We start from the raw sequence: 144,179 nt of genomic DNA on the forward strand, positions 1-144,179 counted from the left end.
AACACACATACACACACGACTCACACACCACACACAACATCTCTATATTTTTCATTAAATTCTACTCACTATAACAACATAAATTTTCCATAGAAAGGAATACAATTTTTTACCTTTTTCCTCCAATTTCTTGACTTGCCACCAAGGTACTTTCTTGCCACCAAAATTATACCACGTTGAAGAGGGTCTCGAGCTTAGTAGTAATTCAAGAAGAGGTGAATTTTTGAACCAAAGAGTTGAGCTCCAAGAATTTTTTATTTTTTTTCTCTATATGGCCGAATGGCCCTTATGCTCTCACTCTCTCTTTTGTTTTGATTTTCTTGAAACTTCTAATGAAAGTGATAAGTGCCCCCTTTATTTATTTATCACATGGAATGAATTAATTATGGGCTTGGGCTAAGGCCATATGGCCGGCCACCCCTATTCTTTTGGGCTTCATTTTCTCTTTTTTTTTTTTGCCCCAATTGATTGGCTAATATTTTGTAATTCATGAAACAAATTTCCGAAATTCCAATTTTGTCCTTAGCCTCCCTCCATATTTCTGCATCAATATTTTTCCATGACAACTTATATATTAAATAAGATCAAAATATGGCCTTGTCTTTAACTTGTCACAATTATTTCAAATTTTTCCGAATGTGCAAGATTGCGGGATATAACATCCTCCCCCTCCCCCCCCCCCTTTAGAACATTCATCCTCGAATGTTCAACTGACCTTAGGGGGGTCTCGTGACACTTCGGGGAGGTTTCTTTCTTTCCTTCAAACTTTTTCAAACGTTACAATTACTTTTTCCTTCCCCCTTTTTTTTTGTACACACTTCCTTTTTATTCCCGAACATCGTTATACTAAGACTTTTCGGCTTTAACTAGTGGTGAAACCGGCATTAGTCTACTTATAACAGTTGTACCATGTCCTTCGCTTTGTCTTTTAGGTTCCGTTCAGTCAATGTCTTTCATAAATTACAACTCCGACTGCTAGGGCCCACCGTCGATCGGTACAGTCATAAATGGGATGTCGTACGCATACACATATATTTACTACCATTCTTCTCACAAAACATTTCCGAACACTTATTCAAACTTACTCTGATTCCAGAACTGTGTTGCGCTTCCTTTTTCATCACCGGCCGAGCCTGTCTTAGCCTACCCGACCTATTCAGGGTTCCTAACCATCCAATACATCTAATTTCCTTTAGGTTACTCCAAATTTCCCATCTGTCTTTTATATCTGCATTTATGAAAATTTTGGTGTACTTCCCAGGGGGTCACCCATCCAAAAATTGCTCTGAGCCTAGCACGCTTAAGCTCAAAACTTTAATACAATTCGGTGCCTTAACACTGGTATAATCGCATCTACTTCCCCGCACGACTTTCATCGCTTAGCCTAGGGTAGGTCGGGGTCTTAATAATTTTCGAAAGGTTCTCGTAGCGGGTCCCACTCTGATCTAGGGAGGATCTTTTATTTTTCTGAATACGTAATTACCAAATTAGCCTTTTTAAATTCTCAACATTCACTTTTACTTGTATGGATAGCTGCCTCCACCAGTTTTATTAATTCGGGTTTTATTCCAATTCTATTAGCAACCAGGGGGAAAATTATGTCTACCAGTGCATATACATTTCGTAAGAAAGCAAGTAATATACCTGTAATTACATCTGGCTGCGCCTTCTGACCCTGCCGGCTGGCCAAAGCATATGTGCGGTTCGAAGGACCGCTAGAACCGGGAACTCCGCCTCGACCTCTACCGCGACCTGTCGGTGTCGGCTGCATAGCTACAGAAGGAGAAGATGATCCAGCAACTGAGCCGGTGAGCTAGGCTGAACCACCTGGACCGCCTCTAAATGGGAAATCCCTCATAATATGGCCTTCGCGGCCACATGAAAAACAGGCACCGGTGACGAGACGACATTCCCCCGGGTGACGCTTGTCGCACCGAGGACACTCCGGCATAGACAGCCTCGTCTGACCAAACTCTCTGCTCCGCTACCGATCTGGGGCCCTGGAGCTCTGGCCCGCTCCTGAATATCCCACACTATCAAATCTCTCACCGGTAGGTCGTGGGGGTGCACTTTGCGCTGGTTGAGAAGACCGTCTAACATACTGTTGAGGCTGTCCGCCTCGAAACTCCCCAGAATACCCAACTGATCTAGCCCTCTTGGGTTGGCCTCGGTCATAATCTCTATCGGACTGACGCTCTCTGCGTCTATCCTCCATCCCCTAGGCATATGCCTGCACCCGGGTAATATCCATCCCGGGCTGGGATGCCACCGCCATACAACTGTCAATCAGATAATCATCCAACCCCATCACGAACCGATGCATCCTGTCAGCCATGTCCGCTACTATGGTAGGTGCATATCTGGCTAGAGAATCAAACTCTAAGCTGTACTCTTGGACACTCCTGCCGTTCTGCCTCAGCTGTAAAAACCTGTCAACTCTCGCCCGCCGCAACTCTGGGGGCAAAAAGTGGCTGAGAAAGGCAGCTACAAACTCGTCCCACACGGCTGGAGGGGCACCCTCGCCTCTGGACAGCTCCTAGGACTCATACCAATTAATCGCGACATCTCACAATCTGTGCGAAGCTAACTCAACAGACTCGGTCTCAGAAGCCCTGACCAGTCTCAATGAGCGTTGCATCTGCCGAATGAAGTCCTGGGGGTCCTCTTCGGGCTTAGACCCATAAAACTCTAGAGGATTACATGTCAAGAAGTCACGAACTCTTAGGCTATCACGGCTATCCGCATCGTCACCCCCTAGCCCGCGTCCGCGAGCCTGCCCTGCTACTATCCTCGTCAATAACTGTACAGCCTCTCTCATCGCCCTATCCTCCGCCCCGGGCTGAGGAGCTGGAGGCTCGGGCGCTGGGGCCCCTGAAGCTACTGGTGGAGCCACTCCAGGCTCCTCAGATGGTGGTATAGCAGAACCCTCTAACTGGGGTACACTATTGGGCATAATCTGAGCACTAGCCCGAGTATCCCCCTGTATCTGACCGGTCTCTCCTGCCAATACCTTACCCTTCTGGCCAGTCGTTGCCTTCTTCGGAGGCATCACTGAAAAATATAACAGCCGGTCAGAAAAGAGTCATCCTAATAGCACAGCTCTATCACACGATCTAAGATCCAAAGAAAGGTAACACCCTAAATGTCCTGTAGCCTCCTGTTTATAGATGTGGTGCACAACACACCGATAAAAAAGACTCTACTAGACACGGCCTGTAAACATTCCGAGGACAAACCGCTCTGATACCACTTCTGTCACGACCCAACCCCGTAGGCCGCGACTAATGCCCGACATGGGCACCCGTACATACTCACTAACCAATTTACATTTGCGTTTACATATTATGAATACCGTGCATACAAAATCATATACATATCATTTAAGTCGTTACTTACACCATAACATATAAATCGATCAAGCTACGTAGTGTAGGAGAAAACCGGACACAAACCAAATAAACACTACTGAACAAGCACGACCCATGACCCACATACATGTCTACAGGCCTCTAATACAGACAACAGAATCATATGACGGGACAGGGCCCCGCCGTACCCAAAATAGTCACAAATACAAAAATATGTACAACTGAAAGATCTGTACCGAAAGTGTGGGCTCCGGATCAAAGGAGCACTTCAAACAGCAGAATGTATACCCTAGGCTGGCGGATCACCTCTACAAACGTCTGAACCTGCGGGCATGAAACGCAGCCCCCGAAGAAAGGGGGTCAGTACAGAAAATGTACCGAGTATGTAAGGCATGAAATACAGAACAGGGAATCATAGCCAAAAATGGAAACTCTACAGAACCAGTAAAACTGTGAAAAGTCATCCTTACGTTTTCTTTTGTGTAACAAAGTAGTAGATCTCAAATCGTAATTCAGATACATATCCATATACATACTTATATACATAACGTGTCCCGGCCCTTTAGTGAGGGACTCGGTGAATAAGGTCAGGCATATCAGTATCACATACCATATGTACATATAACGTGTCCCGACCCTTTATTAAGGTACTCGGTGGATAGAATCATGTATAGCAGAACCATATACCATATATACATAACGTGTCCCGACCCTCTATTGCGGGTCTCGGTGGATAAGTCATCACATGCCATCCTGGCCGCCATCCCCGTATCATCATATCATCACACATATATATATACATATAACGTGTCCCGACCCGCAAGTAAGAGGGACTCGGTCAATAATGCAGAGAAGTGCGCACGATAACATGTCCTGGCCCGGGCTCAGTGAAATCCAAACTGAGACTTGCACGAACAGAATAATGCGAAACCATGTACACATAAATCAAGACCCGAGATACAACATACTTATATACAGACACACTTATCAACATCTGAAGGTTCAGAAACAAGTTTCGGGTCAATCGGAATTAGTATATGAAAGTTACGAGCGTTTGAAGTACAGAACGCTCTACATTCGTTTCAGAAGCCATTCTTGAAAAATCAGGGTTGTATTCAGGTTAAGTACCTTTTGGACATAGTTATGAATCAAACCAAATAGAACTCTTGGAATCATACGTACGTATCAAAGTATGTCAAAGACTCGGTAGAACAATCGACGTGCTAGCATTTTATAACCCAAACTTTGGTCATATCAATGTATCGGCATCACATATCATATACGTATATAACAGATTCATACATGCATACTCATAGGATATCATACAGTGTGTTGCTGCGGAACGTGCAGCCCGATCCATAGATATAGCGTATTAGTGCCGAAATTGTATACAAAAGTTAAAGACATTAGTACTTACAAAATTATCTTAAGGTCATAAATTCTTACACTTAGCTTGTTACTCAATCATGAAAAAATCATAACCATACTACTTATATGCGTATCAATAGGTCAATAGGGGTCGTAGACAAACTCGGAACTTATTAAGTAGAGCCTTTGAAGTACGGGGCCTGCTAATAACATTTCGTAAGCCGTATTTGGACATTCAAGTAACAACCTATTAAGTAGCTTTCCAATACCATTATGAATTCAACCGAATAGAGACTTTAGAGCCATATGTACGTATCAAAGTATACCATGGGACTCAATGGAATAGTCAAACAATCATTCTCTAGTAATCGGAACAATAGACAAAGTTTTCCTTGACTATCACTCGGAAATAAGTCAATCAGATCAATATGGAAAGATCTCGGGGATCGCGGGGCCACCTCGGGTCAAGTTGAGGTGGCGTTCCTAAATTACGAACATTAGACTTTATAGAGTCATCTATGGAAGTTTTAGGACAATTCGGTTCCATTTGTGAAGGTTATGGGTGTTTAAGCAATTGTTTCAACAAAGCATGAAAACTTAATTCAATTCTATTGAATGAAAAAGGGTCAAATTCAACCTCGGATTTCTAGGAATAGAATCATCCCCGAAGCTCGTATCTAAACCTATTATGTCTAAGACATGCCAAAAGAAGGAAAAGTGGAGCCTTACATACCTTTTCCGCTTCTTAAGCCTCTCCAAATTCAAGTTCCAAATTCTCCAAAATCTACAATTTGTCACATTTACCAAACATCAATTAGAAGCCTTTAGAAGTTAAATCTTAAATCAACACTTGTCTACAAAATTTCGGGCAGCACCACCCCTATAAATTTGACATCCCCGAGAATTAACTCGGCCAAAGTATCAACAACAGCACCCACAACAATACCAATAACATCAACAACGACTACAAAACACATTCTAACATAAATAGTCTTCCTTTCTACATAATGTCACAACTTCTACTCCAACTTCACACTTTCAAACCAATATCAACGTTTTCATATTCACTTACTAATTTATGACCATTCGAGAGCGTTTCATATTATTCCACAAAATATACAAAAGTTCCACCAAAACCATAATTCACCCAAAACTTCCAATCTTCAACATAAACATTCACAACACATTTTTATCTTCCAATTTCACTTTCAACAATCACAATTTGCATCTTACAACTTCATTTCCTCAATTACATAGTTTATAATAAAATCACATACTTTCCGATAACAACTCAACAACAAATTTTTCATGCTAACTTGAACTAGAATTTCTTCCATTTGCATTAAAAGGCCATTACAACACAATTGACATAATAAATAAAATTTGTTCATTCTTCCCCACCAACAACACTACACTGCTACAACACACATACACACATGGCTCACACACCACACACAACATCTCTATATTTTTCATTAAATTCTACTCACTATAACAACATAAATTTTCCATAGAAAGGAATACAATTTTTTACCTTTTTCCTCAAATTTCTTGACTTGCCACCAAGGTACTTTCTTGCCACAAAAATTATACCACATTGAAGAGGGTCTCGAGCTTAGTAGTAATTCAAGAAGAGGTGAATTTTTGAACCAAAGAGTTGAGCTCCAAGAATTTTTTATTTTTTTTCTCTATATGACTGAATGGCCCTTATGTTCTCACCCTCTCTTTTGTTTTGATTTTCTTGAAACTTCTAATGAAAGTGATAAGTGCCCCCTTTATTTATTTATCACATGGAATGAATTAATTATGGGCTTGGGCTAAGGCCATATGGCCGGCCACCCCTATTTTTTTGGGCTTCATTTTCTCTCTTTTTTTTTTAGCCCAATTGATTGGCTAATATTTTGTAATTCATGAAACAAATTTCCGAAATTCCAATTTTGTCCTTAGCCTCCCTCCATATTTCTGCATCAATATTTTTCCATGACAACTTATATATTAAATAAGATCAAAATATGGCCTTGTCTTTAACTTGTCACAATTATTTCAAATTTTTCCTAATGTGTAAGATTGCGGGATATAACATATACGACACATTTCCAGCCACCCAGAGCTTCCAATTCCAGATAAAAGAACAAAAATATCAAAACTTACCTCTGTAACTTCCCATATCACTACTTACCTTCTCCCGTCAATACTATGCTTCCGCTGAGATCAAATGTTAGTGCAAGGAATCTCATTTCCTATGACTTGGCTCTATCGCACGATCTAAGATAGAAAGAAGGTCAACAATCCCTAGATGCCCTGAAGCCTCCTGTTTATAAATGTGGCCGGCTTCACACCCATAAACAGGACTCTACTGGATACGACTTTGCAGACAACCCCTAGGACGACCTGCTCTGATATCACTTTGTCACACCCTAATCTCGCTAGGGTGTGATGGGCAGCCGACCCTTACTTAGGGCCGAGCGAACCCGCTGACTCTTACTATACACATAATCGTTTTGGACTCTTAAATCAAATAAAAGTGAAATACATAATAAGGGCTTGCAGAATCATTCTTTTCATCGTTCTCAAATCATGTAAAATCTATAATCATATGAAACTTGTAACATAACGCAGAATAATACATCGACTTGCCGAGCCGCTTACAAGACTGACGATCCACATACGTGACTCTGTCTGCAAAGTATCTAACATCAATCAAGATACCATAACATATATACTCAGACTCGGCAACACTCCGGAAGGAAATGGAGCTTGCATATCCCGCTGGAGCATCTCCTAGCAATGTCTTTTACTCATCTGGGTGTACCTGCGTGGCATGAAACGCAGCCCCCGAAGAAAGGGGTCAGTACGGAATATGTACTGAGCATGTAAGGCATAAAATACAGTAAAGAGGATCATAACTAAAATGGAGATTTACCAGAAACCAGTATGACTTTTAAAAACATCAATGCACTTTCTTTTTGAAATGAAAATCATGCATATCAACATCATATATCATTATATATATATGTACCGTACCCGGCCCATTATGGGACTCGGTGGATAAAATCACATCATCATGTCAGCATGCTATCATATCATCATATACACATATACCGTACCCGGCCCTCTAGTGAGGGACTCGGTGAATAGGATCATCATATGCCATCCTGGCCGCCATCCCCGTATCATCATATCACCATGTTATCATATATATATATATATATATATATATATATATATATATATATATATATATATATATATATACATACCGTACCCGGCCCTCTAGTGAGGGACTCGGTGAACAATGCAGTGGAATTACGCACGATAACATACCCGGCCCGGGACTCGGTGAAAGATGTATTGAGGCATGCACGAGCAGAGTAGTGAGAAACTATATGCACACAAATTAATTTTTAAGACTCGATAGATATGTACACAAAACGACACTTGAAGGATCGTAAACACGTTTCGGGTCAATCCGAGTTTGCATAAGAAAGTTATGACCATCATTTACTACAGAACTTTCTACGGACGTTTTAAGGCAATCCGAGGCCGTCTACGAAAGGTAGGGACATTAGTACTTACAAAACTCTTTTAAAAAAAACAAGAACTCTTTATGCTTTGCTTGTTATTCAATCATGCAATAAGCCCGACTATACTAAGCATACTCATATCAAGAAGTGAATAAGAATCATTAACAAGCTCGGAATCAAGAATATAGTTACCCCAAGATACGTATCATACCTTACTTAGCTCTAGGACATGCCAAAAGAAAGAAAGAAAGGGTAAGCCTTACATACCTATTCCACGTCCTATTAGCTACGCTTAATTGTCCAAGCTCGCTAGTCTACATTCAAGAGAATTTATACAATCATTAGACTCGTCGTCATACACTTATCTTAGTCTTTCAAATACATTCATTTATATTCTGCCGAAATTTCGGCAGCATTTCCCCTGTAAATTCAACCAACCCCGAGGATCCAACTCGGCCAAATTATCAACAACAAATCCGAGAATTCAACTCGGCCAATTTATCAACAACAATCCGAAATCTTCCAAACTTAATAAAGACAACAACAACACATTCCTTTCTTCCAAATTCATGAACCACACCAACAATCTACACATTAACAACTTCATTCTTATAATTATAAGAAACCATACTAATGGCACATTAACTTCTTCAAAAATCCCGCAACGATTACAACTTCATTTCAAGCCATCAAACCTTAATTTTTATCATGGAATCCACAACAACAACAATCAAAATATTACATAAAACCAAGTCATCACATCTTATCATCACACCCCTATTCGGCCATAGCCTACATTAGCATAGTTCATGAATTCCATCCATTCCTACATACTTCAACATACATAAATCATCCATAACACATGTAAAAGAAGATTGAATACATACCTTTTTCTCTTAGCTTCTTAGCTCGGCTAGGGTTGTGAATTGCACAAGTGAATGATCGGATTGCTCCAACAACTACTCCATGTTAATAAGGACCTCTAAATTTCTTGGAATACTAGAAGAAAATAATTTTTTGGATCAATTTTCTATGGGACCAATTTTGCCAACCTTGGCCGAATGGTCCTCTTTGTTCTTCCAAGTTTCTTCAAGTTGGAAATAATGAATGAATTGGTCATCTTCCATGTATATATATATATTTAGCTACTACAAATACTAAGTGAACACATGTCCCCACTTGTGGCTTGAAGCAATTGGCCAAGCCATGGGGTGGGGACCACATCGAAAACTCACACAGCCAAAGTGGCCCTTTCATGAACTTTCTTGAACTTCTTTTGAAATTCTCATTTTGCCCCTAGCCTTCCACAATATTACCAGGAACCACCTTGTGAATTTCCCTTTTTACCCTTAGCCTTTCTCAATATTTCCATACTAATAAACAACTTGCATATAAAAATAACTTTGGAAAATAGTCTTGCCCTTAACTTACCACGACTATCTTGAAATATCCGAACGTACAAATTATGGTATATAACATTAATGGTTAGAGTTGGAACTAAAATTGTTTGTGGGTTATTGTAAGGTTATAGTGATGACAATGTAGCTTATTTGCGTACGAATTTGGTGATATAGTTGTCGTGTGACTGCTGGTCTTATTTTACTTAAATAATATGAAAAGAAGACATGAAATAATGTGTAAGAATCATATGTGGTTTGCTTGGTATGTTCGTAAACGTTTGCAAGAATTTCGGCCACCTTTATGTTGATCGGTTAGGGACTGCTTTGGATGTGTCGTTGTTGTTCTTATTGAGCTTGGGAGATTGATAATAATTGAGATTATGCATTGTATTGTATGTTGGTTGGGCTGTTATAGAATCGTTTTGACGAAATATCATGACTATAGACTAACAAGAATAAATTGGATGTGTCATAACCGCATGTACACTATTATTGACTGTTGTAAAGTACGGGCTGTTTTGATACATTGTTGTTGATCTTGTTGTGCTTGGAAGATTAATGATAGTTAAGAATATACATTGTATTTATATTGTTTGGGCTATTATAAAGTTGTTACATGAAAATGTTAAGGCTACGGAATATTAGGAATAACTTGAGAATGTAGTGGCAGTATGTGAATCGTTATTGAATGTTATGAATGTGGGTTATTTGGAATGTTGTGTGGGCTGTCTGGGTTGATATTGAACGTATGATTATTGATGTTGGATTGGTTGTATGTAGTTTGTTTAGATATAAGGAAAACGTCGTCTAAACATCTAGAAAGGAGTTACTAACGTTAGAATACGTTTCGAATCTCCCCGTAGCTTAACCGTAGTTGTTGGCGTCTTAATATAAGTTGAAGTATTATTGGGCAGCGTATACATATTGTGTGGCGAATAAGAGCTAAAGGTATGTGAAGCTAACCCTTATTTCTTTTTGGCATGGCCATTGTGAAATGAATATATGATATATATACGATTCCAAAGGAATTCCTATTCTTAGAGCCACTAGGGTGGCTAATGTTCTTGATTCTCAGAATTTGAATTATTATTGTTTTGATATGTACATATGATTTCAAAGTTCCATTTTGATAAAATTCACAGGGACATCCAAAGGTACTTGATATGATTATTATTTGAAATTACAAATGATAGTTCGTTTTGATTATTCCATTGAGTCTTTGATAATGTTTAAAATTGCGTTTGGTTTCTCACTACTCTGCTCGTGCATGCCTCAATATATCTTTCACCGAGTCCCGGGTCGGGTATGTTATCGTGCACAGTTTCATTGCATTGTTCACCGAGTCCCTTACTAGAGGGTCGGGTACGGTATATATATATATATATATGATGATATGATGATATGACGATATGATGATATGATGATATGATGACATGTTATGGCGGCCAGGAGGGCATATGATGACTTATTTCACCGAGTCCCTCACTAGAGGGCCGGGTACAGTATATATGTATATGATATATGATAGTGACAAGCATGCTTATGTTTCAAAGGCAAGTGTTGGTAATCTGAACATTGTACTTGTTTTCTGTACTCCTTATCTCAGTTATGATTCTTTTACTGTTGTTCACGCTTTACATGCTCAGTACATATTCCGTACTGACCCCCTTTCCTCGGGGGGCTGCGTTTCATGCCCGCAGGTACAGATACTCGCTTTGGTGAGCCGCCAGCTTAGGACTTCCCTTCTGCTATCTTGGAGAGCTCCGTTGTTCCGGAGCCCAGATTTTGGTATAGATCCTTTTGATCTAAATATATGTATATGTTGTCTAAGGGTACGACGGGGCCCTGTCCCGTCATATTTCACTGTTGAACTTCTTAGAGGTCTGTAGACATGTATGTGGGTTGTATCCAGATGTGAACAGTTGTGTGTATGATTAGTATGTGTGTTCTATCGTTGTGGCAGCCTTGCCGGCTTGCAAATATTGTCATGTTGTGGTAGCAGCCTTGTCGGCTTGCGTCTATATGTATAGTTGGGACGTTCCCACATGTTATGACAGCCTTGTCGGCTTATGCACTGTGTTATCTGTTGATAGTTGTGACTCCTCAGGAGACAGGTTGCTGAACATTTATGTAGATTTATGCGATAGTTCCGAGACTATGTTTTGGTCGTTATAAGTTCCACATTATATTGTTGTGAACTGAATATATAGCTAACAGATGTGTATACGGGTGTCCTGATCGGGGACCAGTCACGGCCTACGGGGTTGGGTCGTGACAAAAGTGGTATCAGAGCGGTTCATCCTCGGAGTTTCTACAGACCGTGTCTAGTAGAGTCTTGTTTATCGGTGTGTTGCGCACCACATCTATAAACAGGAAGCTACAGGACATTTAGGATGTCATATTTCCTTCTTATCTTAGATCGTGCGATAGAGCTATATTATCAGGAAATTCCCTTTCTAACAGACTATTATGTTTACAGCTATCCCTCCGAAGAAAGCGACAGCTGCCCAGAAGGGCAAAGCGATAGCAGAGAATACTAGCCAGACACAGAGAGTTACCAGGGCTCATGCCCAGTTTATACCTGAGGTTGTGCTCCAGTTCGCGAGTTCTGCCACATCGTCACTTCCAGAGGAACCCAGAACAGCGACAGCTCCAGGTCAGGGGGCGGCTCCACCGCCAGCTCCCGAATTCCCAGCACCTGAGCCTCCAGCTCCTCAGCCAGGGGCGGAGGATTGAGCTATGAGGGATGCAATTCAGTTATTGACTAGGTTAGTGGCAGGACAGGCTCGCAGGCAAGGACTAGGGGTTTATTAGATAGATAGACATGACAGTCTGAGAGCCCGTGACTTTCTAAGCTGCAATCCTCCAGAGTTTTTCGAGTCAAAGCCCGAAGATGACCCACAGGAGTTCGTTCGGCAGATGCAGCGTACGCTGAGGATAATTAAGGATTCTGAGACTGAGTCGGTTGAGTTAGCGTCGTATTGACTGCGGGATGTAGCTATCAACTGGTATGAGTCTTGGGAGCTGTCTAGGGGCGCGGATGCTCCTCCAGCAGTGTGAGATGAGTTTGTAGAGGCCTTCCTTGGCCACTTTTTCCCTCCAGAGATGCGGCCAGCGAGAGTTGATAGACTCTTACGTCTGAGGAAAAATGGCAGGAGTGTTCGGGATTATAGCCTTGACTTCGATTCGTTGGCCAGATATGCACCCACTATTGTAGTTGATATGACCGATAGGGTGCATCGATATGTGGTGGGGTTGGATCGTTATTTGGTTGCTAGCTGTATGGTAATGGCCTCCCAGTCAGGGATGGATATTGCTCGAGTACAGGCGTATGCACAGGGGGTGGAGGACCGACACAGAGGGCGTCAGCCCGACAGAGATTATGACCGGGGCCAGCCCAAGAGGGCTAGATCGGCTGGTTATTCTGGTGAGTTTCGAGGCAGGCAGCCTCAGCAGCAGCATAGTAGATATCCTTCTCAGCCAGCACGGAGTCCACCTCCGCAGTTCTAGAGTAGGAGATTTGATAGTACCGGGTATTCAGGAGCCGGTCAGAGCTCCAGGGCTTCGGGTTCGCAGATGCCCAGAGGTTCGAGTCAGTCGAGGCCACCCTTACCTCGGTGTTCTCGGTATGGTAGACCCCATTCTGGGGAGTGCCGTATCGCTACTGGTGCTTGTTTTTCTTGTGGCCGTCAAGGCCATATTATGAGAGAATGTCCCTATGGGGGTAATCCAGGTGGTGCAGCTCAGCCTACTGGGTCAGTTACTGGTCCATCTTCTTCTGTGGCTATGCGCCCTATGGGGTAGGGTTTCCCGGTACCAGCAGGCCGTGGTAGAGGTCGTGGCGAAGCTTCTAGTTCTAGTGGTCCTTCGAACCGCATATATTCTTTGGCCAGTAGATAGGATCAGGAGGCATCACCTAATGTGGTTACAGGTATGCTATCGGTTTTCTCTCGAGACGTGTATGCATTGATAGACCCAGGTTCCACATTATCGTATATTTCTCCATATGTTGCTAGTAGAATTGGGATAAAACCTGAATTGATAGAACCATTTGAGGTAGCTACACCAGTAGGAGATTCTGTTATAGCAAGACAAGTATATAGAGATTGTTCGGTGATCATATATAGTTGTTGCACCAAGGCAGATTTGATAGAGCTAGATATGACTGAGTTTGACGTTGTTGTGGGTATGGATTGGTTAACTTCTTGTTATGCTAACGTTGATTGTAGAGGCAAAATAGTCCGATTTCAGTTCCCAAGAGAGCCAATTATAGAGTGGATGGTAAATACAGCATCGCCAAGGGGTAAGTTTATTTCATACCTCAAGGCAAGGAGGATGGTCAGAAAGGGTTATATTTATCATCTGGTACGGGACACGACCTGAAGGCAGAGGCGCCGACTTTTCAGTCAGTGCCGGTAGTTAGCGAGTTTCCCGATGTATTCCTAGATGAACTTCCAGGCCTTCCTCCTGAGCGTGAGATAGAGTTCATTATAGATGTATTGCCAGACACTCAACCCATATCTATTCCTCCTTCCAGAATGGCATATGCAGAAATGAAGGAACTGAAGGAGCAACTGAGAGATTTATTAGAAAAGGGCTTCATCAGGCCCAGTACATCACCTTGGGGAGCACCGGTGTTATTTGTAAGGAAGAAAGATGGGTCGCTGCAAATGTGTATTGATTATAGGCAGCTGAATAAAGTAACGATAAAGAACAGGTATCCCCTCCCCAGGATCGATGATTTATTTGACCAGTTGCAGGGTGCTAAGTGTTTCTCGAAGATAGACTTGCGGTCAGGTTATCACCAGGTACGGGTAAAGGAGGCAGACATTCCAAAGACTACATTCAGAACCCTATGCGGGCATTACGAGTTTAGAGTGATGTCCTTTGGGTTGACTAATGCTCCAGCAGTGTTTATGGATTTGATGAACCGAGTGTTCAAGCCATTCCTTGACCTGTTCATGATTGTATTCATTGATGATATTCTGGTTTATTCACGATCAGAAGAGGAGAATGCAGATCATTTGAGGGCGGTACTTAGGGTGCTTCAGCACCAGAAATTGTATGCTAAGTTCTCCAAATGTGAATTCTGGTTAACTGCAATAGAATTCTTGGGGCATATTATTGGAGCTGACGGCATTCGAGTAGATACACAGAAGATCGAGGCGGTGAAGACTTGGCCTAGACCTACAACACCTACTGAAGTATGCAGTTTTCTGGGACTAGCAGGGTATTACAAGAGGTTCGTAGAGAAGTTTGCCTCAATTTCAGCGCCTTTAACAAGGCTAACCCAAAAGGCAGCTAAGTTCCAGTGGACCAATGCTTGTGAGCGGAGCTTCCAGTTGCTGAAAGATAAGTTGACTACGGCCCCAGTTCTAACTCTCCCTGAGGGACCAGATGGCTATGTCATTTATTGTGATGCTTCCGGTGTTGGGTTAGGTTGTGTGTTGATGCAGCATGGCAAAGTTATAGCCTATGCCTCCCGACAGCTCAGAAAACATGAAAGAAATTATCCCACCCATGATCTGGAGTTAGCAGCGGTGATTCATGCTTTAAAAATCTGGAGACATTATTTATATGGTGTGCATGTTGACATTTATACAGATCATAAGAGTCTCCAGTACATCTTTAAGCAGAAGGAGCTGAATTTGCGGCAGAGGCGATGGCTAGAGTTGCTGAAGGACTATGATGTTGACATTCTATACCACCCAGGGAAAGAAAATGTTGTAGAAGATGCACTCAGCCGTAGGTCTATGGGTAGTTTGGTAGACATGCAACCAGAGCAGAAGGAGATAGTCCGTGAGATTCGCCAGTTAGCTAATCTGGGAGTCCGGTTGGCCGATTCTGATAATGGCAGGGTTTCTGTTCGGGGAGTTGCTGAGTCCTCTATCATAGAAGAGGTAAAGAGACACCAGTACGAGGACCCTATTCTTGTACATCATAGAGGTGCAGCTCTTCAAAGGGAGGGAACCCCATTCGAGGTGGCACCTAACGGAGTGCTACGATACAAAGGTAGATTATGTGTACCTGAGGTTGCAGGGTTACGATATCAGTTGATGGGAGAGGCACACCATGCCCGTTATTCTATTCATCCAGGGTCAAAAAAGATGTATCATGAACTCAGATGCTTGTATTGGTGGGATGGCATGAAGAGGGATATAGCAGAATTTGTTACTCAGTGTCCGAATTGTCAACAGGTTAAGATCGAGCACCAGAAGCCTGGGGGATTATTACAGGAGATGGAGATTCCGACCTGGAAATGGGAGGTGATCAATATGGACATCGTCACAGGTTTACCTCTCACTCCGCGAAAATATGACTCTATTTGGGTCATCGTTGATAGGTTGACGAAATCAGCCCACTTTCTTCCAGTCAGGACTACATATTCAGCTGAGGATTATGCCAGGTTGTACCTTAAGGAGATAGTGAAACTTCACAGGGTTCCCACAGCTATTATCTCTGATAGAGGAGCCCAGTTCACAGCTAACTTTTGGAGATCATTCCAGGAGGGATTGGGGACAAGCGTGAGTCTCAGCACGGCATTTCACCCTCAGACTGACGGACAGGCCGAGCGTACCATTCAGACACTACAAGATATGTTACGGGCCTGTGTTATTGACTTCCGGGGTAGCTGGGATGATCATTTGCCACTTATTGAGTTCGCCTATAATAACAGCTACCATTCGAGTATTCAGATGGCACCGTATGAGGCCTTGTGTGGGAGGAAGTGCAGATCACCTATTGGCTGGTTTGATGTTGGTGAGACCAAGTTGATAGGCCCAGATATGATTCAGCAGGCTGTTGATAAAGTGAAGCTTATTCAGGAGAGATTACTGGCAGCCCAGAGTCGGCAGAAATCGTATGCAGATAATCGACGTCGACACTTAGAGTTTCAGGTTGGTGACTGGGTGTTCCTGAAGGTGTCGCCCATGAAGGGTGTTATGAGATTTGGCAGGAAAGGGAAGCTAAGCCCGAGATATATTAGACCTTATCAGATTGTCCGTCGAGTAGGCCAGGTTGCCTACGAGTTAGACCTACCAGCTGATTTGGAAGCAGTGCATCCAGTCTTTCATGTGTCAATGCTTCGCAAGTGTATGGGCGATCCTTCCAGAATATTTCCCGTGAATGACATCCAGGTGACAGAGGAATTATCCTATGAGGAGCAGCCTATAGCCATACTTGACCGACAGGTTAGGAGGTTGCGAACTAAGGACGTGGCTTCCGTCAAAGTATTATGGCGAAACAACAATAGGGAGGAGATGACCTGGGAAGCCGAGGAGGAGATGAAAGACAAGTATCCTTACTTGTTCCCTACGCCTACAGGTAACTTAAACTCCTCACTTGATTATATTGATTGTCTGATAAAACTATATGTTATGACGATAAGGGAAACCTTTCCAAAAATCCTTATAGAACCTTACGGGACCAATTCAACATTCGAGGACGAATGTTCTAAAGGGGGAAAGAATGTTAGACCCCGTATTTTTATACGTTGAGTTATTCGCGAAGGAATCGACGTGAGTTAAAGACGGAACCCTTCCCGGACACGGAATAGAAATCCGTAAATTTTTAATTTTTATTAGAACATAAATTTGTTTATAAATTCTACTTAGTGTAAACATATTAATGGATATTAGGGATTAATTAACCATGATTGGATTATTAAGTGGGGATTAAGACTTAAATATTCACTAATTATACACTAGTGGCCGTGTGGGCCCCACTTCCACATAACCAAATCAGATTTTTGCGATATTTTAGTGGGGGAAACGTTCAAGACCATCTTGGGCAGAAAAATGGTCTACTTTGTTGACCAAAGTTGCATGCCACAACTCATTTCCCAATCCCACCAAGTGAACTTAGAGAGAGAGGCTCTCATCTTCACCAAGTGAAGGGAGAGAGAGAGCCACGGCCATCCATGGCTGTTCCACCACCAAACACGGCCAGCTCTTCCATTTATTTCTCACCATTAAACCCCTAAAGTGTTCTACACATTCACCATTATGTTTCAAGTGAAGAAGAAACCATAAACATGCCATGCATGCTCTTGAAGCTCACGGCCAGAACTTGGCTCTCCAAGTTGATTCATAAAAATTATTTTCTTCAAGCATTTCAACCTTTTGGAAGGTGTATAACAACATGATATTGATCTTAGATAGCAAGAACAAGAATTAAATTCAAGACACAAACTCTAGCCAAGTTAAGAAGTCAAATTGTCAAGGTAAGGTTTAACCTTGTTTTGCATGTGTTGAGGGTGGTGTAAAATGTGTGTTAGGTGTGTAAATATAAGTTGCATGCATGAAATTATGTGTGTTGATGTTGGAGCATGATAGTAGCCATGGAATCATATATGTTGATGTCGAAGCATGGTTGTAACTTGGTGAACATGAATTGCATGCATAAAATTTGGAATGTTGGTGTTGGAATGTTGTTGAGCCGTAGGGACTGTTTTAGGACGAATTTGGATGTGTTGTGAATATGTAAATGTACATTGCATGTATGAAATTATGAATGTTGGTGTTGAAATAAGGTTGAAGCCGTAGGGGCTGTTTTAGAGGTGATTTGGATATGTTGTGCATGTGTAAATGTGAATTGCATGTATGAAATTGTGTGTGTGTTGCTGTTGAGGCCTTGTAGAAGCCGTAGGGGGCTGTTTGGTGTGGAATAATGGACTGATTTTATTTAGTAATTATGGTTGTTGCTATCATAGATTGCATGGTAAAAAGAATGAAAAGAATTGGAAGGTTAAAGGTGAAGTTGTGTTGATATGAACATGTTGTTGCTTTGTTGAATTATGGCCGTGTAGTGGACTGTTTGTGTGGAAGATAGTGAACTGATTTTACTTGGTATTTTGATGGTTGTTGTCATGAATTTTATGATGGAAATGAAGGTATTTAATGGTTAGAGTTGGAACTAAAATTGTTTGTGGGTTGTTGTAAGGTTATAGTGATGACAATGTAGCTTATTTGCGTACGAATTTGGTGATATAGTTGTCGTGTGATTGTTGGTCGTATTTTACTGAAATTATATGAAAAGAAGACAAGAAATAATGTGTAAGAATCATATGTGGTTTGCTTGGTATGTTCGTAAACGTTTGCAAGAATTTCAGGCACCTTTATGTTGATCGGTTAGGGACTGTTTTGGATGGGTCGTTGTTGTTCTTATTGAGCTTGGGAGATTGATGATAATTGAGATTATGCATTGTATTGTATGTTGGTTGGGCTGTTATAGAATCGTTTTGACGAAATATCATGACTATAGACTAACAAGAATAAATTGGATGTGTCATAACCGCATGTACACTATTATTGAGTGTTGTAAAGTACGGGCTGTTTTGATACCTTGTTGTTGATCTTGTTACGTTTGGAAGATTAATGATAGTTAAGAATATACATTGTATTTATATTGTTTGGGCTGTTATAAAGTTGTTACATCAAAATGTTAAGGCTACGGACTATTAGGAATAACTTGAGAATGTAGTGGCCGTATGTGAATCGTTATTGAATGTTGTGAATGTGGGTTGTTTGGAATGTTGTGTGGGCTGTCCGGGTTGGTATTGAACGTATGATTATTGATGTTGGATTGGTTGTATGTAGTTGGTTTGGATATAAGGAAAACGTCGTCTAAACATCTAGAAAGGAGTTACTAACGTTAGAATACGTTTCGAATCTCCCCGTAGCTTAACCGTAGTTGTTGGCGTCTTAATATAGGTTGAAGTATTATTGGGCAGCGTATACATATTGTGTGGCGAATAAGCGCTAAAGGTATGTGAAGCTTACCCTTATTTCTTTTTGGCATGGTCTATGTGAAATGAATATACGATATATATACGATTCCAAAGGAATTCCTATTCTTAGAGCCACTATGGTGGCTAATGTTCTTGATTCTCAGAATTTGAATTATTATTGTTTTGATATGTACAGATGATTTCAAAGTTCCATTTTGATAAAATCCACAGGGACATCCGAAGGTACATGATATGATTATTATTTGAAATTGCAAATGATTGTTCGTTTTGATTATTGCATTGAGTCTTTGATAATGTCTAAAATTGCATTTGGTTTGTTATATCCCGTGTTTTTGCGCATTTGGAAAATTTGGAATAATCTTGCCTTGTAGGAAATAAGGCTATATTTTTATTTTATTCAACATGTGTGTGATATTCATGAAAAATATTGATGCGGAAATATGGAGGAAGGCCAAGGGAAAATTTGGAATTTTGAAAATTAGTTTCGGGAATTACAAATAAAATCCATAAATTATTGGGCTCAAATAATAAAAGAGAATTGAGGCCCAAATTGAGAGGCTTGGCCGGCCATGCTAGCCCAAGCCCATGGAATTTATTTAATTTCCATGTGATTAAATTAGCCTTATCCATTAGAAACTTCAAGACAAATTGAGAAGGGAGAGAACAAGAGAAAGAACACCAACAAAATAAGGGCCATTCGGCCAAGACCCATAAAAATTGCCCTTAAAAATCTTGCTTCAAAAATTATTTTCTTGTGGTATTCCCACTAATTCAAGGGTCCTTTACAACTTGGGACAATTATTTTGGAAGATAGGGAACTTGTTTCATCAATTTAACACCTTAGCCAAGTGAAGAAGCTTGGAGAAAAAGGTAAGAATTAATTCCTTTTTATCATGTTATGAAGGTTTGTTTATGTTGTGATATGTGGAAATGAGTAGAATTTATGGAAATATGAAAGTTTGCAAAATGGGTGTGCATGTGTGCATGTGGCCGTGTGTGTGTATTGTTGTGTAGTTAAGATGAGTTGAATTTTATGTATTATTCTAGTTGTGGTTATGGTGGAATTCATATTGGAAGTGAAAGTTGAATAAATTTGATTGAGGTTGGAAATATGGAATGTAGCCGTGTGGGGTAGGGGAGGTAGAATGGAAATGGATTAATTTTGTTTAGTATGTTAGTTGTTTTGTTGTGATCCTTATAATGTAAATGAAGGCTAAATGGTTTAATTTGGCATTGAAGTTGATTGTAGAAGATTATGTTATTTTAGTATGATTTTATGATATTATGGAAATGAAGTTGTTAAAGTGTGGATTATTTTTGTTGGTTATGAATTTGTAAGTAGAAAATGTGTTGTGATGGTTTTGTTGCATATGTAGGAATTTTGGGTGGAATATGGAATTGATGGAATTATTGAATATTGGATATATGGCTTGGAATATCCTTGGCCTATGATTGAATGACCTTAAAATTGTATATGGACATGCAAATATTAATATAGATTTGAAAGTGCAAGTTGGATTGGAAGTTGTTGCATTATTTGGAAAAGAAGGCTATTTATTGTTATATCCCGCAATTTTGCATATTCGAAAAACAAAATTTGAAATAATTGTGACAAGTGAAAGACAAGGTCATATTTTGATTTTGTTCAATATATAAGTTGTTCATGGAAATATTGGTGTGGAAATATGTGTCACGACCCAACCCCGTAGGCCGTGACTAGTGCCCGATCTGGGCACTCAAACACATTCTAATAGATAGCAGAAGCCGACGAGGCTTTATTTCAAATTTAGCTAATTTCTAGAAAAATTTCGGCAGAGTCTCCTTTGTTTTACGGACTATCCCAAATATCCTGCACGCAGAAAATACCAACAAAGGCCACACAGGGCCAACAGAGCAACATTTAAATATATGCGGACCGGCCGCCGCGGCGAAAGGGATCGCCCAAACACAACATATCCACACAGCTGTACAGAAAGATCCCAACCCACAAACATGTCTACAGACCTCTAAATGGACCAACGGAATCATATGGCGGGACAGGGCCCCGCCGTACCCATGAACGAGAATATACACATATAGAAGTGACAGACTGTACCAAAAGATGGCTCTGAATAAAAGAGCGCTCCAGATGGCGGAAAAGATATCCTAGACAGACGGATCGGCAAACCTGTCGTCAGTACCTGCGCGGCATGAAAACGCAGCCCCCGAGGAAAGGGGGTCAGTACGAAATATGTACTGAATATGCAAAGCCTGAATTACAGAAACAAGATCATAACTGGTACAGAACGTACAGAAAGTAAGCAGAAAATCCAAAGTATCAAACACATATTTTCAAAACATGCAGAGTGTGTACAGAAACATATGTCATATCAAATCCGGCCCCTACCAAGGGACTCGGCAGACAGAACGTGGCCACCCTCCCGACGCTGGTGCCACAACACAGAAGAATCAGAATAGGGGCATAACCCCGTTACATAATATGTCATATCAGATGGCCATAGTAAATCATATCAGAACAAACGTACATGGCACAGCATACTCCACAAACCCATGTACGCGTATACCTGCCCCCTCACATCGAGGCACGGCGAACAATGCAGGGGATTACGCTTGACAACATATCCTGGCCCGGGCTCAGTGTGGGAAACATTGGGGCATCCACGAATGGAGTAGTGAGAGACTAATGCAATTAAAATATCATGAATGTTTCCATAGACTCGATGAGGCATATCAAAGACAAACCGATCCAATGTAGTCGGAAGGAATCATAGTAAATGAGTTTCGAGTATCAAAAAAATTTATCAGACTTAATGGAATATTTAAAACAACGTTTGTTAGGTAATTAGAATGGTAGTCAAAACGTTTCTTTTAAGAACTATTCGAAAAGAAGACTTAAGTACATTAAGGGCAAAACCGGGAATAGTGGGCCCACCTCGGGACAAGCAAGGCGATGGGTCAAAATTACGCCCTTTAAGCTTATGGGATCACCTATAAAGGTTCTACGGACATTCTGTAGCTTTCCAAGGAGTTTAGAGAAGGTTTGCATAATTTCCAAGAAAACATACCAAAAGAGTTCAATCTTACTAAAAGAAAAAGTGATATTTTCACTTGCGGATTCCGAGGGGCAGAAAGTCTTTCGAGGCACGAATTCGATCCTAATACACTTAGGCATGCGAAAAGAAGGATCGGGGTAGCTTTACATACCTTTTGAGCTTTTTAAGCCTATCCAAGCTCACTCTCCGTTTCGTCGAAAATTTGCAAATGGTCACATTTACCAATTGTAAGCTATAGATGCTACGAATTCAATTCAACTCATATTTGTCTACCGAAATTTCGGCAGCACTTCCCCTATACATATAGCACCCCCGAGAATTCAACTCGCCTCACAATCATCAACAACAACCCAAACAACAACATCAACATCAACAACAAACACTAGAAACACAATATGGCACAACTAGTTCTACTTGCCGACATAATGCCATAACCTTTACTTTCAAACTAATCTCGACAATTTCACACTCATTATCAATTTAGATCACCACAACATAGTTTAGAAGCATTTCATATCATTTCTACACTATATACACAAGATATACAAAGTATATACACTTTCCGCCAAAACCATAATTTATCCGGTTCTTCTAATCTTTAACATACACATTCATAACTCAATTCCATCTTCTATATTCATCAACAATCATCATAGTTTGCACCCTAACAACTTAATTCCATAATGTTATAAAATCATAGGCAAATGGCATAAGTTCTCACACTCCATTTCACTGCAGCTTACATCATTTTTCCTACATTTACAATGCAAGAATCACAACAACACAATTAACATATTAAACAACATTTAAACCATTTCCATTTCATCATACCTAACCCTACGGCCAACATGTAGTTTTTCCAACTTTCACCAAATTCATTCGACTTTTCTTTCCAATATTAATTCCACCCTACTCACAACTAAAATAAAACAAGAAATTCAACTCATTCCAACTACACATCATAATGCATATACACGGCCACATGCACACATGTACACCCACTTTCTAAACTTCCATGTTACCATATTTTCTACTCATTTCTACTTAATACAACATAAACAAAGGCTTTATAACATATAAAAGAGAATGAATCCTTACCTTTTCTTCCAATCTTCGCCACTTGGGTAACTTGTCAATTTGAAGACCCAAGTCCTCCTTCTTCCAAACCAACTACACCACGTTGTTAAGGGACCTTGAATTAGTATAAAAACCACAAGATAATAATTTTTGGAGGGAGATTTGTGAGGGTCAAATTTTCTATGGCCAACCCGTGACCTTCTCTTCTTGCTCTCTTTGTTTGCTTTGTTCTTTCTTCTATGTTTCTTGAAGGGTCTAAGGGATAAAGGCCACTATATATTTAATTGTAGCACATGGAAAAAATTTGTGAAGTGTGGTGGGCTTGGGCCTCACTTGGCCGGCCACCCCCTCGAGTCTTGGGCTTTGATTTCAATTCAATTTTTGAGCCCAATGACTTGTGAATCAAATTTTGTAATTTCTGAAACTAATTTCCAAAATTCCAAATTTGCCCTTAGTCTTCCTCGACACTTCCACATTAATATTCTTTCATGCACAACTCTTATGTTAAATGTAACCAATTATGACTTTATTTCATACAAGTCAAGATTATTTCCAATTTTCCAAATGCGCGAAAATACGGGATATAACATCCTCCCCCCCCCCCTTTAGAACATTCGTCCTCGAATGTTAAATTAATCTTATAGGGTTTGAAAATACTTTGGGGGAAGTTTCTATTTATAGACAGCACATGCGGCACACATTCACTATTGAAATAGAATTTAGCAAGGATTCAAGATTACCTGTGGGCGTAGGGAACAAATGAGCATATTTCTTGTTCATCTCCTCTTCGGCCTCCCAGGTCATTTCTTCCCTATTGTTGTTCCGCCATAACACCTTAACAGAGACTACATCTTTGTTCCGGAGCTTTCTTACCTGGCGGTCCAAGATGGCTACGGGCTGCTCCTCGTAAGATAATTGCTCCGTCACCTGAATATCATCTGCCGGAAATATTCTGGAGGGATCACCAATGCATTTGCGGAGCATAGAGACATGGAATACCGGATGTACCGCTTCCAAATCAGATGGCAAATCTAACTCATAGGCGACATTCCCAATTTTTCGCACAATCAAATAAGGCCCAATATAACGCGGAATAAGTTTACCCTTTCTGTCGAACCGCATCACGCCTTTCATAGGCGATACCTTCAGAAATACCCAATCACCAACCTGGAATTCCAAAGGACGACGCCGTTTATCAGCGTATGATTTCTGTCGACTCTGGGCTGCCAATAGCCGCTCCCGAATAAGTTTCACCTTATCAACTGCCTGCTGGATCATATCTGGGCCAATTAACTCTGTCTCGCCAATATCAAACCAGCCGATAGGTGACCTGCATTTCCTACCATATAAAGCCTCGTACGGAGCCATCTGGATGCTGGAATGGTAGCTGTTATTATAAGAAAATTCAATCAATGGCAAGTGATCCTCCCAGCTACCTCTGAAATCAATAACGCAGGCCCGCAACATATCTTCAAGCGTCTGGATAGTGCGCTCGGCCTGTCCGTCACTCTGAGGATGGAAAGCTGTGCTCAGGCTCAGCTGAGTCCCTAATCCTTCCTGAAAAGATCTCCAGAAGTTCGCTGTGAACTGAGCACCTCTGTCTGTGATAATAGATATAGGAACTCCATGAAGTCGCACAATTTCTTTAATATAAAGCCTGGCATAATCCTCACCGGAGTAAGTAGTTCTGACGGGGAGAAAATGGGCCGATTTTGTCAGCCTATCAACAATAACCCAGATGGAATCATACTTCCGTAGAGTGCGAGGCAACCCTGTAATGAAGTCCATATTAATGATCTCCCACTTCCACGTCGGAATTTCCATTTCCTGTAACAGTCCACCCGGTTTCTGATGTTCAATTTTGACCTGTTGACAATTGGGACACTGGGCGACGAACTCTGCGATATCCCGTTTCATGCCATCCCACCAGTATAAGCATCGGAGATCATGGTACATCTTCGTAGACCCAGGATGGACCGAATAGCGAGCATAATGTGCCTCGCTCATAACCTGCTGCCGAAGACCTGCAATATCAGGTACACACAACCTGCCCCTGAATAATAAAGTCCCGTCCGGAGTGAACTCGAACAGAGTCTTCTCCTTATCATAGGTTGTGTCTCTGTATCGTGCCAAAACAGGATCTTCATATTGATGCCGTTTGATATCTTCCTTAATAGATGATTCAGAAACCCCTCGGACAGAAATCCGTGTACCTCCAGATTCGGCCAGATGAACCCCAAGATTAGCCAACTGATGAAGGTCATGCACTATCTCTCTCCTGTCTGGCTGTAAATCTGCCAAGCTGCCCATAGACTTCCGGCTAAGCGCATCTTCCACAACATTAGCCTTTCCCGGATGATACAGAATATCCACATCATAGTCCTTCAGGAGCTCTAGCCACCTCCGCTGCCGCAAATTAAGCTCTTTCTACTTGAAAATATACTGGAGACTCTTATGATCTGTATAGATATCAACATGAACGCCATATAAATAATGTCTCCATATCTTCAGGGCATGGATCACCGCTGCAAGCTCCAGATCGTGAGTAGGATAATTCTTTTCATGCTTTTTCAATTACCGAGAAGCATAAGCTATAACTCTGCCGTGCTGCATCAATACACAGCCCAATCCCAGGCCAGAAGCGTCACAATAAATAACATATCCATCGGGTCCCTCTGGAAGAGTCAGAACTAGGGCTGTAGTCAGCTTCTCTTTCAGCAACTGGAAACTTCGTTCACAAGCATCAGTCCACTGGAACTTGGCTCCCTTCTGAGTTAGCCTTGTCAAAGGCGCTGAAATCGAAGCAAACTTTTCCACAAATCTTCTGTAATAGCCAGCTAACCCCAGGAAACTACGTACCTCTGTGGGCGTCGTGGGTCTGGGCCAATTGTTCACGGCCTCAATCTTCTGTGTATCCACCCGGACACCATCAGCTGCGATAATATGTCCCAAGAATGCCACTGAAGCCAACCAGAATTCACATTTTGAAAATTTTGCATATAATTTCTGATGCCGAAGTACCCCTAATACCGCTCTCAGATGATCTGCATGCTCTGCCTCGGACCGAGAATATACCAGAATGTCATCGATAAATACAATTACGAACATATCCAAGAATGGCCTGAATACCCGGTTCATTAGATCCATGAAGACCGCAGGGGCATTAGTTAACCCAAAGGACATAACTCTGAATTCATAATGCCCATATCTGGTCCGGAATGCTCCGGAATGCTGTCTTAGGAATATCGGCCTCTCGTACCCGTACCTGATGATAGCCAGACCGAAGATCTATCTTCGAAAAATACTTGGCGCCCTGCAACTGATCAAACAAGTCATCAATTCTGGGGAGGGGGTATTTATTCTTTATAGTTACCTTATTCAGCTGCCGATAATCAATACACATACGCAGCGACCCGTCTTTCTTATGCACAAATAATACCGGGGCTCCCCAAGGCGAAGTACTGGGTTTGATGAAGCCTTTTTCTAACAGATCCTTCAACTGCTCTTTCAGTTCTTTCAATTCTGCCGGTGCCATTCTGTACGAGGGAATAGATATCGGCTGAGTATCTGGAAGCAAATCAATAGTAAAATCTATCTCCCGCTCTGGAGGAAGGCCTGGGAGCTCATCTGGGAACACATCTGGAAATTCATTAACCACGGGAACTGACTGAAGAGTCGGCATTTCTGCTGTCAAGTCTTGTACCCGAACCAGATGATAAAAATAACCCTTTCTGATCATTTTCTTCGCCTTAAGGTATGAAATAAACTTACCTTTCGGCGATGCTGTATTACCGGCCCATTCTATAACTGGCTCCCCGGGAAACTGGAAACGAACTACCTTATTTTGGCAGTCAACATTGGCATAACAGGAGGCTAGCCAGTCGTTCACCATAATAACATCGAACTCGACCATATCTAACTCCACCAGATCTGCCTTAGTGTCACGGCCAGATACAATTACAGAACAATTTTTATATACCTGTTTTGCTACAATAAAGTCCCCAATCGGTGTGGCTACCTCAAACGGCTCTATAGGTTCAGAGGTTATTCCAATTTTACTAGCAACCAGAGGCGAAATATATGACAAAGTCGAGCCTGGATCAATCAATGCATACACAGACCGAGAGAAAACCAATAATGTACCTGTAACGACATTAGGCGATGCCTCCTGATCCTGGCGGCTGGACAGAGCATAAATGCGGTTCGAAGGACCGCTAGTACCAGAAGCTCCACCACGGCCTCTACCGCGACCCGCTGGTGCTGAAGTGCCTGGCCCCGTAGGGCGCATAGCCACTGATGAAGATGAAGACCCGGCGGCTGATCCGGTAAGCTGCGCTGCACCACCCGAACTACCCTTATACGGGCAATCTCTCACAGAATGGCCCTGACGGCCACAAGAAAAACATGCACCGGTGGCTCTGTAGCACTCCCCAGGATGGTATCTGCCACAGTAAGAACACTGAGGCCTAGGTGGCCTCGTCTGACCAGAACCCCTGTCTGTCCGCGAACCTGAAGCCTTGGAGCTCTGACCTGCTCCTGAATAACCTGGGCTATCAAATCTGTGACCTGTAGGCTGTGGAGGTGCGCTCTGTGCCGGCTGGGATAGATGTCTGCTAGGCTGTTGCGGCTGCTGAGGCTGCCTGCCCCAAAAATCTCCAGAATACCCAGATGATCTGGCCCTCTTGGGCTGTCTCCGATCCTGGCTCCTATCAGGCTGACGCTCCCTATACCGGTCCTCCATGCCCTGGGCGTAGGCCTGAATCCGGGCAATATCCATGCCGGGGTAAGCAGCCAATACCAAACAGCTGTCGACAAAATAACGGTCCAGCCCCATAATATACCTGTGCATCCTGTCAGCCATAGTAGCTACCACAGCAGGTGCGTATCGGGCCAATGAGTCGAACTCCATACTGTACTCTCGAACACTGAGACCCCTCTGTCTTAGCAATAAGAATCTGTCAGCCTTGGCCCGCCGTAACTCCGGAGGCAGAAAATGACTAAGAAAAGCCTGAGAAAATCATCCCAAACTGCTGGGGGAGCGCCGTCGCCCCTAGATAACTCCCATGACTCGTACCAATTAGCCGCCACATCATACAACCGGTACGAGGCCAACGCGACTGACTCTGTCTCGGAAGCATTAATCAGCTGTAAAGTGCGCCGCATCTTCCGGATAAACTCCTCAGGATCCTTCTCGGGCTTAGTCCGGAAGAACTCTGGAGGACCACAAGTCAAGAACTCACGGGCTCTCGAACTGTCACGCCTGTAAGCCCGGTCACCTCCCAGTCCGTGCCCCTGAACCTATCCTGCCACAAGTCTTGTCAATAGCTGGACTGCCTCTCTCATGGACTGATCCTCAGTGCCTGGCCGTGGAGTTGGGGGCTCAGGTACTGGAATCTCGGGAGCTGGCGGTGGAGCCGCCCCTCGACCTGCAGGTGCTGCTGCTCCAATATCCTCTACGTGTGGCGGTTTGGAATTTTGGAAATAAGTTTCGGGAATTACAAATAAAATCCATAAATTATTGGGCTCAAATAATAAAAGAGAATTGAGGCCCAAATTGAGAGGCTTGGCCGGCCATGCTAGCCCAAGCCCATGGAATTTATTTAATTTCTATGTGATTAAATTAGCCTTATCCATTAGAAACTTCAAGACAAATTGAGAAGGGAGAGAACAAGAGAAAGAACACCAACAAAATAAGGGCCATTCGGCCAAGACCCATAAAAATTGCCCTTAAAAATCTTGCTTCAAAAATTGTTTTCTTGTGGTATTCCCACTAATTCAAGGGGCCTTTACAACTTGGGACAATTATTTTGGAAGATAGGGAACTTGTTTCATCAATTTAACACCTTAGCCAAGTGAAGAAGCTTGGAGAAAAAGGTAAGAATTAATTCCTTTTTATCATGTTATGAAGGTTTGTTTATGTTGTGATATGTGGAAATGAGTAGAATTTATGGAAATATGAAAGTTTGCAAAATGGGTGTGCATGTGTGCATGTGGCCGTGTGTGTGTATTGTTGTGTAGTTAAGATGAGTTGAATTTTATGTATTATTCTAGTTGTGGTTATGGTGGAATTCATATTGGAAGTGAAAGTTGAATAAATTTGATTGAGGTTGGAAATATGGAATGTAGCCGTGTGGTGTAAGGGAGGTAGAATGGAAATGGATTAATTTTGTTTAGTATGTTAGTTGTGTTGTTGTGATCCTTATAATGTAAATGAAGGCTAAATGGTTTAATTTGGCATTGAAGTTGATTGTAGAAGATTATGTTATTTTAGTATGATTTTATGATATTATGGAAATGAAGTTGTTAAAGTGTGGATTATTTTTGTTGGTTATGAATTTGTAAGTAGAAAATGTGTTGTGATGGTTTTGTTGCATATGTAGGAATTTTGGGTGGAATATGGAATTGATGGAATTATTGAATATTGGATATATGGCTTGGAATATCCTTGGCCTATGATTGAATGACCTTAAAATTGTATATGGACATGCAAATATTAATATAGATTTGAAAGTGCAAGTTGGATTGGAAGTTGTTGCATTATTTGGAAAAGAAGGCTATTTATTGTTATATCCCGCAATTTTGCATATTCGAAAAAAACAAATTGAAATAATTGTGACAAGTGAAAGACAAGGTCATATTTTGATTTTGTTCAATATATAAGTTGTTCATGGAAATATTGGTGTGGAAATATGTGTCACGACCCAACCCCATAGGCCGTGACTAGTGCCCGATCTGGGCACTCAAACACATTCTAATATATAGCAGAAGCCGACGAGGCTTTATTTCAAATTTAGCGAATTTCTAGAAAAATTTCGGCAGAGTCTCCTTTGTTTTACGGACTATCCCAAATATCCTGCACGCAGAAAATACCAACAAAGGCCACACAGGGCCAACAGAGCAACATTTAAATATATGCGGACCGGCCGCCGCGGCGAAAGGGATCGCCCAAACACAACATATCCACACAGCTGTACAGAAAGATCCCAACCCACAAACATATCTACAGACCTCTAAATGGACCAACGGAATCATATGGCGGGACAGGGTCCCGCCGTACCCATGAACGAGAATATACACATATAGAAGTGACAGACTGTACCAAAAGATGGCTCTGAATAAAAGAGCGCTCCAGATGGCGGAAAAGATATCCTAGACAGACGGATCGGCAAACCTGTCGTCAGTACCTGCACGGCATGAAAACGCAGCCCCCGAGGAAAGGGGGTCAGTACGAAATATGTACTGAATATGCAAAGCCTGAATTACAGAAACAAGATCATAACTGGTACAGAACGTACAGAAAGTAAGCAGAAAATCCAAAGTATCAAACACATATTTTCAAAACATGCAGAGTGTGTACAGAAACATATGTCATATCAAATCCGGCCCCTACCAAGGGACTCGGCAGGCAGAACGTGGCCACCCTCCCGACGCTGGTGCCACAACACAGAAGAATCAGAATAGGGGCATAACCCCGTAACATAAAATGTCATATCAGATGGCCATAGTAAATCATATCAGAACAAACGTACATGGCACAGCATACTCCACAAACCCATGTACGCGTATACCTGCCCCCTCACATCGAGGCACGGCGAACAATGCAGGGGATTACGCTTGACAACATATCCTGGCCCGGGCTCAGTGTGGGAAACATTGGGGCATCCACGAATGGAGTAGTGAGAGACAAATGCAATTAAAATATCATGAATGTTTCCATAGACTCGATGAGGCATATCAAAGACAAACCGATCCAATGTAGTCGGAAGGAATCATAGTAAATGAGTTTCGAGTATCAAAACAATTTATCAGACTTAATGGAATATTTAAAACAACGTTTGTTAGGTAATTAGAATGGTAGTCAAAACGTTTCTTTTAAGAACTATTCGAAAAGAAGACTTAAGTACATTAAGGGCAAAACCGGGAATAGTGGGCCCACCTCGGGACAAGCAAGGCGATGGGTCCAAATTACGCCCTTTAAGCTTATGGGATCACCTATAAAGGTTCTACGGACATTCTGTAGCTTTCCAAGGAGTTTAGAGAAGGTTTGCATAATTTCCAAGAAAACATACCAAAAGAGTTCAATCTTACTGAAAGAAAAAGTGATATTTTCACTTGCGGATTCCGAGGGGCAGAAAGTCTTTCGAGGCCCGAATTCGATCCTAATACACTTAGGCATGCCGAAAGAAGGATCGGGGTAGCTTTACATACCTTTTGAGATTTTTAAGCCTATCCAAGCTCACTCTCCGTTTCGTCGAAAATCTGCAAATGGTCACATTTACCAATTGTAAGCTATAGATGCTACGAATTCAATTCAACTCATATTTGTCTACCGAAATTTCGGCAGCACTTCCCCTAAACATATAGCACCCCCGAGAATTCAACTCGCCTCACAATCATCAACAACAACCCAAACAACAACATCAACATCAACAACAAACACTAGAAACACAATATGGCACAACTAGTTCTACTTGCCGACATAATGCCATAACCTTAACTTACAAACTAATCTCGACGATTTCACATTCATTATCAATCTAGATCACCACAACATAGTTTAGAAGCATTTCATATCGTTTCTGCACTATATACACAAGATATACAAAGTATATACACTTTCCGCCAAAACCATAATTTATCCAGTTCTTCTAATCTTTAACATACACATTCATAACTCAATTCCATCTTCTATATTCATCAACAATCATCATAGTTTGCACCCTAACAACTTAATTCCATAATGTTATAAAATCATAGGCAAACGACATAAGTTCTCACACTCCATTTCACTGCAGCTTACATCATTTTTCCTACATTTACAATGCAAGAATCACAACAACACAATTAACATATTAAACAACATTTAAACCATTTCCATTTCATCATACCTAACCCTACGGCCAACATGTAGTTTTTCCAACTTTCACCAAATTCATTCGACTTTTCTTTGCAATATTAATTCCACCCTACTCACAACTAAAATAAACATGAAATTCAACTCATTCCAACTACACATCATAATGCATATACACGGCCACATGCACACATGTACACCCACTTTCTAAACTTCCATGTTACCATATTTTCTACTCATCTCTACTTAATACAACATAAACAAAGGCTTTATAACATATAAAAGAGAATGAATCCTTACATTTTCTTCCAATCTTCTTCACTTGGGTAACTTGTCAATTTGAAGACCCAAGTCCTCCTTCTTCCAAACCAACTACACCACGTTGTTAAGGGACCTTGAATTAGTATAAAAACCACAAGATAATAATTTTTGGAGGGAGATTTGTGAGGGTCAAATTTTCTATGGCCAACCCGTGACCTTCTCTTTTTGCTCTCTTTGTTTGCTTTGTTCTTTCTTCTATGTTTCTTGAAGGGTCTAAGGGATGAAGGCCACTATATATTTAATTGTAGCACATGGAAAAAATTTGTGAAGTGTGGTGGGCTTGGGCCTCACTTGGCCGGCCACCCCCTCAAGTCTTGGGCTTTGATTTCAATTCAATTTTTGAGCCCAATGACTTGTGAATCAAATTTTGTAATTCCCGAAACTAATTTCTAAAATTCCAAATTTGACCTTAGTCTTCCTCGACACTTCCACATTAATATTCTTTCATGCACAACTCTTATGTTAAATGTAACCAATTATGACTTTATTTCATACAAGTCAAGATTATTTTCAATTTTCCAAATGCGCGAAAATACGGGATATAACAATATGGAAGGAGGCCAAGGGCGAAATTGGAATTTCGGAAATTAGCTTCAGGAATTACGAATAAGATCCATGAATTATTGGGTTAAAAAAAAAAAGAAAATTTAGGCCCAAGTCCATAGGGGTGGCCGGCCATGTGCCTTGGCCCAACCCATTTAATTAGTCATGTGTTTAATTAATGTAAGGGAGAATTATATATCCATGCTTATCCATAGAAGTTTCAAGAAGACAAAACAAAAGAGAGCAAGAGCAAAAGAAAGCAAGGGTTTCGGTCCTTAGAGAAAAAGAAACAAAAATTTTTAAGTCCATCAATCTTGATCCAAAAATCATGATTTCCTAGCAATATTACTAACTCAAGGATGCTCTTCAACATGGTATGAATTTTAAGGCAAGAAAGTGCTTGTGTTGGAGAGTGAAAGTTTGAAGAAAAAGGTAAGAATTTCATGTTTTTATCATGTTATGGAAGGCTATGTATGTTATAGTATGTAGAGATGAATGAAAAGTATGAAAATTTTGTGTGTTGTGGATGTGTGTGTTGGCCGTGTGTATCAAGTTGGAGGAGGGATACGAATTAAATTATTTAGTATGTTAATTGTGTTGTTGTAGTCTTGTGATGAAAATGGAAGGTTAATGGTTCTAGTTGGCATGAGAAAAATTGTTGTTAAGTTGTTGTCGGAAAGTATGTGATTTTATTATAGTTTATGTAATTATGAGAATGAAGTTGTAAGATGCAAATTGTTGTTGTTGTAAATGAAATTGGAAGAAAAGAATGAGTTGTGGATGTTTATGTTTATGTTGAAGATTGGAAGTTTAAGCGAATTATGGTTTTGGTTAGACTTTTGTATACTTTGTGGAATAATGTGAAATGCTTCCGAATTGCATTTGAATGACCTTGAAATTTGTGGATGAATATGAAAATGTTGATCTTAGTTTGAAAGTATGAAGTTGGAGTAGAAGTTGTTGAATTATGTAGAAAAGAAGACTATTTATATTATAATGTCTTTTGTGATGATGGTTGATGTTGTTGGTAATGTTGGGTTGTTGTTGTTGCTATTTTGGGCCGAGATGATTCTCGGGGACGTTGAATTTACAGGGGAAATGCTGCCGAAATTTCGGTAGACAATATGAATTTAAGCTTGAAACTTACATTTGGCAACTATGACCAATTGTAGATTTTGGACGAAACGGGGATTGAGTTCGGACGAGCGTAAGGCGCAAGTGAGGTATGTAAAGCTCACCCTTTCCTTCTTTTGGCATGTCCTATGTATACTAGGTCAAGACTTGAGCCTCGGGAACAATTCTGTCCATCGAAACCCGAGTTTGATTTTGAATACTATTCGTTCAAGGTAATTGAACTATAATTCTTATGTTTTGTTGGAAAGGTGTCTAAACATCCATAACTTCCACAAGCGTATTCGGATTGCTTTGAAACTTTCTTGGATGACTCCATAGAGTCCAATGTTTGTAATTTATATCCGCCACCTCGACTTGACCCGAGATGGGCTCACAAGTTCCGAAACTTCCTTCGTTTGTCTCACTTGAGCTATCCTTGTATGATATGAAAGTAAGACTTTCGTCTATGAATCTAAGACTCCGTTTGATTCGTTCCATAAGTCATTGGAAAGCTCCTTAATGTGAATATCCTGATAATACATTCGATTCTTTTACCGGGTTTTGATTTATGTGCACCTAATTTCTTACTACTCCGCTCGTATATATGCTATGATCCCTTTCACCGAGTTCCGGGCTGGTATGTATCGTGCGTATGGTTCGCCGAGTACCTTGTCTAGGAGTCGGGTTCCATGTATGTAATTTTCGAACTATGATGTATCCGGCTCTGGGGTACTGTGGTATATGTCCGTCCCCAGTTACTGTGTATATGGATTATGATGTGACTGGTTCCCGGGTTCTCGTGTTATACGTCCGGTTCCCGAGATACCGTGTACATGTTATAGAATCTTCTGGAGTATGGTGTGTTATGGCGCCAGAGACGGGAGTGACGACCATGTTCCTGTATCCTTTGCATGACTTTGATATGTATCCTTTGTGATTGAAAAGTAAGTGTTCTGATGTTCTGGATAAGCTACTTACCTTCTGTATTTTTCTGATATACGATTTTGGCATACATGAATCTAATCACCGAGTCCCTCACCGAGGGCCGGGGCACGTTGTATGTATGTGTAATGCCTGATTCTGACATATGTGATTTATGTTTGGAAAGTAATAAATTTGGTTATTGACCGCTGGATTCCTGACCGCGGTGTGTGCGACATTGACCGCTGGATTCTTGACCGCGGTATGCCGCATTTGTGATGTTGACCGCTGGATTCTTGACCGCGGTGTGTGCGAAATTGGCCGTTGGATTCTTGACCGCGGTATGCCACATTTGTGATGTTGACCGCTGGATTCTTGACAGCGGTGTGTGCGACATTGACCGCTGGACTCCTGACCGCGGTATGCCGCACTATGTGACAGTGACCGCTGGACTTTTGGTCGCGGTAATTGTGTGTCTGGTTTTCTGCATGTATGAGACGGAAATGTTTTTCAAAGGAAAGCAAGCATTTTGGCATTTTGATTGCCGTATTTGTCTTCCGGAACCTCCTATGTATGATTTGTACGTCAAATGCAACACTTTGGTATTCTGGTTATTGTGCTCACCTTCTGTACATTTTACTTCAGTTATGACTTCGTTTTCTGTACTTCATGCTTTGCATACTCAGTATATATTTTGTACTGACCCCCTTTCTTCGGGGGTTGCGTTTCATGCCGCGCAGGTACTCCCAGGTGAGTTGAAGACAGTATAGAAGATGTTCCAGTGCAGATGGCAAGCTCCATTTGTTCCCGGAGTGCTGCCGAGTCAGAGTTGGTATGTTATGCTTTCTGGATTACGTTAGAGACTTTGCAGACAGCGTCGTGGGTATTGGTTGTCAGTCTGTAAGCGGCTCCGCCAGCCGAAATGTCGGTCTGTGTTATGTACTGAATTTTTTATGATTATAGATTTGTTATGCTTGGAAGCTACGTGGAAGAATATTTCTAAAAAAAAAATTACGATGTATTTCATCTCATTTGATTTGAAAAATTTGACGTGATTTTATGTGCAGCAAGTGTCTGAGGGTTCGCTCGGCCCTAGGTAAGGGTCGGGTGCCCATCACACCCTAGCGGAATTAGGGTGTGACATTTATGTTAGAATGCGTTTCTAGTCGATTATTGATGTTGTTGGTGTTGTTGTTGGTATGGTTGCTGCTAATTTGGCCGAGTTTAAATCTCGGGGATGTTGTATGTATAGGGGAGATGCTGCCCAAATTTCTGTAGTCAAAAATTGGTTAAGGTGGAATTCTTAAAGCCTTATGATTAATATTTGGTAAATATGACCAATTGTAGATTTCAGACGAAACGGGATTTGAGTTTGGGCGAGCGTAAGGCCCAAGTAAGGTATGTAAAGCTATCCCTTTCCTTCTTTTGGCATGTCCTAGACATACTAGGTTGAGATTTGAGCCTCGGGGGAAATTCTGTTCATGGAAAATCCGAGTCTGATTTTAGGTACTATTCATTCAATGTAATTGAATTATAATTCTTATGTTGTGTTGGAAAACTATTCGAACATCCATAATTTGCACAAATGTGATAGAATCGTTTTGAAACTTACATGGATGACTCCATAGAGTCTAATGTTCGTAATTTATGTCCGCCACCTCGACTTGACCCGAGGTGGGCCCACTAGCCCCGAGACTTCCTTCGTTTGTCTTACTTAATCTACTTTCATATGATATAAAGAGGGGACTTTTGCCTATGAATTAAGGCTCTGTTTGATTTGTTCTATAAGTTATTTGAAAGCTCCTAAATGTGAACGACACTAAATTTTCAGAAAATGGCTTATGAGGTATTTTTCGAAAGTTTTGTAAATTTAAAGGCTCATATCTTTGGTATACTAATTCTGACAGACTCGATACTTATTTTGAACTTTCTGATCTCAATATATATATATGTATTTATTTGTCGAGTCTTGGAATTTAATCGTGTATATGCATATGGTTTCCGCACTACTCTGCTCGTGCCTTTTACTATGATATCGTTCGCCGGTTCCCGGGCCGGTTTATGATCGTGCACACTATGATAAATTCGACAGTATGATGTGTTACGGTTCCCGAGATCTCGCCATAGGGCCGGGTTCCGTTTATGGAGTTATGCTGTGATATGGCTTATGATATGTTTTGATGATATGATATGATGTGATCATATGTTGTGTTCGGGGTGTACGGAGATTTGAAACCTTCTGGAGTATGCTGTGTTGTGGCACCAGCGTCGGAGTGGTGACCACGTTCCTGAGCCTTATGCATGATTTCTGTTTGCATTATGTACATGTGTCTTCAGTACAAATTTTGATATTTTGATCCGGTATTCTCTCTTTGTACCCTTCACTTCAGTTATGGTTTGGATTTCTGTACTTTATGCTTTACATACTCAGTACATCTTTCGTACTGACCCCCTTTCTTCGGGGGCTGCGTTTCATGCCCGCAGGTACAGAGGTTCGTGATCTGCAAGTGTAGGCCACACATTCTGCTATTACAGAGTGCTCCTTTTGATCCGGAGCCCATATATTGGTACATATCTTTTGTGATGTATATGCTTCTGTATATTTGATTATTTGGGGTACGACGGGGCCCTGTCCCGTCATATGATTCCGTTATGGTTTGTAGAGGCCTGTAGTCATACATGTGGGTAATGGGTCATGTGTGTGTTCGTTTGTCTATGATCTACGTCTTAATGCGGTCCCGTTTGCTATTATGGCCAAACGGCCTAATTGTTTGTACACGTGCATGTATCTGGCGATGTATATTCCGCCAATCTATCAGATTTGGATGCGGCCTAAATGGCCTGTATATTTTTATATGTGTATATATATCCGGCGATGTGTATTCCGCCGTCCCTTCTGACTTTGATGTGATATTGTTGCACGTGCGACCGCTTAAGATAATATTTTCTTCCAATCTGTTCAAAATGATTAATATGAAATCTGAGATAATTAGAAAATGATGAGTTAGCATGTGAGTTTGTTTGGGGTGTCCAAATAGGGCACCAGTCGAGGCCCACGGAGCTGGGTCGTGACAAAAGTGGTATCAGAGCAGTTTGTCCTTGGAATGTCTACAGGCCGTGTCTCGTAGAGTCTTGTTTATCGGTGTGTTATGCACCACATCTATAAACAGGAGGCTATAGGACATTTAGGGTGTTACCTTTCTTTGGATCTTAGATCGTGCGATAGAGCCAGCCGTAGGAAATGAATTCCTTTTTACTAACCCTTGATTTCAGCCGAAGAACGGTATCGACAGAAGATAGTGACTGATGATATTGGAAGCTACACAGTACACAGGTAAGCAATGGTATGAAAGATGTATGTCGGGGAAGTCATTTGAAGTATGATTGAAATATAAAGTTGAAAATCGAAAAGGAAAGTAAATAGAAAAGTGTCGCCGGTGCTGTTCGAATTATGTATGTGAGGTAAGTCTCGATATATTCATACTTTTACTTGAAATTATTAGCCTTGTGTGGCTATGATACGATATGATACGTACGTATATATGTTGGCCCTGTGAGGCATTGTTGGTATTTCTGCGTGCAGGTGTTGGGATAGTAAGAAGTACAGAGGAACCTCTGCCCAAATTTTTCCAAAATTATAAAAAGGAAAATGAGATATAAGTTCTTAACATGTCTTGAAAGTCGATACCGATAGAGTAAATCTATTATGTTGGATTAAAGTTTAAGAGATACCCTCCATGTCATTCGTAAGAAGCACCGTCCTTATGTGGAAATTTTTATTTCGAGAAAACATATATGAGCAGCAAATTTGCAATTTATTTAAACGGACCAAAATACGTTCCAACCACACTTTGCCTTGGAAAAGCCTATGTTGAGGGGCAAAAATGTCCAGCGATTAAGTTTCACCTTATTGGAAAAATACAAAGCGTATGACAAGTAGTTGGGAATTAAATAGTTTGCTCACAACTCATATATATATGGAGGTAATTATGTGAATTAAGTACTAAGGAGTTCTGCGATGTTTGCCGGACCCCAGTTTCCTCTGCTGGTAGTTGGAGAAGGCCTTACAGTAATATTTATCGGTTCTCATCGACTAATTGGAGATGGATTTGTGGAATAAAAATTTAAACTTGTGGGTTTTTTAGAATTAGATATATAGACGAAGGTAAATATTGAGGATTTAAAAAGGGGCGACACAGTAATTATATAGTCAGAAAAGTAAACGAATCCTCTCTAGATCGGGGTGGGACCCGCTACGAGAACGTTTTGGAAGTTGTTAAGACCCCGACTTGCCTAAAATTACGTGATAAAGGTCGTGCGGGGCAGTTGATGTGATTATACCGGCCTTAACGCACCTAAATGCATTAAAGTTTTAAGGTTAAGCGTGCTAGGGCCAGAGCAATTTTGGGATGGGTGACCCCCTGGGAAATGTACTAAAATTTTCACGAATATAGATATCAGAGATAAATAGGAAATTTGGGGCAATCTAAAGGGAATTAGAGTATGTGGAATGGTTAGAAACTTTATAGGGGTCGCGTGAGCTGAGACGGATTAGATTGGTGAAAAGGAAGAAAGAGCAACGCAGCTCTGGAATTAGAGTAAGTTTGAACAAGTGACTGAAGATATTTTGTAAAAGAAATGACAGTGATACATATATGTATGTATAGGAACCCCCTTTTATGACTATGTCGATCGATAGGTGAACCCTAACAGCTAGTGTTGTAATTTATGAAAGACATTAAGTGGACAGATTTATGAGACAAAGCGAAAGGTATGGTACAAATGTTACGAAATAAATTGATATTGATTTTGCTATAGGCTGAGATTGGAAGCTTCTAATACAACGATATTTGAAAAGAAAAGAGAGTAATTGAGTAGAACATAAGGAGATCAGAATGTCAGAAAAGTTAAAGGTAAGAAACGTAATTAAGCAGAGCCTAAAAAAAAAAAAAGAGCCGAAGGGCAAAGCACGAATATATTTGCAAAAAGGAACTGGAATGTAATAGTGCAGGGCAAAAGGAAAACCGATGGTATTGAATGGCAAATCATGTGAATATCAAATAATTCGATTGTCGAGAAAACAGAACGACAGATAAGGAACGGGTATGAAGGAAGGATGTGATTGCAAAAAGATAAATTGCTACATTAATTATATTACTTGAGGGTCAACTATCAGATGAGATTTGTACTATCTAATCGAGTGTCTCATCGCCTCGTGATTTTATTAAGGTCTCGTATGAAGCTAATCAAGTTATACATTATAAAGAAAAGACATGAATATGGTATGAGTACAACCCCAAAGGGGGGGGGGGGGGGGGAGCGGATGAAAGTAAAGTAAGTATAAATGGAAACAATTGACACACAGAAGATCGAAACGGTAAAGAATTTGCCTAGGCCTTCGACATCGACTGAGGCACGCAGTTTTCTGGATTTGGTCGGATATTACAGAAAATTTGTGGAGAACTTTGCTTCTATTACGACACCATTAACGGAGCTAACTCAGAAGGCAGTGAAATTCCAGTGGATCGGTATTTGTGAATATAGTTTATTAATTACAGCTCCAGTTCTGGCCCTTCCCGAGAGGCCAGACGGGTAGGTTATTTATTGTAATGTTTTTAGTGTTGGAACAGGTTATGTATTGATGCAACACGGCCGAGTTATAGCCTGTGCTCCCCGGCAGTTCAGATCGCACGAGAGGAATTATCCCACTCATGATCTGGAATTAGCTGCGGTGATTTATGTTTTGAAGATATGACGGCATTATTTATAAGGGGTCCACGTTGAGATTTATACGGACCATAAGAGTCTCCAGTATATTGTTAAGCAAAAGGAGCTGAATTTGCGATAAGGAAGATGGTTTGAATTATTGAAAGATCATGACGCCGATATTCTGTATCATCCTGGAAAAGCTAATGTTGTGGCAGACGCACTTAGTCGCAAATCTATGGGCAGTTTGACCGGCGCGCAGCCAGAAGGGAGGAATTGGTTCGTGAAATTCATCAGTTAGCTAGCCTTAGAGTCCGTTTGGACGATTCTGGAAATATTGGGGGACTCTATCTGAGAAGTTGCTGAATCATCGATTATGGAAAAGGTAAAACAACGTCAATTCGAGGATACGATTCTAATACAGTGCAGAGATACAACTCTTGATAAGTAAAAGACCCAGTTCGAGGCTTCACCCGATGGGGTATTGTTATACAGAGGTAGATTGTATATGCCTGACGCTGCAGGGCTGCAGCGACCAATTATGAGCGAAGCACGATACTCAGTATTCTATTCATCTTGGATTCACTAGAATATATTACGATCTTAAATGTTTATACTAGTAAGGACGGTATGAAAAGAGACACTGCAGAGTTCGTTGGCTAAAGCCCAAATTTCCAGTAAGTCAAGATCGAGCATCAAAAGCCCAGCGGATTGCTACAGGAAATGGAAATTCCATCTTGGAAATGAGAAACGATTAACATGGACTTCATTATAGGTGTACCGCGCACTCCACGCAGGTACGATTCTATTTGGATTATTGTCGATAGATTGGCGAAATCAGCCCATTTCCTTCCGGATAGAACTACTTATTCGGCTGATGATTATGCCAGATTGTATCTTAAAGAAATAGTAAGACTTCACGGGGTTCCTGTATCTATTATTACTGACAGAGGTGCCCAGTTCACAGCGAATTCCTGGAGATCATTCCAGGAAGGATTGGGGACTCAGGTGAGTCTTAGTACAACATTTCATCCCCAGTCCGATGGACAGGCCGAGCGCACTATTCAGACATTGGAAGATATGTTGCGGGCCTGTGTTATTGATTTCAGAGGTAGCTGGGACGATCACTTGCCGCTTGTTGAATTTTCTTATAATAATAGTTATCATTCCAGCATACAAATAGCGCCGTACGAAGCCCTATATGGTAGAAAATGTAGATCTCCGATCGGTTGGTTTGACGTGGGTGAAATTAAATTAATTGGTCCAGATGTGGTCCAGCAGGCAGTCGATAAAGTGAAACTGATTCGAGAGCGACTATTAGCAGCGTAGAGTCGACAGAAATCTTATGCTGATAAACGACGTCGACCTTTGGAGTTCCAGATTCGAGACTGGGTATTTCTGAAAGTGTCGCCCATGAAGGGCGTGATAAGATTCGGCAGAAAGGGAAAGCTCAGTCCGCGATACATTGGGCCTTACCAGATTGTCCGGAAGATTGGGAATGTCGCTTATGAGCTGGACTTACCATCAGATCTAGAGGCAGTGCACCCGGTATTCCATGTATCTATGCTCCGAAAATGTATTGGTGATCCTAACAGAATATTTCCAGTAAATGATATTCAGGTAACGGCGGACTTGTCTTACGAAGAGCAACCTGTAGCTATTCTGGATCGTCAAGTGAGGAGGTTGCGCACAAAAGAAGTGCCTTCTGTTAAGGTCATCTGGCGAAATAATAACAGAGAAGAAATGACCTGGGAAGCAGAGGAAGAAATGAAGAAGAAATATCCTCACCTGTTCCCCGTGTCTCCAGGTAAAAAATTAAATTCGGTGATTAATTACATTAATCAGTAAATACTTTATGTGTGCCACCCATATAAAGGACCTCCCCTAAAACGTTTGTAAAATCTATAAGGTAAATTTAACATTCGAGGACGAATGTTCTAAAGGGAGGGAGAATGTTATATCCCGTGTTTTTGCGCATTTGGAAAATTTGGAATAATCTTGCCTTGTAGGAAATAAGGCTATATTTTTATTTTATTCAACATATGTGTGATATTCATGAAAAATATTGATGCGGAAATACGGAGGAAGGCCAAGGAAAAATTTGGAATTTTGGAAATTAGTTTCGGGAATTACAAATAAAATCCATAAATTATTGGGCTCAAATAATAAAAGAGAATTGAGGCCCAAATTGAGAGGCTTGGCCGACCATGCTAGCCCAAGCCCATGGAATTTATTTAATTTCCATGTGATTAAATTAGCCTTATCCATTAGAAACTTCAAGACAAATTGAGAAGGGAGAGAACAAGAGAAAGAACACCAACAAAATAAGGGCCATTCGGCCAAGACCCATAAAAATTGCCCTTAAAAATCTTGCTTCAAAAATTGTTTTCTTGTTGTATTCCCACTAATTCAAGGGTCCTTTACAACTTGGGACAATTATTTTGGAAGATAGGGAACTTGTTTCATCAATTTAACACCTTAGACAAGTGAAGAAGCTTGGAGAAAAAGGTAAGAATTAATTCCTTTTTATCATGTTATGAAGGTTTGTTTATGTTGTGATATGTGGAAATGAGTAGAATTTATGGAAATATGGAAGTTTGCAAAATGGGTGTGCATGTGGCCGTGTGTGTGTATTGTTGTGTAGTTAAGATGAGTTGAATTTTATGTATTATTCTAGTTGTGGTTATGGTGGAATTCATATTGAAAGTGAAAGTTGAATAAATTTGATTGAGGTTGGAAATATGGAATGTAGCCGTGTGGTGTAGGGGAGGTAGAATGGAAATGGATTAATTTTGTTTAGTATGTTAGTTGTGTTGTTGTGATCCTTATAATGTAAATGAAGGCTAAATGGTATAATTTGGCATTGAAGTTGATTGTAGAAGATTATGTTATTTTAGTATGATTTTATGATATTATGGAAATGAAGTTGTTAAAGTGTGGATTATTTTTGTTGGTTATGAATTTGTAAATAGAAAATGTGTTGTGATGGTTTTGTTGCATATGTAGGAATTTTGGGTGGAATATGGAATTGATGGAATTGTTGAATATTGGATATATGGCTTGGAATATCCTTGGCCTATGATTGAATGACCTTAAACTTGTATATGGACATGCAAATATTAATATAGATTTGAAAGTGCAAGTTGGATTGGAAGTTGTTGCATTATTTGGAAAAGAAGGCTATTTATGTTAGAATGCGTTTCTAGTCGATTGTTGATGTTGTTGGTGTTGTTGTTGGTATGGTTGCTGCTAATTTGGCCGAGTTTAAATCTCGGGGATGTCGTATGTATAGGGGAGATGCTGCCCAAATTTCTGTAGTCAAAAATTGGTTAAGATGGAATTCTTAAAGCCTTATGATTAATATTTGGTAAATATGACCAATTGTAGATTTCGGACGAAACGGGATTTGAGTTTGGGCGAGCGTAAGGCCCAAGTAAGGTATGTAAAGCTATCCCTTTCCTTCTTTTGGCATGTCCTAGACATACTAGGTTGAGATTTGAGCCTCGGGGGAAATTCTGTTCATGGAAAATCCGAGTCTGATTTTAGGTACTATTCATTCAATGTAATTGAATTATAATTCTTATGTTGTGTTGGAAAACTATTCGAACATCCATAATTTGCACAAATGTGATAGAATCGTTTTGAAACTTACATGGATGACTCCATAGAGTCTAATGTTCGTAATTTATGTCCGCCACCTCGACTTGACCCGAGGTGGGCCCACTAGCCCCGAGACTTCCTTCGTTTGTCTTACTTAATCTACTTTCATATGATATAAAGAGGGGACTTTTGCCTATGAATTTAAGGCTCTGTTTGATTTGTTCTATAAGTTATTTGAAAGCTCCTAAATGTGAACGACACTAAATTTTCAGAAAATGGCTTATGAGGTATTTTTCGAAAGTTTTGTAAATTTAAAGGCTCATATCTTTGGTATACTAATTCTGACAGACTCGATACTTATTTTGAACTTTCTGATCTCAATATATATATGTATTTATTTGTCGAGTCTTGGAATTTAATCGTGTATATGCATATGGTTTCCGCACTACTCTGCTCGTGCCTTTTACTATGATATCGTTCGCCGGTTCCCGGGCCGGTTTATGATCGTGCACACTATGATAAATTCGGCAGTATGATGTGTTACGGTTCCCGAGATCTCGCCATAGGGCCGGGTTCCGTTTATGGAGTTATGCTGTGATATGGCTTATGATATGTTTTGATGATATGATATGATATGATCATATGTTGTGTTCGGGGTGTACGGAGATATGAAACTTTCTGGAGTATGCTGTGTTGTGGCACCAGCGTCGGAGTGGTGACCACGTTCCTGAGCCTTATGCATGATTTCTGTTTGCATTATGTACATGTGTCTTCAGTACAGATTTTGATATTTTGATCCGGTATTCTCTCTCTGTACCCTTCACTTCAGTTATGGTTTGGATTTCTGTACTTTATGCTATACATACTCAGTACATCTTTCGTACTGACCCCCTTTCTTCGGGGGCTGCGTTTCATGCCCGCAGGTACAGAGGTTCGTGATCTGCCAGTGTAGGCCACACATTCTGCTATTACAGAGTGCTCCTTTTGATCCGGAGCCCATATATTGGTACATATCTTTTGTGATGTATATGCTTCTGTATATTTGATTATTTGGGGTACGGCGGGGCCCTGTCCCGTCATATGATTCCGTTATGGTTTGTAAAGGCCTGTAGTCATACATGTGGGTAATGGGTCATGTGTGTGTTCGTTTGTCTATGATCTACGTCTTAATGCGGTCCCGTTTGCTATTATGGCCAAACGGCCTAATTGTTTGTACACGTACATGTATCTGGCGATGTATATTCCGCCAATCTATCAGATTTGGATGCGGCCTAAATGGCCTGTATGTTTGTATATGTGTATATATATTCGGCGATGTGTATTCCGCCGTCCCTTCTGACTTTGATGTGTTATTGTTGCACATGCGACCGCTTAAGATAATATTTGCTTCCAATCTGTTCAAAATGATTAATATGAAATCTGAGATAATTAGAAAATGACGAGTTTGCATGTGAGTTTGTTTGGGGTGTCCAAATAGGGCACCAGTCGCGGCCCACGGAGCTGGGTCGTGACATGGTTTCTCACTACTCTGCTCGTACATGCCTCAATATATTTTTCACCGAGTCTTGGGCCGGGTATGTTATCGTGCACAGTTTCATTGCATTGTTCACCGAGTCCCTCACTAGAGGGCCGGGTACGGTATATATATATATGATATGACGATATGATGATATGATGACATGTTATGGCGGCCAGGAGGGCATATGATGACTTATTTCACCGAGTCCCTCACTAGAGGGCCGGGTACGGTATATATGTATATGATATATGATAGTGACAAGCATGCTTATGTTTCAAAGGAAAGTGTTGATAATATGAACATTGTACTTGTTCTCTGTACTCCTTATCTCAGTTATGATTCTTTTACTGTTGTTCACGCTTTACATGCTCAGTACATATTTCGTAATGACCCCCTTTCCTCGGGGGACTGCGTTTCATGCCCGCAGGTACAGATACTCGCTTTGGTGAGCCGCCAGCTTAAGACTTCCCTTCTTCTATCTTGGAGAGCTCCGTTGTTCCGGAGCCCAGATTTTGGTATAGATCCTTTTGATCTAAATATATGTATATGTTGTCTAAGGGTACAATGGGGCCCTGGCCCATCATATTTCACTGTTGAACTTCTTAGAGGTCTGTAGACATGTATGTGGGTTGTATCCAGATGTGAACAGTTGTGTGTATGATTAGTATGTGTGTTCTATCGTTGTGGCAGCCTTGCCGGCTTGCAGATATTTCCATGTTGTGGTAGCATCCTTGTCGGCTTGCGTCTATATGTATAGGTGGGACGTTCCCACATGTTATGACAGCCTTGTCGGCTTATGCACTGTGTTATCTGTTGATAGTTGTGACTCCTCAGGAGACAGGTTGCTGAACATATATGTACATTTATGCGATAGTTCCGAGACTATGTTTTGGTCGTTATAAGTTCCACATTATATTGTTGTGAACTGAATATATATAGCTAACAGGTGTGTATACGGGTGTCCAGATCGGGCACCAGTCACGGCCTACGGGGTTGGATCGTGACAGTCACGACCCAACCCACGAGTCGTGCGGATACCTACCATATTACTAACCTAGTAGGGGAACGCTTACCAACCAACCCAAACATTCAGCCAGTTTTATAACAACAATTCTTATAAATCACAAAATATAAGTAAAAGCTCATATAGACTCTGTTTGAAATACAATAAAACTGAAAAGAATTTCACAAGATCAGGTCTAGACAGGTAAAATAGCTCCTACGAGATAGGAAGACAAAACAAATGACACAGCCTCTGCCTGGAGTGAGATGAACGAGGCGGTAGGAGAATGCCTGATAAATCCACACGACGAAACTGCAAATAAACCCTGCAACATATCAACACCTAAAAAGGATGTAGCAAGAGTAGTATCAGTACACCACACGTATTGGTAAGCATCATAGGTCGACTAAGATTAGTTCACGCAACACAATATAAAATAAATAAGATAAGCAAATAAACTAAGACCCTCAAGATTCTCAATAGAGGTTATTACGCTCTCACTACTTACCTTTCTAATCTCAGTCGTTCACTTCTTTTATTCCTATAGGAAAATACTGATTTTCTAACTAGTCATTAAACCCATTCCACTTCCCTTAAGCCAATTACTTAAGTCTCATCGCCTCATTCGCACTAACATCTAATTCCTAACTTTTAGTTGTAAAACCTTTTTACCTAGTTCACCTACGCCTACGATACCCCCATGGGACAACTCACCACTTAGTACTTCATCCTTACACACACCTCAATAACAATCACCACCTTCCACAACCTCTACAAAATCATAAAATATGCACAATGCAACATAACACACTAGCAATACACACAAATAGGACGTACAAATATTAGATGCAGATGCGATGCAAGGGCCCAACTACGCTGTACATACATGCTAGCTGATGTCATTGCTTAGTAGTCACGACCTGCAGAGGACCCATGGTGTCCATGTACTACTCATTCCGGATACTCATCGGACCCGAGCCATAAATCCTCCGCTCCGGAAAGAACCTCGGACGCGGATCCACATCATACAGATTTGTCACATTCCACCCAACCGGCCATGAGACTTGACAACATAACTGCCCCATACTCTGTCTTTCCGGCTCCATGTATTTCCTCATAACACATGCAATGCAATGCAACGCAACGATGCAATAAGTCAAATAAAATCATAAATCATGCCTTTGATGGGGGATGTACCAATCTCGATTCAATTCAGTCCTCTCAATACAAATCTCTTCTTAACAAGAAAGACAATCATTTGAATATTTCAATACCTCCGGAAATAAATATGGAAATCAAATAATCCTAGGGATGCATAATATAAACAACGAAGTAACCCTCAATAATGATAGCACTACCTACTCAATAATTATTCATTGTTACCCTAACTACTAGTTACATATAGTTTCCAATAAGTTTCGAATGTATTCATCCAAACTCCGTGTTCGAAGACCTAATCATGCAATCCCCGTCAACTCTAAATGTGTATACGATTTACTAATCAAAGTCTAACTCAAGTAAACCTTAACCTACCTCGATGACGAACAACTACATTGAATTTTCTTGAATTGCTCGCCTTCTTAGCCCTCATCTGATTCCATGAGAGATGTTAGTCGCAGGGAATAATGTGGAGAAGGTAGGGTAAACCCTCTTCTCTTGGTGTCAAGGGTTTTTCTTCCTGTGCAAAACCTAATAGCAGCCTTGGGAGGTCTTTTGTTAAAAGGGAAGGTGAAAAATAAATTAAGTGATCAAAAACACGGTCACTACCCCATGTCGACCGCTGCGGCGGTCGTATGTCCGCTATAGCGGTATCGCTATGGCGGTCCCTTGATCGATATAGCAGTTCGCTTCCAACCCTGGCCCACAATTTTTAGCTCTTAAAACACTATCAAACCTTAAAACACCTTATAGGGCTTTCCCAATATCAAACCTTAAAACACCTTATAGGGCTTATTATTTACGATCATAGACCAAGATTGGGCATGGGCTCGCGGAGTATTAAATAACGACCAGACGGGTGGGAAGTTTCTTGATCAAGGAGGGTTTTTTTGTCGTTCATATTGTTTTAGAAACACTTCATACTGAAGATCTACTAAAAAATAGGGTAGTTTATATTGGGGTGGGATGTTTTGTAGTGGTGCAATTTTTCGATGTTCTTGCTCAAAATTTTGGTACCCATGGTAGTTGAAATAGGGTAGAATAAGTTATAAAAGTCATGCATGCTATCATACTACTTGATCCTTGACAAAGATGAGGAAATCATGGTGAAAATTTTTGGGTCTGCTAAAGGTTGGTATAGGGAATTTTTGGACTGGGGAAGACGGACCCGCTATGGCGGTCCTTCCATCGCCACAGCGGTACCGCTGTGGCGATGGCATGATCGCTGGGAGCGTCCTTTTCAGTTTGAGGGGTAACTGCTGTAGCGGTCACCTGCTTGCTATAGCGAGCCCGCTATAGCGATGAGGCACCGCTATGGCGATGCCTTGTCTACTGTAGCAACCCTCTAACCACTATAGCGACTCCGCTGCAGTGGTCATCCCACCGCAGCAGCGAAGCTGCTTGAGGTAGAAATGAAAACTGGGATTCTTTTACTGCTTAAGGCATGGACTATCATTGCTAAATCTTAGTACCACAATATTCTAACTTTGTTTTCCCCTTTTTCAGGCTAACTCTCTTACTCTACTATGGCGGATCAATAACAACAAGGACAACAACCACCTGCTCCCCCCGCATACATCAAGTTTCCCACCCATGCTTGTAAGAGGCGTTACATGTAACAGTAGACTAAGGGCATGCTTCACGAGCGGGCTTTCATTATGGACCGGGTTGAAGAGCTGGCCTCAAATTTCTATCAGACTCTACACCGCATTGGTTGGGGTCCATTAGTCGAGGAGCCCAGGAATATCAACTGTAACTGGGCCAGGGAGTTCTATGTTATGCTCCCTACCGTGGATTGGACTATCCTGGAGCTGCAGATTACTATCCGAGGGGTCAACATAAAAGTGGGTGCTGAGACTATCAATGTTGTTCATGGGCTGCCCAACCCTTCATAAGCTGAGCTTCAGGAGAAGGACTACGATGGAAATAGGCTGTGGTTGGTAAAGATGCTGGTGAAAGAGTCAAAGAGGAGGAATGCTACCTGGGTTGTCTCCCATTTGTCCATTAAGAGCAGACACTTTACTCCTAAGGCTCGGAGGTGGTTAAACCTCGTTGCCTGACGGGTTTGCCCTTCGAGCAATATTACTGATGTCACTTACCCATGGGCCTTTGTGGTGGCTTGCATCCTGGATAGCATGCCCGTGAATGTGGGTATGCAGGTGATCGAGAAGTGGGGGGGGGGGGGGGGGGGGTTCTATGGCCAATGTTGGTCCGAGCTTGATGTTTCCCTCCCTGATTACCCATCTTTGTTGTAATGCTGAGGTGCTTATGGAGCCTAAGGACCGCTATGTGGAGTGTGATGTCGCTTTTGACCCATTGAAGGTTAAGGGAGCACAGGGCAGGGCCAAAAAAAAAGAGGGCTGGCTCAGATGACAGCGGTGGCCCACAGGGCGAGATTGGTCAGTCACAGACCCCGAGTACCCTGGAGCGCACGAAGGCAGATATGGCTATGGTGAAGGTGCCCATGATGGGGTTTGCAAGGCCTTCCATGAAGGCCGGGTCATCTAGCAGTGCTGCGGGTACGGGCTATTTAACTACTGAGCAAATGAAGAGTTACATGAAGACCCAGACCAAGATGGGAGAGGTTGTGGATGCCTTGCAGGGCGCCTATGGATGCTTGGCTCAGGCCTATGTGGATCTCCGGGATGACTTGGACAAGGAGAAGAAGAAGCGCTGGGCCAAGGACAAGTTGTTTGTGAAGATGTGGAAAGGCGTCAAGTGTCTCTTGAAGGCCCTAGTCCCGAATGTGAAGCCTCCCCAGGTGACTACCAGAGATGCCTCCTAGTTCTCCTTTCTTAGTACGTCCGGACTTGGCAGCGAGAAATCTAATGAATCGGAGGATGGTGCTGATAAGGAAACTAGACGAAGAGTGGGTTAGAGATCCCCCCCCCCCCTTTATATCAGCTTTTGGTTATCATTTCCCTTTTAGGTTCAATAAGAAATGAGTTGTAGAATTGTGGACTAGAAAATATAGTGACTAACGATAACGTTACTTTTATATAAATAGGCTAAAAGATCGACGAGGCGAAAAGGAATCACGAATAGTCGCCGACACGTATGTAAAGCCTATCCCTTCTTTCTTTTGGCATGTCCTAGACATAAGTAAGATATAATATTGTCACGACCTAGCTAGGGGCCGCGACGGGTAGCTGGAGCAATTACCGAGCACCGCTTACTCTACTGCTTGTCTCGCTCATTTAATACTCTTTTATCAATTTTACATACCAATTGTAGGAAAATCAAATTTAATCAAAATATAAATACTTTATATACATTTGCCCCTTGGCCATAAAAATAATATACATACATATGAAAACATCTTGTGAGACCCTCTAACCCACACTGCGTATCTACGAGCCTCTACTAACATAATGAATACATGGACGGGACAAGACTCCGTCATGCCTAAAATATGCATGTATGAATGTACATCAAAGGAATAGTCATAAGCACCTCCGAACAATGGAGTGCTATCTATCAGCTGACAGCTACTGAGGACCTGGGCCAAGCTCTCCTCCCTGTCTACCTGTGGGCATGAACACAGCGTCCGAAGAGAGGACGTCAGTACGAATATTGTACCGAGTATGAGAGGCATACATAATAAAAGGAAACATCAATAACATGAGGATAACATCAACATGAGACATCTGGATCTGACTGATAATCATAAATGAAGTAATGCATGCTATCTTACTCATACTCATCATCATGACATGTATGCATCATATGCAAGCTGCCCGTCCATGTCGGAACGGTGTGATAATCAATAATATTAGCCCGCATCCAGGCCTCCCGCGTCCGGGGTACCATCTCATGCCGCCCATAGTGGTGTCTGCCCACACCCGTAGGTCGTGGTGTATCCGTATCGCCACCTGCCGAAACAGTGTCTGTCGAGCCAACTAGGCTCGGTGTGAATGCAATCATGACATGCTTTATGTAAATACTCATAGTAATATGCTTATCATAAAATACTTATCTTATCATAATGCGTATATATGACTCATGATCAACTTTACTCTATCGGGGTGACGTAAGGTCGTGATCCCCCGATTACATTATGGAACCATCACGGACATTCTACCTCACCTTGAAAGGACTAGTACATAAGGTGACTGTAGGCAAGGAATAACATCATCATTATTCTAGTGTCATCATATCGTATAACTTATCTCATATAGACATTCATGGGTATAAGCTTTTAACTTCTTAGAATGTAAGAACTCATAAAAGGAATAGGCATTCAAGTTAAAAGATTCATGCCATTAGAAAGAAGGACTATCCTCACATACCTTGGTCGTTTAGCTAAGATATCGCTCACTTGTTCTTCGTCGATATCACGTCGTTACCTTCATAAGAGAATTCGTATCAACATTAGTAAACTAACTATAAGAACGCATCGCTAATTCTAGGAAAAGTTGGACAACGCTTCCTTTACTCATACCACTTTTCTCATGTTTTATTTTAACTCCCAACATTCATAATATTACTCGCAATATCATAATCGACAATCGTCATTTACGTACATTTGGCAAAATCCACCATTTTCCTCCAATTTTTCCCTTATTTCTACTTCTAGCTCATCCTTGCGTTTTCATGCAGTTAATGCTTGTTTCATGATATAAACATCATTTATAACGTATTAGTACTCACAACACTTCAATATTCATAGTTCAATTCCACTATCATTCATTTATGTCACTATTCACTCAATAATGACCCATTTCTATGTTCTTCTACATTTCAAGTGTCTAAGCTTTCCAATACTTCAAAAAAAATGGAATAGTCATGAAACTTACCTTGGATGATGGTTGAACAATCCTTAAGTGGAAATACTACAATTAGCCAAAACCCTAGTTCCTCCTTCTTGGGAATTTCTTGACTTAGAAGATCCTTTGATGTGTTCTTACACTTGATTCCATGAAATTAGTGTTGTTGGTCTTGATATTCCCTTTAATTCTCTTGAATTCTTGTGGAGGAATTATTTGGAATGTTCTAGAGGTCTCTTGAGTTGTTGGATGAATAATGAAATAATATGAAGTCTAAGTCCCTTTTTAAAATCACAAAATCTGGTCTCTAATGAAAATTTGTCGGGATGAACAGTGGTCGTAAACCACCATATACGGACCGTATTTTGATTTACGGTCCGTCCTCCATGGCCGTATATAACCATTTCAAAGACAGAAAGTTTTGGCTGATGGACATGGTAGTTTACGACCTGGCTTACTGTCTGTAAACCAGTTTACGGGCCGTAAACTGGGTCGTATTGAACCATATTCAACATTTACAGAAAGTTGGGATTTTTGACAAGCTGGAGGACGATTGCACTATACAGTCCGTAAACCACTTTACGGGCCGTATAGTGCCATATAAGACCACTGGGCTGAAAAAATTTCCGCGACTTTCTTATTTCCAAAAATTCTTAATTAGCCATTCCCGACTTAATAAAATATCATTCACTCAACTTTTCATCATTCCACTCATCATACAAGTACGGAGAAATTTTCGAAGTGTAACATTCTTCCCCCCTTTTGGAACATTCGTCCTCGAATGTTCGACACTCGGGGATTCTGGAAACATTTTGCCAGGGTTTCCTTTGTAATTTGGATACTACCTTTCCATTACAACAACCCACAATATCTTCGCCTCACAAGGCTATATCACAATATCAACACATTTATGGCCACACACGACCAAAAACATAAAACTAAAACATACATACCTTACACCATCGACGTCTCATCTTGAATCTCTTCCGGGGATTGGAACAAATGTGGGTACCTAGATTTCATCTTCTCCTCTGCTTCCCAAGTCATTTCTTCCCGATTATTGTTCCGCCATAGAACTTTTACTGAAGCAACCTCTTTATTCCGAAGCCTTCGTACTTGTCTATCCAAAATGGCAATGGGCATTTCCTCGTATGTTACCTTCTCTGTTACTTGCACATCATCAATCGGAACTATTCTTGTTGGGTCTCCAACACACTTGCGGAGCATCGAAACATGGAATACTGGATGCACGGATTTGAGCTCTGAAGGCAAGTCCAATTCGTAGGCTACTCGACCCTCCTTGCGAATGATTTGGTAGGGTCCGATATATCTGGGACTTAGCTTTCCCTTCTTGCCAAATCTCATCACTCCCTTCATCGGCGATACCTTCAGGAACACCCAATCGCCCACCTGAAATTCCAAATCTCGTCGGCGATTATCTGCATAAGACTTTTGGCGACTTTGAGTTGTTAACAGTCGATCTCGAATCACTTTAACCTTTTAAACTGCTTGTTGGATCAAGTCGGGGCCTATCTATTGTACTTCTCCGGTTTCAAACCATCCAATTGGAGATCTGCATTTTCTTTCATATAAGGCTTCATACGGGGCCATTTGAATGCTGGAATGACAGCTGTTATTATAGGCAAATTCAATAAGAGGCAAATGCTCATCTTAACTACCGCCAAAGTCTAATACACATGCCCGTAGCATATCCTCTAAGGTCTGAATAGTGCTCTCGGCTTGTCCGTCAGTCTGCGGATGGAACGCCGTGCTGAACTTAACTTGGGTACCTAGACCTTCTTGAAAGGACTTCCAGAACTTGGCTGTGAACTGTGCCCCTCTGTCTGTGATAATGGCCAAAGGAATACCGTGAAGTTGCACAATCTCGTTGAGATACAATTTAGCATAATCTTCCGCTGAATATGTGGTTCTAACAGGGAGAAAATGAGCTGCTTTCGTGAGTCTATCCACGATCACCTATATAGAATCATACTTCCCTCGCGTACGGGGTAATCCTACCACAAAGTCCATGTTAATTTCTTCCCATTTCCACATAGGAATTTCCATTGTTTGCAATAAGCCTCCTGGTTTTTGATGCTCGGCCTTCACTTGCTGGCAATTTGGGCACTGTGCTACAAATTTTGCTATGTCTCGCTTCATGCCATCCCACCAATATATCAATTTGAGATCGTGGTACATCTTGGTTGTACCTGGATGAATAGAATACCAAGAATAATGTGCTTCCTCTAAAATCCGTTGGCGCAAGTTTGTCACATTCGGTACACATAGCCGGCCTTGATATCTAAGAACCCCTTCTATGGAAACTTCGAATGGAGAATTTTCCTTTCCATGGGCTTGATCTCGATAGTGGCTTAACTGAAGATCTTCATATTGCTGTTCCTTCACTTCTAGATTCAGTGATGAAACTGTGGGGTCATTGACGCTAATACCTGCATCTCCTGAATCAATGGGCCGTACGCCGAGACTTGCTAACCGATGGACTTCACGAACCATTTCTCGCTTTTCCGAAGGAACTCCACATAAACTACCCATCGATCGGCGGCTAAGTGCATCTGCTACTACATTCGCCTTCCCTGGATGATATAGAATTTTCACATCATAATCCTTCAGTAATTCTAACCATCTCCTTTGCCGCAGGTTCAACTCCTTCTGTTTGAAAATATATTGAAGGCTTTTGTGATCCGTATAGATGTCCACGTGTACACCATATAAGTAGTGTCTCCATATTTTCGATGCATGAATGACCGCAGCTAGCTCAAGATCATGAGTGGGGTAATTTTGTTCATGTTTTCACAACTGTCTCGAAGCATATGCAATAACTTTCCCATTCTGCATCAATACACATCCTAATCCCACACCGGAGGCGTCACAATATACTACATAGCCATCTGATCCTTCTGGAAGTGTTAGCACTGGCGCTGAGGTCAATCTGTTTTTCAACTCTTGGAAGCTACGCTCACAGGCATCACTCTATTGGAATTTAGCCGACTTCTGGGTTAACATTGTCAATGGGGCTGAAATAGATGAGAAGCCCTCTACAAATCTTCTATAGTATCCTGCTAACCCAAGGAAACTACGAACTTCTGTAGGCGTCGTAGGTCTTGGCCAAGTCTTCACAGCTTCTATTTTCTGAGTGTTGACTCGGATACCATCATCTTAAATAACATGGCCTAGAAATGCCACTGAGTTCAGCCAAAACTCGCACTTCGAAAACTTTGCATACAATTCCCGATCTCGAATAATGCTAAGAACAATTCTTAGATGATCTGCATGTTCTGATTCTGTGCGAGAATATACCAGGATATCATCGATAAACACTATCACAAAAATATACAAAAACGGCCTGAACACATTATTCATTAAATTCATGAACACCGCCGGGGCATTCGTCAACCCAAACGACATTACTCGAAACTCGTAGTGACCATATCTTGTTCTGAAGGAAGTCTTGGGAATATCTGCTTCCCTAATTCTCACCTGATGATAACCCGATCTCAGATCTATCTTGGAGAACCATTTTGCACCTTGCAATTGATCGAACAAGTCGTCAATTCTAGGAAGGGGATATCTGTTCTTCACCGTCACTTTGTTCAGCTGTCTATAATCAATACACATTCATAACGAACTGTCTCTCTTCCTTACGAACAAGACTGGTGCTCCCCATGGCGAGGAACTAGGCCTTATAAACCCCTTCTCAAGTAAATCTTTTAGCTGTGCTTTTAGCTCTTTCAGTTCTGCTGGAGCCATTCGATATGGAGGAATAGAAATAGGCTCGGTGTTTTGTAGTACATCAATAGCAAAGTCGATCTCCCTTTCTGGAGGAAGGCCTGGTAACTCGTCGAAAAACACATCTGGGAATTCATTCACTATCGGGACAGACTGGAAAGTTGGCACTTCCACTTCCGTGTCATGAACCCGAACTAGATGACAAATATAGCCTTTGACTATCATCTTTCTCGCCTTAAGGTAGGAAATAAACCTACCCTTTGGGGAAGCTGTATTACCCTTCCACTCGAGTATGGGCTCTCCCGGAAATTGGAACCGAACTACCTTTGTCCGGCAACAAACATTAGCATAGCATGATGCCAACCAGTCCATACCCATAATTACGTCAAAATCTATCATCTCAAGTTCAATCAAATCATCCCTTGTCCGACGATCACATATAATGACTACACAGTTCTGATATACTTGCCTCGCTATTATAGGATCACCAACCGGAGTGAATACCTCGAAAGGTTTAATTGGCTCAGGTCTTACCCAAACACAATCAGCGATATACGGAGTAATATATGAGAAGGTAGAACCTGGATCAATCAGATCATATACGTCACGGGAAAATATAGACAATGTACCTGTGACAACATCTGGGGAAGACTCAAGATCCTGTCGCCCAGCTAAAGCATACACACGGGGCTGAACAGCACCTGAAGTGGATGCTCCCCCTCTACCTCTGCCTCTGTATGCTGTAGTCTGAGGAGTCTGTGCTGTCGGGCGCGCTGAAGAAGACCCCGCTGCTGAACCTGTGGGCTGAGTCCCCGCTCTATCTCTCGCCGAAGGGAAATCTCTCATCATATGACCAACCTGCCCGCAAGCATAACAAGCATCTGAACCCTGACGACACTGTCCGGAATGTAATTTGCCACACTGGCTATTCCGCGGTACTGGAGGTCTCCTCTGGCTAAAGTCTCCCCTAGACTGCGAATCTGAGGCCCTCGAACTCTGCCCCTGGCCTGACTGAGTAGAACGATCAACCCTCCTATCTGAGAATCTAGGAGGTGTACTAGTCACTGACTGACCTGAGTGCCTAGAATATGTCTGTCTCGGTCCCCCTCGGTACTCACTGTTTTCCCCCATAGATCTAGCCCTCTTACCTTGTCTTCTGTCACCATCACGATCACTTCTCTGCTGTCGTTGTCGTTCCTCGAGGTTCTGAGCATGAGCCTGTATCCGGGAAATATCCATCCCGTCTTGCAAAGAGGCTGTCAGGCAATCTCTGAACAAGTGTGGTCCTAAACCACTCACAAATCTATAGACTCGGTGTTATATCCCGCATTTTTGTGCAATCGGATAATTCAAGACAATCGCGGGAGGACGACAAGAAAGGCCATATTTTATTTTGTTTGGCATATGAGTTGCTTATGAAAAATTTAGAAGTGGAAATAATGAGAAGTGTCAGGAGCATAAAGGGAAATTCGCAATACGGCTCGTGGAAATATGAAAGAAGACGAAGGGAAAAAATTGGAATTTTGGAAATTAGTTTCGGGAATTACAAAACAAGAATTTTGACCAATTGGGCTCAAAAGAAAATTAGAGAAAATTGAGGCCCAAATGGATTGGGTGGCCGGCCATGGAGTGAAAAAAATGGCCCAAGCCCATTAATTAAAAATCATGTGATTATTATATTAAGAGGGGTCTTCATCATTTATCAAGAAACTTCAAGAAAAATCAAGAAGAGATGAGAGAAGAGCAAGCCACGGCCAAGAGAGAAAGAGAAAGGGAAAAAGAAAAAAAAAGAAAAATAATTCTTTAGCCTTCAACTTTGGTCCAAAAATCTTGTTCTTCTTGAATTCATAGCAAGTTCAAGACGCTCTCCGACGTGGTATAATTAGTTTAGCGAAAGAACCACGTTCGCGGCAAGTTGAAAGTTGAAGAAAAAGGAAAGGTTTGATTCTTTCTTGTATGTTATGGATGATTTTGTATGTGTAGTGTGTAAAGAGTGGATGAAATTCATGAAGGAGTAAAACCATGGTGTAGCTGTGACTACAAGGGCAAAACCGTGTGTGTGTGTGTGTGCATGTGTTGTATGTGTTGTGTTGTGTTTTGGTTGTTGTTAAGTGTAGAAGATATGGAATTTCATGAAAAATATACATGTGGGGTGTGTTGGCCGAATGGCATGGATTATAGAAGAGTGTGGTGAATTAATTTTTCTTAACATTGTAAATATTGTTATGGTAAGCTTTATAATGTAAAACAAGGATTTAATGGTTTAGGAGTGAAGTTGTGTTGGTTGTGGCCCTGCAAAAGAAGTAGTTGGCCGTGCATGTGCATGTGTGTGTTGGGATCATGTTGTAACTATTTCATCTAGTGTTTGGTTGTTGTAGTTGTGTATGCATGAAGTAGCCGTGTAGTTGTAGTGAAATGGTAGTTATTGGAGACTTGGTGTAAAAGTTCATGTAAATGGAATATTTCGTCCTCGTACGTATAGGAGGTAATGTTTATAGTGTGATGTTGTTAACGTATAAATTATGACGTTGTTAATGTTTTTATTGAAGTTGGAAAGTCTTGAAGGAAGTAGTATATCGATTAAATTATTGGGATGAACTTTGGGGTGATCATTGAAATTGTAGCATGGTTGTTGATATTATGTTGATAGTTTGGCCGGGTTGCATTCCCGGGATTGTTGTTGATTGAAATTGGCCAAGTTGAACTTGGTGGGATGATGGATTTACAGGGGAAGTGCTGCCGAAATTTCGGTAGCCAAGTGTCATTTTAAGAACCCAATTCTGAATGCACTAACCAATGTTTGGTAAACATGACCAAATTGTAGATTTTGGCGGATTTGCAACTTGAATTTGGAATAGCACAAGGAGCGGAAAAAGGTATGTAAGGCTTCACCCTTCTTTCTATGGCATGTCTTAGACGTAATAATTTGGGTACGAGCCTCGGGGACGACCCTATTCTCCTAAATTCGCACCTAAAGTTTCCCTTTTTTCATTCAGTAGAATTGAACGAGAAATTGAGCAAAAATGTTGAAAAACCTTCCTAACCCTCTAGAACTTGCGTAACTAAGACCCGACTACCTTGAGACCCTCACAAGTAACGCCATGACATGTAACATATGTAAGTTTAGCACGCCGCCTCATTTGACCCGAGGTGGGCCCTTTGTTCCCGGTTTTCCTTATTGATTTGCTTGATTTTCTTTGAAGCTGAATCCAAAAGAAACCTTTGATCCTTATTCCGTTATCAAATGGCAAGTACTATACTTATCCCAATAAGGATACTTCTATGATGATAATGATAACGATGACGTTAGAAAAGAGAATATTCCTACGATAAGTATGACTAGAATGATTCCATGACCAAGATTTCTAAGCGAAGGATTTGATGTGAATGCGAAGCTGACAAACTAGTTCTTGATCCTTATTTCTATTTCTTAGCTATGGGACTATGCTCTAAGGATTTCAACGCCTATGAATTGACGTCTATGATGCCTATGTTTTCATACTACACTTCTTCTAATACCATTCTTCGATTATAGTCTTGCCTTAAAATACTCATTCCTTCAAGGTAAGACAACGCGATCACGGTTATTCCATAATGCAATCGGAGGCTACCGACCTTACGTCACTCCGACGTGGAACTGGTTTTCTTGGACTCTCGAGCGTGTTGTATGCATGTTATAAGTATATGTATGAGATAAAAGAACTAGAGCGCTATAGACGCTGATGTATGTACATGACACACGTATATGTATATGATGAAAGAGCCAGAGCGCTATAGACGCTGATATATGTACATGATGTATGCTTACATATATGGGGAAGATGGAGATAAGGGCAGCGCATTATATACGCACATCCACCTGATCAATTGGCATTATATGACATGATATCGTCCCGGACGCGGGATGCCCAGACGCGGGATGTGTATATTATGGTTAAATGGATCGGCTGCCGACGCCTCGGCAATATGATATGTCTTATATATATATATATGAACAAGGAAAGATCTTTAAGGGAAAGCTAAGCATGCATACTATACTCTCGGGCACTCATGCTTCCCTGTTTCAAATTCAAGAACCTGTCCGCTCGAGCTCGGCGGACTTCAGGTGGCAAGTAGTGACGAATAAAGGCATCTACAAACTCTTGCTACACGGGAGGTGGTGCATTCTCCCCTCTTATTATCACCCAATTCTTATACCATAGTACCGCCACGTCGCGAAGTCTATATGAGGCCAACTCCACGGATTCGGTCTCAGAAGCATGCATAAGTTTCAGCGTCCGCAACATCTCATCGATAAAACCTTGTGGGTCCTCATCCGGCTTAGACCCGAAAAATTCTGGATGATTTAGAGTAAGGAAATCACGGTCTCTTGTACTAGCTGAACGATCACTTGGGCCCGCATTTTGTCGTTGTGCCTGAGCGGCAACCAACTGCGTCAATAAATGTATGGCCTCGGATACTTGTTGACCCGAAGCACCCGGTGGAGGAATCGGAGCTGAGGCTCCCCCCTGCTCTTCTACATTGGGCGCGGCCTCACTTTGCGATTCACTTTCCTCTACATTTGCTGGAGGCTCCCTTTCTGCCCGCTTCTTCGTCGTAGCTTTGCCTTTTTGGGCAGCTGTAGCTTTTCCTTTCGGCGGCATTTTCTGAAACCATAACGCACCTTTAGGTATGATATAATCATAGACATGGCTCTATCGCACGATCTCATGAGAAGAAAGATGGTCATTTTCCTAAATGCCCTGTAGCCTCTTGGTTATTAGCGTGGCGCGCAACACACCATAAACAAGACTCTACTAGACACGGCTCGTAGACACTTCCTAGGGCGAACTGCTCTGATACCACTTCTGTCACGACCCAGCTAGGGGCCGCGACGGGTACCCAGAGCAATTACCGAGCACCGCTTACTCTACTGCTTGTCTCGCTCATTTAATACTCTTTTATCAATTTTACATACCAATTGTAGGAAAATCAAATTTAATCAAAATATAAATACGTTATATAATTTGCCCCTTGGCCATCAAAATAATATACATACATATGAAAACATCTTGTGAGACCCTCTAACCCACACTGCGTATCTACGAGCCTCTACTAACATAATGAATACATGGACGGGACAAGACTCCATCATGCCCAAAATATGCATGTATGAATGTACATCAAAAGAATAGTCATAAGCATCTCAGAACAATGGAGTGCTATCTATCAGCTGACAGCTACTGAGGACCTGGGCCAAGCTCTCCTCCCTGTCTACCTGTGGGCATGAACACAGCGTCCGAAGAAAGGACGTCAGTACGAATATTGTACTGAGTATGAGAGGCATATATAATGAAAGGAAACATCAATAACATGAGGATAACATCAACATGAGACATCTGGATCTGACTGATAATCATAAATGAAGTAATGCATGTTATCTTACTCATACTCATCATCATGACATGTATGCATCATATGCAAGCTGCCCGTCCATGTCGGAACGGTGTGATAATCAATAATATTAGCCCGCGTCCAGGCCTCCCGCGTCCGGGGTACCATCTCATGCCGCCCACTAGTGGTGTCTGCCCACGCCCGTAGGTCGTGGTGTATCCGTATCGCCACCCGCCAAAGCGGTGTCTGCCCGGCCAACTAGGCCCGGTGTGAATGCAATCATGACATGCTTAATGTAAATACTCATAGTAATATGCTTATCATAAAATACTTATTTTATCATAATGCGTATATATGACTCACGATCAACTTTACTCTATCGGGGTTACGTAAGGTCGTGATCCCCCGATTACATTATGGAACCATCACGGACATTCTGCCTCACCTTGAAAGGACTAGTACATAAGGTGAGTGTAGGCAAGGAATAACATCATCATCATTCTAGTGTCGTCATATCGTATAACTTATCTCATATAGACATTCATGGGTATAAGCTTTTAACTTCTTAGAATGTAAGAAATCATAAAAGGAGTAGGGATTCAAGTTAAAATATTCATGCCATTAGAAAGAAGGACTAGCCTCACATACCTTGGTCGTTTAGCTAAGATATCGCTCACTTGTTCTTCGTCGATATCACGTCGTTACCTTCATAAGAGAATTAGTATCAACATTAGTAAACTAACTATAAGAACGCATCGCTAATTCTAGGAAAAGTTGGACAACGCTTCCTTTGCTCATACCACTTTTCTCATGTTTTATTTTAACTCCCAACATTCATAATATTACTCGCAATATCATAATCGACAATCGTCATTTACTTACATTTGGCAAAATCCACCATTTTCCTCCAATTTTTCCCTTATTTCTACTTCTAGCTCATCCTTGCGTTTTCATGCAGTTAATGCTTGTTTCATGATATAAACATCATTTATAACGTATACTCACAACACTTCAATATCCATAGTTCAATTCCACTATCATTCATTTATGTCACTATTCACTCAATAATGACCCATTTCTATGTTCTTCTACATTTCAAGTGTCTAAGCTTTCCAATACTTCAAACAACATGGAATAGTCATGAAACTTACCTTGGATGATGGTTGAACAATCCTTAAGTGGAAATACTTCAATTAGCCAAAACCCTAGTTCCTCCTTCTTGGGAATTTCTTGACTTAGAAGATCCTTTGATGTGTTCTTACACTTGATTCCATGAAGTTAGTGTTGTTGGTCTTGATATTCCCTTTAATTCTCTTGAATTCTTGTGGAGGAATTATTTGGAATGTTCTAGAGGTCTCTTGTGTTGTTGAATGAATAATGAAATAATATGAAGTCTAAGTCCCTTTTAAAATCACAAAATCTGGTCTCTAATGAAAATTTGCCGGGATGAACAGTGGTCGTAAACCACCATATACAGACCGTATTTTGATTTACGGTCCATCCTCCATGGCCATATTTAACCATTTCCAAGACAGAAAGTTTTGGCTGATGGACATGGTAGTTTACGACCTGGTTTACGGTCCGTAAACCAGTTTACGGGCCGTAAACTGGGTCGTATTTAACCATATTCAACATTTACAGAAAGTTGGGATTTTTGAAAAGCTGGAGGACGATTGCACTATACGGTCCGTAAACCACTTTACGGGCCAAATAGTGCCATATACGACCACTGGGCTGAAAAAATTTCCGCAACTTTCTTATTTCCAAAAATTCTTAATTAGCCATTCCCGACTTAATAAAAAATCATTCACTCAACTTTTCATCATTCCACTCATCATACAAGTACGGAGAAATTTCCGAGGCGTAACAAATATGAGCCTTAGGGTAATTCTACTCTCTAGTTCCAAGCATGATTCATGATTTTATTCGTTTCTTGACGTTAGAACTTTCAGGATAGTCGAGCTATTGCCTCGAGTCTAGTATATGATCGACTAATATATGATGTAGAGAAGTTCCTATTCTTAAATAATTCCATAATTAGAGGCGTACTTGACTTTCATAAGCTATCTCATGTTAATTTGATACATGTATATGATCCCTGGGACGGTCCTTGTTATAGTTCGTGATGACATTTAGAAAGAACTTAATATGACTATTATCCTGATACTTGAGAGCTGATTAGTTTACTTATCTATTGAGTCTCAAAAGATGATTTGTATGTATATGGTTGCTTATCACTCTGCTCGTGCTTACCGTTACATCCTTCACTGAGTCCCGGGCCAGGACATGCTTTCGTGCACATATCCATTACATAATTTCACCGAGTCCCTCACTAGAGGGCCGGGACACGTTATATGTATATGATGACATGATGACATGATGATATGGGGATGGCGGCCAGGATGGCATATGATCATTTTATTCACCGAGTCCCTCACTAGAGGGCCGGGACACGTTATATGTACATGTATATGATGATTTTATTTACTGAGCCCCTCAATAGAGGGTCGGGACACGTTATATATGCTTATGTACAGGATGATTATCTAGTTATGTCGTTAAGTCCTATGACGGTATGGGTATGATGTTGACACGTATGATTTATGTTCAAAGGTAAGTCTTATGGTTTTCTGGTTATTGTACTAGCTTCTACACTCCTTGTCTCAGTATGATCCTATTTACTATATTTCATGCTTTACATGCTCAGTACATATTTAGTACTACCCCCTTTCCTCGGGGGGCTACGTTCATGCCCGCAGGTACAGATAGCCGGTTGGTGACCCATCAGCATAGGACTTCTACTCAGCTATATTGGAGTGCTTCGTTGTTCCAGAGCCTAGACGTTTGGTACAAATCTTTGATATATGTATATGTTTATCCAGGGGTACGGCGGGGCCCTGTCCCGTCATATGTCTTCGTCATTACTCTTAGAGGTCTGTAGACATATGTGTGGGTTGTATATAGACGTTGATCAGCTGTGTTAGCATGATTTATGTTTTGGGACGTTCCCATTCGTAGTGGCAGCCTTGTCGGCTTGCGTATATGTATATTTTGGGATGTTGTGTGTAGTGGCAGCCTTGTCGGCTTGCGTATATATAGTTGGGGCATTCCCACACGTTATGACAGCCTTGTCGGCTTGTGTTCGACGTTATCTATTGATGTTGTCACTCCTCAGGAGGCAGGTTGCGTTGATATATAAATATGTGACAGTTTTGAGATGACATTCTGTTTCTTTAAATTCCAAATTATGTTTAGTTGTGAATTGATTATAGCTAACAGATATGTATACGAGTGCCCAACTCGGGCACTAGTCACAGCTTACGGGGTTGGGTCGTGACAAAAGTGGTATCAGAGGCAGGTTGATGTTACATCCCGTATTTTTATGCTTTGGAAAGTGTGCGAGTTAAATGACACTAGTAATGGAAACGAGGTTATTCCCTAAGCTTATAAGTGGTTAGAGTGAGTACAGATATCGTAAGGATTAGAAGTTAAACAAATCGGATAAAATAAGTGTCGTCGAGGTTTAAAATTTATTTGAGTGGAATACGGTCCAAGCTACGATATTCCGTATTTTTGGAATTGGAAAGTGAACCGTCCAATATGAAGAAATTTATCCGAGTCCACAGAATTTGGTTATATTCAAGCATGAAAATTAAGAACTTGGTATATGTGAGGAATGAAGTCCAAAAATAATTTGGGCCTTAACAAGTGTGACGACGGTAATTTGGAAATTATATTTTATGTGTGGAAAATGAAGGGGTATGGACTAGTGCTATGTCACATGGTCATGACAATGAGTATATGAAGTGTATTAAAAATAATTTCTACTTAAGTGAGTTGAGGACAAGAAAATAATTATGTGTGTAATTGGTTAAAAGTGGAATAAAATTGGAGAAATATGGATTATTGAATAAAGTTGTATGAAGATTAATGGCCACATGGCACCATGGTGGCAAGACACCAAGCAACCTTCAAATAGTGACATCTAAAGCCTACATGTCACGTTGTGGAAGTAGTGGCAAAAAGGAGTGGAAGTAGTGGAAAAATAATATAGGTTCCAGCAACGTTTTTTTTGTTTTGCTAGTGTAGGGATATAAACGCATGCTCATTCTTGTCAACATAAATTAGAAAGTTTACTTTTGAAAGATAAGGGCAGCAGCTAATTTATATAGCTGCATCGTGAATTTAAGGGTGATATGGGCAGAAACGTACTAGCACATTCAGTATTTGGAAGTTTAAGCAACAACGTTATTTGTTTTTTTTTTTTTTTTGGGTTTTGCACGTAGCTTCAATCTCGTTGTTCCGTCTTATCGTGTTGTTGAATTCGGGCTTTCTTCAAAGTGAAGTAAGGAGGAAGAATTAAGACAGGTGATGACGATATTGATAATACAGCTTGTGAGATATTAAGGATAAGGTTGATCAGAAAGGGTGAAGGGTTAAGTACGCCTAGTCCATAGGGTGTAATTAAGACATAACAAGAATCGTTGATAAAGTTAAGAAGTGATACGTTATAGGATGGGTTACGAATAAGATGTGATGTGAATACCATAAGGATTACTATAGAAATGAGTAAAGCCTAGCAAGGATGTAACTAAAGAATACGAAGTGATTGGTGTGAAATGGAGAGGCAAATGTAGAACGAATATGAAAGACTTACAAAGTCCTATAGAGGAAGTTCAGGATAGAGATCAAATGGTAACGAAAGTGAAAACGAGCACAAGAAGAGAAGGAGTTAATAGAAGAAGGAAGATAAGAAGAAAACGAATGGGATTGCAGTGTAGATGTGTTATGACATGCATAGCTTGGAAAACGAGTAGTACAAGTGACAAAATTGTGAAAGACTAACCTAAAGGAAGATGAGCAACAAGACAAAATAAATGCCAGAAATGACTGGTATGATAAGAACAGATAGAGATGAACAGAATGTGTTTTGAAAATAAGAAAGGGCTATGTAAAAATAGTGTTTTCTGAAGGATACAGGAGTAGCATGAGATTCCTCGTGCACAGAATAAAAGATGGACATAGACTGGAGAAATGAAAGGAATACTAAAGGAAGCACTCAAGACGGACGTAAATAATTGAGTACGAGTATGAAATAAAACAGGAAAACATATAACTATGGACTTAAAGATGTAGTACGACGAAAAGATGATAAGACAAGATCACTATTAAGACAAATTTGATATGATTTTGAGTAAGTTAGAAATTGGCGTTGGGTATACAACAAGGATGAAAAAGCAGGAGGAGTAAAAGAGTACCACGTGTATGTGACTTCACTTCGAAAATAGTGGAATCCTTAAAGGACAAGGATTGTAGATTTGCAAAACAACTGATGTATTGTAAATTTGTTAGAAGGAACAGATAATATCCATTGGGATAAAGATGGTGTTATAAGGAAGCTTGGAACACTTATCATTGGAATATAAGTGCTACTGAATGGAGAATTTGAAACGACAATAAGCATTACCTAATTATGGATTGGGACGAATGGAATGTGGCTTCGGACAAATTGCTACATAAATTACATAACTCGAGTACCAACCATCAGATAAGGTTTTATCGATAGTTCTTATCGCCTCGTGAATATGTTGGGGTTTCATACATGGATAATCTAAATTATAAATGACATAAAGGAAGACATGGATATGGTGCAGTATACCAAGTGTATTGGAAAAAGGATCATATGAATTTAGAAAATTTGAAATGGGGACATAGAATAGAACATAAATAAATAATGATGTGGGTACGCCCTAAAGGGGGGAAGCGGATGAGAGGAATGCAAATGTAAGATGAATTCAACCGACACTGCAACACATTTAATGTGAAAACTTAAACTTTAAGTGAGATCCCGTGTTGAAACAAGTTGGTAAGATCTGAAAGCCAACAATAAACGGATAGAAGCCAAAACGGTATTTGAAACAGAGCTGAAAAATTATTGGTAAAGATCTTGGATAATATGACATTAGAAGGTGGATGCTTATAAAAAGAAATAATACGACAGAAGAATGATAACGAGTAACTTAAGAGATATTGTGAAAGACAGCAACGCTATGCCGGATTAGAGGCTAGGATGTTGGCAAAGTTGTTCGCTAATGATACTGCAACCTACAGGTAGCAAAGGAGAAGGAATAGAGAAATCTCCGATAGTAGGAATCAAATGGTGAATAGAGGAAGAGGAAAGAGTATGGCGAAATAGACAGCAAGTGAGTGATAGTACAATAAAGTATGCCGAGCAGAATAAGATAGGAGAAGGAACGACTATGACTAAGATTGGACGCACTTTGTACAAATTGTATGGGAACAGTTATGCAACCTTCGAATACTTGTATACTAAGAATGAGACCAAGTAAGTACCTGATAAGAAAAGTAAGAATTCAGTAACAACAATGTGGGTGCGATATTTTGGGATACATCGAGGAAAGGTAAAGATGGTTTGAGGCAAAACTACGGAGATATAATTAGTACTGAGGGAAAAAACCATAGTTGAGCCTTTATATCAATTGAAATATATAAGAGGAGAATATAGGGTCTACATAAAGACTAGCGAGGCAACGCTAAGGTATTTTCCGGGCTAACTTGAGCACCTACACGTACTTGTGTAAAGATTGCAATAGGATATGTGATAGGAGAGCTAAGAGCAAATTGGAGTAAAGGGGCAATAAAAGAGTTGGGTCAAAAATAGAGTAACGACACGAGATAATACGTCTAAAGTATTGCCAGTTAGGGTAAGGGAAATTACGAAATGATCTAATCGGGACAATCAGAACAAGCGGGTTACTGGTTACTGGATGACAGTAAAATTATAATATGAGGGGACCCTAGCGCTATTTGATAGCCAACCCTAAAGATCGAGATCAAGAAGTAAAGGCAAGTGATAGTAAAAGGCCTTCCGCAGAGTCTGTAAGGTGTATACTAATACGGGAAGTATGGAATACTCTAAGAATTGCCAAATCTAATAAACCAATGAGGGATGTCTGCGCGATACAATATCTTGTTTAAAGATTAAGAAGTAAGATCAAGAGAACGATATCTTAAGAGAGTAACTATAGAAAAAGAAAGAGTCGAGTTAGGACAACATGCACCATGAGTACAAGTCCGAATCAATCGGCGATAATATAGCTGAACAGTATACAGATAAGAGAGACAGTAACACTTCAGCAGAACAGCTCGCAATACAACCGACAACGGACAGCGAAGTAAGAGGAGAGTGTCACGACCCGAAACCCACCCTGGACGTGACCGGCATCCGACGTCACGAACAACATCGGAAGAACCTAAACAACACAATAATGGTACTTGAACCCGCCAGGTTCAACATTCGCCTCCAACAATTTATAAATTAAATGCAACACATCATGAGTTAAATAAGCGGAAGTCTTTATAAGTACTAGCCATCAACGTGGCAAACACCCATTAAGTCGTACGAGACTTTTGACAATCTACCCACAATTCTAAAAACTATCTATGGAGCTTCTAAGAGACATAACAATCCTCAAACTTCGGGACGCAGCCCGGAAATCTAAAATAATAAATGAAACAGGAAGTGTCCCACGAACAATGATGTGGGCTCACCAAATCAGCAGCAACAGCGAGTCCTTTCTAAGCGCCTGAAGTGTCAAGAACCTGCTCTTCTCCGTTACCTAACATACCATCCAAAAACAACAATGGTATGCCTGAGTACTTCGTACTCAGTGAGTGCCTCGGGGACAATAAGTAATATAGACATAAATGTAATAATACATAAAGAAATCAGTTCCGAAAAAGATAGTATACAAACTGTTATTCCACTTTATGAGTCTTAATATCACTTATTGCACAGTTTAATAAGCCATTTCAAAATACCAGTTTCAATTAAGCTTTAAATCAATCTGGCATAAATACCAATTTCATAATAAAGATGGATAACACAATCGCCTATATGAGCCCAACTCAATATCATCAACATTTCGTAATACACTGGAACATGACTTCACGGTGGCTACTCTTCCTCCCGAATAGCAAGGCAATTAATGCACCCCCAGGTAGCGAACCCGGAAGTGGCCACTCTTCCTCCCGAATGGCAAGGCAATTAATGCACTAGGATCCATAGTGGCTACTCTTCCTCCCGAATAGCAAGGCAAATACAACAACAAGATTCATGGCATAGAAGCCGATTTACAATTTATCTCAAAGTAGTCACACCATTAATAACATTAAAATTCATTAAGCCATATCGAAGGAATAAGTCATTCAAATCAACGGTTTGAAAACATATAACTTCTTTACAAAAGATTTCCATGTCCCAAATTCATCAATGAATATGTCATTACCAACCCTTAACCATCATCATTACGCATCTCTCATAGAAGAAAAACATTCACAATATCTCATACCTCTATAGGGTTTGTTACAATCTAGGTTTAATGTGGGTTTGTCCCCTCACACACATTAACCACCATTTAGACATGAATTAGAGTTCAAGAAACATGAAAAGGTTAGTTTTCCTTTAATTCATAAAAAAAAAATCTTGAAATAAAATTCATACTTCTACCCATAGATTCAAAAGTGATTTTCATTCAAAATAAGTTCTTAAAAGAGAGACATACCTTAATTTGTTAAACAAGGTTTAACAATTCACTTTCTAATGAAGAACACCCAAATCCTAGCTTGAATCCCTTTGGAAAGAATTATGTTGCAACCCTAGGTTTTTGTCACAAGAATCATGTTAAGAATCATGGGTTTATTGTTAGGATTGATAATCAATGATTAAGATGTTCTTACCTTAGTGTTGGAGGCTTGGGGAATGATTTTCGTCCTTAGGGTTTTGAGAGTGAAAAGAATGGAAGAAAAACTAAAATTTGGCAACTTATAAATTTTCAGCCCGTCAGGCACAATCGACGGTTCAAACGACGAACCGTCGATCAGATCGACGAACCGTCGATCTGTTCCGTCGAATTCGTCAATTTTCCAGTGAGTCAGGCACAATCGACGGTTCATTCGACGAACCGTCGATCAGATCGACGAAGCGTCGATCTACTCCGTCGAATTCGTCAAATTTCCAGTGAGTCAGGCACAATCAACGGTTCATTCGACGAACCGTCGATCAGATCGACGAAGCGTCGATCTACTCCGTCGAAGCCACCAATCTTCCAGCGAAGACAGTCTTCAGTAAAACGGTCATAACTTTTTGTACAAAATGTTGCTCGGGCTGGGCGACCTACCGTTGGAAAGCTATTTCAAATATCTACAAGTTTCATCAAGGATATATTTCCAAATTCTCAACACAGTTTCATGAAAATCGCCCAGAAGACAGACCTACCAAAACTTAGGCGAATTTCAGAGCCCCTAAGAACTTCACTAGTTGATTTGACTTCAAAACGATCCTTCTCCACCCGAATTCATCAAGAATGGATTCATATACATATAATATCATCTTAATACTGGATTTGTAATATATGCATTCAAATTCACGAGGTGTTACATTATCCCCCCCTTAAGATCATTCATCCCCGAATGAAGATAGTATTCTAGGAAGGTAAGTAACCAACATGAATTTAACCACACAATCACCTTGCGCACGAATAGTTCAAAACTTAACTCATACCTGAAATAGGGAACAAGTGTGGATATCTCTTCTTCATGTCCTCTTCCGCTTCCCAAGTAGCTTCCTCAGTATTATGATTTCGCCACAACACTTTGACTGATGCAACATCCTTTGTTCTCAACCTTCTAACTTGGCGATCTAAAATCTGAATTGGTTCTTCTTCATAAGATAAGGATTGATCAATCTCAACCTCTTCATAGTTCAACACATGAGAAGGGTCAGGTTTATACAACCTTAACATCGAAATGTGAAACACCGGATGGACCATGGACATCTCAACCGGTAACCTCAACTCATATGCTACCGTTCCAACTCTTTTAACAATCTCATAAGGACCGATGTAGCGAGGACTAAGCTTGCCCTTCCTGCCAAAGCGCATTACCCCTTTCATAGGTGACACCTTCAAGAAAACCTTGTCACCAACAACAAATTCCAATTCCCTACGCCTCATGTCCGTATACGACTTTTGTCTACCCTAAGCGGTCTTTAGTCGTTGCACAATAAGATTTACCTTTTCGATCGCCTCATGAACTGAATCAGGACCCAACAACTCTACTTCTGTTGGTTCAAACCAACCAATTGGAGACCGACAACGCCTCCCATAAAGAGCTTCATAAGGAGCCATCTGAATACTAGCTTGATAGCTATTATTATAAGCGAATTCCACCAAAGGTAGGTGTTCATCCCAACTTCCTCCAAAATCAATTATACAAGCACGCAACATATCCTCCAAAGTTTGAATAGTTCTCTCTGCTTGCCCATCAGTTTGAGGATGAAAGGCAGTGCTCAGTTTCACCCTAGCCCCCAAACCTTCTTGAAACGTCTGCCAGAAATGAGCAGTAAATTGTGTACCTCTGTCAGATATGATAGATGTCGGAACACCATGCAACCTAACAATCTCCTTCAAATATAACTTAGCGTACTCTGCCGCAGCATATGATGTCTTTACAGGAAGAAAATGGGCAGCCTTCGTGAGTCTATCCACGATCACCCAAATTGAATCATACTTGGCCCTTGTGCGAGGTAAACCTGAAACAAAGTCCATATTTATCATCTCCCACTTCCATTGAGGAATTTCAATGTTTTGAGCCAAGCCACCGGGCCTCTGATGTTCGGCCTTCACTTGTTGGCAATTCAAACACTTAGCCACAAAGTTAGAAATATCAACCTTCATACTCTTCCACCAATAGTGTTGTTTCAAATCCTTATACATCTTGGTGGATCCCAGATGAACCGAATACTTAGAACTATGAGCTTCCATCATTAGTTCTTGTCGAAGACCATCAACATCGGGAACACACAATCGTCCTTGTAATCGCAGAACGCTATCGCCAGTCCCAACCGTAAATGAAGTGTACTCACCCCTTTCCACTCCATCTCTCAGCTTTGCCAAAAGTTCATCATCATATTGCTTGGATTTAATCCTTTCCACAATGTCAGACCGTGATGGAGTGATTCCCACTAACTCTCCATCTTTAGTTTCATCAAGCCTAACTCCAATACTGGCGAGCCTTCAAATCTCTTTCCCCTTGGGCATGTCATGAGCATGCAAATAAGCCAACGTGCCCATAGATTTTCTACTCAAAGCATCAGCAACCACATTAGCCTTACCAGGATGATACAAAATGTTCAAGTCATAGTCTTTCAACAACTCCAACCACCTTCTTTGTCTGAGATTCAACTCTCGTTGTTTGAAGATATATTGTAGGCTCTTGTGATCAGTAAAAACATCACAATGCTCACCATACAGATAATGACGCCAAATTTTTAAAGCAAATACCACAGCAGCCAACTCCAAGTCATGAGTCGGATAGTTCTTCTCATGCTTCTTCAATTGACGCGAAGCATACGCAATCACCTTACCATTCTGCATCAACACACATCCCAAACCAATTCTAGAAGCATCACAATAGACCACATATCCACCAGACCCCGAAGGTAACGTCAAAATAGGAGCCGAAGTCAATCTTGCCTTAAGCTCTTGAAAACTTCTTTCACAAGATTCAGACCACTGAAACTTAGCAGCCTTCTGTGTCAATTTAGTTAGTGGAGAGGCTATTAATGAAAAACCTTCCACAAACTTTCGGTAATAACCTACCAAACCCAAGAAACTACGAATTTCAGTCGCACTAGTGGGTCTAGGCCAATCCTTCACTGCTGCAATTTTCTGAGGGTCTACTTTAATTCCGTCTCCGGTTACCACATGGCCCAAGAAAGCCACTGAATAGAGCCAGAATTCACACTTAGAAAATTTTGCATACAACTCGTTCTCCTCAAGTGTTGTCAAAGTTATCCTCAAATGATTAGCATGATCTTCACGATTCTTAGAGTACACCAAAATGTCATCAATAAACACAATAATGAATCGGTCTAGATACGGCTTAAAAACACGGTTCATCAAATCCATGAATGCAGCAGGCGCATTAGTCAAGCCAAACGACATGACTAAAAACTCAAAGTGCCCATAACGAGTACGGAAAGCAGTTTTCGGGATATCTTCCTCCTTTATCTTCAATTGATGATATCCAGACCTTAGGTCGATCTTCGAAAAGAACTTAGCACCCTGAAGATGGTCAAACAAATCATCTATCCTAGGCAAAGGATACTTATTCTTAATGGTCACTTTATTAAGCTGGCGGTAGTCAACACACATTCTCAAGGAACCATCCTTCTTCCTAACAAACAAAACTGGAGCACCCCAAGGCGAGGAACTTGGTCGGATAAAACCCTTATCCAACAAGTCCTTCAATTGATCCTTTAATTCCCTTAGCTCCGCTGGAGCCATTCGATAAGGTGGAATAGAAATAGGTTGAGTGTCGGGAATAACATCAATTCCAAAATCAATAACTCTATCAGGAGGAATACCAGGAAGGTCTTCACGAAATACCTTGGGATAATCGCTCACTATGGGAACAGATGTGAATTCGGGTCCTACGGCTTTTGTATCATTAACAGCAACCAAATGGTAAATACACCCCTTAGTAATCATCTTACGAGCCTTAAGATAGGAAATAAATCTACCCTTTGGCTTGGCAATTTCACCCTCCCATACAATAACGGGCTCATCGGGAAAAGCGAAATGAATCAACTTATGGCGACAATCCACATTAGCATAGCACGCCGACAACCAGTCCATCCCCATAATTACATCAAAATCCACCATCTCAAGTTCATACAAATTGGCCACAGACTCACGGCCTTTAACCACAACAACACAATTTCTATATACTCTAAAAGCAATAACAGGAACACCTGTAGGCGTATCAACAACAAAGGGTTCCAACAAAGATTCGGGTTTCATACCCATATCAATAGCAAAATAAGGAGTCACATAGGATAAATTTGAACCCGGATCAATCAATGAGTAAGCATCATGAGAACAGATGGTAAGAATACCTGTAACCACAGCGTCAGAAGACTCAGCTGTCTCCCTACGAGTCAGCCCATAAAGTCGAGCTGTCCCTCCACTAGAAGTATTAGCAATTTCTTTTCCCTTGCCATTATTATGAGCATTCTGATAATTATTGGTAGCATTCCCAACAGACGGAATTTTTAGCAGATGCAGAAGCAGGCGAATTATTCTTTTGATTATTCATAGCAGCCATCTCACGTAGCCATTTTCCGCAGTTCCTCTTTATATGCCCTTTCACTCCACAATGATGCCAGGTACGATCCTCCCACACTGGCGGACGACTACTTCCCCGCGAAAACCTACCAGTATTGTTATTATTTTTCTGGCCTTGCCTACCCGAAGGCACACTGGCATGGGAATGGGTGCCAGAATGAGCAGGTGCAGAATACACTTTACTCTGCCCTCCCTTATAATTAGTACTACTAAAACCACCCGCTGATCGGGCCTTCTTGTGCTGATCGCGATCCACCCTCTCTTCATTTTTCCAACTTTCTTGTTGTTCAGCAAACCCAACCAGAGATGAGAAGGTGCAAGTGGGAGACATAGCAACAGCACCACATGCAGACTTGATACGTGGTACCAAGCCTTTCACAAAACGAGTCAACCTATGCTTTTCAGTCGGAATCATGTATAAAGCATACTTTGACAGACGAGTGAACTCCAAACTATACTCTCGAACTGACTTGTTACCCTGCTCCAGTTTCTCAAATTTCGTAGCCATAGCAATTCTTTCCTCATCAGACAAGAACCTTTCCATGAACGCCTCCTCAAATTCAGCCCACGTCGGAGCTAAAGCAGCGTCACCTCTCTCCGATTCCCACATCTCAAACCATACGTGAGAAACATCCTTCAACTGATACGAAGCAAGCCTCACAGCTTCTGAATCCTGGGCATCCATTGCCCTCAAAGCCTTAAAGGTCTCATCTAAGAAGTGTTGGGGGTCGTCCACCTCTCGTGACCCAAAGAACTTTGGTGGCTTTAAGTCTAGGAACTGCTTAAATCTGCCTCCACCATGAGGTCCCACACCTCCACGCTGCTGTTGAGCCGCAACCAAAGCAGTCAACATTTGAATAGCCGTTTGCATAGTACCAATCTCAGGCACACCCGCAACGGGAACAGCAGGAGCAGGCGGTGCTGGAGGTGGTGCTTGATTTCCAGCATCATTTCCATTACCAACATTGGCGCCCCCCAGATTTTGCTTAGCTTTCGCGGGACGTCCTCGCTTACCATTTTTGGATCGCGTCAAAGGCATTTCTGCAAGGCACGAATTAACGAGCGAATTAGAACGATCCTAAAAAGACTTTAGGCTCTACAGCACAATCTAGAGTCAATAAGAATAGGAAACACCTATAAATGTCCTGGGAGTTTCTCAATCATGTAGGTGATCAGGCTGCACAAGGAAAACTCCACTAGACACAGCTCCACAGACACCAACAATAATCCTAGGACGTATTTAAACCTAGGCTCTGATACCAAGCTTGTCACGACCCGAAACCCACCCTGGACGTGACCGGCATCCGACGTCACGAACAACATCGGAAGAACCTAAACAACACAATAATGGTACTTGAACCCGCCAGGTTCAACATTCGCCTCCAACAATTTATAAATTAAATGCAACACATCATGAGTTAAATCAGCGGAAGTCTTTATAAGTACTAGCCATCAACGTGGCAAACACCCATTAAGTCGTACGAGACTTTTGACAATCTACCCACAATTCTAACAACTATCTATGGAGCTTCTAAGAGACATAACAATCCTCAAACTTCGGGACGCAGCCCGGAAATCTAAAATAATAAATGAAACAGGAAGTGTCCCACGAACAATGATGTGGGCTCACCAAATCAGCAGCAACAACGAGTCCTTTCTAAGCGCCTGAAGTGTCAAGAACCTGCTCTTCTCCGTTACCTAACATACCATCCAAAAACAACAATGGTATGCCTGAGTACTTCGTACTCAGTGAGTGCCTCGGGGACAATAAGTAATATAGACATAAATGTAATAATACATAAAGAAATCAGTTCCGAAAAAGATAGTATACAAACTGTTATTCCACTTTATGAGTCTTAATATCACTTATTGCATAGTTTAATAAGCCATTTCAAAATACCAGTTTCAATTAAGCTTTAAATCAATCTGGCATAAATACCAATTTCATAATAAAGATGGATATCACAATCGCCTATATGAGCCCAACTCAATATCATCAACATTTCGTAATACACCGGAACATGACTTCACGGTGGCTACTCTTCCTCCCGAATAGCAAGGCAATTAATGCACCCCCAGGTAGCGAACCCGGAAGTGGCCACTCTTCCTCCCGAATGGCAAGGCAATTAATGCACTAGGATCCATAGTGGCTACTCTTCCTCCCGAATAGCAAGGCAAATACAACAACAAGATTCATGGCATAGAAGCCGATTTACAATTTATCTCAAAGTAGTCACACCATTAATAACATTAAAATTCATTAAGCCATATCGAAGGAATAAGTCATTCAAATCAACGGTTTGAAAACATATAACTTCTTTACAAAATATTTCCATGTCCCAAATTCATCAATGAATATGTCATTACCAACCCTTAACCATCATCATTACGCATCTCTCATAGAAAAAAAACATTCACAATATCTCATACCTCTATAGGGTTTGTTACAATCTAGGTTTAATGTGGGTTTGTCCCCTCACACACATTAACCACCATTTAGACATGAATTAGAGTTCAAGAAACATGAAAAGGTTAGTTTTCCTTTAATTCATAAAAAAAAAATCTTGAAAGAAAATTCATACTTCTACCCATAGATTCAAAAGTGATTTTCATTCAAAATAAGTTCTTAAAAGAGAGACATACCTTAATTTGTTAAACAAGGTTTAACAATTCACTTTCTAATGAAGAACACCCAAATCCTAGCTTGAATCCCTTTGGAAAGAATTATGTTGCAACCCTAGGTTTTTGTCACAAGAATCATGTTAAGAATCATGGGTTTATTGTTAGGATTGATAATCAATGATTAAGATGTTCTTACCTTAGTGTTGGAGGCTTGGGGAATGATTTTCGTCCTTAGGGTTTTGAGAGTGAAAAGAATGGAAGAAAAACTAAATTTGGCAACTTATAAATTTTCAGCCCGTCAGGCACAATCGACGGTTCAAACGACGAACCGTCGATCAGATCGATGAACCGTCGATCTGTTCCGTCGAATTCGTCAATTTTCCAGTGAGTTAGGCACAATCGACGGTTCATTCGACGAACCGTCGATCAGATCGACGAAGCGTCGATTTACTCCGTCGAATTCGTCAAATTTCCAGTGAGTCAGGTACAATCGACGGTTCATTCGACGAACCGTCGATCAGATCGACGAAGCGTCGATCTACTCCGTCGAAGCCACCAAACTTCCAGCGAAGACAGTCTTCAGTAAAACGGTCATAACCTTTTGTACAAAATGTTCCTCGGGCTGGGCGACCTACCGTTGGAAAGCTATTTCAAATATCTACAACTGTGATCAAGGATATATTTCCAAATTCTCAACACATTTTCATGAAAATCGCCCAGAAGACAGACCTACCAAAACTTAGGCGAATTTCAGAGCCCCTAAGAACTTCACTAGTTGATTTGACTTCAAAACGATCCTTCTCCACCCGAATTCATCAAGAATGAATTCATATACATATAATATCATCTTAATACTAGATTTTTAATATATGCACACTTAATTCAAATTCACGAGGTGTTACAGAGAGTAAAGGCAGTGACGTGGAATTATTACCTCGGGAAGCAACAGAAAGGGGAAATATTACAGGAATGACTGTGTAGAGGCCTGGAATGTGTTATAACGAATTATAGCGAATCGACCAACGAAAGAGGCATGTGAAGGGCATAATTCAATAAAAGAACACTTGAGGAAGTATTGGGAGTGCAGGACTAGTATAACATTCAAGGACGAATGTTCTAAAGGGGGGAAGGATGTTACATCCCGTATTTTTATGCTTTGGAAAGTGTGCGAGTTAAATGACACTAGTAATGGAAACGAGGTTATTCCCTAATCTTATAAGTGGTTAGAGTGAGTACAGATATCATAAGGATTAGAAGTTAAACAAATCGGATAAAATAAGTGTCGTCGAGGTTTAAAATTTATTTGAGTGGAATACGGTCCAAGCTATGATATTTCGTATTTTTGGAATAGGAAAGTGAACCGTCCAATATGAGGAAATTTATCCGAGTCCACGGAATTTGGTTATATTCAAGCATGAAAATCAAGAACTTGGTATATGTGAGGAATGAAGTCCAAAAATAATTTGGGTCTTAACAAGTGTGACGACGGTAATTTGGAAATTATATTTTATGTGTGGACAATGAAGGGGTATGGACTAGTGCTATGTCACATGGTCATGACAATGAGTATATGAAGTGTATTAAAAATAGTTTCTACTTAAGTGAGTTGAGGACAAGAAAATAATTATGTGTGTAATTGGTTAAAAGTGGAATAAAATTGGAGAAATATGGATTATTGAATAAAGTTGTATGAAGATTAATGGCCACATGGCACCATGGTGGCAAGACACCAAGCAACCTTCAAATAGTGACATCTAAAGCCTACATGTCACGTTGTGGAAGTAGTGGCAAAAGGGAGTGGACCACACTGCCCACTTAGTAGGCAACAACTATATTTATCACTTGGAAAAATAATATAGGTTCCAGCAAAGTTTTTTTTGTTTTGCTAGTGTAGGGATATAAACTGTTATAGCCCGCATTTTGTACGTTCAGATATTCCGAGATCGTCGTGACAAGTTAAGGCAAGACTATTTTTTTTAAAATTATTTTAAGATACAAGTTGTTAGGAATATTATTTATGAATATTGGTAGTTTGGAAATATTTGGAAAGGCCATGGGTAAAAAGAGAAATTTGCAAAATGGCCAATGGAAATAATGTGGAAGACTAAGGGCAAGATGGTAATTTCACGAAATTCTAGAAAAAAAGAAGAAAAAAAAAGGGAGAAAGAAAGAATAAGCAAAGATGACAAATAAGTCATCTTTTGCCATCCTTCAAGAAAATTCTAGAGGAGGCCATGTGCCATGCACATGACCTTTTAATATATATGGGATCACATGGAAGAATTCATCATATTTTCCACTTCAAAGTTTGGAAGACTCAAGAAACAAAAAAAAAATTGAGAGAAAAAAATGGAGAGTTTCGGCCAAGGACATGGAAAACTAACTCCATGAAATTTTGTCCTAAAAATTTAATTCTTCATGTATTTCTACTTATTCAAGGATGCTCTTCAACGTGGTATAATTGTTGAAGTAAGAGAACCACTCTTTGGTGCAAAATTCCAACCTTAGCTAAGTGAGGAAGTTGAAGGAAAAGGTAAGAATTCATCTCCTTTTATATGTTATGGAGGCTTTGTTTATGTTGTGGAATGTAGAAAGGAGTCGAATTCATAAGAATATGGAAGTTGCATGATGATTGTGTGTGGCCGTGTGCATGGGTGATTGTAGGAACAATGATTCAATGATTTTATGAAGTGTTTTAGTTGTTGTTGTTGTGAATTCTATGTTGACAATGAAAGTGTGATGATTTTAGTTGAAGTTGTAGATGTTGGGTTGGCCGTGTGGTGTATATGTTGCGTAGGAAAGATGAACAAATTTATATATAGTAATTTAATTGTTGTTGATATTATCCTATGATAGAAATGAGAATTTGATGATTTAAAGTGGTGTTGGAAATATTATGGGTAGATTTGGAAGCCAATGTAATATTAATGTCGTTTCTATATTCACGAGTATAATGTTGTTAGAATGTGTGTTGTTGGAGTAGTTCATGAATTTGGAAGCAAAAAATGCATTAAAAATTGTTTCTAGGGAAGTTGAGGGGTTTTCGGGCAAATTATGGAATTTGGTGGAATCTTGCCTATTTTGTAGAATGACATGAAAAGCTTTGGAATTGTGTTAGAATTATCTTGAATTGGTACATGGATATGCAAATGTTGATATTGACTTAGAAGTGCAAAGTTGGGTTTGAAGTTGTTGCACTATTTAGGAAAGGAAACAATTTATGATAGAATGCATTTTTGATTGACTATTGATGCTGTTGGTTTGTTGTTGGTATGGTTGTTGATGTCTTAGCCGAGTTAAATTCTCGGGGATGGCGCATTTACAGGGGAAATGCTGCCGAAATTTCTATAGACAAATGTTACTTCAAGATTGAATTCCTAAAGGCTCTAATTAATATTTGGTAAACATGACCAATTGTAGATTTTGGAGGAAACGGGATCTGAATTTGGACAAGCGTAAAAGGCAAATAAGGTATGTAAGGCTTACCCTCTCTTTCTCTTGGCATGTCCTAGATGTGATAGGCTATGATTCGAGCCTCGGGGATGACTCTACTCTTAGAAATCCGAGCTTATGTTTGACCCTTTTTCATTCAGTGTAATTGAATTCGGCATATTATGTTTAGTTGAAAAAGTTGGTTTGAACATATGTAACTTCCACCAACGGAACTGGATTGCCCTGAAACTTTCGTAGATGACCTTATAAGACCAAATGTTTATAGTTTTACGTATGTCACCTCGACTTGACCCAAGGTGGGCCCATAACCCCCGAGACCTATTTGTATTGTTTTATTTGTCCTATTTCCGTACGATAATTAAGGGAAACTTTGGCTAATGTTCCGAGTTTACAATAGGTATCTAGTAACCCAGATATAAGTGTTCCGACTCGACTATTCTAATATAACCACTCCGCTATGAATGATCTGGACGATTATTTTGATATAAGCATTCTGATGTAAATATTCCGATATAAGTATTTTGATATAAGCATTCCGATATAAATAACCCGATATAAATATTCTGATATAAATATCCTGAGTTAGGTATGCTGGTACGAGTGTCTGGTATAAGTATTCTGATACGGGTATTCCGATATAAGTATTCGGCTATGAGTCTGGATATGAGTCTTCTATCTGAATATTCTCTGTAAGTCTTAATGTTCTTTATGTACGATCTCGGATCGCTTAAAAGTCCGAAGAGGTTTCTGTATTTCAGATGCTCATAACTTCCTGATACTAACTTGGAAGAACCCGAAACCCGCTTCTGAGCCTTCGAATGTCGGCAAGTGTACCTATCCATCGAGTCTGGATTTATGTGCATATGGTTTCTCATGACTCTGCTCGTGCATGACTTAATGTCTCTTTCACTGCGTCCCGGGCCAGGTTTTGTTATCGTGCCCTTCTTCTGCTTTGTCCACTGCGTCCCGGGCCAGGTTCTGTTATCGTGCGTTTCCTCTGCATTGTTCACCGCGCCCCTCGGTGGGAGAGCCGGGTTCTGTTATCTGTATATGATGATATGGGGATGGCGGCCAGGATGGCATATGATTCTGTTCACCGCGTCTCTTCCCAGAGGGCCGGGTTCTGTTACTGCGTCCCTTATCACAGGGCCGGGATCTGTTATCTGCTATCTGCATATGTATATATTGACACATGATTTTGACATATGATGATTCTGTTTACCGCGTCCCTTATCACAGGGCCGAGATCTGTTATCTGTGAAAATATTATATGATTCCGATATGCATAATTTGTGTCCGGAAAGTAAGAACTCTGGTACTCTGTACGTTCTGTGTTCCGTCCGATACATGACATCATCTGAGCATTCTATACGTTCTGTATTCCGTCTGATATATGACATCATCTGAGCATTCTGTACGTTCTGTACGCCGTTTGGCGTGTGACATCACCTCTGTACGTTCTGTACTCCGTTCTGTATTCTGTATTTTCTGTACCTCTTCGGACATGCGATCTGTAATTGTAGAATAACTACTTTGGTACTTTGGTTAACGCCCTTACTTTCTGTATATTCGCTGATATGTGAGAAGGGTATGTATGTCTTGTGTCTGAAAAGTAATAAGCGTCTGGTACTCTGAATACCGTATTGGTTTGTTAGTTCTGTCTGCTTCTTTGTGATGCATGCTTTACATACTCAGTACATATTCCGTACTGACCCCCTTTCTTCGGGGGCTACGTTTCATGCCGCGCAGGTACTCCCAGATGAGCTGAAGTTATTATAGAAGATGTTCCAGCGAAGATGGCAAGCCCCATTCTTCCGGAGGGCTGCCAAGTCAGAGTTTGTTTGTTATGATTTCTGGAATTGTGTTAGAGACTATGCAGACAGCGTCGTGGGAATTGGTTGTCAGTCTGTAAGCGGCTCCGTCAGCCGATATGTCGGTCTGTGTTATGTACTAAATTTTGTATGATAATAGATTTGTACGGCTTGGAAGTTACGAAAAAGAATATTTCTGAAAAAAACAATTACTATATATTTTATCTTATTTGATTTAAAAAGTTTGACGTGATTTTATGTGCAGTAAGAGTCTGAGGGTTCGCTCGGCCCTAAGTAAGGGTCGGGTGCCCATCACACCCTAGTAAGGTCGGGGTGTGACAAAGTGGTATCAGAGCAGGTCTGTCCTAGGGGTTGTCTGCAAAGTCGTGTCCGGTAGAGTCCTGTTTATAGTGTGTAGCGCGCCACATTTATAAAGAGGAGGCTACGGGGAATCTAGGGATTGTTGGCCTTCGTTCTGTCATAGATCGTGCAATAGAGCCAAGTCATAGGACATGAGATCCCTTATATGCAAGCCTTACATACTATGGAAGAAGATGGGAAATGATAAGGAAGGGTCACAAGGGCAAGTCTTGAGATATTCGTTCTGTTACCTGAAACAGAAAGTCCTGGGCGGCTAGGATGTGATATATAGCCGTATGCTCTGTAAGGTATTGTTGGTTTTTGGTGCGTACCGATTTCGAATGATAAGAATTTGTAAAGGTGGTATGGAAGACCGAAAAGGGTAAAATAGTAATTTCACAAGAAAGACGTGTTACGAATGTGTCTCAGAATCTGTAAAACCTTGACTTGCTCCAGATTACGTAGTAAAGGACATACAAGGAAGTGGACGTGATTATATCAGCGTTAAGGCGCCAAATTCCACCAAGGTTTCGAGGTTAAGTGTGCTCAGGTGGGAGCAATTTCAGGATGGGTGACCCCCTGGGAAGTATGCAGGAAATTCCAAAGATTTAGCTGTAAGAGACACATGAAAAACTGGAATGGCCTGAGTGAAATTAGAATATACGGAATGGTTAGAGACCCTAAACAGCCACATAGCACGCGACATGTTAGACTAGAGAGGAGACGGAAGGTACGTCACGACTCTGGAATAAGGATAGGCTTGAATAGCGTCTGGAAGTATTTTATGGATTAGTTAGTAATAATTATATGTATATATGTATATGAATATGTATGACATCTCATCTGTGAGGGTATCGGTGGTTACGTGTGTCCCAACAACCTGCGCTACAACAAAGAAGGACTGTTGGCATATAAGGAGCCCCTTAAAGGGGGGAGACCATATTATACTAGGGCAAAAAAAAAAAGGGATCACCATACTTTCAAGTATTAGGAAAGGAAACCTATGACATGAAGCGAGGGTTCATGAAAAGGCCAAGGAGTTTGATCATAGAAAATTGAGGCAAAGGCAAAGAACGGGCTCGAAGAGAAGAACAATTACAAGAGGAACCCCCCTCCGAACGGTTATAACACCCCATGGGGTTAGTTGAACATTCGAGGACGAATGTTCTAAAGGGGGGGGGGATGTTATAGCCCGCATTTTGTACGTTCGGATATTCCGAGATCGTCGTGACAAGTTAAGGCAAGACCATTTTTTTAAAATTATTTTAAGATACAAGTTGTTAGGAATATTATTTATGAATATTGGTAGTTTGGAAATATTTGGAAAGGCCATGGGTAAAAAGAGAAATTTGCAAAATGGCCAATGGAAATAATGTGGAAGACTAAGGGCAAGATGGTAATTTCATGAAATTCTAAAAAAAAAAGAAGAAAAGAAAAAAAAGGGAGAAAGAAAGAATAAGCAAAGATGACAAATAAGTCATCTTTTGCCATCCTTCAAGAAAATTCTAGAGGAGGCCATGTGCCATGCACATGACCTTTTAATATATATGGGATCACATGGAAGAATTCATCATATTTTCCACTTCAAAGTTTGGAAGACTCAAGAAACAAAAAATAATTGAGAGAAAAAAATGGAGAGTTTCGGCCAAGGCCATGGAAAACTAACTCCATGAAATTTTGTCCTAAAAATTTAATTCTTCATGTATTTCTACTTATTCAAGGATGCTCTTCAACATGGTATAATTGTTGAAGTAAGAGAACCACTCTTTGGTGCAAAATTCCAACCTTAGCTAAGTGAGGAAGTTGAAGGAAAAGGTAAGAATTCATCTCCTTTTATATGTTATGGAGGCTTTGTTTATGTTGTGGAATGTAGAAAGGAGTCGAATTCATAAGAATATGGAAGTTGCATGATGATTGTGTGTGGCCGTGTGCATGGGTGATTGTAGGAACAATGATTCAATGATTTTATGAAGTGTTTTAGTTGTTGTTGTTGTGAATTCTATGTTGACAATGAAAGTGTGATGATTTTAGTTGAAGTTGTAGATGTTGGGTTGGCCGTGTGGTGTATATGTTGCGTAGGAAAGATGAACAAATTTATATATAGTAATTTAATTGTTGTTGATATTATCCTATGATAGAAATGAGAATTTGATGATTTAAAGTGGTGTTGGAAATATTATGGGTAGATTTGGAAGCCAATGTAATATTAATGTCGTTTCTATATTCACGAGTATAATGTTGTTAGAATGTGTGTTGTTGGAGTAGTTCATGAATTTGGAAGCAAAAAATGCATTAAAAATTGTTTCTAGGGAAGTTGAGGGGTTTTCGGGCAAATTATGGAATTTGGTGGAATCTTGCCTATTTTGTAGAATGACATGAAAAGCTTTGGAATTGTGTTAGAATTATCTTGAATTGGTACATGGATATGCAAATGTTGATATTGACTTAGAAGTGCAAAGTTGGGTTTGAAGTTGTTGCACTATTTAGGAAAGGAAACAATTTATGATAGAATGCATTTTTGATTGACTATTGATGCTGTTGGTTTGTTGTTGGTATGGTTGTTGATGACTTAGCCGAGTTAAATTCTCGGGGATGGCACATTTACAGGGGAAATGCTGCCGAAATTTCTATAGACAAATGTTACTTCAAGATTGAATTCCTAAAGGCTCTAATTAATATTTGGTAAACATGACCAATTGTAGATTTTGGAGGAAACGGGATCTGAATTTGGACAAGCGTAAAAGGCAAACAAGGTATGTAAGGCTTACCCTCTCTTTCTCTTGGCATGTCCTAGATGTGATAGGCTATGATTCGAGCCTCGGGGATGACTCTACTCTTAGAAATCCGAGCTTATGTTTGACCCTTTTTCATTCAGTGTAATTGAATTAGGCATATTATGTTTAGTTGAAAAAGTTGGTTTGAACATATGTAACTTCCACCAACGGAACTGGATTGCCCTGAAACTTTCGTAGATGACCTTATAAGATCAAATGTTTATAGTTTTACGTATGTCACCTCGACTTGACCCAAGGTGGGCCCACAACCCCCGAGACCTATTTGTATTGTTTTATTTGTCCTATTTTCGTACGATAATTAAGGGAAACTTTGGCTAATGTTCCGAGTTTGCAATAGGTATCTAGTAACCCAGATATAAGTGTTCCGACTAGACTATTCAAATATAACCACTCCGCTATGAATGATCTGGACGATTATTTTGATATAAGCATTCTGATGTAAATATTCTGATATAAGTATTTTGATATAAGCATTCCGATATAAATAACCCGATATAAATATTCTGATATAAATATCCTGAGTTAGGTATGCTGGTACGAGTGTCTGGTATAAGTATTCTGATACGGGTATTCCGATATAAGTATTCGGCTATGAGTCTGGATATGAATCTTCTGATCTGAATATTCTCTGTAAGTCTTAATGTTCTTTATGTACGATCTCGGATCGCTTAAAAGTCCGAAGAGGTTTCTGTATTTCAGATGCTCATAACTTCCTGATACTAACTTGGAAGAACCCGAAACCCGCTTCTGAGCCTTCGAATGTCGGCAAGTGTACCTATCCATCGAGTCTGGATTTATGTGCATATGGTTTCTCATGACTCTGCTCGTGCATGACTTAATGTCTCTTTCACTGCGTCCCGGGCCAGGTTCTGTTATCGTGCCCTTCTTCTGCTTTGTCCACTGCGTCCCGGGCCAGGTTCTGTTATCGTGCGTTTCCTCTGCATTGTTCACCGCGCCCCTCGGTGGGAGAGCCGGGTTCTGTTATCTGTATATGATGATATGGGGATGGCGGCCAGGATGGCATATGATTCTGTTCACCGCGTCTCTTCCCAGAGGGCCGGGTTCTGTTACTGCGTCCCTTATCACAGGGCCGGGATCTGTTATCTGCTATCTGCATATGTATATATTGACACATGATTTTGACATATGATGATTCTCTTTACCGCGTCCCTTATCACAGGGCCGAGATCTGTTATCTGTGAAAATATTATATGATTCCGATATGCATAATTTGTGTCCGGAAAGTAAGAACTCTGGTACTCTGTACGTTCTGTGTTCCGTCCGATACATGACATCATCTGAGCATTCTATACGTTCTGTATTCCGTCTGATATATGACATCATCTGAGCATTCTGTACGTTCTGTACGCCGTTTGGCGTGTGACATCACCTCTGTACGTTCTGTACTCCGTTCTGTATTATGTATTTTCTGTACCTCTTCGGACATGCGATCTGTAATTGTAGAATAAGTACTTTGGTACTTTGGTTAACGCCCTTACTTTCTGTATATTCGCTGATATGTGAGAAGGGTATGTATGTCTTGTGTCTGAAAAGTAATAAGCGTCTGGTACTCTGAATACCGTATTGGTTTGTTAGTTCTGTCTGCTTCTTTGTGATGCATGCTTTACATACTCAGTACATATTCCGTACTGACCCCCTTTCTTCGGGGGCTGCGTTTCATGCCGCGCAGGTACTCCCAGATGAGCTGAAGTTATTATAGAAGATGTTCCAGCGAAGATGGCAAGCCCCATTCTTCCGGAAGGCTGCCAAGTCAGAGTTTGATTGTTATGATTTCTGGAATTGTGTTAGAGACTATGCAGACAGCGTCGTGGGTATTGGTTGTCAGTCTATAAGCGGCTCCGTCAGCCGATATGTCGGTCTGTGTTATGTACTAAATTTTGTATGATAATAGATTTGTTCGGCTTGGAAGTTACGAAAAAGAATATTTCTGGAAAAAAAAAAACTATATATTTTATCTTATTTGATTTAAAAGGTTTGACGTGATTTTATGTGCAGTAAGAGTCTGAGGGTTCGCTCGGCCCTAAGTAAGGGTCGGGTGCCCATCACACCCTAGTAAGGTCGGGGTGTGACAAAGTGGTATCAGAGCAGGTCTGTCCTAGGGGTTGTCTGCAAAGTCGTGTCCGGTAGAGTCCTGTTTATAGTGTGTAGCGCGCCACATTTATAAACAGGAGGCTACGGGGCATCTAGGGATTGTTGACCTTCTTTCTGTCATAGATCGTGCGATAGAGCCAAGTCATAGGACATGAGATCCCTTATATGCAAGCCTTACATACTATGGAAGAAGATGGGAAATGATTAGGAAGGGTCACAAGGGCAAGTCTTGAGATATTCGTTCTGTTACCTGAAACAGAAAGTCCTGGGCGGCTAGGATGTGATATATAGCCGTATGCTCTGTAAGGTATTGTTGGTATTTGGTGCGTACCGATTTCGAATGATAAGAATTTGTAAAGGTGGTATGGAAGACCGAAAAGGGTAAAATAGTAATTTCACAAGAAAGACGTGTTACGAATGTGTCTCAGAATCTGTAAAACCTTGACTTGCTCCAGATTACGTAGTAAAGGACATACAAGGAAGTGGACGTGATTATATCAGCGTTAAGGCGCCAAATTCCACCAAGGTTTCGAGGTTAAGTGTGCTCAGGTGGGAGCAATTTCAGGATGGGTGACCCCCTGGGAAGTATGCAGGAAATTCCAAAGATTTAGCTGTAAGAGACACATGAAAAACTGGAATGGCCTGAGTGAAATTAAAATATACGGAGTGGTTAGAAACCCTAAACAGCCACATAGCACGCGACAGGTTAGACTAGAGAGGAGACGGAAGGTACGTCACGACTCTGGAATAAGGATAGGCTTGAATAGCGTCTGGAAGTATTTTATGGATTAGTTAGTAATAATTATATGTATATATGTATATGAATATGTATGACATCTCATCTGTGAGGGTATCGGTGGTTACGTGTGTCCCAACAACCTGCGCTACAACAAAGAAGGACTGTTGGCATATAAGGAGCCCCTTAAAGGGGGGAGACCATATTATACTAGGGCAAAAAAAAAAAGAGAACCACTCTTTGGTGCAAAATTCCAACCTTAGCTAAGTGAGGAAGTTGAAGGAAAATGTAAGAATTCATCTCCTTTTATATGTTATGGAGGCTTTGTTTATGTTGTGGAATATAGAAAGGAGTAGAATTCATAAGAATATGGAAGTTGCATGATGATTGTGTGTGGCCGTGTGCATGGGTGATTGTAGGAACAATGATTCAATGATTTTATGAAGTGTTTTAGTTGTTGTTGTTGTGAATTCTATGTTGACAATGAAAGTGTGATGATTTTAGTTGAAGTTGTAGATGTTGGGTTGGCCGTGTGGTGTATATGATGCGTAGGAAAGATGAACAAATTTATATACAGTAATTTAATTGTTGTTGATATTATCCTATGATAGAAATGAGAATTTGATGATTTAAAGTGGTGTTGGAAATATTCTGGGTAGATTTGGAAGCCAATGTAATATTAATGTCGTTTCTATATTCACGAGTATAATGTTGTTAGAATGTGTGTTGTTGGAGTAGTTCATGAATTTCGAAGCAAAAAATGCATTAAAAATCGTTTCTAGGGAAGTTGAGGAGTTTTCGGGCAAATTATGGAATTTGGTGAAATCTTGCCTATTTTGTAGAATGACATGAAAAACTTTCGAATTGTGTTAGAATGATCTTGAATTGGTACATGGATATGCAAATGTTGATATTGACTTAGAAGTGCAAAGTTGGGTTTGAAGTTGTTGCACTATTTAGGAAAGGAAACAATTTATGTTAGAATGCATTTTTGATTGACTATTGATGTTGTTAGTTTGTTGTTGGTATGGTTGTTGATGTCTTAACCGAGTTAAATTCTCGGGGATGGCGCATTTACAGGGGAAATGCTGCCGAAATTTCTATAGACAAATGTTACTTCAAGATTGAATTCCTAAAGGCTCTAATTAATATTTGGTAAACATGACCAATTGTAGATTTTGGAGGAAACGGGATCTGAATTTTGACAAGCGTAAAAGGCAAATAAGGTATGTAAGGCTTACCCTCTCTTTCTCTTGGCATGTCCTAGATGTGATAGGCTATGATTCGAGCCTCGGGGATGACTCTACTCTTAGAAATCCGAGCTTATGTTTGACCCTTTTTCATTCAGTGTAATTGAATTAAGCATATTATGTTTAGTTGAAAAGGTTGGTTTGAACATATGTAACTTCCACCAACGGAACTGGATTGCCCTGAAACTTTCGTAGATGACCTTATAAGACCAAATGTTTATAGTTTTACGTATGTCACCTCGACTTGACCCAAGGTGGGCCCACAACCCCGAGACCTATTTGTATTGTTTTATTTGTCCTATTTCCGTACGATAATTAAGGGAAACTTTGGCTAATGTTCCGAGTTTGCTATAGGTATCTAGTAACCCAGATATAAGTGTTCCGACTCGACTATTCTAATATAACCACTCTGCTATGAATGATCTGGTTCGAATATTTTGATATAAGCATTCTGATGTAAATATTCCGATATAAGTATTTTGATATAAGCATTCCGATATAAATAACCCAATATAAATATTCTGATATAAATATCCTGAGTTAGGTATGCTGGTACGAGTGTCTGGTATAAGTATTCCGATACGGGTATTCCGATATAAGTATTCCGATATAAGTATTTGACTATGAGTCTGGATATGAGTCTTCTGATCTGAATATTCTCTGTAAGTCTTAATGTTCCTTATGTACGATCTCGGATCGCTTAAAAGTCCGAAGAGGTTTTTGTATTTCAGATGCTCATAACTTCCTGATACTAACTTGGAAAAACCCGAAACCCGCTTCTGAGCCTTCGAATGTCGGCAAGTGTACCTATCCATCGAGTCTAGATTTATGTGCATATGGTTTCTCATGACTCTGCTCGTGCATGACTTAATGTCTCTTTCACTGCGTCCCGGGCCAGGTTCTGTTATCGTGCCCTTCTTCTGCTTTGTCCACTGCGTCTCGGGCCAGGTTCTGTTATCGTGTGTTTCCTCTGCATTGTTCACCGCGCCCCTCGGTGGGAGAGCCGGGTTCTGTTATCTGTATATGATGATATGGGGATGGCGGCCAGGATGGCATATGATTCTGTTCACCGCGTCTCTTCCCAGAGGGCCGGGTTCTGTTACCGTGTCCCTTATCACAGGGCCGGGATCTGTTATCTGCTATCTGCATATGTATATATTGACACATGATTTTGACATATGATGATTCTGTTTACCGCGGCCCTTATCACAGGGCCGAGATCTGTTATCTGTGAAAATATTATATGATTTCGATATGCATAATTTGTGTCCGGAAAGTAAGAAATCTGGTATTCTGTACGTTCTGTGTTCCGTCCGATACATGACATCATCTGAGCATTCTGTACGTTCTGTATTCCGTCCGATATATGACATCATCTGTGCATTTTGTACGTTCTGTACCCCGTTTGGCGTGTGACATCACCTCTGTACGTTCGGTACTCCGTTCTGTATTCTGTATTTTCTGTACCTCTTCGAACATGCGATATGTAATTGTAGAATAAGTACTTTGGTACTTTGGTTAACGCCCTTACGTTCTGTATATTCGCTGATATGTGAGAAGGGTATGTATGTCTTGTGTCTGAAAGGTAATAAGCGTCTGGTACTCTGAATACCGTATTGGTTTGTTAGTTCTGTCTGCTTCTTTGTGATGCATGCTTTACATACTCAGTACATATTCCGTACTGACCCCCTTTCTTCGGGGGCTGCGTTTCATGCCGCGCAGGTACTCCCAGATGAGCTGAAGTTATTATAGAAGATGTTCCAGCGAAGATGGCAAGCCCCATTCTTCCGGAGGGCTGCCAAGTCAGAGTTTGTTTGTTATGATTTCTAGAATTGTGTTAGAGGCTTTGCAGACAGCGTCGTGGGTATTGGTTGTCCGTCTGTAAGCGGCTCCATCAGCCAATATGTCGGTCTGTGTTATGTACTGAATTTTGTATGATAATAGATTTGTTCGGCTTGGAAGTTACGAAAAAGAATATTTCTGAAAAAAAAAATTACTATATATTTTATCTTATTTGATTTAAAAAGTTTGACGTGATTTTATGTGCAGTAAGAGTCTGAGGGTTCGCTCGGCCCTAAGTAAGGGTCGGGTGCCCATCACACCCTAGTAAGGTCGGGGTGTGACATAAACGCATGCTCATTCTTGTCAACATAAATTAGAAAGTTTACTTTTGAAAGATAAGGGCAGCAACTAATTTATATAGCTGCATCTTGAATTTAAGGGTGATATGGGCAGAAACGTACTAGCACATTCAGTATTTGGAAGTTTAAGCAACAACGTTATTTGTTTTTTTTTTTTGGGTTTTGCAAATCGCTTCAATCTCGTTGTTCCGTCTTATCGTGTTGTTGAATTCGGGCTTTCTTCGAAGTGAAGTAAGGAGGAAGAAGATTATTTCTTGGAATATAAGGTAATAATTCTCCTCTCCTACGTATATTTAAATTCATCCAGGTCATAATTATATTGTGGGACGAGAATTACAAAAACTATATCGGAAACTGGATAAGTTGTTACTATTATCATGTGGGTTGTTTGGTGGTTGTTATGAATTGTTTTATCGGATGGATTTTAAGGACTTTATATGATTATCCCTGTTATCGTTGTTGTTGGTATTATTGCAAAAAAAGCACATATTATTGGAAGTTCGGGTTAGGCAAGTTATATATAGGAAATGCTGCCCGATTTTCGTTAAGTCCCTAACTGATAGAAAACCCTAAACGAGAAGATATAAACTAAAATATAGGTTCAATAAGAAATGAGTTGTAGAATTTCGGACTAGAAAATATAGTTACTAACAATAACGTTACTTTTATATAAATAGGCTAAAAGAGCGACGAGGCGAAAAGGAATCATGAATAGTCGCCGACAGGTATGTAAAGCCTATCCCTTCTTTCTTTTGGCATGTCCTAGACGTAAGTAAGATATAATATGAGCCTTGGGGTAATTCTACTCTCTAGTTCCAAGCATGATTCATGATTTTTATTCGTTTCTTGATGTTAGAACTTTCAGGATAGTCGAGCTATTGCCTCGTGTCTAGTATATGATCGACTAATATATGATGTAGAGAAGTTCCTATTCTTAAAGAATTCCATAATTAGAGGTGTACTTGACTTTCATAAGCTATCTCATGTTAATTTGATACATGTATATGATCCCTGAGACGTTCCTTGTTATAGTTCGTGATGACATTTAGAAAGAACTTAATATGACTATTATCCTGATACTTGAGAGCTGATTTGTCTACTTATCTATTGAGTCTCAAAAGATGAATTGTATGTATATGGTTGCTTATCACTCTGCTCATGCTTACCGTTACATCCTTCACTGAGTCCCGGGCCAGGACATGTTTTCGTGCACAGTTTCACTACATAATTTCACCGAGTCCCTCACTAGAGGGCCGGGACACGTTATATATATATATATATATATATATGTATATGATGATATGATGACATGATGACATGATGATATGGGGATGGCGGCCAGGATGGCATATGATCATTTTATTCACCGAGTCCCTCACTAGAGGGCCGGGACACGTTATATGTACATGTATATGATGATTTTATTTACCGAGCCCCTCACTAGAGGGCCGGGACACGTTATATATGCTTATGTACAGGATGATTATCTAGTTATGTCGTTAAGTCCTCTGACGGTATGGGTATGATGTTGACACGTATGATTTATGTTCAAAGGTAAGTCTTATGGTTTTCTGGTTATTGTACTGGGTTCTACACTCCTTGTCTCAGTATGATCCTATTTACTATATTTCATGCTTTACATGCTCAGTACATATTTCGTACTAACCCCCTTTCCTCGGGGGGCTACGTTCATGCCCGCAGGTACAGATAGCCGGTTGGTGACCCATCAGCATAGGACTTCTACTCAGCTATATTGGAGTGCTCCGTTGTTCCGGAGCCTAGACGTTTGGTACAAATCTTTGATATATGTATATGTTTATCCAGGGGTACGGCGGGGCCCTGTCCCGTCATATGTCTTCGTCATTACTCTTAGAGGTCTGTAGACATATGTGTGGGTTGTATATAGACGTTGATCAGCTGTGTTAGCATGATTTATGTTTTGGGACGTTCCCATTCGTAGTGGCAACCTTGTCGGCTTGCGTATATATAGTTGGGGGCATTCCCACACGTTATGACAGCCTTGTCGGCTTGTGTTCGACGTTATCTATTGATGTTGTCACTCCTCAGGAGGCAGGTTGCGTTGATATATAAATATGTGACAGTTTTGAGATGACATTCTGTTTCTTTAAATTCCAAATTATGTTTAGTTGTGAATTGATTATAGCTAACAGATATGTATACGAGTGCCCAACTCGGGCACTAGTCACGACCTACGGGGTTGGGTCGTGATAAAATAGGTTGTCAAAAATAGGGAAGGAAGAAAGAGGCTACTGGTCAAATGGTACCGCTACGGCGGTCACTCGACCGCTGTGGCGGGTACCGCTATGGCGATGGACGACTCGCAATAGCGGAACCCTGCAGAAGTTTGGGTCCGCCCTAGCGGTCCGATGCTCGCTATAGCGAGCCCACTATAGTGGTCCCTTTACCGCTACAGTAGTGCTACAGTGCCAATGAGCGGAATTTTTGCACCCGTTCGGATCGCGTAGAGGCTCACTTAATTGCTTAGCGCGTAAAAAATATGGTTTTCACGTAGGAGTATGAATGCGCTATTAACCTGATAACATTCCCAGAATAAGCACACAGTCTATAACACCAACATTATCGCTAAAATTTCATTCGTTCACACAAATAATTACGCACTTACTTACAGAAGGTCTTCCTTGAGTCAGAATAGAGAGACACCAATTGGAATTGACAGATACCAATTAGCCCGTCAAGCTACCAATTGGAATCATCAAGATACTAATTGGATTCAACTAGGAGACGGCGTATTAAGGTGGCACGATAGAATGAATGAAGGGAAACTCTAGATGTCCTACAACCTCTTGCGGACAGGTATGGACGTCATCGTACCATTCGACAAGACTCTACTAGACATTTGCTCTTGTACTTGTGAGACCGGTAACCTAGGCTCTGATACCAGCTGTCACAACCCAACCCACGGGTCGTGCGGGTACCTACCATATTACTAACCTAGTAGGCGAACCCTTACCAACCAATCCAAACATTCAGCCAGTTTTATGACAACATTTCTTATAAATCACAAAATTTAAGTAAAAGCTCATATAGTCTCTATTTGAAATACAATAAAACTGAAAAGAATTTCCTAGGATCTAGTCTAGGCAGGTACAAGAGCTCCTACTAGACAGAAAGGCAAAATAAATGACACAGCCTCTGCCTGGAGTGATATGAGCGAGGTTGTAAGAGAATTCCTGATAAATCCACACGACGAAACTTCAACTAAAACCTGCAACATATCTACACCCAAAAAGGATGTAGCAAGAGTAGTATCAGTACACTACACGTATTGGTAAGCATCATAGGTCGACTAAGATTAGTTCACGCAACACAATATAAAGTCAATAAGATAAGCAGATAAACCAAAACCCTCAAGATTCTCAATAGAGGTTATTACACTCTCACTACTTACCATTCTAATCTCAGCTGTTCACTTCTTTTATTCCCATAGGAAAATATTGATTTTCTAACTAGTCATTAAACCCATTCCACCTTCCCTTAATCCAATTACTTAAGTCTCATCTCCTCATTCGCACTAACATCTAATTCTTAACTTTTAGCCGCAAAACCTTTTTAACTACTTCACCTAGGCCTATGAGGCCCCCATGGGACAACTAACCACTTAGTACTTTATCCTTACACACCTCCATAATGATTACCACCTTACACAACCTCTACAAAATCATAAAAGATACACAATGCAACATAACAGACTAGCAGTACACACAAACAGGACGTAGAAATATGAGATGCAATGAAATGCAAATGCGATGCAAGGGCCCAACCACGCTATACATACATGATAACTGATGTCATTGCTCAGTAGTCATGACCTGCAGGGGACCCATGGTGTCCATGTACCACTCGTTCCGGATACTCATCGGACCCGATCCATAAATCCTCCGCTCCTGAAAGAACCTCAAACGCGGATCCACATCATATAGATTTCTCACATTCCACCCAACCAGCCATTAGACTAGATAACATAACTGCCCCATACTCAGTCTTTCCTGCTCCATGTATTTTCTCATAACACATGCAATGCAATGCAACGATGCAATAAGTCAAATAAAATCATAAATCATGCCTTTGATGGGCGTAGTACCAATCTCGATTTACTTCAGTCCTCTTAATACAAATCTCTTCTTAACTAGAAAGACAATCATGCAAATATTTAAATACCTCTGAAAATAAAGACAGAAATCAAATAATCCTAGGGATGCATAATCTAAACAACGAAGTAACCCTCAATGATATCACTCCCCACTCAATAATTATTCATTGTTACCCTAACTACTAGTTACACATAGTTTCCGATAAGTTTTTGAATATATTCATCCAAACTCCGTGTTCGAAGACCTAATCATGCAATCTGCCGTCAACTCTAAATGTGTATACGATTTACTAATTAAAGCATAACTCAAGTAAACCATAACCTACCTCGATGACGGACAGATACATTGAATTTCCATGAATTGATTGCCTTCTTAGCCCTCATCCGAATCCATGAGAGATGTTAGTCACAGGGAAAGATGTGGAGAAGGTAGGATAAACCCTTTTTTTCTTGGTGTCAAGGGTTTTTGTTCTTGTGCAAAACCTAATAGCAGCCTTGGGAGGTCTTTTGTTAAAAGGGACGGTGAAAAATAAACTAAGTGATCAAAAACTCGGTCATTGCCCCGCGTTGACCACTGCGGCTGTCGTATGTCCGCTATAGCGGGACCGCTATGGTGGTCCCTTGAGCGCTATAGCTGTTCGCTTCAGCCCTGGCCCACAATTTTTAGCTCTATCCGAAATCGATTTTTCCCACTATCAAACCTTAAAACACCTTATAGGGATTATTATTTACGATCATAGACCTAGATTAGGCATGGCTTCGCGGAGTATTAAATAATTATTGGACGGGTCATTACAGTGTTCGTCATATTCTTGGACTGTATTTGATATGGGCTACGTGCTGATTTGACTTGATAAGGCTTGGTGTTCGGTATACTTTGATATTTGTTTCACTTGGGGCTAGTTATTGCATCAAGGCTTGATTATGTGAGTCGATTTCTTGGGAGCATGACTTGTACTCTATGGTTTTCTAGTTTTCTCTTTCCTTATTATTTTTTTATATGTCAACTAGTCTTAGTCGGTCTATGACACCTACTAGTACTTGTTGTTTGTACTGACCTGCACTTGCTGCATTCTTTTATTAGTGCAGAGTTCCAGATAGGATTGACCTTTGGTTCTCGTGGCTAATTGCGATGCGAGAGTTCCTGCTGAGAGTCTTACAGGGTGATCATGAGGACGTCTGCCGCCTTGGAGATTCTTCCTTTATCTATGTCTTATTTCATATTCCGAGGCATATTTAGACTTTTGATGTACTTTGTTACTTTTAGACTTGTAGTATCTATTTAGTTTCCCTTGTTTGGTTAGACCAAACTCTGGGTGGATTTTATGTATTTCCTTACTTCCGCACATTCTAAATGATTATCGTCAGACTTACATGATTTTTATCTCTTCTGCTTGTCTATTGTTTATTTATGACTTCATAATTTTTGGGATAAGGGTTTGCCTATCGAGGTGGGAAAGGTAGGTGCCCGCGCGACTTAGCTAGATTGGGTCTTGACAAGTTGGTGTCAGAGCCCTAGGTTACCCGATTTATAATATAAGAGCGTGTCTAGTAGAGTCTCGTGGATCGGTACGATGAGCTCCGTACTTATCTACGAGAGGTTATAGGACATTTAGAAAACTTCACTTTCTTTCATTCTTTCGTGCTACTTTATTCAAATTGGTATCTAGCTGATTCCAATTGGTATCTGGACTTTCTTATCTTGATCACCCACGGAAGGTGAAAACCCGTCCTTAATTCTTATATGAATGGTTGATCTATGATGTGTCATGGTATGGTACGAGATGTGTTATTCTGATTTGAACATGTGATCTAGTTCAGTCTCTAGTTATGGCCTAAGGATTCGATTGTGTAGAGTCGCGATTAGACTCAGTTGTTGTGTGGAGTGACGATTAGACTCTTTTGTTGCGAGATTTTGTGAGAAATGGGAAGATAGTTCAGAGGTTTACAAGGTCTCCATGTTTCATTGTTGGGTTGCTCGCAAGTGAAAGAGTGCCTTGATAGCTTGATAATAGTGGGTTGCTCGATGATATGCGGTTTGGGAAAAACTTCAACATCTTAAGGCTTTATGATGGTGTACGTGACACTAGTATACCAATGGTAGGTCGACAATTCAGCAGCGGTAGAGTATTAGACGTCGGTATATGGGGAAAAGTGTAAGTTCGGTAATGGCCGTCGAATTGGGAAAACGTATTGTGACAGCGTGTAATAAAGAAAAGAAGTTGATAATAAGGACATAAAGAAAGACTTTTGTGGAAAGCACGTAGCGAAGTGATTTCATAGAATATCTTAAATAAGAGTACTTTCGTGAGATTGGGAAGGAAAAAAATTAGTATCTGACATGGTTGTCAGGATAAGGTTGTTACTGGTGCTAAAAGTTATTCTTGATATAAGCTCGTTGATGTTAAAGGACTACTCGGTTATTAAGTGAATGCTATGGGCACATCATTTGATCAGTAAATTTTATTGGTTTGTAGACTTCTGAAGAGTTAGTAAACGACTGATAGAAATGACTTCAATTATGGGCGTATGCGATGCGTTAGTGACTTGAGGAGTTACCGGTTGTTTCACTTAGATTTGAGGAGAAATATTTGATATCATTTTGTGGTTTGTTTGGCTTAAATGGATGATTAGTTTAGAGGATCGAGTGGATTTGAGTGGTTGTTGATTGATAGTGATAAACGTGATTTGAAATGACATATGGGTACTTGAGTCGTGTTTGGACTGTGGGGATATTATATCATGACGTACGGTAAGGGGTGTGATTGATGAGGTTGATTGGTGTCTTCGAGGTTAAGGGCAAACAGAAAATCGTTGAAATAAGAGTTAGTGATGTGAGAGCTTGGTTGCGATTGTATAGTGTAGAGTGGGCTTGAGAGTTTATGTATGAGCTGGTATGTTCGGTTATGTCATAGACTAATAGAGGTCAGTGGTGGACTAAGGTTAGGAACCTTGTATTCATTGTGTAAAAATTGGCTAGATCCCTCTACTAGTGGTGTTATTACTTGACTTAGGTGATTAAATAAAAGGGGATAGTCGTGCGAGTGGTTATAGGTATTCAGATTCGATAATTGAGGTAAGAGGTGACTCCTCGAGGACTAGTAACGTTAAGGATTTAAGTAAGCGATTAGTAAATATGGGTACTTGAAATGGTAGATCGATGATGGGTTAACCGAGTTAAGTTGGGGATAACATTTCAGAAATTGAGTAAGGCAACTTGGGCCAGAACAATTTAGTAGGATACATGAGGCTATTAGTGAGACTGTTTGTGCGATACGTTGGATTTAGAGAGAGGTCAAGTTCGAGTTGTAAGAGTTAAGGAAACTCTAATGTGCAGAGTGTGTGGTACGATCCTATCTCCAGGATTAATTCAGCTAGTTTGCAAGGTTTATGATTATGTGGTATTCGATAGAGTGGATTCAAGGATTAATTACGATATTGATGATTGTGAAGTGATTAGAAAATTAGGAATTGACGAGTCGATAAAAGGTATAGTTGATTGTGAATCGATAAGAAAAAGGTACATCTTGGAGATTTCTTGGACCAGCATGGATTGTGGTGTAGTCTTCTTGCATATTCCAGTTGAGATGTGTTTGTGGCGTGAGCTTAAGAAGGAAAGCTACAGGGATGGACTATGTGGTATGACAGAGTTTTTTGAGGTTCGTGATTGTCACGACCCGACTAGGGGCCGCGACGGGTACGCGGGGCTAGCCACCGAGCACCACTCGCTCTAATACCCATCTTACTCACTTAATGCCCTTTTATAACTTTATGCACGAATTATAGGAAAACATATTTTATATAGAAACATAAATGCATTATATACATTTGCCACTCGGCAATCAAAATAATATTTACATATAACAACATCTTGTGAGACCATCTAACCCACACTGCGTATCTACGAGCCTCTACTGACATACTATACATGTAGACGGAACAAGTCTCCGTCATGCCCAAAATATACATATGTACCAAAAGGATAATCATGAGCACCTCCGGACAATGGAGTGCTTTCACTCAGCTGACAGCTCCTAAGAATCTGGATCGAGCTCACCTCCCTGTCTACCTGTGAGCATGAACACAACGTCCAAAGAAAACGAACGTCAGTACGAATATTGTACTGAGAATGAGAGGCAAGAACAATAGCAATACATCAAGAGAATAAGAGAAACATCAAGTATGGATCAAACTGTATCTGACTGCGAATCATATAGGAAGTAATGCATGCTGACTTACTTTATGCTCATCCTCATCTCATATATGCATAACATGCATATGTGCAAATAAACTGCCCAACCATATAGGTGCGGTGAGATAATCAATAACATTAGCCCGCGTCCAGGCCTCCCGCGTCCGGGGTACCATCTCATGCCGCCCACTAGTGGTGTCTGCCCATGCCAAAAGGCCATGGTGTATCCGTATAGCTGCCCGCCTTGGCGGTGACTGCCCCGCCAACTAGGCGCGGTGTAATATGATCATGATATGCTCATCATAGAATACTTGTAATACCATGCTTATCATAATATGCTTATCATAGTACATGCATAAGACTCAAGATCAACTATACTCTATCGGGGTGACGTAAGGTCGTGCTCCCCCGATTTCATTATGGAGCAATTGTGGACATTCTGCCTCACCTTGAAGGAATTAGTACATAAGGTGAGTGTAGCAATAAATAGCATCATTATCAATATGGCATCATCATATCATATCTCTTATCTTATATAGACATTTATGGATTTAGGCTTCTAGCAATTCCGAAATATAGGAACTCACGAAAAGGAAAGGAACTTATGCTATAGGATTCATGCCATTAGAAAGAAATGACTAGCCTCACATACCTTTGTCGTTTAGCTACGCTATCGTTCACTTGCTCTCCTTTAATGTCACGTCTCTACCTTCACGAAAGAATCTGTATAAACGTTAGTTAGTCGACTTAAGGGAATACGTCACTATTTCTAGAGAAAATTGGGCAGTACTTCTTTTATTTATGCTACTCTTCCCATAGTCCATATCGACTCCCAACGCTCACAACAACATCCACAATATTACAATCAACAACCATCATTTATATATATTCACCGCATTCCACCATTTTCCTCCAATATTTCCCACATTTATCCGTATAACTCATTATTGTGTTTTCGCGCATTTAATACTTGTTTCATGATATAAATATCATTTATAACGTATTCATAATCACAATACTTCAACATTCATGATTCAATTCCACTATCCTTCAATGATGACACTATTCACCCATTCAAGACCCATTTCCCATGTCTTTCTACAATTCAAGCTTCTTAGTCTTCTAATTCCTTAAACAACATGATAAAGTCATGAAACATACCTTAGATGATAGTTGAACAATTCTTGAGTTGAAATGCTTCACTTAGACAAAATCCTAGTTCCACCTTCTTTGGAATTTCTTGACTTAAATGATCCTTTGATGTGTTTCTTACACTTGGTTTTTGTATATTGATGAAGTTGATCTTAAATTTTCACTTGAATTCTTGTTTTGGAAGAATTTGGAATGTTCTAGAGAGAGATTGGGTCGTGGAGTGAGAAGGGGAAATAAATAAAATGAACTTGGATCATTATTTTATAAAATTCAAATCTGTCCAGATGCCATTATACGGTCCATTATACGGTCCGTATAATTGACCGTAAAACTGCTTCAGTGGTCACCCTTCTCTGTGTCAACTTGACGGTTCATTATACGGGCCCTATAATATGATACGGTCCGTATAATCTACCGTAAAACCCACATTTCCTCAACTTCCTTCTGTGACACTTCTACGGTTCATTATACGGCCGTAAAACCATTATACGGTCCGTATAATCGACCGTATAATCCACCAGTTCACTGAATCTTATTTTCATCACTTCGTTTCATCTCCGATCCTTATGGAACCTTCTTAACAATTGTTCAACACTTCAATACCAACCTACGGGACATTATCACTCGTCTCAAAACACCGCTTACACTATGACCTTTGTTAGCCTATTCACTGTATACTAACGGAAATTTTTTCGGGGTGTAACATTCTTCCCCCCTTTGGAACATTCGTCCTCGAATGTTAAACACTCGGGATTCTATGAAAATTTCGCTATAGTTTCCCTTGTAATTAGGCACTATCAACCTATCACAACAACCCATAATATCATCGCCTCACAGGGCTATATCACAATACCAACATATTTATGGCCACACACGACCAAAAGCATAAAATAAAGCATGCATACCTCATCTCATCGGCGTAACATCTTGAATCTCCTCTGGGGGTTGGAATAAGTGCGGATATTTGGCTTTCATGTTCTCCTCCGCTTCCCAAGTCATTTATTCCCGATTATTGTTCCGCCACAAAACTTTGACTGAAGCAACCTCTTTATTTCGAAGTCTCCGCACCTGTCTACCTAAAATGGCAACATGCATTTCTTCATATGCCAATATTTCCGTCACTTGAACATCATCAATCAGAACTATTCTTGTCGGGTCTCCAATACACTTGCGGTGCATCGAAACATGAAAAACTGGGTGCACTGACTCGAACTTTGAAGGAATGTCCAATTCGTAGGATACACGGCCCACCCTACGGATGACTCTATAAGGTCTGATACATCTTGGGCTCAACTTCCCCTTTTTACCAAACCTCATTACCCCTTTCATTGGTGATACTTTCAGGAATACCCAATCATTGACCTGAAATTCCAAGTTTCATCGGCGGTTATCCGCATAAGACTTTTGGCGACTCTGGATGTCAGCAATCGATCTCGGATGATCTTGACTTTTTCGACTGCTTGCTGAATCAAGTTGGGGCCTATTAATTGTGTTTCTCCTGTTTCAAACCATCCAATTGGAGATCCATATTTTCTCCCATATAAAGCTTCATATGGGGCCATTTGAATACCGGAATGATAGCTGTTGTTGTAAGCAAATTCAATAAGGGATAAATGCTCATCCCAACTACCGCCAAAATCTAACACACACGCTCGTAGCATATCCTCCAAGGTATGAATAGTATGCTCGGCTTGTCTATCGGTTTGTGGATGAAATGCCGTGCTGAACTTGACTTGAGTACCTAGACCTTCCTGAAAGGATTTCCAAAACTTGGTTGTAAACTGTGCCCCTCTGTCTGTGATAACGGCTAATGGAATTCCATGAAGTTGCACAATTTCTTTTAGATACAACCTGGCATAGTCTTCTGCCGAATACGTGGTTCTGACTGGGAGGAAATGAGCTGCTTTTGTGAGTCTGTCCATGGTCACCCATATAGAATCATTCTTCCCCCGTGAACGGGGTAATCCCACAATAAAATCCATATTAATAATTGTCATGACCCGACTAGGGGGCCCCGACGAGCACCCGGTGCTAGCCCACCCGGGCACCCCCTTTTACTTACACTTATGCTTACATTTAGGTGAGCCACATAATTAGACATACATTTCTGTTCATTCGTCAAGCTAGTCCCATTTGGACAACAACACTTTTATATCATCATAGGCATTTATGCCACATCAATGTACATGGGCCGACAAGGCTAACAAAATGATATACAAAACATAGGCCGACAGGGCCAGACATATCTAACCATATACACGTGACTACGAGCCTCTAAGAAGAGTGTGACATAACACATGAGCGGGACAGGACCCCGCTATGCCCATAATTATATACACAAAAGAATAAGTACCCAAAAGCTATGGCTCCGAAGCAAATGGAGCTCTGCTATGTAATCTCTTGAAAGAGCTGCTATGGATCAAGTCTGTCTCCTTGTGCACCTGCGGGCATGACGCAGCGTCCACAAACAAAAGGACGTCAGTACGAAGAATGTACTGAATATGTAAAGCATGATCAACATCGATGTATAAGCATAATGAACAACATATGAAATAGCATAGGAGGGGGAGACAATAATATCATCATCATGACACTTACTTGCCCTTCATAGGAACTTTCCATTTCTCATACGTATTTGTATACATACATCCTCATCCGTGTTCCATAATAGTACTCGTACCATATTTGTGCTCGTATTCGTATACATGCCCTTATTCGTATTCATATACGTAGTCTTATCACATTCATATTCATATTATATACATAGCGCATACCCATATATACATACAAAGCGTACCCGACCACAAGGTTCGGTGTTTCATACATACTTGGCCAACCAAGGCTCAAGGTTATATCTACCTGGCCATACCAAGGCTTCAGGGTTATCCGTCCCATCTGCAGATGTGTGCGCGCGTTACGTAATCATATACATATATATATATAAACATATACTCTACCCGGCACAATAGGCTCGGGGTTTCATTATAGCCCTTCATATGCACACATACATCTAATAGCCCATAGGCACCTTTAGCATTATTATTATTATCATCATCATTACTATCATCATCATTATCGTTACGTCTATATTATAGGCTTACTCGTCATATGAGGAACGTAGTACAATCGTAGTACATATCAAGGATCGTGAGCTTACGAGCTCGGAAGATCAATCATTTGAAGATAACATACTCGTATAGAGGATTTAGAAACTTTGCCAAAGAACCATGCCTTATGAATGAAAGGTTAACCTTACATACCTATTTGTCGCACTATTCTACACTTGCATGTTCCTTTCCAACGCTAGCGTTTCTACCTTCATTAAGGTCATACTATCATTAGAATCGATAATTAGTACACATGGTTAAGGCTAGGAAAAATTGGACAGTATTTCCTTTATTGATACAATGTCTAATTCATGGTCCTTCAATGTCATTTATAACCCATTCACGTCACAATATAACAATAATCATGATTCGATTCCAATTAATCCTCTACATGGCACTATTCATCATGCATGACTCATTTTATCATGTTCTTCTACACTCCAAGTATTCAACTCTCCAATACCTTAGACATCACATAAATATCATGAATCTTACCTTAGATATTGTAGGAACAAGCCTTAGTTGATAATACGTCTCTTTGAGCAAAACCCTAGTTTATCTCCATTGGGATTCCTTGACCTTGGATGATCTTTGATGGTTTCCTTACTCTTGATTCACTTGATTTATGTTGTTGATCACCAAATATCCTTGAATTCTTATGGAATATATGTAGAGAGAGGTTTTAGAGAGAAGGAGTGTGATGTAGAAGTGAAATAAAATAAGTCTTGGTCCCCTTATTTAATGACTTGAAAATCTGTGTTGAAGTGCACAGTGGTCGTAAACATGGTTTACGACCCGTCCTCCAGTTTTCGGACCGTCCTTCGTGGTCGTCCTTAACCATTTTCAGAACCAGAAACTTAGGCTGCTGCATGGTGATTTACGACCATGGTTTACGGGTCGTAAATCACTTTACGGTCCGTATTCCAGGTCGTATTTTACCATTTTCTCGACTGGCAGAAAGTTGAAGTTTTGCATGCCAATTTACGACCTGCCAGTTTACGGACCGTATACCATTTTACGGTCTGTATTACACTTTTACGACCACTGGCCAGTTTGCAATTCTGCAATTTTTCTCATTTCTTAGACTTTTCATTCTAATCACCCACACCCATTTACATGCATTGTTCATCCCATAGCTTGCCATATCTTAGCCAACTTTCTCGTCTTACATCGGATACCTTTGAAATCTCGCCTAAGGTCATCACGTCGTTTCTTGCTCATGAACATACCACACTCATACCCATCACTAGTTCATTCACTTGCGTACCAACGAAATTTTTTTCGAGGTGTAACAATAATTTCCCATTTCCACGTAGGAATTTCCATTGCTTGCAATAAGCCTCCTGGCTTTTGATGTTCTGCTTTTACCTGTTGGCAATTTGTACATTGTGCTACAAAATCTGTTATATTCCTCTTCATGCCATCCCATCAGTATATCAATTTAAGGTCATGATACATTTTGGTTGCACCGGGATGAATAGAATACCGAGAATAGTGAGCTTCCTCTAAAATCCGTTGGCGCAGATTTGCCACATCCGGTACGCATAGCCTGCCTTGATATCTGAGGACCCCATCTATGGAAACTTCAAATGGAGACTTTTCCTTTTCACGAGATAGGTCTCGGTAATGCCGTAACTGAGAGTCTTCATATTGTCGTTCCTTCACTTCTACATTCAAGGATGAAACTGTGGGGTCAGTAATGCTAATACCTGCACTACCCAAATCAATTGCACGTACTCCAAGATTTGCTAATCGATGGAGCTCACAGACCATTTCTTGCTTTTCTGAAGGAACTCCACATAAACTACCCATCGATCGACGGCTAAGCGCGTCGGCTACCACATTCGCTTTTCCGAGGTGGTACAAAATATTTACATCATAATATTTCAACAATTCTAGCCACCGCCTCTGTCGTAGGTTTAACTCCCTTTGCTTAAAAATATGTTGGAGACTCTTGTGATATGTATAGATATCGACGTGCATACCATACAAATAATGTCTCCATATCTTCAAAGCATGAATAACCGTGGCCAGTTCGAAATCATGAGTTGGATAATTCTGTTCATGTTTCCGCAATTGCCTCGAGGCATATGCAATAACTTTGCCATGCTGCATCAATACACATCCTAATCCCACACCGGAAGTGTCACAATATACAACATAGTCATCTGGCCCTTCTGGGAGTGTTAACACTGGAGCTGAGGTCAATCTGCCCTTCAATTCTTGGAAACTACGCTCACATGCATCGTTCCATTGAAATTTAGCGGACTTCTGAGTTAGCTTCGTTAATGGGGCTGAAATGGAAGAAAAACCCTCTATGAATCTTCTATAATATCCTGCCAAGCCCAAGAAACTACAAACTTCTGTGGGTGTCGTAGGCCTTGGCCAAGTCTTCACGGCTTCAATTTTCTGGGTGTCGACTCGGACGCGATCATCTGATATAACATGGCCTAGAAATGTTACAGAATTCAGCCAAAACTCGTACTTTGAGAACTTTGCATATAATTCCCGAGCTCGGAGAACGCCAAGGACGATTCTTAGATGATCTGCATGTTCTGATTCTGTGCGAGAATATACCAGAATATCATCGATAAATACTATCACGAAGAGATCCAAGAATGACCTGAACACATTATTCATTAAATTCATGAACACCGCCGGGGCATTTGTCAACCCAAACGACATTACTCGGAATTCGTAGCGGTCATATCTCGTCCGGAATGCTGTTTTGGGAATATCCGCTTCTCTAACTCTCACTTGATGATAACCCGACCTCAGATCTATTTTGGAAAACCACTTGGCAGCTTGCAGTTGATCGAATAGGTCATCAATTGTTGGAAGAGGATATCTATTCTTCACCGTCACTTTGTTCAACTGCTTATAATCAATACACATCCGTAAAGAACCATCTTTCTTCCTCACGAACAAGACCGGTGCTCCCCATGGCGATGAACTGGGCCTAATGAAACCCTTCTCGAATAAGTCCTTCAACTGTGCCTTTAGCTCTTTCAATTCTGCTGGAGCCATTTGATAAGGAGGAATAGAAATAGGCTCGGTGTCCGGTAATACATCGATAGCGAAATCAATTTCCCTTTCTGGAGGAAGACCTGGAAGTTCGTCTGGAAATAAATCTGGGAATTCATTCACTACCGGAACAGATTGGAAAGCTGGTGGCCTTGCCTTGGTGTCGTGAACTCGAACTAGATGATAAATGTAGCCCTTGGCTATCATCTTCCTTGCCTTAAGGTAGGAAATAAACCTACCCTTTGGAGACGCGGTATTACCCTTCCATTCAAGCACGGGCTCTCCCGGAAATTGAAATCGAACCAATTTCGTCCGGCAACAAACATTAGCATAACATGATGCCAACCAATCCATCCCCATGATTACATCAAAATCTATCATTTCCAATTAAATCAAATCGGATTTTTTCTGTCGGTCACATATAACAACTACACAATTCTTATATACTTGCCTCGCTATTACGGGATCACCAACAGGAGTGAATACCTCGAAAGGTTTAATTGGCTCGGGTCTCACCCCAATACAATCGGTAACATACGGGGTAATATAAGAGAAAGTAGAACCCGGATCGATCAAAGCATATACGTCACGGGAAAATATAATCAATGTACCTGTGACAACATCTGGGGAGGACTCAAGATCCTGTCGCCCAGCTAAAGCATATACGCGGGGCTGAACAACACCTGAAGTTGATGTTCCCCCTCTGCCTCTACCTCTACCAGCTGGAGTCTGGGAAATCTGTGTTGTCGGGCGTACCGAAGAAGAACCCACTGCTGAACCTATGGGCTGAGTCCCAACTCCATCTCTCGTTGACGGACAGTCTCTCATCATATGACCAACCGGCCCGCAGGCATAGCAAGCATCCGAACCCTGACGACACTGTCTGGAATGCAATCTACCGCACTGGCTACACCGCGATACCGGAGGTCTCCGCTAACTAAAGTCTCCCATAAACGGAGAATCTGAGGCCCTCGAACTCTGGCCCTGTCCTGACTGAAAAAGAACGACCAAACCCCCTATCCGAGAATTTGGGAGGCGCACTAGTCGCTAACTGACCTGAGTGCCTAGAATGCATCTGTCTCAGTCCCCCTCTATATTCACTGCTCGCTCCCATAGATCTAGCCCTCTTACCTTGTCTTCGATCATTATCACGATCATTCCTTTGCGGCTGTTGTCGTCCCTCAAGATTCTGAGCATGGGCCTGTATTCGGGAAATATCCATCCCATCTTGCAAAGAGGCCGTCAAACAATCTATAAATAAATGTGGCCCCAAATCACTCATAAATATATAGACCCGGTCTCCCATGTCGGCCACCATAGATGGAGCATATCTAGCCAAAGAATTGAATTTCATACTATACTCTCAGGCACTCATGCTACCTTGCTTCAAATTCAGGAACCTGTCCGCTCTAGCTCAGCGGACTTTGGGTGGCAAATAATGACGAATGAAGGCATCCACGAACTTTTGCCATACCGGACGAGGCACATTCTCTCCTCTTGATGCCATCCAATTGTTGTACCACAATACCGCCACATCGCGGAGTCTATAAGAGGCCAACTCCACGGATTCGGTCTCGGAAGCATGAATAATCTTTAAGGTCCTCAACATTTCATCGATGAAGTTTTGCGGATCTTCGTCCGGCTTCGACCCAAAGAACTCCGGGGGATTTAGAGTCATGAAATCACGGGCTCTCGCACTGGCGGAATGATCACTCGGGCCCGCATTCTGTCGCTGTGCCTGGGCGGCAACCAATTGTGTCAATAGATGAATAGCTTCGGTCACTTGTTGACCCGAAGCAACTGGTGGAGGAATTGGGACTGAAGCTCCTCCTTGCTCTTATACATTGGGCGAAGCCTCATTTTGTGATTCGCCCTCCTCTACATTCGATGGAGGATCTCTTTCTGCCTGCCTCTTTGTCGTAGCTTTGCCCTTCTGGGCGACTGTAGCTTTTCCCTTTGGCGGCATTCTTAAAGCACAACACACTTTTAGGAAACATGAAATCTTAGGTATGGCTCTATCGCACGATTTCATAAGAAGAAAAATGGTCATTCTCCTAAATGCCCTGTAGCCTCTTGTTTATTGAAGTGGCGCGCAACACACCTTAAACAAGACTCTACTAGACACGGCTCGTAGACACTTCCTAGGACGAACTGCTCTGATACCACTTTTGTCATGACCCGACTAGGGACCGCGATGGGTACCCGGGGCTAGCCACCGAGCACCACTCGCTCTAATACCCATCTTACTCACTTAATGTTACACCTCAGAAAATTTTCCGTTGGTACGCAAGAGAATGAACTAGTGATGAATATGAGTACACGATGTCTATGAGTAAGAAACGACGTTTGATGACCTTAGGCGAGATTTCGAAAGTATCCGATGTGAGACGAGGAAGTAGGCTAAGTTAAGATGAGATACAAGGTGAGCAATGCATGTGCATGGACGGGGGTGATTAGAATGAAAAGTCGAGAAATGAGAAAAATTGAAAGTTGGCTAAACTTCCCAGTGGTCGTATATTGCAAAATACGGACCGTAAAGTGCAATATGGTCCGTAAACTGCCAGGTCGTAAACTTGCATGCCAAACTTCAACTTTCTGCCAGCCGAGGAAATGGTTAAATACGACCTGGTGGACGGACCGTAAAGTGATTTATGGCCCGTAAACCATGGTCGTAAACCACCATGAAGGCAGCCCAGCTTCTGGTTCTGGAAATGGCTAAATACGCCCATGGAGGACGAGCCGTGTAGTGGAATACGGTCCGTAAATCTCCATGGACGACCACTGTTCACCCAGCACAGATTTTCCAATTCATTAAATATGAGGATCAAGACTTATTTTATTTCATTACAACATTACACCACTTCTCTCTAAAACTTCTCTCTACATTTACTATATGAGTTTTCAAGGATTATAAGTCATCAACAACATTAAACAAGTGAATCAAGAGTAAGGAAATCATCAAGGATCATCCAAGGTCAAGAAATCCAAATGGAGATAAACTAGGGTTTTGCTCAAAGAAGAGTATTATCAACCAAAGCTTGTTCCTACAACTTCTAAGGTAAGATTCCTGATTTTTACAAGATGTTTAAGGTATTGGAGAATTAAAATACATGGATTATAGAAAATGTGGTCAACTAGGTCATGAAAGATGAATAGTGACATTTTGAGAAATAGTTTAAATTGAGTTATGAATGTTGTTGTGTTGTGATATGAATGTGTCATAAATGGTATTAAGATCATGAACTAAACACTTTAGACGAATGGACGAAGATGGGTGTTATGACCATGAATGTGGGTGAATTAGAGGCAAATTGAGGAATCTAGATAATGTGGATAATGTGAATGACTAATGGCCATTGTTATGATATTAATGAAGGTATAAACGCTAGCATTGGAAGGGAACGTGCAAGTGTAGAATAGTTTGATGGAAAGGTATGTAAGGCTAACCCTTCTTTCATAAGGCATGGTTCTTGGCCAAATTCCTAATTCCTCTATATGAGTATGTTGTCTTCACATGGTTCACATTCCAAACTCATAAGCTCACGACCCTTGATATGTACTATGATTATACTATGTTCCTCGTATGACGAGTAAGTCCATAATGTAGATGTAACGATAACGATGAGGATAGTAATGATAATGATATCGAAAATGATGCAAAATGTGCCTACGGGCTATTATACTTATATGTGCCTATGAAGGGCTATAATGAACCCTGGGCTTATAACGCCGGCTAGAATATATGTATATGAATATGTATGAAGTATGTATACGATTAGGAAACGCGTGCGCACGTCTGCAGATGGTACGGATAACCCTGAAGCCTTGGTAGGGCCAGGTAGAAATAACATTGAGCCTTGGTTGGCTAAGTACGTATGAAACACCGACCCTTATGGTCGGGCACGCTATGTATTTATATAAGTGTATGGCTATGTATATAATATGAATATGAATGTGAAAAGACTATGTATAAGAATACGAATAAGGACATGTATACGAATATGAGCACAAGTATGGTACGAGTACTATTATGGGATACGGATGATGACGTAGGTGTACTAATACGTATGAAAAATGGAAAGTCCTACGAAAGGAAGGTAAGTACTATGATGATGATGATATTACTGTCTCCCCTCCTATGCTATTTCATATGATATCTATTATGCTTCTATACTGATGTTGATCATGCTTTACATACTCAGTACATTCTTCGTACTGACGTCCTTTTGTTTGGGGACGCTGCATCATGCCCGCAGGTGCACAGGGAGACAGACTTGATCCATAGCTGCTTGTTCAGAGATTACATAGCAGAGCTCCATTTCTTTCGGAGCCATAGCTTTTGGGTACTTATTCTTTTGCGTATATAATTATGGGCATAGCGGGGTCCTGTCCCGCTCATACGATATGTCATACTCTTAGAGGCTCGTAGTCATGTGTATGTGGGTAGAGATGTTCGGCCATGTCGGCCCATGTTTTGTATATCTTTTGTTGGCCTCGTCGGCCTTGTACTTATGATGTGGCATAGATGCCTATCATATGTTAAATGATGATGGTCGTCTAATGGGATCAATATGGTTAACGATAAAAGAAAAGGCACGAATTGACTTATGGTTCACCTAGATGTTTTGTTATGTACGATAAGGGGGTGCCCGGGTAGGGTAGCACCGGGTGCTCGTCGCGGCCCCCTAGCCGGGTCGTGACAAAAGTGGTATCAGAGTAGTTCAGTCCTAGGATGTGTCTACGAGCCGTGTCTAGTAGAGTCTTGGTTATGGGTGTGTTGCGCGCCACACTTATAAACAGGAAGCTGCGGACATTTTAGGAATGAATGACCTTCTTTCATCTCTAAGATCGTGCGATAGAGCTAAGCCATAGGAGATGAGATTCCCTATACTAACCCCTGATTGTAGTAGAAGGTTGGTAATGATAGAAGAAAGTGATTGATGACAATGAAAGCTACGGGGGTAAGCCCCTTTGTTGAGGCTACGTTACCCTAATATGTAATACTATGATGATGAATTTATTGCTGTGAAAGTAAGTTGGTGTTCATATGATAGAGGAATTGATTAAATGTGTCTTTTGATGATACGTTCAGCTATAAGTTGAGAACTAAGAAAATTGGATGAATCAGAACAGAGATATGCGTCGAATAAAGTAAGAATGTTGAGATATGATTGAAATGTAAAACTGAAGGGTGAAAGAGAAATAGGGAGAGGTAACAGGGCAGATCGCTACAGGATCAGGTACACCTCGAAGTGCAATATATGAGGTAAGTTTTGACGTCCTTGTGCTTTTACTTGAAAGTGGGAGCCCTGTGTGGTTGAGATATGTCGTATATATATATATATATATTGGCCCTGTGAGGCATTGTTGGTATTTGTTGCGTGCTGGTTTTGTTATAGTAAGAAATACAGAGGAAACTCTGCCGAAATTTTCCCAGAATCTAAAGGAGATAAGATATAAGCTTGCAATATGCCCTAACGGGAAAATATGATGTGCAAAAGAGTAATGGCAGAATGCGACTAAGTTAGGAGTATCGTTAATGACTACAGGAGGGGAGTTATATAGTATTGAATTGATAGTAATGGCAGTGATGAGAGCGATATTGATACGGTAAAGAGAAATGCTAGAGTAAACAAAGGGGGGTTGGAAGCACTAAAACATGACATGGAGGAGAAAGTGTAACTCTAATAAAGTGTGATACTGGAGTAGCGATTGGATGTATAAGCACGAGTAAATTACAATAAGTTTATTAGCAAAATAAAGTAACAGCGCCCGGAGACAGAGATACGAATATGAAGGGTTATAGTGAATGTGAATACAGTGGTGAAATGACTTACATGGTAAAGTGTAAGAGGGCCGATTAGAAGGAGTAACTAGTTGAGTATACTTACTTCGTAAGGTTTATATTATTCTGCGAACCGGCTTGCGGATGAGACCAAGAGGTGTCACTTATAGAGTTGATTATTATCAGGATATAATGAAGACATAGCGAGAACTGGGATACGGAGTAAGTAAAGTATAGCAAGGAAACGACTAAAGATGTGACATGTTCTATATGAATAAGGAGTGAATGCAAGTATGAAACCAACAAGAGAGCCCTAGAGAAGTAGATGAGAAAGATTATAAGACCTTGCTAAAGGAAAGCCCAGCATAGAGGTTCTTCACTGACAACAAATGATAGTAGCAAAAAAAAAAAAGAGGGGAGTTAAATTGAAAAGGAAATTACAGAAAGGTGATATGGCAAAGTCGTAGTAGTGGGTGATTGGTATAATCAAAAGTACAAGTGATATCTTTAGCTGGATGTAAAAGACCAAGACTGTCGAAGAATGAATTGTACAAAGGCAGCATACTCTAAAGGACAAAGCGGTGCTAAGTTGAGAATAAGGTCCCTCGTGCGAAGAATCAAGGATTGATTATAAAATGGGAGAAAACAAGATAAATTGAGGAGGAAGGTATGTAGAGGAATAGGAATGACAATAGAGAGAAAAGGAAATATGCGAAATACGTATACTTAAGAAGAAATTGTGTTATGGCTAAAGGAAGGTGCATCTCCTCCGAATATCTTATACCAAGTTAGAACGAGTAGAGTATATGAAGTAATAGTTGAAAAGAAAAGATGATCATGAGATATGAAGCCTACCGTACGACAGTAAAATGATAGAATACACCTATCGCCAAGGACAAACGCCATATGATTACGATTGGTTTTGAAACCAACGTGGAGTGCAAAACAAGAATAAAAGAGTATGGGGCATAAGGAATTTTAGTTGCGCATGAGGCTTGGGTCCTGAACAGCAAAGGCGACGTTACAAGTAAAACCCACGGGGAAGCGAGTGAAGAGAATATAAGTGTAGAGATTGAAATGATGGACTCCAAGGTGTGACAAATATAGACTCTAAAATAAAGAATGAGAGTTATGTAAAAATGAGTCTAATAACTAGTAAATAAACTAACTTGAATCGAGCAAGCATCTGACACTGTAAGGGAAATCATTTACGAAGACCTTGAACCATGTGACATTGATGAGTAAATAACTCAAGGGGTATGTAAAGGATATGTGTATGATATGATTACGAATAAGAATATGTACATGACATGCATATGAATATGACTATTGATACGACGGGTAAATGAGTACGATTACGAATACGAATACGGATGTCGATACCTGTATATGTATAGAAACGTATGTACACGAATCACACAAGAATGATTATGCCACTTGCAAGTATTGATGTGTCGCCAATGAAACCAGGTGATGTACAGCCAGAAAGGAGAGAAATGGCCCGCGAGCTCCAACAGGTAGCGAGCCTAGGAGTCCGAGTAGTGGACTCAGGTAGCAGCGGAGCTACTATTCAGAATTCAGCAGTTTCATCGCTAGTAGCGGAAGTAAAAGAGCGACAATATGAGGATCCCATACTAATGCAGCTCAGAGATACGCTCCCTTCGAAGGAGGAGTCATCATTTGATATTTCAGGAGACGGAGTCCTCAGATGCTGAGGCAAATTATGTGTCCTTGATGTGGCAAGTCTACGCCACCAGATTTTGAGAGAAGCTCATTGCTCTTGTTACTCCTTCCACCCCGGAGCGACGAAGATGTATCATGATCTTAAGTCCGTATATTGGTGGAATGGTATGAGGAAAGATATAGCAGAATTCATGGCTCAATGTCCTAATTGTCAACATGTGAAAATCGAGCACCAAAAGCCGGGTGGATTATTGCAAGCTATAGAAATCCCGACGTTGAAGTGGGAAGTGATTAATATGGATTTCATTTCAGGCTTACCCGTTCTCGACGTAAATATGATTCCATATGGGTGATCGTGGATAGACTCACTAAATCATCTCATTTCTTACTGGTCAGGACGACCTATGTGGCTGAAGATTACGCAAAGCTTTACCTTAAAGAGATAGTAAAACTCCATGGCGTCCCGGTATCTATTATCTCCGACAGAGGAACTCAGTTTACAGCCAAGTTTTGGAGGTCTTTCCAGGAGGGTTTAGGGACCCAAGTGCGCCTTAGCACGACATTTCACCCCCAGACCGATGGGAAAGCTGAACGTACTATTCAGACTCTTGAAGATATGTTACGGGCATGTATGATAGATTTTGGAGGAAATTGGGATGACCATTTGCCACTCATTGAGTTTGCTTACAATAACAGTTATCATTCTAGCATTCAAATGGCGCCGTATGAGGCTTTATATGGGCGAAAGTGTAGATCCCCGATTGGGTGGTTCGAAACTGGAGAGGCCAAGTTGATAGGGCCAGATTTGGTCCAGCAAGCTATAGAGAAAGTCAAGCTTATACAAGATCGGTTGTTAGCGGCTCAAATTCGCCAGAAGTCCTATACGGATAATCGTCGAAGGGACTTAGAGTTCCAAGTTAAGGATTGGGTATTCTTGAAAGTGTCGCCAATAAAAGGCGTCATGAGATTTGGCAAAAAGGGGAAGCTCAGTCCCCGGTATATAGGACCCTATGAGATTGTGCGCAAAATAGGCAAAGTGGCCTATGAGCTAGATCTACCTCCAAATTTGGAGTCAGTCCATCCAGTATTTCATGTCTCGATGCTTCGGAAGTGTGTTGGAGATCCTGCGAGGATCGTCCCAGTGAATGATATTCAAGTGACAGAAAAGTTAACTTATGATGAAATACCCATTGCCATATTAGATAGGCAAGTACGGAGGCTTAGAAACAAAGAAGTGGCCTCAATTAAAGTTCTGTGGAGAAATAACAATCGAGAGGAAATGACGTGGGAAGCGGAAGAAAGTATGCGATCCAAATACCCACATTTATTTCAGCCTTTGGAAGAAGCCCAAGATGAGACGTCAAGATCATAAGGTATGTATGTTCCTTTTATGCTTTTAGGTCGTGAGTGGCCAAGAAAAAAGTTTATGTTATTATGTTGTGGCCCTGTGTGGCATCGATATTATGGGTTGTTGTGGCAGGATGGCAGTGTCATAATATATGGGAAACTCTGGCGAATTATTTTATAGAATTCCCGAACACTTTCACATTCGAGGACAAATGTTCCTAAGGGGGGTAGAATGTTACACCTCAGAAAATTTTCCGTTGGTACGCAAGAAAATGAACTAGTGATGAATATCAGTACACGATGTCTATGAGCAAGAAACGACATTTGATGACCTTAGGCGAGATTTCGAAAGTATCCGATGTGAGACGAGGAAGTTGGCTAGGTTAAGATGAGATACAAGGTGAGCAATGCATGTGCATGGACGGGGGTGATTAGAATGAAAAGTCGAGAAATGAGAAAAATTGAAAGTTGGAAAAACTGCCCAGTGGTCGTATATTACAAAATACGGACCGTAAAGTGCAATACGGTCCTTAAACTGCCAGGTCGTAAACTGGCATGCCAAACTTCAACTTTCTGCCAGCCGAGGAAATGGTTAATACGACCTGGTGGACGGACCGTAAAGTGATTTACGGCCCGTAAACCATGGTCGTAAACCACCATGAAGGCAACCCAGCTTCTGGTTCTGGAAATGGCTAAATACGCCCTTGGAGGACGAGCCGTATAGTGGAATACGGTCCGTAAATCTCCATGGACGACCACTGTTCACCCAGCACAGATTTTCCAATTCATTAAATATGAGGATCAAGACTTATTTTATTTCATTACAACATTACACCACTTCTCTCTAAAACTTCTCTCTACATTTACTTATTGAGTTTTCAAGGATTATAAGTCATCAACAACATTAAACAAGTGAATCAAGAGTAAGGAAATCATCAAGGATCATCCAAGGTCAAGAAATCCAAATGGAGATAAACTAGGGTTTTGCTCAAAGAAGAGTATTATCAACCAAAGCTTTTTCCTACAACTTCTAAGGTAAGATTCATGATTTTTACAAGATGTTTAAGGTATTGGAGAATTAAAATACATGGATTATAGAAAATGTGGTCAACTAGGTCATGAAAGATGAATAGTGACATTTTGAGAAATAGTTTGAATTGAGTTATGAATGTTGTTGTGTTGTGATATGAATGTGTCATAAATGGTATTAAGATCATGAACTAAACACTTTAGACGAATGGACGAAGATGGGTGTTATGACCATGAATGTGGGTGAATTAGAGGCAAATTGAGGAATCTAGATAATGTGGATAATGTGAATGACTAATGACCACTGTTATGATATTAATGAAGGTATAAACGCTAGCATTGGAAGGGAACGTGCAAGTGTAGAATAGTTCGACGGAAAGGTATGTAAGGCTAACCCTTCTTTCATAAAGCATGGTTCTTGGCCAAATTCCTAATTCTTCTATATGAGTATGTTGTCTTCACATGGTTGACATTCCGAGCTCATAAGCTCACGACCTTTGATATGTACTATGATTATACTATGTTCCTCGTATGACGAGTAAGTCCATAATGTAGATGTAACGATAACGATGAGGATAGTAATGATAATGATATCAAAAATGATGCAAAAGGTGCCTACGGGCTATTATACTTATATGTGCCTATGAAGGGCTATAATGAACCCCGAGCTTATAACGCCGGGTAGAATATATGTATATGAATATGTATGAAGTATGTATACGATTACGAAACGCGCGCGCACGTCTGCAGATGGTACGGATAACCCTGAAGCCTTAGTAGGGCCAGGTAGAAATAACATTGAGCCTTGGTTGGCTAAGTACGTATGAAACACCGACCCTTATGGTCGGGCACGCTATGCATGTATATAAGTGTATGGCTATGTATATAATATGAATATGAATGTGAAAAGACTATGTATAAGAATACGAATAAGGACATGTATACGAATATGAGCACAAGTATGTTACGAGTACTATTATGGGATACGGATGATGACGTATGTTATGTCCCGTGTTTTCGTATAACGGGAAATCGAGAAATAATTACGATTTGTGTGTTATAAGGAAATATTTTGATTTTGGTGAATATGACTATGATGGTTATGGAATCATAAATGTTAAGACACCGGGGAAGGACGAGGATAAAATTGGAATTTCGGAAATTAGTTTCGGGAATTACAAAACGGGACGTTTATCGAATTGGGCCAAGAAAAAATTATAACACAAAATGAGGCCCAAAGTTAGTGGGGTGGCCGGCCATATTGGCTAGGCCCAAGCCCTTTTTAAATGATCATGTGCCATGCACATGATCTATATTGGATATATATCACTTAGGCCTTTTGGAATTATCAAGAATCAAGATAAAAAAAAAAAAAAAATAAGAAAGCACCTCAAAGAAGCTCTCGGCCAAGCTTGAGAAAAAGGAGAGAAAAAAATTTCCCAAGCTTTGTTGTTGATCCAAAAATCTTAATTTCTACATAGTTGTGAAGTACTCAAGGCCCTCTTCAACGGGGTATAATTAGCTTGACACAAGAACCTCGTTTGCGACAAGTCGGGTTTTCAAGAAAAGGTAAGAATTCTTCCACTTTTGTGTTATGGAATTGGTATGAATGTTATGATGTATGAAATGAAATGAGAATTTTGTGGTAGTAGTGTATGTGTGTGCAGCCGTGTGTGTGTGTGTTGGTGTGTGGCCGTGAGCCATGAGAGTTAGAAGGGGAGGTGAATTGAATCCTATTTAGCTCGTTAGTTGTGTCGTTATAACCTTTAAGACGCAAATGATCGATTGATGAATTAAATTGGCGTTGGAAAATGATTTCGGACATTATCGTAAAGTGTATACCTTTGGTATAATTGTGTATATCATTGTATATTTGGGGTGCTAAAGACTTTAAATGTGACATTAGTTGATGTTAATGAATTCGGAATGAAACGACGCAAGTTAGAATGTCCGTCGTGACTTTTGATGTTTTGAATGAAATATGGAGAATAATGAATTTCGGGAACTTTCGTATATGGTTTGGAATATATTTGGGATGTGATTGACTAATCTTGAATAAGTAAATGAATACAATAATGTGGGCATAGATTTGGAATTTTGGAAGTTTGAATGAAAAGTTGTCAACTTAGGTAATAAGGTGGAACTTTGAAACTAGAGTGGTTTGATTATGAATTGTGTTGTTGTTGATCTGTGGGCTGTTGTTGTTGATGTATTTTGAGCCGAGCTAAGTCTCGGGGGTGTTAGATTTATAGGGGAGGTGCTGCCGAAATTTCGGTAGGCAAAAATAAAGTTAATGGCATTTTTAAGCCTAAGAATCTCAATTGGTAACTTTGACCAGTTACAGATTTCAGACGAAACGGGACTTGACTTTTGGGAAAGCGTATGTTAGGCCCCGTGTTCTCGTACGATTGGAAATCGAGAAATAACTATGACTCGGGTATTAGAAGGACCTAATTTAATTTTTGTGAATATGACTATGTTGGTTGTGAAATCTTTAATGCTAAGACCTCGGGGAAGGCCGAGGATAAATTTGGAATTTCGGAAATTAGTTTCGGGAATTACAAAACGGGACTTTTCTCGAATTGGGCCAAGAAAATGCAATGCAAAATCAAGGCCCAAGATCAAATGGGGGCCGGCCATAGTGAGGCCCAAATCCATTATTAAAGGGGCATGTGCTATGCACATGACCCCATAAGTGGATATATACTAATAACACTTAGTATTATTCAAGAGAAAATCATAAAAATCAAGAACACCAAGAAAAGGGGGCATTCGGCCGAATTGAGAGGAGAAGAGAAAGAAAAATCCCATTCTTCCTTGTGATCCAAAAATCTTGTTCTTCTCATATTTGTGAAGTACTCAAGACGCTCTCCGACGTGGTATAATTGGTTTGGCACAAGGATTCCGTTTGCGACAAGTCGGAAAGTTAGTAAAAGGTAAGAATCTTGCCCCTCTAATGTTATAGAATTGCTATGAATGTGTTAAGGATTGGAAGTAGACGAGAATCCCGTAATTTGGACATAAATGGAAACGTGTGGGTGTGTGTGTGTAGTGTGTATGGCCGTGAGCCATAGAGAGGGAAATTGGTTTGAATTGATCTTGTTTAAGTTGGTAGAATGTGTTGTTGTGGCCCTTATATCGTAAACGATTAATTGGTGAATGAGATTGGCGTTGAAAAAAATGATTTTGAATATTATCGGAAAGTGTATACCTTCGGTATCTTTATGTATATCAATGTATATCTTGGGTGTTATAGACTTTAGATATGAATCTATATCGATGTTGATGAATTCGGAATGAAACGACGGGAGTTAGAATGTTCGTAGTGCATTTTAGATGTTTTGAAGAATTTGGGAAAATAATGGATTTTTATGCAATTTCGTGTATGGCATGGTTTGTAATTAGAATGGGATTATATAAGTTTGAATGTGGGAATGCATACAATTTTGTAGATATAGAATTGGAATTTTGAAAGTTTGAATGGAAGTTGCCAACTTTAGAAATCATGTAGAACTTTAAAGCTAGAATGGTTTGATTGTTGTTTGGTTTGGTTGTTGATGTGTGGGCTGTTGTGATTGGTTAATTTGAGCCGAGTTATGCCTCGGGGATGTTAGATTTATAGGGGAAATGCTGCCGAAATTTCGGTAGGCAATTATGGAGTTAAAGGCATTTTTGAGCCTAAGGATCTCATTTGGTAACTTTGACCATTTGCAGATTTTTGACGAAACGGGACGGGACTTTTGGAGGAGCTTACGACATCTGTGAGGTATGTGAAGCTTCCCAATTCTTCATTTGGCATATCTTAGGGTGTTAGTTGAATATGAGACCTTCCGGAGCATTTCTGCTCCTCGAAACCCGATCCACAGAAAAGTTACTATTCATTCAATTCGATTGAAGCCTAAAGGCTCCCTTTTGGCTAGAATGCCATTATTCGTCCGAAACCTATCGAAATGTGGTCGGGTAACCTAGAAATGATTATGTATGACCCTTGGCATATAACTGCTCGTAAAAATATGTTCGTCACCTCACTTCGACTCGAGGTGGGTCCGCTACCCCAAAAATGCCCGATTTGCCCTTCGGGCCACCTTTGAGAATAAAGTCGAAAGTACCACTTCCAATCTTTGGAACATCCTCCTACGGGGTATGTTTGGACTATTCGATGCGCTAATCTATGCTCCGAATTATATGGACCGTTTTGGAAACGTTTTGCAAAATGAAACTTTATGTCGGCTAAGTATTCGACTACTTTGTATTCTAAAATGACTTATGAGTTCACTTTGCTTTGAAAGACTATTTTGAAATACGATTTGCATTTGTTTGCTCACGACTCCGCTCGTGCCTTATTATGACTTCGTTCACCGGTTCCCGGGCCGGTTTTGGTTCGTGCGCTGTATGATAAATTCGGCCGTATGCTGTGTTACGGTTCCCGAGGCTTCGCCATAGGGCCCGGTACCGTTTGGAGTTATGCTGTGATATGGCTCGGGATGCGATACGCTCACCGATGATTATGATTATGTTCGGGGATGTACGGAGATTTGAAACCTTCTGGTGTTATGCTGTGTGTGGCGCCAGCGTCGGAGTGGCGACCACGTTCTTAAGCGTTTGCATGATTTTGTTGCATAAAATATATGTATATGATTTCGATACAGATTTTGACATACCAGTTTGTACCCCCTTTGACATTTGATCTGCTTTCGGTTTTGATCCATAATTCTGTACTCCGTGCTTTACATACTCAGTACATATTTCGTACTGACCCCCTCTCTCCGGGGGCTGCGTTTTATGCCCGCAGGTGCAGACATCGGTGATCCTCCGCAGTAGGCTTCACTTCTTGCTTTCCGGAGTACTCTTACTTGGTCCGGAGTCCACTTTTGGTACAGACTCCTCTACTCTGTATATATTTTGTATATTTGACAGTTTGGGTACGGCGGGGCCCTGTCTCGCCATATGTTATGTTTTGAATTAGTAGAGGCCTGTAGTCATCTTTGTGGGGCGAGGGTCCTATGTGTATGTTGTCTGATTTTGCTTTCGGGTCCTAAAGCGGTCCGTTTGATATGATGGCCCCAAATGGCCCTTTTGTATATATTTGTATTTTAACCGGCGATGTCTATTCCGCCGCTTTGTTTGAGTTTGATTTGATATGACCGCTTAAGACAGATTTTCGATATAAATTATGTTTGATATAACTTTTGAAAAATTCTGAAATAAGTTTAGACTCGGAAATGAATATGCGATTTGGTCTGGGTACCCAGGTAGGGTGCCAGTCGCGGCCCACGGGGCTGGGTCGTGACAAAAGTGGTATCAGAGCGGTTTGTCCTCGGAATGTCTACAGGCCGTGTCTCGTAGAGTCTTGTTTATCGATGTGTTGTGCACCACGTCTATAAGCGGGAAGCTACAGGGCATTTAGGATGTTACTTTCTTTGAAATCTTAGATCGTGCGATAGAGCTGTGCTATTAGGATGATTTTGATCTGACTCGCCTTCGTGTTTGCAGTGATGCCTCCGAAGAAGGCAACGGCAGCCCAGAAGGGCAAGGCGAGGATTGGGGAGACTAGCCAGGCACAGCGAGCTACCCGGGCTCGTGTTTATGATTTGCCTGAGGATGTGCCACAGTCTGAGGGGTCTGCTACACCCCCACTAGTACAGCCTGGAGCAGGACCATCGGCAGCTCCAGAGGTCCGTGTACCCGCACCTGAGACTCCAGCTCCTCAGCCAGGGGCGGAGGATCGGACCCTGAGAGAGGCTGTGCAGTTGCTGACTACGCTGGTAGCAGGGCAGGCTCGCAGACGCGGGCGGTGGGATGATGATGACGATGACAGGCGGGACAGCCTGCGAGTTCGGGAGTTTCTGCTATGTGGCCCTCCAGAGTTTTTCGGGTCCAAGCCCGATGAGGACCCCCATGACTTTATTCGGGGGATGCGACGCTCACTGGACCTAGTCAGGGCTTCGGAGACCGAGTCGGTGGAGCTGGCGTCGCACAGGCTTCGAGATGTGGCTACCCACTGGTATGAGACTTGGGAGCTGTCTAGGGGAGAGGGTGCCCCTCCAGCCACTTGGGATCAGTTTGTGACAGCATTCACCCGCCACTTTTTGCCACCAGAGTTACGGCGGGCACGAGCTGATCGGTTTTTACGTCTGCAGCAGAGGGGTCGGAGTGTTCGCGAGTATAGCCTTGAGTTTGATTCTCTGGCCCGATATGCACCGGCCGTGGTAGCAGATATGTCCGATCGGATGCACCGCTATGTTATGGGATTGGACCGGTATTTGGTAGACAGCTGTATGGCCGTGTCACTGCAGACAGACATGGATATTTCCCGGCTTCAGGCCTATGCGATGGGTATGGAGGACCGTCGCAGATCTGATCCTGCTGGCAGAGATAGAGACAGGAGGCCGCCCAAGAGGGCTAGATCCGCGGGTTATTCAGGGGATTCTCGAGGAGGACAGCCTCAGCAGCAGCAGCAGTCTGATAGATATTTTCCTCCTTCCGGCCGGGGTACTCAGTCAGGTAGCCGGAGATTCGACAGTACGGGACCGTCTGGGGCCGGTCAGAGCTCCAGAGCGGCAGGATCGCAGGTATCCAGGGGTCCCAGTCAGGCCAGACCACCTAGACCCCATTGTCCACATTGCGGGAAGTCTCATCCCGGGGAGTGTTACCGAGCGACGGGAGCTTGCTTCTCTTGCGGTGGTCAGGGCCACTTTATGAGAGACTGCCCATTGGCCAGTGGTTCGGGTAATGCGGCTCAGCAGACAGGGTCAGCCGCCGGTTCTTCCTCTGTTCCATCTGTTGCACGCCCTGGAGGGCGGGGTATTCCAGCACCGGCAGGGCGCGGTCGAGGCCGCGGTGGCGCTTCAGGTTCTAGCGGTCCCTCGAACCGCATATATGCTTTGGCCAGCCGCCAGGATCAGGAGGCTTCGCCAAACGTTGTCACAGGTACATTACTGGTTTTCTCCAGATCTGTATATGCTTTGATTGACCCTGGCTCTACTTTATCATATATTTCCCCGCTCGTTGCTAGTAAGATTGGGATCGTGTCTGAGCCTATAGAGCCATTCGAGGTAGCTACGCCAGTTGGGGATTTTATTGTAGCGAGGCAGGTCTATAGGGATTGTTCTGTGACCATTTATGATCGTAGCACTAAGGCTGATTTGGTAGAGTTAGACATGCTCGAGTTTGACGTCATTATGGGTATGGACTGGTTGTCTTCCTGCTATGCTAATGTCGACTGCCAGAAAAAGGTAGCCCGTTTTCAGTTTCCAGGGGAACCAGTCATAGAGTGGTTCGGATCTACTGCATCGCCGAGGGGTAAGTTTATTTCATACCTCAAGGCTAAGAAGATGATTCAGAAGGGTTATATCTATCATTTGGTTCGTGTGCATGATACTGCCGCGGAGGTACCTACCCTTCAGTCTGTCCCGGTCGTCAGTGAGTTTCCAGATGTTTTTCCTGACGAGCTTCCTGGCCTTCCTCCGGAGCGGGAGATTGATTTTTCTATTGAGTTGATGCCGGATACGCAGCCTATATCTATTCCTCCCTACAGGATGGCACCAGCTGAGTTGAAGGAGTTGAAGGAGCAGCTGAAAGATTTGCTGGATAAGGGTTTTATCAGGCCCAGCACATCACCCTGGGGAGCGCCGGTATTGTTTGTCAGAAAGAAGGATGGGTCGTTGCGGATGTGTATTGACTACCGGCAGCTGAATAGGGTGACTATTAAGAATAAATATCCCCTTCCCCGGATTGATGACTTGTTTGATCAGCTGCAGGGTGCTAGACACTTCTCCAAGATAGATCTGCGCTCAGGCTATCACCAGGTGCGAGTACGGGAGTCTGATATCCCGAAGACTGCTTTCAGGACCCGGTACGGGCATTATGAGTTCAGAGTTATGTCTTTCGGGTTGACTAATGCTCCAGCGGTGTTTATGGATCTGATGAACCGGGTATTTCGGCCTTTCCTGGACATGTTTGTTATTGTATTTATTGATGATATCCTGATTTACTCGCGATCAGCCGAGGAGCATTCAGATCACTTGCGGACGGTACTTGGCATTCTCCGTCAGCAGAAGTTATATGCTAAATTCTCTAAATGCGAGTTCTGGTTGACTTCTGTGGCATTCTTGGGTCATATTGTCGGCGCAGACGGTATTCGGGTCGATACGCAGAAGATTGAGGCTGTGCAGAATTGGCCCAGGCCTACTACACCGACTGAGGTGCGCAGTTTTCTGGGATTGGCTGGGTATTATCGCAGGTTTGTGGAGGACTTCTCTTCCATTGCAGCACCACTGACGAGGCTTACCCAGAAAGCAGCAAAATTCCAGTGGTCAGATGCCTGTGAGCGCAGCTTTCAGATGCTGAAGGAGAAATTGATTACAGCGCCAGTTCTGGCTCTTCCAGAGGGGTCTGATGGGTATGTTGTATATTGTGACGCCTCTGGTATTGGGATAGGATGTGTATTGATGCAGCACGGTCGAGTTATAGCCTATGCTTCCCGGCAGCTCAGACCGCACGAGAAGAACTATCCCACTCATGATCTTGAGTTGGCCGCGGTGATTCATGCTTTGAAGATTTGGCGGCATTATTTATATGGGGTCCACGTTGATATCTATACGGACCATAAGAGTCTCCAGTATATTTTTAAGCAGAAGGAGCTAAATTTGCGGCAGCGGAGATGGCTTGAGCTACTAAAGGATTATGACGTTGATATTCTGTACCATCCAGGGAAAGCCAACGTGGTAGCTGATGCGCTTAGCCGCAAGTCCGTAGGAAGTCTGGCTGATGTTCCATCTGATAAGAGAGATCTGGTTCGTGATATTCATCAGTTGGCCAGCCTCGGAGTTCGTTTGATAGATTCTGGGGATTCTGGGATTTCTGTTCGCCCGATTGCTGAATCATCTATTATTCAGGAGGTAAAGCAGCGCCAGTTTGAGGATCCTACTTTGATTCAGTACAGGGATGTGGCCCTTAATAAAGCAACGACTCAGTTCGAAATCTCGCCTGAAGGAGTATTATTGTACGACGGCAGGTTCTGTGTACCGGATGTTGCGGGCTTACGGCGGCAGATTATGGGCGAGGCACATTGTGCCCGGTATTCTGTCCATCCTGGTTCCACCAAGATGTATCGGGATCTCAGGTGTTTGTATTGGTGGGACGGCATGAAGAAAGACGTTGCCGAGTTTGTCAGTTAATGCCCGAACTGTCAGCAAGTCAAGGTCGAGCACCAGAAGCCCGGTGGCTTGTTACAGGAGATGGAGATTCCAGCCTGGAAATGGGAGATGATTAATATGGACTTCATTGTTGGGTTGCCGCGTACGCTACGCAGGTACGACTCTATTTGGGTTATTGTGGACAGGCTGACGAAATCAGCCCATTTCCTTCCGGTCCGGACTACATATTCGGCTGAGGACTATGCCAGATTATATATCAGAGAGATAGTCAGACTTCACGGGGTCCCTGTATCTATTATTACTGACCGAGGTGCTCAGTTTACAGCTAATTTCTGGAGGTCATTTCAGGAGGGATTAGGGACCCAGGTGACCCTCAGTACAGCTTTCCATCCTCAGACCGACGGGCAGGCCGAGCGCACTATCCAGACGCTCGAGGATATGTTACGGGCTTGCGTTATTGATTTCAGGGGCAGCTGGGATGATCATTTGCCGCTTATAGAGTTTGCCTACAATAACAGTTATCACTCCAGCATCCAGATGGCCCCGTATGAGGCCCTTTATGGCAGGAGATGCAGATCTCCTATTGGCTGGTTTGACGTGGGCGAGACTAAGCTGATTGGGCCGGATGTGATCCAGGAGGCTGTAGATAAGGTGAAGCTTATTCGGGAGCGACTGTTAGCTGCTCAGAGTCGACAAAAAGCGTATGCAGATAGACGACGCCGACCGTTAGAGTTCCAGACTGGTGACTGGGTATTCCTGAAGGTGTCGCCTATGAAGGGCGTTATGAGGTTCGGCAAGAAGGGTAAGCTGAGTCCGCGGTACATCGGGCCTTACCAGATTGTTCGGAGGATAGGCGCAGTCGCCTACGAGCTAGACTTGCCATCCGATTTGGAGTCCGTGCACCCGGTGTTTCATGTGTCTATGCTGCGGAAATGTATTGGTGACCCTTCCAGGATATTCCCAGTAGATGATCTTCAGGTGACGGAGCAGCTATCTTATGACGAGCAGCCGGTATCTATTCTGGATCGTCAGGTGAGGAGATTGCGCACTAAGGAAGTTCCTTCTGTTAAGGTTCTGTGGCGCAATAACAACCGGGAAGAGATGACTTGGGAGTTGGAGGATGAGATGAAGAAGAGATTCCCCCATTTATTCCCTACGCCTCCTGTAATCTAGACTTTTGTATTTGTTGTACCAATGAACGGATGGACCATGTGTGCTATTTATATAAAATGGTTTTCCCGTTATGTTTGTGAGCCTTTATAAGATTTATTTAACATTCGGGGACGAATGTTCCTAAGGGGGGGAGAATGTTAGGCCCCGTGTTCTCGTACGATTGGAAATCGAGAAATAACTATGACTCGGGTATTAGAAGGACCTAATTTAATTTTTGTGAATATGACTATGTTGGTTGTGAAATCTTTAATGCTAAGACCTCGGGGAAGGCCGAGGATAAATTTGGAATTTCGGAAATTAGTTTCGGGAATTACAAAACGGGACTTTTCTCGAATTGGGCCAAGAAAATGCAATGCAAAATCAAGGCCCAAGATCAAATGGGGGCCGGCCATAGTGAGGCCCAAATCCATTATTAAAGGGGCATGTGCTATGCACATGACCCCATAAGTGGATATATACTAATAACACTTAGTATTATTCAAGAGAAAATCATAAAAATCAAGAACACCAAGAAAAGGGGGCATTCGGCCGAATTGAGAGGAGAAGAGAAAGAAAAATCCCATTCTTCCTTGTGATCCAAAAATCTTGTTCTTCTCATATTTGTGAAGTACTCAAGACGCTCTCCGACGTGGTATAATTGGTTTGGCACAAGGATTCCGTTTGCGACAAGTCGGAAAGTTAGTAAAAGGTAAGAATCTTGCCCCTCTAATGTTATAGAATTGCTATGAATGTGTTAAGGATTGGAAGTAGACGAGAATCCCGTAATTTGGACATAAATGGAAACGTGTGGGTGTGTGTGTGTAGTGTGTATGGCCGTGAGCCATAGAGAGGGAAATTGGTTTGAATTGATCTTGTTTAAGTTGGTAGAATGTGTTGTTGTGGCCCTTATATCGTAAACGATTAATTGGTGAATGAGATTGGCGTTGAAAAAAATGATTTTGAATATTATCGGAAAGTGTATACCTTCGGTATCTTTATGTATATCAATGTATATCTTGGGTGTTATAGACTTTAGATATGAATCTATATCGATGTTGATGAATTCGGAATGAAACGACGGGAGTTAGAATGTTCGTAGTGCATTTTAGATGTTTTGAAGAATTTGGGAAAATAATGGATTTTTATGCAATTTCGTGTATGGCATGGTTTGTAATTAGAATGGGATTATATAAGTTTGAATGTGGGAATGCATACAATTTTGTAGATATAGAATTGGAATTTTGAAAGTTTGAATGGAAGTTGCCAACTTTAGAAATCATGTAGAACTTTAAAGCTAGAATGGTTTGATTGTTGTTTGGTTTGGTTGTTGATGTGTGGGCTGTTGTGATTGGTTAATTTGAGCCGAGTTATGCCTCGGGGATGTTAGATTTATAGGGGAAATGCTGCCGAAATTTCGGTAGGCAATTATGGAGTTAAAGGCATTTTTGAGCCTAAGGATCTCATTTGGTAACTTTGACCATTTGCAGATTTTTGACGAAACGGGACGGGACTTTTGGAGGAGCTTACGACATCTGTGAGGTATGTGAAGCTTCCCAATTCTTCATTTGGCATATCTTAGGGTGTTAGTTGAATATGAGACCTTCCGGAGCATTTCTGCTCCTCGAAACCCGATCCACAGAAAAGTTACTATTCATTCAATTCGATTGAAGCCTAAAGGCTCCCTTTTGGCTAGAATGCCATTATTCGTCCGAAACCTATCGAAATGTGGTCGGGTAACCTAGAAATGATTATGTATGACCCTTGGCATATAACTGCTCGTAAAAATATGTTCGTCACCTCACTTCGACTCGAGGTGGGTCCGCTACCCCAAAAATGCCCGATTTGCCCTTCGGGCCACCTTTGAGAATAAAGTCGAAAGTACCACTTCCAATCTTTGGAACATCCTCCTACGGGGTATGTTTGGACTATTCGATGCGCTAATCTATGCTCCGAATTATATGGACCGTTTTGGAAACGTTTTGCAAAATGAAACTTTATGTCGGCTAAGTATTCGACTACTTTGTATTCTAAAATGACTTATGAGTTCACTTTGCTTTGAAAGACTATTTTGAAATACGATTTGCATTTGTTTGCTCACGACTCCGCTCGTGCCTTATTATGACTTCGTTCACCGGTTCCCGGGCCGGTTTTGGTTCGTGCGCTGTATGATAAATTCGGCCGTATGCTGTGTTACGGTTCCCGAGGCTTCGCCATAGGGCCCGGTACCGTTTGGAGTTATGCTGTGATATGGCTCGGGATGCGATACGCTCACCGATGATTATGATTATGTTCGGGGATGTACGGAGATTTGAAACCTTCTGGTGTTATGCTGTGTGTGGCGCCAGCGTCGGAGTGGCGACCACGTTCTTAAGCGTTTGCATGATTTTGTTGCATAAAATATATGTATATGATTTCGATACAGATTTTGACATACCAGTTTGTACCCCCTTTGACATTTGATCTGCTTTCGGTTTTGATCCATAATTCTGTACTCCGTGCTTTACATACTCAGTACATATTTCGTACTGACCCCCTCTCTCCGGGGGCTGCGTTTTATGCCCGCAGGTGCAGACATCGGTGATCCTCCGCAGTAGGCTTCACTTCTTGCTTTCCGGAGTACTCTTACTTGGTCCGGAGTCCACTTTTGGTACAGACTCCTCTACTCTGTATATATTTTGTATATTTGACAGTTTGGGTACGGCGGGGCCCTGTCTCGCCATATGTTATGTTTTGAATTAGTAGAGGCCTGTAGTCATCTTTGTGGGGCGAGGGTCCTATGTGTATGTTGTCTGATTTTGCTTTCGGGTCCTAAAGCGGTCCGTTTGATATGATGGCCCCAAATGGCCCTTTTGTATATATTTGTATTTTAACCGGCGATGTCTATTCCGCCGCTTTGTTTGAGTTTGATTTGATATGACCGCTTAAGACAGATTTTCGATATAAATTATGTTTGATATAACTTTTGAAAAATTCTGAAATAAGTTTAGACTCGGAAATGAATATGCGATTTGGTCTGGGTACCCAGGTAGGGTGCCAGTCGCGGCCCACGGGGCTGGGTCGTGACAGCGTAAGACGTCTGTAAGGTATGTAAAGCTTCCCGCTTCTTCGTTTGGCATGTCTTAGTATGCTAGGTGAATATTGGAACCTCCGGAGCATCTCTGCTCCTCGAAACCCGATCCACAGAAAAGTTACTATTCATTCAATTCAATTGAAGCCTAAGGGCTCTATTTTGGCTAGAATGCCACCAATCGTTCGAAACCTATCGAAATGTGGTCGGGTAACTTAGAAACGATTACGTATGAACTTTTGGCCCCTAAATGTTCGTAAATTATGTTCGCCACCTCAATTCGACTCGAGGTGGACCCGCTAACCCCAAGACGCCCTATTTGTCTTATTGGGCTGTCCTTTTGAATAAAGTTTGAAATGATACCTTCGATTTTGGAACTTCCTCCTACGGGACGTGTTTTGAATATTATGATACGCTAAGTTACGTTTTGAGCTATACGTACTATTTTGGAAACGTTTTGTGAAATGAAACCTTGTATCGACTAAGTATTCGATTATTTTGTATTATGAAATGACTTATGGGATTACTCTGTTTTGAAAGACTATTTTGAAGTATGATTTGCATTTGTTTGCTCACGACTCCGCTCGTGCCTTATTATGACTTCGTTCACCGGTTCCCGGGCCGGTTATGATTCGTGCGCCTTACAATAATTCGGCCGTATGCTGTGTTACGATTCCCGAGGCTTCGCCATAAGGCCGGGTTCCGTTTGGAGTTATGCTGTGATATGGCTCGTGATGCGATACGCTCACCTATGTTTGTGTTTGTGTTCGGGGATGTACGGAGATTTGAAACTTTCTGGTGTTATGCTGTGTGTGGCGCCAGCGTCGGAGTGGCGACCACGTTCTTAAGCGTTTGCATGATTTCGTTTGCATTATGTATACGTATATGACTTTGATACGGATTTTGACATACTGATTTGTACTCCACTTCGTTATCTGATTTGCTTTCAGTTTTGATCCATATTTCTGTACTCCGTGCTTTACATACTCAGTACATATTCCGTACTGACCCCCTTTCTTCGGGGGCTGCGTTTCATGCCCACAGGTACAGACATTGGTGATCCTCCACTGTAGGCTTCATTTTCTGCCATTTTGGAGTACTCCTTCTGATCCGGAGTCCACTTTTGGTACAGACTCCTTTTGCTATGTATATGCTCTGTATATTTGACGATTTGGGTACGGCGGGGCCCTGTCTCGCCATATGTCTTTGTTTTGAGTTCGTAGAGGCCTGTAGTCATATATGTGGGGCGAGGGTCCTATATACGTTTGTTTGATTTGTTTTCTGGTCTTAAAGCGGTCCGTTTGTTTTGATGGCCCTAAATGGCCCTTATGCTTATGTTTGCACTTTTGACCGGCGATGTCTATTCCTCCGCCCAGTTTGGATTTGATATGCCATTTTGATTAGTGCGACCGCTTAAGACATATTTTGATATAAATTATGTTTGACACGATTTTGCAAAATTCTAAATTAAGTTTGGATTTGGAAATGAATAGGCGATTCGGTCTGGGTACCCAGGTAGGGTGCCAGTCGCGGCCCACGGGGCTGGGTCGTGACAACGTAGGTGTACTAATACGTATGAAAAATGGAAAGTCCTACGAAAGGCAGGTAAGTGCTATGATGATGATATTACTGTCTCCCCTCCTATGCTATTTCATATGATATCTATTATGCTTCTATATTGATGTTGATCATGCTTTACATACTCAGTACATTCTTCGTACTGACGTCCTTTTGTTTGGGGATGCTGCGTCATGCCCGCAGGTGCACAGAGAGACAGACTTGATCCATAGCTGCTTGTTCAGAGATTGCATAGCAGAGCTCCATTTCTTTCGGAGCCGTAGCTTTTGGGTACTTATTCTTTTGTGTATATAATTATGGGCATAGCGGGGTCCTGTCCCGCTCATACGATATGTCATACTCTTAGAGGCTCGTAGTCATGTGTATGTGGGTAGAGATGTTCGGCCATGTCGGCCCATGTTTTGTATATCTTTTGTTGGCCTCATCGGCCTTGTACTTATGATGTGGCTTAGATGCCTATGATATGTTAAATGATGATATTCGTCTAGTGGGATCAATATAGTTAACGATAAAAGAAAAAGCATGAATTGACTTATGGTTCACCTAGATGTTATGTTATGTACGATAAGGGGGTGCCCGGGTGGGGTAGCACTGGGTGCTCGTCGCGGCCCCCTAGCCGGGTCGTGACACTTAATGCCCTTTTATAACTTTATGCACGAATTATAGGAAAACATATTTTATATAGAAATATAATGCATTATATACATTTGCCTCTCGGCCATCAAAATAATATTTACATATAACAACATCTTGTGAGACCATCTAACCCACATTGCGTATCTACGAGCCTCTACTGACATAGTATACATGTAGACGGAACAAGACTCCGTCATGCCCAAAATATACATATGTACCATAAGGATAATCTTGAGCACCTCCGGACACTGGAGTGCTTTCACTCAGCTGAGAGCTCCTAAGAATCTGGATCGAGCTCACCTCTCTGTCTACCTGTGGGCATGAACACAGCGTCCAAAGAAAATGGACGTCAGTACGAATATTGTACTGAGTATGAGAGGCAAGAACAATAACAATACATCAAGAGAATAAGAGAAACATCAAGTATTGGAGCAAACTGTATCTGAGTGTGAATCATATAGGAAGTAATGCATGCTGACTTACTTTATGCTCATCATCATCTCATGTATGGATAACATGCATATGTGCAAATAAACGGCCCGACCATATAGGTGCGGTGTGATAATCAATAGTATTAGCCCTCGTCCAGGCCTCCCGCGTCCGGGGTACCATCTCATGCCGCCCACTAGTGGTGTCTGCCCATGCCAAAAGGCCATGGTGTATCCGTATAGCTGCCCGCCTTGGCGGTGACTGCCCGACAAACTAGGCGCGGTGTAATATTGTCACACCCTAATCTCCCTAGGGTGTGATGGGCACCCGACCCTTACTTAGGGCCGAGCGAACCCTCAGACCTTTAGTGAACACGTAAACTTCTTAGACCTTTAAATCAAATAACGATGAAATACGTAGTACAACGTTCAGAAATATTCCTTTTTTCATCGTTATTCTCAAATCAAACAAAATTTGTAATCGTGTAGAATTTATCAAATAAACCTAGAATGACATATCGGCTGATGGAGCCGCTTACAAAACTGACATTCTATACCCACGACTTTGTCTGCAAAGTCTCTAACCCCGATAAGAAATCATATCATACAAACTCCGACTCGGCAATACTCTGAAAAGAAGTAGAGCTCGCCAATCCAGCTGAAGCATCTTCTAACAATGTCCTTTACTCATCTGGGTGTACCTGCGTGGCATGAAACGCAGCCCCCGAAGAAAAGGGGGTCAGCACGGAATATGTACTGAGTATAAGCATGGAATACAGAAAACAGAACCATAATCGAAACAAACAGCACAAAAGTAAGTACATTTTCAGAATACCAAAATACTTATTTTTCAAAATGCAAACCGTGTATACCGATGTCATGTGTCAGAAGAAGTACAGAAAATAAATAGATCATCCAGAGTGCCAAAAATGCGTACTTTCCAAACACAGACCGTGCGTGCCAACATCGTATGTCATCATATACATATACACATAACTGATTCATATGTAACATAATAGTGCCGAGGAACGTACGGCCCGATCCACATATATATAACATTTTAGTGCCGAGGAACGTTCGACCCGATCCACAATTGTATTTGCTACAGAACGTGCAGCCCGATCCATATATATATATCATATTGTTGTGGCACGTGCAGAAGGTTAGTACAGACAATAAGCACGATGTGCAGAATAACAAAATAACTTACGGGAAACACGAATCATGCATGCTAGGAACGGTATCCGGCCCCTTGTGGGACCCGGGGAACGTGGCGCCACACACATCATACTCCGGAAGGTTTGCTCCGAAATCTCCGTCACACATCAAAATATCACATCATAAGATCAGAATATACATATACACATATATGGTTCGGCGAACCATGAACACATCATAATACCATAACAAATCATACTCCGGAATACATATATGGCACCCGGCCCTCAAGCAAGGGACCCGGCGAACCATGCGCACGATATGTATCGGCCCGGGACTCGGCGAACGATATAATAGTAGTATGCACGAGCAGAGTAGTGAGAAACCACATGCACATAAATCAGGACTCAATGGATAAGTATACTTACCGACCCCTGAAGGCTCAGAAACAAGTTTCGGGTCAATCCGAATTAGTATAAGAAAGTTATGAGAATTTGAAGTACAAAACGTTCTACAAGCGTTTCAGAAGCCATTTTTGGAAAAATCAAGGCCATAATCCTGTCAAGTACCTTTCGGATATCGTTATGGATCAAATCAAATAGAGTTTTTGGAACCATATGCACATATCAAAATATATCAAAGACTCGATGGAATAATCGAACGTGCTAGCATTTGAAAATCAAAACTGTCACGACCCAGCCCCGTGGGCCGCGACTAGCACCCTACCTGGGTACCCAGACCAAATCGCATATTCATTTCCGAATCCAAACTTATTTCAGAATTTTCAAAAGTTAAATCACACATAATTTATATCGAAATATATGTCTTAAGCGGTCATATCAAATCAAACTCAAACAAAGTGGCGGAATAGACATCGCCGGTCAAAATACAAATATATACAGAAGGGCCATTTGGGGCCATCATATCAAACGGACCGCTTTAAGACCCGAAAGCAAAATCAGACAACACACACATAGGACCCTCGCCCCACAAAGATGACTACAGGCCTCTACGAATTCAAAACATAACATATGGCGAGACAGGGCCCCGCCGTACCCAAACTGTCAAATATACAAAGTATATACAGAGTAGAGGAGTCTATACCAAGAGTGGACTCCGGATCAAACAAGAGTACTCCGGAAAGCAAGAAGTGAAGCCTACTGCGGAGGATCACCGATGTCTGCACCTGCGGGCATAAAACGCAGCCCCCGGAGAGAGGGGGTCAGTACGAAATATGTACTGAGTATGTAAAGCACGGAGTACAGAATTATGGATCAAAACCGAAAGTAAATCAGATGTCAAAGTGGGGGCACAAACTGGTATGTCAAAATCTGTATCGAAATCATATACATATATTTTATGCAAATAAAATCATGCAAACGCTTAAGAACGTGGTCGCCACTCCGACGCTGGTGCCACACACAGCATAACACCAGAAGGTTTCAAATCTCCGTACATCCCCGAACATAATCATAATCATCGGTGAGCGTATCGCGTCCCGAGCCATATCACAGCATAACTCCAAACGGAACCGGGCCCTATGGCGAAGCCTCGGGAACCGTAACACAGCATACGGCCGAATTTATCATACAGCGCACGAATCAAAACCGGCCCGGGAACCGGTGAACGAAGTCATAAAAAGGCACAAGCGGAGTCGTGAGCAAACAAATGCAAATCGTATTTCAAAATAGTGTTTCAAAACAAAGTAAACTCATAAATCATATCATATTACAAAATAGTCGAATACTTAGTCGACATAAGGTTTCCCTTCACGAAAACGTTTCCAAAATGGTGCCGAGAGTTCAAAACATAAGTTGGCGTATCGGATTGCTCAAAACGAAAGACCATAAGTAGTACTTTTAACTTTATTCTCAAAGATGGCCCGAAGGGCAAATCGGGCATTTTGGGGTAGCGGACCCACCTCGAGTCGAAGTGAGGTGGCGAACATATTTTTACGAGCAGTTATATGCCAAGGGTCATACATAATCATTTCTAGGTTACCCGACCACATTTCGATAGGTTTCGGACGAATAGTGGCATTCTAGCCAAAGGGGAGCCTTTAGGCTTCAATCGAATTGAATGAATAGTAACTTTTCTGTGGATCGGGTTTCGAGGAGCAGAAATGCTCCGGAGGATCTCATATTCTACCAGTACACTAGGATATGCCAAATGAAAGAGTGGGAGGCTTTACATACCTCACAGACGTCGTAAGTCCTTCCAAACGTCCCGTCCCGTTTCGTCAGAAATCTGCAAATGGTCAAAGTTACCAATTGAGATTCTTAGGCTCAAAAATGCCTTTAACTCCATATTTGCCTACCGAAATTTCGGCAGCATTTCCCCTATAAATCTAACATCCCCGAGGCGTAGCTCGGCTCAAATTAGCCAACCACAACAGCCCACACATCAACCAAACAATGTAAACAACAATCAATTCACTCTAGCTTCAAAGTCCTACATGATTTCTTAAGTTGGCAACTTTCCATTCAAACTTTCAAAATCCCAATTCTATATTCACATAATTGTATTCATTTACCCATCCAACACTAGTCAAACACATTCCAAATTCAATCTAAGCCATACACGAAATTGCACCAAAATCAATTAATTTCCATAGTTCTTCAAAATATCAAAATTTTTCGACGAACATTCTAACTAACGTCGTTTCATTCCGAATTCATCAATATCATTATAAAGTCATATCTAAAGTCTCTAGCACCCAAAATATACATTGATATACATAAAGATACCAAGGATATACACTTTCCGATAACATCCGAATTCGTTTTCCACCGCCAATTTAATTCAACAATCAATCATTTACGATATAAGGATCACAACAACACATTATGCCAACTGAAACAAGATCAATTCAAATCATTTCTTTCTTCCATAACTCACGGCCAAACACACTACACACACACACCCACGACTTTCTATTTACGTTAAAATTACGGGATCTCCATCTACTTCCAATGCTTAACACATTCACCTCAATTCTATAACATAAAAGGGTAAGAATTCTCACCTTTTCTTGAAAACCCGACTTGTCGAAAACGTCGTCCTCGTGCCAAGCAAATTATACCACGTCGGAGAGCGTCTTGAGTACTTCACAAACATGTAGAAACTAGAATTTTGAATCACCACACAAGCTTGGAATTTTTCTTTCTTTCTCTTCTCTATTCGGCCGAACCCTTATGTTCTTGGTGTTCTTGGATTGCTTTCTAATTAAATGAAATTTCCTAAGGGATTGTGGATATATATCCTATAATAGTCATGTGCTTAGCACATGACATTAAGTTGGTGGGTTGGGCTTGGCAAGGGGCCGGCCACTCCTCAACACTTGGGCCTCAATTTGTTGCTCAATTTCTCTTGGCCCACTACATTAAAATCCCCGTTTTGTAATTCCCGAAACTAATTTCCGAAATTCCAAATTTATCCTCGGCCCTCCCCGAGGTCTTAGCATTAAGGATTCCATAACCAACATAGTCATATTCTCAAAAATTAATTTATGTCCTTCTAACACCCGAGTCATAATTATTTCTCGATTTCCAATTGTACGAAAACACGGGGCCTAACATTCTCCCCCCCTTAAGAACATTCGTCCCCGAATGTTAAACAAATCTTATGAAGGCTCACAAGCATAACGGGAAAACCATTTTATATATAAATAGCACACATGGTCCATCCGTTCATTGGTACAACAAATACAAAAGTTTAGATTACAGGAGGCGTAGGGAATAAATGGGGGAATCTCTTCTTCATCTCATCCTCCGCCTCCCAAGTCATCTCTTCCCGGTTGTTATTGCGCCACAGAACCTTGACAGAAGGCACTTCCTTAGTGCGCAATCTCCTCACCTGACGATCCAGAATAGATACCGGCCGCTCGTCATAAGATAGCTGCTCCGTCACCTGAAGATCATCTACTGGGAATATCCTGGAAGGGTCACCAATACACTTCCGCAGCATAGACACATGAAACACCGGGTGCACGGACTCCAAATCGGATGGCAAGTCTAGCTCGTAGGCGACTGCGCCAATCCTCCGAACAATCTGGTATGGCCCGATGTACCGCGGACTCAACTTACCCTTCTTGCCAAATCTCATAACGCCCTTCATAGGCGACACCTTCAGGAATACCCAGTCACCAGTCTGGAACTCTAACGGTCGACGTCGCCTATCAGCATACGCTTTCTGTCGACTCTGAGCAGCTAAAAGTCGCTCCCGAATAAGCTTCACCTTATCTACAGCCTCCTGGATCACATCTGGCCCAATCAGCTTAGTCTCGCCCACGTCAAACCAGCCAATAGGAGATCTGCATCTCCTGCCATAAAGGGCCTCATACGGGGCCATCTGGATGCTGGAGTGATAACTGTTATTGTAGGCAAACTCTATAAGCGGCAAATGATCATCCCAGCTGCCTCTGAAATCAATAACGCAGGCCCGCAACATATCCTCGAGCGTCTGAATAGTGCGCTCGGCCTGCCCGTCGGTCTGAGGATGGAAAGCTGTACTGAGGGTCACCTGGGTCCCTAATCCCTCCTGGAATGACCTCCAGAAATTAGCTGTAAACTGAGCACCTCGGTCAGTAATAATAGATACAGGGACCCCGTGAAGTCTGACTATCTCTCTGATATACAATCTGGCATAGTCCTCAGCCGAATATGTAGTCCGGACCGGAAGGAAATGGGCGGATTTCGTCAGCCTGTCCACAATAACCCAAATAGAGTCGTACCTGCGTAGAGTACACGGCAACCCAACAATGAAGTCCATATTAATCATCTCCCATTTCCAGGCTGGAATCTCCATCTCCTGTAACAAGCCACCGGGCTTCTGGTGCTCGACCTTGACTTGCTGGCAGTTCGGGCACTGACTAACAAACTCAGCAATGTCTTTCTTCATTCCGTCCCACCAATACAAACACCTGAGATCCCGATACATCTTAGTGGAACCAGGATGAACAGAATACCGGGCATAGTGTGCCTCGCCCATAATCTGCCGCCGTAAGCCCGCAACGTCCGGTACACAGAATCTGCCGTCGTACAATAATACTCCTTCAGGCGAGATTTCAAACTGAGTCGTTGCTTTATTAAGGGCCACATCTCTATACCGACTCAAAATAGGATCCTCAAACTGGCGCTGCTTTACCTCCTGAATAATAGATGACTCAGCAACCGGGCGAACAAAAATCCCAGAATCTCCAGAATCTGCCAAACGAACTCCGAGGCTGGCCAGCTGATGGATATCACGAACCAAATCTCTCTTATCAGATGGAACATCAGCTAGACTGCCTACGGACTTGCGGCTAAGCGCATCAGCTACCACGTTGGCTTTCCCTGGATGGTACAGAATATCAACGTCGTAATCCTTTAGTAGCTCCAGCCACCTCCGCTGCCGCAAGTTTAGCTCCTTCTGCTTAAAAATATACTGAAGGCTCTTATGGTCCGTATAGATATCTACATGGACCCCATATAAATAATGCCGCCAAATCTTCAAGGCATGAATCACCGCGGCCAACTCAAGATCATGAGTGGGATAGTTCCTCTCGTGTGGTCTGAGCTGTCGGGAAGCATAGGCTATAACTCGACCGTGCTGCATCAATACACATCCTATCCCAATACCAGAGGCGTCACAATATACAACATACCCATCAGACCCCTCTGGAAGAGCCAGAACTGGCGCTGTAATCAATCTCTCCTTCAGCATCTGAAAGCTGCGCTCGCAGGCATCTGACCACTGGAATTTTGCTGCTTTCTGGGTAAGCCTCGTCAGTGGTGCTGCAATAGAAGAGAAATCCTCCACAAACCTGCGATAGTACCCAGCCAATCCCAGAAAACTGCGCACCTCCGTCGGAGTAGTAGGCCTGGGCCAATTCTGCACAGCCTCAATCTTCTGCGTGTCGACCCGAATACCGTCTGCGCCGACAATATGACCCAAGAATGCCACAGAACTCAACCAGAACTCGCATTTAGAGAATTTAGCATATAACTTCTGCTGGCGGAGAATGCCAAGTACCGTCCGCAAGTGATCTGAATGCTCCTCGGCTGATCGCGAGTAAATCAGGATATCATCAATAAATACAATAACAAACATGTCCAGGAATGGCCGAAATACCCGGTTCATCAAATCCATAAATACTGCGGGAGCATTAGTCAGCCCGAAAGACATAACTCTGAACTCATAATGCCCATACCGGGTCCTGAAAGCAGTCTTCGGGATATCAGACTCCCGTACTCGCACCTGGTGATAGCCTGAGCGCAGATCTATCTTGGCGAAGTGTCTAGCACCCTGCAGCTGATCAAACAAGTCATCAATCCGGGGAAGGGGATATTTATTCTTAATAGTCACCTTATTCAGCTGCCGGTAGTCAATACACATCCGCAACGACCCATCCTTCTTTCTGACAAATAATACCGGCGATCCCCAGGGTGATGTGCTGGGCCTGATAAAACCCTTATCCAGCAAATCTTTCAGCTGGTCCTTCAACTCCTTCAACTCAGCTGGTGCCATCCTGTACGGAGGAATAGATATAGGCTGCGTATCCGGCATCAACTCAATAGTGAAATCAATCTCCCGCTCAGGCGGAAGGCCAGGAAGCTCGTCAGGAAAAACATCTGGAAACTCGCTGACGACCGGAACAGACTGAAGGGTAGGTACCTCTGCGGCAGTATCATGCACACGAACCAAATGATAGATATAACCCTTCTGGATCATCTTCTTAGCCTTGAGGTATGAAATAAACTTACCCCTCGGCGATGCAGTAGATCTGAACCACTCTATGACCGGTTCCCCTGGAAACTGAAAACGGACTACCTTTTTCTGGCAGTCGACATTAGCATAACAGGAAGACAACCAGTCCATACCCATAATGACGTCAAACTCGAACATGTCTAACTCTATCAAATCTGCCTTAGTGGCACGATCATAGATGGTCACGGAACAATCCCTATAGATCTGTCTCGCTACAATAAAATCCCCAACTGGCGTGGCTACCTCAAATGGCTCTATAGGCTCAGACACTATCCCAATCTTACTAGCAACGAGCGGGGAAATATATGATAAAGTAGAGCCAGGGTCAATCAAAGCATATACAGATCTGGAGAAAACCAGTAATGTACCTGTGACAACGTTTGGCGAAGCCTCCTGATCCTGGCGGCTGGCCAAAGCATATATGCGGTTCGATGGACCGCTAGAACCTGAAGCGCCACCGCGGCCTCGACCGCGCCCTGCCGGTGCTGGAATACCCCGCCCTCCAGGGCGTGCAACAGATGGAACAGAGGAAGAACCGGCGGCTGACCCTGTCTGCGGAGCCGCATTACCCGAACCGCTGGCCAATGGGCAGTCTCTCATAAAGTGGCCCTGACCGCCACAACAAAAACAAGCTCCCGTCGCTCGGTAACACTCCCCGGGATGAGACTTCCCGCAATGTGGACAACGGGGTCTAGGTGGTCTGGCCTGACTGGGACCCCTGGATACCTGCGATCCTGCCGCTCTGGAGCTCTGACCGGCCCCAGACGGTCCCGTACTGTCGAATCTCCGGCTACCTGACTGAGTACCCCGGCCGGAAGGAGGAAAATATCTATCAGACTGCTGCTGCTGCTGAGGCTGTCCGCCTCGAGAATCTCCTGAATAACCCGCGGATCTAGCCCTCTTGGGCGGCCTCCTGTCTCGATCTCTGCCAGCAGGATCAGATCTGCGACGGTCCTCCATACCCATCGCATAGGCCTGAAGCCGGGAAATATCCATGTCTGTCTGCAGTGACACGGCCATACAGCTGTCTACCAAGTACCGGTCCAATCCCATAACATATCTATGCATCCGATCGGACATGTCTGCTACCACGGCCGGTGCATATCGGGCCAGAGAATCAAACTCAAGGCTATACTCGCGAACACTCCGACCCCTCTGCTGCAGACGTAAAAACCGATCAGCTCGTGCCCGCCGTAACTCTGGTGGCAAAAAGTGGCGGGTGAATGCTGTCACAAACTGATCCTAAGTGGCTGGAGGGGCACCCTCTCCCCTAGACAGCTCCCAAGTCTCATACCAGTGGGTAGCCACATCTCGAAGCCTGTGCGACGCCAGCTCAACCGACTCGGTCTCCGAAGCCCTGACTAGGTCCAGTGAGAGTCGCATCCCCCGAATAAAGTCATGGGGGTCCTCATCGGGCTTGGACCCGAAGAACTCTGGAGGGCCACATAGCAGAAACTCCCGAACTCGCAGGCTGTCCCGCCTGTCATCATCATCATCATCCCTCCGCCCGCGCCTGCGAGCCTACCCTGCTACCAGCGTAGTCAGCAACTGCACAGCCTCTCTCAGGGTCCGATCCTCCGCCCCTGGCTGAGGAGCTGGAGTCTCAGGTGCGGGTACACGGACCTCTGGAGCTGCCGATGGTCCTGCTCCAGGTTGTACTAGTGGGGGTGTAGCAGACCCCTCAGACTGTGGCACATCCTCAGGAAAATCATAAACACGAGCCCGGGTAGCTCGCTGTGCCTGGCTAGTCTCTCCAATCCTCGCCTTGCCCTTTTGGGCCGCCGTTGCCTTCTTCGGAGGCATCACTGCAAACACGAAGGCGAGTCAGATCAAAATCATCCTAATAGCACAGCTCTATCGCACGATCTAAGATTTCAAAGAAGGTAACATCCTAAATGCCCTGTAGCTTCCTGCTTATAGACGTGGTGCACAACACATCGATAAACAAGACTCTACGAGACACGGCCTGTAGACATTCCGAGGACAAACCGCTTTGATACCACTTTTGTCACGACCCAGCCCCGTGGGCCGCGACTAGCACCCTACCTGGGTACCCAGACCAAATCGCATATTCATTTCCGAATCCAAACTTATTTCAGAATTTTCAAAAGTTAAATCACACATAATTTATATCGAAATATATGTCTTAAGCGG

This window comes from Lycium barbarum, chromosome 2 (genome assembly GCF_019175385.1).
Source record: "Lycium barbarum isolate Lr01 chromosome 2, ASM1917538v2, whole genome shotgun sequence".
Classification (NCBI taxonomy): Eukaryota; Viridiplantae; Streptophyta; class Magnoliopsida; order Solanales; family Solanaceae; genus Lycium; species Lycium barbarum.